The 144,179-nt window shown below is 39.1% G+C and overlaps 1 long non-coding RNA gene across 2 annotated transcripts; it reads right to left on the reverse strand.

Moving 5' to 3' along the window:
• Positions 1–9,701: 9,701 nt before the first annotated feature.
• LOC118007761 lies at positions 9,702–110,775 on the reverse strand. Of its 2 annotated transcripts, XR_004678478.1 has the most exons (7): positions 110,655–110,775; positions 100,250–100,389; positions 98,261–98,306; positions 96,970–97,078; positions 93,486–93,589; positions 11,996–12,135; positions 9,702–10,437 (listed from the first exon to the last, which is right to left on the reverse strand). It is a non-coding gene; the product is annotated as an uncharacterized LOC118007761 (long non-coding RNA). The 2 variants fall into 2 exon arrangements; XR_004678479.1 differs by lacking the exons at positions 9,702–10,437; positions 11,996–12,135 and adding an exon at positions 84,901–93,014.
• Between the last annotated feature and the right edge of the window lie 33,404 nt (positions 110,776–144,179).

Consider the following 144,179-nt stretch of genomic DNA (forward strand, 5'->3'; position numbering starts at 1 on the left):
TTAAAAGAATGTGCCATTTGAGATATTAATGACTTCATTACTGCATGCAAAGGGACAAGTACACATTGGAGGTGAGTTGCCCAGAAAAGTAGAAACATGGCTATTTCTGATTGCACTTACACGCAAGTTCTTGATAAATGACTTGAAAGATTTGAAAATTGCTTGGATGCTATAGATATTGGTCCTGAGAACATAGGGAAAGGTTTATTGCGACACTCTACTGGGCCTAAAATAATGCTAGAAAGAAATACAAGTATGTATGAGATGCTTAAGTGTGCATTAAAAGAACACTTTTATGTAAATCTGAATATCAACCATGAGAAATGTTGAGTCCCAAGTTTGCCAGAAAATAAGTTATTATAGACAGAGGAGAATATACTAGTAGGTTGTACAGCATGGTAGCGATGCACAAATTTTCTACAAATACCTTTAACCATGAAGAATTATTTCTATCTCTGGTACCTCCTCAACCAATGTGATCTGTCCCACTGGAATTGATACAGTGTTCTAAAATTCCTTAAACCTACATCAGCACCCTGGAGGTTGGATGGATTAAGATTCATTTCCTTAAGGTGTATAGAGTGCTTAGGGAAGGTGGAAGAGAGGACATGGCTTGGGATTTGGCCGTATGACATTAAAGGGAAATAATACGGAAAAAAGGAGGAAATTCTGTCAATCATCTATGTATTTGATATAGTCTAGAAACCCTAAAGCTCTAGACATTTAGACATTTTGCAACTTTTTTTTTCATTATGAAGACAAAAGATCCAGTTTTTAGTCTAAATGTTTTCTTCCTCCCCACCTCCCCCTGGCTATTTTGGGGAGGCATAAACCCAGAGTTAAATTAAAGCCTTGAGTTACATTTCAAAAATCATAGACAAAGAATTTGCAATTATTTTTCTCCGCATTAAAAATCATGGCCAGGATCTAAGCTCGCAGAAGTGAGTGACTTTACTTTTAGTATATTCTTCACCTCTGAAGAGAAAAAAACTATTTTCGCATCATCTATAGTTTCATGCTTGAAACAGCACCTAAGGTATATTCATGAACTAGCAAGGCCTTATTACTGTTATACAATTCCATTTTGGCATCTACTGAGCCCTGAAAGCAGTTTCATTTTTATGCGAAATATGCCAGATGGCACTGCATGGTTAAAACAAACACACAGAACTCAATTCTACTGCAAGCACTTTCCTGGAGGGAACATGTGATCATGTGGTTATATTATCTGCACGTGGTACTTTAAGAGTAACCAAAGCCCTATGTTGGAAGATGCTTTTGTTGGTGTTTTGTTTGTTTGTTTGTTTTGGCAGGGGAGGAGTGTAGCTGGGGGAGTTACTGAGAATCACCCTGCTAATAACTGAACTGCCAAGTGGTGGTGATGTGTAGCCCAAGCAGAGCTTCTAAAGAACTCAGATTGCTATTAAAAAAAAAAATTCCTATAGGAGCTAATGAAGGTAGAATGGGCTGGAAAAAAAATACATTGGATTGTCTCTGGATGGAGAATGATGTCTCTTGATAATTCAGTTAAACCACATAAGATTTAAGAGCTGGAAGAGTTATTCTAATACAATTATTGCAAAAACAGGAGAGATTCAAAAGTTATTTCCTTCAAAGAAACTAAGTGTTAAATATTATCTTTATAAGCAGGAACAACATTAATAGTATGAAGGCTACATAAGTGTGTGAGAAAAATACACCCTGTATGTAATAAAATCAATTAAAGTGAACAAACATTGACCACCTGCTACCTTCCTAGCATTGTACCAGGTGAAATGGGAGATACATGACCTCAATTCATTTATAATCTTAGAGGAAACAAGTTTCAAATGCATAAAGCAGAACTAAAATTGAACACTATATTGCCTAATATGCAATAATGAGGGGTAATCTTAGTGGCTCTAACCCAGTAAGTTGCTACAAGTTCTTATGGGGATTTGAGGTAAGCCTTACCACTCTGAGTATTGGCCCCTTTTGCCAAACCTTGAATAAGGTCAGAGGAGATCTAGTCTTTGTCCTTAGATCAAACATTGTCACCCTCATTTAGAGCTGAACTTGGAGCTTACCTGTTCTAAATCCATGTCCAATCTGCCCACCTCTCCGCCCATTTACTAACAACCCAAGTCTTACTTGTGCATTCCCAAATGCACATTCCCTGTAGAGGAATACTATTTCAAATTGCCAAGAGTCATTTCCACGCTGGCAACAAAAGGATTCAGATCCACCCTATGAGTAAGGGAATGAGCCCCATGAGGGCAACTGGAGCTTGAAAGAACTGGAAAAAGGAACCATCAATATGAAAAGTGGGAACAAAATTAAGAGGATAGGATGGCTGAAAACAAACCTCACTCATGTCATAGTTGCCCAGGCAGGCCTTCTGCTCCGCCCTACTGAGCAGAACCTACTGAGTAATCACGAGTGAGGAAATGTCTTAGACACAGAACCACCTGGCAGAAAAGGACCTTGGAGATGATGATATTTTGATTTTCAACAGTCAAGAGTAACTCACTCAAGGACATGACCGTGAGTCCCAGGTGCTCTCCCCAATGTCCTAGAAGGCTTCCTGGGACAAACCAGTGCTGCATGCTGTGGGTGATACCTTTCCTGAGGGAGTAAAGAAAGGAGGCGAATCTGGCAGCCCTGCTAAAGAGTCAGTTCTTATTTTTCCTTTTCTTTCTAGCTTTTTCTCAATCCCACAGTTGGTACATATACTATTAATTTTGGTACATATTCTCAGTCACATAGTTGGTACATATACTGTCTCATTTTCTAACCTGATACATGTGAACATCTCCCAGTCTAGCTTATAACATTTCAACAGAGCCAGGATGAGGATGAGGTGAAAGAGGCAACTTGCACAATCCTGAGACTGTGTTTCCTTACGTTTTTCACACTGCTCTCCTGCCTCACTTACCTCACGTTAGACCCAGCCCTCCATTTTAACAAATCTAACCATTTTGACTGTGTGGCTGATTTATTTACAATACAGGTCAAGATAGAGAATTGGGAAGCCTATTATTCAGATAATTAGCCAAAAAGATGACACATATAAAATGAATCTCTAACAGCATCCCTGACCCTTTCCTGCATAACAATTATATTAGCAAAACAGAGATGGAACACCAATGCCTTGGAACTGACTATGAAAAATATATAATTAACATTAGTATGTTAAAGGATTCCAAACCCAAAATAATCACAGCATCGCAGGCAGACTTATTTTAGATATATTTCAAACATCAATCTCTTGCCCATGGGTTTTAAATTTAATTTGAAACACATTTTGCTGTCTAAATTATACGAGTAATAATTGCCTTGAAAAGAGAAAAACTGCTCCATACTATTGCCACATGACAAATGAAAGAGAGAATAAGTAAGCGGGACAACTGGCAAAAAATGAGAAGGGCACATCTCACGTGTGATCCTTTGCTAGAACGTGAGGCTTTTGAGCTTTTGAAATGTAGACGAGATTAGAATGTGGCTTCTCTTTTGCATAAGTACTGCTATTTGAATTAGGGCACTTAACTCTATCAGCACCAAGGGCTGAACTGATCAGTAAGATCCCTCTCATGTTGTTATGAAATGATGCTCAGGCTGAGACAACTGGGGCTAATTCTTTGCAACGTAGAGTGAGCACAAACCATCCAATGGACAATTGTGAGTCTCAAGAGCCTGAATACGGATAACAAATCAGAGAAGACAGTGACAGTACTGAAACCCTAAGGCAAACCCAAACCAGCTTAAACACCAAAGGGAAGTTGGTTGGTGCAGGGACTCCCAATTTACAGTTGAGTCATCGAAAAGCAGGAAGGTTAGGGATGGATTTGGGCCTCCGGAACAGCTAAGGCTATGACCAGAGTGATGACTGCCTCTCTCTCAATCCCCTTCTCCCTCTCTGTCTCTCTCTCTCTCCCCGCCTCCCCTTCCTCTCTTTCTCTTTCTCTTTTCTATTTGTGTCTTTCTCATATTGGATTCCTTCTCTCCCACTGCAGCCCCCTTCTTTTTCCAAATATCAAGAAATTTGACCTGGAGAAAAGGGTCATGTGAGAAAAGGGCAGCCCTGACATAGCCACATAGTAACCTCCCTGAGAAGAGAGGGGGTAAGGAAGGATGTTGCTGGAGAGACAATTCCATAGATGTCTTTTTAGCATTCATTCTAAATGTCACCTTGTGCCAAAGACCACTTTACAACCTTTAAAGAAGAAGAACCCCAACAGATGTGTGCTAAAGACTAAGCATTTCCTTATTTTATGTAACTTAAAAGATGGGAAAGAAGGAGGGCATGGGAACTGCTTTTAGAGACAACACAATACACATATTTATATGGCCTATCTTTCCTGTGTTGGGGACACTGACTTTATCTTGTCAAGAGGGAAAAATAGGGACAGGGAAAGTTGGGTCACTGATCTCTTCTTGGTCACACCATTCAGAGAATCACCATCCATGTCTCCAATAGCCAGTACATGAATCAGCATTTGAGGCAGTCTTGTGTTGTGGTGGTTGTGTTGTTTCATTCTGAGGAGTGAGGGAGCAGAAGAGGCCTGCTGCTGTGAATCTCAACATAAGGAAATTTTCTAGACCAATGCTCGGCAGATACTTCTCCTTACTCTCATGGGAAGAAATTTCCTGCCCTACAGGAGTATCAGTCAGCAGTTCTCTGAAAAGATGAAAGAGAAAAGTTGACCCTGCTTTCCTGATTGTAATAATAGTAGCAATAATGATAAAATAGCCATAACAACATCAACAACTAGTATTACAACTTTTAAATAAAAACAGCTAACATTTATTTATAGTTTGCAGTACATAGGTATAGCCCTGGAAGTTGTTTGTGCATATAACCACTCCACTTTTATTACAAACTAATGATGAGAATCCGGTTGCCAAATGAGGTATATATTCTTAAGGCCCTTAAAACCTAGCAAGCACAATTACTAAAATTGAATCTACCAATCAACACAATGGTTAGGCATGTGATTGTTGTTTAAAATCCAGTAATTAGCCAAATGAGACTCCCTACATTAAACCACCCCCCCCAGAAACTCTGTTGCCAAATGTTGTCAAGGAAAAGAAGGAAAATTATTTCTTTGCTTTCTCAGATACTGTAGGGATTTCCTGTGTGGTCACGATATTTGAGTGGTACAACCTGTTGTCTGAACAAATTCATCAGTTTGGTCATGAGGTATTCTTAACAAATGGACCAGTCTGTAGCTAAGAACACATAAAAAGAAAAGAAAAGAAAAGAAAAAAAAAACTTCTAAGAGTTAATCACATCTCTACAGAATCTATTGTTTTGTAAAGAGAGTGAGCTCTGCTTGTATTCCTTTTCCAGTTTTGAAAATGGGTCTTGCCCTTTTGGCTCCTTTATGGATTGAAAATGTTAATTCAATAATATTTATTTTGCACCCAGAAGGACCTATCCCTTGAATGTCTCGACAAAATAAATGCTTCAGTTAAATTTGACTATGCTTTGCCGGTAGCTCTTAAGATATTTCCCCCCTGAATTAATGAAACATACAAAATTCAGATGGTAGCATATGGTGTCTTCCATGGGAACATTTCATTTAAATTACTGAGAATTCTGCAATCTGATTCCACTTTAATAAACACACAAAAAGTACTTCTTATATTATAAATGTCTAACTAGCCAGATTAAGTATTTTCGTATGCTTTGCTGATTTTTCCAGTACCTTCAGGAGTTATAATAAATGTTTTATGTATAATCAAAGGATATGTGCAAGCTATTTATCAACTATTAAGCACCTGCTTAAATATTTCTAAAATATCAAGGGGAGTGGCAATCTACATGAAACTGTAGCAAACAGCCCAACCTGACACTTTATACATACCAGTGCCCCGCACATCCACAGAATTTATTAATCAAACAATCCATTAAATCATTATCCCCTAAATTTCAAAATTGACCTGCACATGGGAAACAGGGGAATATAAATTATTAAAAAAAAAAACAACTCCCGGGGGACAATTTGAAAATATTTATTAACATCCTTAAAATTATTCACAACTTTTTTGACCTAGAAATTCTGCTTCTGTGAAGTCATCCTAAGGAAGCAAATAAATATACTAAAGAATTTATATTTATCACAGCATGACTTATATCAGTGCAGTTGGCATGCCCCAGCCTGTGGTTTTATAATAAGGTAAAATTTTCACTAAATACTCAAAATGGCAATCATATGCCATTTTACCCTTAGTTGCCTATGCTGAATGTAAGCTGACCTCAGATTGTCTTTCACTTATTCCTGAGAGGAAAAAAAAAGATGTTCTGATCTGCAAAGAGTACTCTTGTACATTTTTAAGAAGAAGGCAGTTTACATGTATGTACAGGAGTAGAACATGCAGTGCCTAGGGGAAAAAAGCCTGTCTGTATATACACCAAAATGCTAATAATGATTATCACTGGATAGTTGGGTTGCAAATGATTTTTTTAATACTTATTCTGCAATTTCCAAATTTTCAACACAGTGGTTATTGTTCTCATTGTTATAGCCAAGTAATATAGTACATATTGTAAAAGCTGTCAAGGTACTAAATATGGGTGCTGCCCAGCCTTTCACTGATGACCTCCTCTTCTAGAATATTCCTGCCTCTAAGAGCTCTGATTTCTGCTTACCTACGAAAGCTCTTGGGAAGCCTCTGACACTGCTTCTCAGACTGCAAAGCCCCTCATTGTAATATTGTGATCTGTTCACACATCCCATGCACATCACTCCTACTCATTAATTTTATGAGTGGAAACATAGATGAGATCACTGGCAAAGTCACAAAGGTGCGTCCTCGTAGGTGGGATTTGAACTTGTATCATTTCGTTATCGAGCGTGTTTATTCTGGAGTCTAAACTTGCAGATTCCATTTCTCTCCAAAGTGGAGGGCCCCACAAGTGAAAAATGGAAAGTTTGTAAATTTTCAATTTAACCTGGAAAGGACTGGGTTCAGAACAAACCCAGATACCTAGAATTCTACCCAACATCTCCACTTGTATCTACAGGGAGCAGCTCAAACTCAATTTGTAGAAACACTTCCAGAAGCTCCTTATTGCTCACTGAGTCACATTCAGATCCCTTAGTCCAGCATTTCAGATTTTCTATGCCCTGTTCTTAAGACCATTTCTGCCCATATTGCTTTCTGTTTCTGGACATAATTCCTTTTTACCCAAACATTTTTATTCACCATAATTTAAACATATAATGTGTCTGTCAGTTTTCATGCAATTACTTATGCTGCTCCCACTTCTTAAAATTTTCTGCTCTGTATGGATTATGCCATCCATTAAATGCTGTGTCTTACTTTTCCCTACTTCTATATCAGACCCAACTAGTCTAATTTAATTTCTGGTTCTGCCTTAACCCAGACTGGGGAGAGAATAGACAGGCTAAATTGTTTTTAAACTTCTCAAGTTTTAAAATATCTTTCCTCATTTGCTAGAGAAGCAATGCCTGCACAATAATGCTTACATTATCCTAATAAAAATGTAAACATTTGCATGTAAACTATGCTTTACCATCAACAGATTCCAAGACAGAAAACAGAATTTGAGAAGGGAAAATGGACAAGTAAATCCTCATATCTATTTAATTATAAGGCACTCATGTAGAATTTCCTTTGGCTGCCTCCATCAATACAGCAATGATGTTCATAACCACTTTGACAGGACAATATCATCAATTTGGCAAAACAAAAAGGAAAATAAGATATCATCAATCCCTTTGATTTGATTCCTTTCTTCTTTCATTTTTAGCTTATTAGATTGCATGCATTTCTAAGAGCCACCAAAATAGAATGGCATTAAAAAATACGAATAAAATAATCAGAGAAAGACCAGTTGTGGTCAGAAGATGAGTGTCAGGCTATGAAGTTCACAATATATCTTATAGGCAAAGGGGATCCTAGTTGAGTATTTCAGGCAGGGGACTAATGTAATTAGATTTGTTTCTCAGAAAGTAACCTGGTCAAAAAGAGAAGATGGACTAGGATTGATGAGGGGTGAGGTATAGGGAGCTATGGCCATGATCAAGCAAATATTGAACTTGGGTATTGGGGTTTGGGAAAGAAGCGCTAAGGATGGGGACTAGAGGTCAGATTGTAAAGTGTTTTTGAAAAGCAGCATGTTGATTGTTGGAAGCTAGGGAGTGATGTCCTGTGGATATTGTAAGAAACTGACTTTTAAGGTATCTTTCTGCAAACAAACGTTTATTAGCATTTTTCATGTTCTATGTCTATTACCACCTGTAGAAAAGCAGTAGCTACAAACCACAGCCATCTTACTTCTAAAGCCAAGAGAGAAAGTAGGCACTGCCCATTGTTCCCTTGACTCTGAATCTGCCCATTTGTGAGTTTGAAATGACGAAGAAGCAAAAAGAACGTCTCTTCTAGACAGAAAAATTTGATGACGATGATTTCCTAATAGAAACAACATCAATACACACAAACGGGAAAATACAAAGAGCAGAGGGTTAAGTGTGCAGTTAAGTCCAAATGCCGAATGTTGAGTTGCTAAAATAGAGAAGCGTCACTGGAATTTATTCTGAAATGAAGCTTTCACAGTGCTTGTCAGTTCCTCCAATAGCAGTTTACCACAACATAGGCTGACAGATCACACCATATTTTTAATATTAACTCATCCACAGCTCTAGACGCAGGTGCTGCAAAGAGTCCAAAGTCCATGGATGTTGTAAACAGGGTTTGCCGCCCCGGTTTTCTCAGCCTTGAAGATTAACTCCCAGGCCCTAGATTCATTCTCCTAACATGGAGAGGAGAGGAGAAGGAATTGCCAGAACTGGTTTCTTGGTAAACCCCTTTCTGCACAAGTAAGATGGTAATCGTCAAAAAATTGAAGGCTGGGCACTTTAATTTTCTACCATCTGTAATCATATGCAAACTGTGGTGAAGCCAAAAATGAAGTCAAAGTACAAAGGCATCTAATATGTCATTTCTTGTGTCATTTTTCTGGACTATGGATCTGGAGAAAATAAGCTGTTTGCAACAGGGTAATTCAGTTATATGATGCACTCATGCAAAATCCCATTTTAAGTGACAGGGCATCATTACAGAGTAACCACATGATATGGATAGGGGCAGACTCCAGCAGATGGCCACGCTTCTTTATTTGAGCTGTCACATCATGAATCAGAGGGGACCAAAATGAATAAGAGCCCTGTTTTAAGAGTAGAAACTCCATGCTGACATGAAAACGGAGGGCTGCTTAGGCACACTGGCAGTTTCTTCAGGACTCGGTAGGGCAGTCGAGTTTCCCATAGATGGAATTTTTTTTAATTTTATAGTTTGCATATAGTTGACACGCAGTGTTACATTAGTTTCAAGTGTACAGCATAGCAATTCAGCTTCTTTATAGGTTATGCTGGGCTCACCACAAGTGTAGCTACCATCTGTCACCATGCAACCCTATTAAAATATCATTGGATATATTCCCTACACTTTGCCTTTTATTCCCACAACTCATTCATTCCATAGATGGAAGCATGCATCTCCCACCCTCCTTCACCCATTTTGTCCATCCTCCCAGCCCCCTTCCTCTGGCAACCATCAGTTTGTTCTCTGTATTTATAGGTTTGATTCTGTTTTTTATTTGTCTGTTTCTTTAGATTCCACATATGAGTGAAATCCTATGGTATTTCCTTTCCCAGTCCGATGTATTTCACTTAGCATAATACCCTCTAGGTCTAGATGGAGATTTCTGGTGAAACAAATAAAATACCTAAAACAATAACTAAATTTAAACTACTCCCTCCAGTAATGACTTTAAAACATGTGAAAGTTGTGTAGGGGAATAATCTTTAGGTCTAGAAATACAAGAAAAAAGTTAGAAAGTTCATGTTTATATGGGTTAGCAAAATTAGACAAGATATAGCACAGTTTAAATGTTTATCTAATAATGTGTAAGCTTGGTACATTGGGTCACACACATACATAAAAAGATAGGTGAGAATTTCTCTGGGCTTGAATTGGAGCTAGAAAAAAGTTGTCTGTCTCAATATTGTTAGTAATCCCAATTATTTAGGAAGAAATTCTAAGCATGTAGCTTCTCAGTGAAGCAGCAAGAGGCAGAATAAACACAAGCTTAAGAGACAGACGCAGGTTCAAATCCTGTTTCCTCCCACTTAGTAGCAATGTGACTTCACCAAGTATAAATTTTGGATGAGACTATTGGCCCCATTAGCTAGAGGGAAGGTAACAGGTGGAAAACACCTGACATAAGTCATGTTAATGTGCATCTCCCTTCTTTTCCCTCTGAGGCCGAGGTTCTTTCAGCCTCCCAAGGGATCAATTACGGTAGCGGTTGGTCCAGAGCAAGGCTGTGTTATGAGGCATCCCACAGTTTCTTCTTCATTTCATTCAAGCCACCTTCATTGCAGCTTCCTTCCATTTTCTGACTCCTTAGAGATGAATTGATGTGTCTGCCTGGAATACAAATTGCTAAAGTCGTGCTTATGTCTTCGTCCTGACAGCTAAGATAAAAGTTTCATGGAGAAGTGGGTTGTGCTCAGGCAATAGCACAGAAAATACAACTCTTTAAATCGGCTTAATTTTACCATTCTCAAAAACTTGCTGAAAATATTTCCTCCTCTGTATCAGTTTTTAGAGACTTGATAAAACAAAAACCTCTTGTTAGTCCCATAATTCTTCCTTGCACAGAAGAGATCTAATATATTTCCTGAGGATATACTTTGACGGTTGAGCTCTACAATGATTTCATAAAAATATCAGACATAAAAGAAATATCAAGGATGGACTCTCTCAGAGAGAAACAAAGTTCCTCTCGCTTCAGCAGTTTGCACGCCAATATGATACTAAGTTGTTATGGCTGAATTTAGTAGTGGAAACAACCACACTAGTGCACATGGCACAGAGGAAGGGTGTCTCTCTGCCCAGCTGCTGCTCCACAAATTCCCAATGCCTGGGGGGCCCAGGAGATGGCAGACCGACAGTCAGGGAGCTCTTCACTCAAGTGTTCACTGAGGCCACTTCACCCTGAAACTGCTTGGACCTCCACGTTTACTGGCATGAAGTGAGCTTATCTCTGCCTCAAGTGAGTCTGGAAAAGGTGCTTTGTGTTATCTACGTAATTATTCCGGTCCCCTGATTATGTAGGATGGAAGACAAAGAAAAGAATTTTGTCTCTCTCTTGGTCGTGAGATATTAACAATGAAACAAAAGAATGAATTAGTAGATTCTGTTAGATTATGAGACCTAAGATTAAGTGTATACACAGTGAGTGTACTTGTTCTTTGCTCCAAGATGTCTTCCTCTTCCCACATTCTGAGTACTGGAACAGAATGAGAGAGTATGCCCATGATTTGTGTTCATGGCTCTGATGAGGTTATGATACATCACAAAAACAAATTTATATCCACTATTCAAAATATAAGACCGAAGTATCCATACTTGGGGAGAAGCACAGGTGAGAGAAGAGGAAGGAAGGAAGTAGGAGCATCTAATCTTTAGGTCTAGAACCAGCTCACCAGAGATTAGGTCACCAGAGATTAGGTCACCAGAGATAATGTGTCATTATTGCTGTATTGTTGGATTGTCATCATTACCAAGGGTCAATATTGGATCAGTGCGGTGGGTAGACATCTCAACAGAATGAATAGAGAAACAAATAAACAAATGTAATGAGAGATTTTAGAAAGAAAAGAAGAGAAGGAGAAAACAAGGGGATATAAAGAAATAGAAATTAGATAATTAGGAATGCTTTGGGACTTGATTCGATAAGTAAATATAGATCAGTGTCAGCCATAAAGCCCTGAGTGCTTTAGAAGAACATGTTTTGCATAAATAAGAGGGGTTTTTCCCTAAAGGGACAGACAACATAGAAAATTCACAGGGTGTGTAAAAATTCAGTCTATCATTCTCAGTGGACCTCTCCCAGGACCTGTTTCTCATTTCATTCTAAGCTATATAAAACACATTTAAGTACGGGATTTCAAGTATGTTGACTTTTAAAAAAGAACCTCACTTTGAGAGCTCTTCAGGGACAAGAAACAGAACCTGGGTGCTTTTCATCTTCTTCTGAACACTCTTGTCTTCTTTCACTGTCACAAACATACAGTGCCCATTTTTCAGATGCTATAGTCTCTTATCGATTGCAGCTGACATCTAGAACAGAATCAAATACGTTAAGTCTTTTCTGCAGGTTTTGTTGACATTCTAAGCCTGAAACTTTTCAGGAAAAACTTAGCCTTCTCACACTTTATTCATAATTGTTCATGTTTAGTGTTTTTAATTCTAATTCTAGTATAACACAATTGTTAATAAATGTATGATATCGAGCCTTTAGTTTCTTTGTTCAACCAGTTGCCAGATCAGCCCTCCATTTTCTCCTACCAAAGTCCTCCTTCCCACTACCACGTAATAGCAGGCCCTGAGTTCACTGGGGCCATTGGAACACATATTTGAAATCCACCCAGTCACAGAATGTCAAGAGCGTCTTACTGCCCAAACTGTCGCCACCATTTCACTGAACAGTTTTTAAACAATTTTAGGGTCGTTGTCAGCTAGTATGCTGCTGTCTGTTTAATCAGTTCCTTATCATACATGAATCCATTCAACTCCCGAGAAATACAGGAAGGTCCACACTTGTTCATCTGATGGCTTCTAATGAGAGAATGTACATGTATCGTTGGCATATTGGTACACCGTGAGTTTCGTTGTGCCCACAGTTCAGGTCCAGGCCATTCTGTGGGTAAAGCCTCACTACACACTCAAAAGTCATCATCTGTTTGGGGGATGAAAGTCACTAACTCACTAAACCTTTATTATTAAGGTACTGACAATGTCCCAGACACTATGCTATAGAGTTCATAGGTGGTGTGTATTTATCTCAGAAACAACACAATGAAGCAGATACTATCTTTGGGTACAATTTACAGATTGAGGAAAACATTGCTGAGAGAATGAAGTCACTCCCAAGGCCATGCAGCTAGTTGGTGGCAGTCAAATTTGAATCCAGGTCTTTATGTCTCCCGAGCCATGCTCAGAAAGAGCACTAGTTTTAGCGCACTTAACAGTCACATGGAGGTCTTATTTAAAGCTACAGAGTCCCACAGAGATTCTGATTCTCATCCAGAAAATCAAGAATGAGGTTCAGCATTCTTGCCATATCAGCATCAAGAGGTAGAATTTAGGGATGCCTGGGTGGCTCAGTCGGTTAAGTATCTGTCTCCGGCTCAGGTCATGATCCCAGGGTCCTGGGATCAAGTCTCACATTGGGCTCCTTCCTCAGCGGGGAGCCTGCTTCTCCCTCTGCTCATGCACTTGCTCTCTCTCTCTCTGACAAATACATAAAATCTTTTTTAAAAAAGAGGTAGAATTTATTTCTCTACCCTCTTGAATCTAGTAGGCTTTGTGTCTGCTTTGACCAATAAAATACAGAAGAACTGATGATGTTAAAGGCATAACCTTTAACTACCCTGGAATCATTTGCTTCCTGTCTCTTTAAACCATGAGACTACCCTGTAACCACCATGCTGTGAAAAGCCCAAGCCTTATAGAAAGGCCCTGAAAGATGAGGCCACATGTGATGCAAGAGAGAGCAAGAAAGAGAAAGTGAGAGACAGAAAGAAAAGTGCTAAGGAGCACTAAAGCACCGCACATGAGTAAAGATGGCACCTTGGAAGTGGATCTTCCAGCTCCAGCCACCCCAGTGGACACCATATGCGGCAGATATAAGCCATCCAGCTGGGTCCTTCTTCAATTCCTGATCCCAAAATCATGAGCAAAATAAATGATGTTGTCAAGCCGTAAATTTTGGAGTAGTTTGTTACAGAATAATAGAAATCTGCAGTATACTCCCACACATAATTATAATTATATACATATATTATATATACTGGATATATATATATATAGAAAGCAAAATAAAAAAAATGAAACCCTTATGCAAAAAAGAGTTTTAACCAAATTTAATGTAATAGAGTAAAACATTTTTTCCTATAATTTTCTTGAATTCTCATTTTCTATTTTGCATGTATAAACATGGCCATAAAATTCTGCCTCTGGGGTCAAATTTTTATTATTTATGTATTTTAGCTTTAAAATATTTTCTATACTGAAGTTGTTGATACATTGCCTTTAATTTTGCATTTCCTCTTACCTTTATTTCATTTTTCCAAATATACTGAGGTGTACTTGACAAATAAAAATTATATATACTTAAGGGATACAGTGTCATGTTTTGATATATGCATACATTGTGAAATGATTATCACAGTCAAGTTAGTTAACACACCCATCATCTCACATAGTTCCATTTGTGTGTGTGTCTAGTAAGAATACTTAAGATCTACTCTCTTAGCAAATTTCAAGTATACAAGACCGTATTACTAATTATAGTCACCATGCTATATGTTAGATTGCCAGAATTATAGAGATACATTTATGACTCCAAAATTGTGCTGTCTTCTGCAGAAGCAATGTGATATGAGGCACACACAAAGATCTACATTCCACTTTTTTTGCACCTGATTCATCTGTTCAGAGATCAAAGTCAGTCTGAGTTATTAAATGAATTTTTATGTATTCTTCTCTAGAGACACGAATTGAGACTGAAAGGCTTCATTATCATAAGTTCCCAGATGAACACAAGTCCAGTGAAATTTAACAAACTTTTAACTTGCATAAGCAATTGTTAACTTTTCAGAACTAATCTGTTTCCGCACTGGAGATATAATGGCATTTTATCCTTTTAACCTCATGCCTAGACACTCTGCACAGAAAATCCTATTTTGATCATTAAAATTGATGCACATACCAAATCATTGAATAACTACACTCATTCCCATCTGCTAGGGAGGCACAGTGCCACATAGAGGTGGCTCGCCAAGACTTTTGAGGCATAACAACCAACCTAAGATAGGATCAGACGTAAAACATGCTGCTTGCAATAACAGTTCTGCCCAGTCTGACTTTCTGTTTAACTCTGGGCAAAATGTTTCAATAGAAAACATTATGACCATCATGTGTGGACATAATCAATTATAAAGGTTAGTATTTGGGACAGCCTGATGGAAGTTATATCTGACTTTCCTAAAATGCTCACGATGTCATGAAGAACGTCCTCATCACTGTCAGGGCCACCTTACCATCTGAATTGGAACACCATGACTTTACCTGGACCTGCATTGGAGGTCTACCTCAACCTAACCCACAACTGGCCCCTACTTGGCTCTCTTTAGTTTATTGCTGAGTTTTTGACAGGATCTGTACCAAACCTGTCACAAATCCCTCCTCAACTCTTCAACACTGCTTTCGACCCAAATTTCTTGTCTAGTCTCATGGTTTAGGTATAGGTTATATCTGATCACTTCTCTCCAGCAATTCAGGCTCATATACCCAACTGTTTGTGGGGCATCTCTACCTAGATGTACATAGCACTTCAATCTTAATGCATCCCAAACTGAATTTGCTATCTTCAGTTCATCATTTGCCATGTTGCCATGGCAACATCACCACCCAGTTCTGCAAATCTTCTCCCTTACTCCAGGCCTTCAATCAGGTACCACGTCTTGCCATGTTTAGCTACTCATACGTTTCAAATTTAGCCCCTTCATGGAAGCCTTCTACCACAACCCTGGTTCAAGTGCTCATTATCTCTCACATCAACTGTTGAAAAAGATTTTCAGACCTCTACACATTAGCCCACCAAAAATAGTAATAGTTAACATTTATTGAGTGTTCCCATGTATCAAGCACTTTTCAGGGTTGTTGCATGTATTAATTCATGTAATCCTTCATAGGTGTTTTTATGATCCTCCATGTTAAAGATAAGAAGTCAAGGCAGAGAAATTAAGGTGCTTGCCCAATACCATGTCTAAGCATGTCAGAACCAGAGTACGGATCCAGAAGTCTGACTTCATAGCCCAGGCTCTTAACCACTCCACTCCACGACCTAATTATGGCCTCCATTCATTTAGAATGGCTGCCAGTCACTCACAGGCTTAAAACCGGCCTTCCTAGGAAAGCATTCAGAGCCCTTTGTGATGTAACCCCCACCTACTGCTCTCTTGTATCTCCAGGCTTTTCTTTTCACTGGTCTTTTCTTCCTGTGTGCAGATCTACTCAGGATTCTACCATTTTAAGAAAAAGATCTTCCATTAACCCTGTCACCCTTCCAGGTTCCTGCCTCACCTCTCCCCTTCACACTCTTCAACCAAAGAGAAAACAACACTCCAATTCTCCATTCTCCCACACATCACTCTCCCATTAACCCTCTCTTCAGGCTCCCATCCTCTTTTACTAAACCTGCTTTTGCAGATCATCATTGATGATCTCTAATTGACAAACTGAAGGTTGTGAAATGTGAAGTTAAAGAAAACCCCTTGAGCCCAGCTCACTCTTTCTAGCTAGGTGATCTTCAGCAAATTATTTAACTTCTCTGAGCTGGTGATTATTCCCCTTTCCATCTCTTCCTGTCTGAAGTGTATCTACCTTCCTTCTATCCTGATACTGTCAAGCCATCCCCATCCCACCCTAACCATAATACCCTCATCTGTACCTGTTTTCCCTAAAAATCACCCCGCACCCAGGACTTTGTCTCTCCTCTCTTTCCACCCAGTCCATGCTTGGCTACTTACTACCTGTATGATCTCTGGCATTTAACTTCTCCTCCCATGGTTCCTCATTTAAAATATAAAATTAATAATACCCATATTCATACTTAACTTTTTTATAAGGATTAGTTAATATAGAGAGAGTTACAATGAAAACTCTGAAGAGTCATTCACATGTTGGTGTGGTTGTTGTATTAGTGTGTATGTTGGGGGGTGCTTTTGAAACAATCTCAAACTTAGAGAAAAGCTACAAGGACAGTACAAAGAATAACTTTTTCCTTCAACTATTTAGTTCAGATTTATGCCCGATCTCCCCCTAATACTTTAGTGTCTATTTCCTGTCAACAAAGACATTATGCAACATAACAACAAAATCAGGAAATTGACATTGATGCATTACTACCACCTACTCCTCAACCTTTCAAGGATTTCCAGATAGCAAAATGATCCAGTTCGGAATCACACGTTACATTTAGTCGTTATGTGTCTTTAATCTCCTTTGCTCTGGAAGAGTTCCTCAGCTTTTTTTCAACTTATATGACATTGACACATTTGAAGATTAAAGGACAGTTATTTTGTGACATGTCCATCAGTTTCACTTTGTCTGTTGTTTCTCATGATTAGATTCTGGTTAGGAGTCTTTGGCAAGAATATCACAAAAGTGATGGTGCATTCTTTCTAGCAACCTCTTAGGTGGTGTATGATTTTTGTTTGTCCCACTGATGATGCTAACTTTGATCACTTGCTAGGGATGGTATCTGCCAGGCTTTTCCACTGTGAACTTACTTTTTTCCCTTATTCATACATATTTTGTGAGCAAAGGACTATGTGGAAGAGGTATTTTGAAGTTATGTAAACATCCTTTTTTCTCATCAAATTTTCAACTTATTCATTTGTTTATTATATCAGTATGAACTTATGATTTCTTATTATTCTCAGTGATTAATTGTTTATTTTGAGGCTCAAATAGTTCAAGATTTGCCTGGGAAGAGCCAAAATATGTCATTTTGATGTGCCCTATCATCTTTTTAGCACCTCCTTACTTTCTAGTACAAAAAGCTATTCCAGGCTCTTGTATTTTCCTTGTCCCAGCTCTGGAATCAGCCATTTCTTCATGGAGACCTGGTTCCTTTTAGAGCTTTCAGTGGATAATGGTATTTGGAGTCCAGGATGTGAGCTCTGGGTATACTCCTTGCTATAGTAGAGAAAGCTATTCCAAGACCTTTTCACTGGAGAGAAGAGTGAGGGTATGTATCTGTATGCATATACACATGCATACACACACACATTTACATCAAATATGAACAGCTTGTGAGAGAAGATTGGCTGTGAAAGGAAGAAGAGATAACAAAAAATAAGATCAATAAAAGTAATACAAGTTTTTCCTTCCTTTTTCCCCCTTTTCTCTTCCTGAATAAGTCAGTCCTAAAGCTATTGGAGAGAGCTATCTACAGGGAAGCTTGGCTGGTGTGGGATGGAGGAGCCCAAGCAGGGTGAGGAGTATGTCTACGCAGAGGAAAGGCCCAGGTTGAGATTTCCTAAGCCCAAGGCAGAAGCGGGGTAGAGGGTGAACTGTGAAGAGGAGAGGAGTACGATGGTATGGGCTATTGGAGCTTAAGCAGGGTGAAGGGGGGGCCAGATTAATCTGAATTTTCCAGGGAAACAGAAGCAATAGGGGAGAGAAGGAAAGAGAGAGACAGAGAGATTTACTATATGATTATTGAGGCTGAGAAATCTAGGATCTATAGTCAGCAAGCTGGAGACTTAGGAGAGCTGATGGTATAAATTCTAATCTGACTCTGAGACTATGTCTTGACCAGTCTTGGCTAAGACAAGACCAGTGTCCCAGCTCAAAGATAGTTAGGCAGAGAGCAGGAATTCTTTCTTACTCTTACTCTGTTCAGGTTGGATGAGGCCTACCCACAATGGGGAAGGCAATCTGCTTTATTCAGTCTGTAAATTCAAATGTTAATCTCATCTAGAACCATCCTCACAGGTACATCCAAAAATAATGTTTAACCAAATATCTGGGTACCCCATGACCAAATCAAGGTGATACATAAACTTAACCATCACAGTATCCATATGTGAGGATATTCTGGCTGCAATTTCAGAGCCTAAGGGGGGTGATGAATGTGTCCGTACAGGGGAAGGCCCAGTGGGAGTTACTAGAACCCAAATGAGGTGGGAAGGGCATCCATGAATGGGGACAACCTGACATAGGTGTCACAGCATGGCAAGGTGAGCATGCTGTCCATGCAGAGATGTTGCTTGGTGAGGGACATCAGAGCCCAAGCAGGATAAGCTGAGTGTACACACTGGGGAAGGTGTATATACCTTCCTGGGGTATAGGAACACAGAGCTGTATGGGATGTAAGGACAGCATTAAGAGAGAGGAGAGGGTGGCCATGGTGATGGGTGATTTGGTTGCACACAGGAAGGTTGATCAAATGTGTAACACCTCACAGTGGCCTTTCCCCCATGTGGACACACTCCTCATCCTGCTTAGCCTCCAGTGTCCCACACCAGCCAGCCATCTATGTGCCCAGCTCTCTTGCTTTGCCCCACCTAATGGTTTTAGGACTGAATTATTCAGGAAGGGAGAAGGAAAAGGAAAAGAGGCATAGTGTTCTTTTTATTGGCCTTTTTTTGTTTGTTATCTGTTCTTCCAGCACTGCCAGTATTCTCTGACAAGTTGTTTGTATTTGCTATCCTCATTTTCTACTCTTTAGTCATTCCTCAACCCACTCCCATCTGGCTTCAGCCCTCAGCACTTTCAGATGTCACTAGGTCACCAATGTCTTCTTTATTTTTAAACCCAAGAGATCTTTTTTAGTCCTTGTGCCACCTAATCTGTTTGAGGTATTTGGTCATTTGACCTCTGAACATAGCCCATTCCTTTTGCTTCCATGACATAACACTCCTGTGATCTTCCTCCTGCTTCACTGGCTAGTTCTCCTTTATATCCTCCTCTTCCTCCACCTACTGCTTGAATGCTGGCACTGTCCAAGACTCAGTCCCAGGCCTTCTGCTCTTCTCACTCTTCATGCTCCCACGTTGCAGACCTGCTTTTGCTCTCGTTGTCATCTATATGCTAATATTTTATTTATTTTTTTAAAGATTTTATTTATTTGAGAGAAAGAGGGAGAACAAGCCAGGGGAGCATCAGGGAGAGGGAGAGGGAGAAACAGGCTCCCCCCCGAGCAGGGAGCCCAACGTGGGGCTCAATCCCAGGACCCCGGGATCATGTCCTGAGCTGAAGGCTTAACCGACTGAGCCACCCAGGTGCCCCTATATGCTAATATTTTAGAAATCTTTGTCTCTATCTCTGTAAGCCTGACTTTGAGCTCAAAACACATACACCCCACTGTCTGCCATGCATTCATTCATGCATGTATTTATTGAGTATTTATTGAGCAGTATTTATTGAGCACCTGCTATATACTAGGTGCACTGTTGTAGAATCTTAACATCTTCATTTAAATGTCTCAGAGTCACCTAAAACTCAACATACTCAGATAATGCCATTATCATCATCTTTCATTTGTGGTCTATGCGTATATCCAAGGTTCTCCAACTCAATACAGGGCATAATCATCTTATCCTCTGTCAGAGCCAGAAACATCTGACCCTCAACTCCTCATCCTCACATCTAGTCTATTACTAAGTCCTACTGATTTTACCTTTTACTTATCTCTTAAATCTCTCCAATTCTTTCCATTTCCGTGAACACTTAGACCTGGCCACCATTGTTCCTGGACTACAGCCTCCTAACTGGCCTCCCTGTCTCTAGTCTTGACCCTCCGCATACACATACTTTCAAACTACTGTCCATATGGTAGTCAGAATGTTCTTTCTACAATATAGATATATTCATATATCTATGATATATATATAGATATAATCATATCATTTCCCAGCTTTTAAATCTTTCATTTTGGGCTCCCTTTGCTCTTGAGTTAGAGGGGAAACTCGAACATAGCTTCAAAGCTGCCCATGATCTATCCTGCTTAGCTCTTCAGCCTCACTTCTGCTCTTTCTGCACATTGAACCTTCTCTACAGGCTCCAGATGGTTCTTTTGGCTGATAACATCCCTCATTTCTGCTACCTCCACTTAGGAACACCCTTCCTCTTGCCCTTTTCCTGAAGAACTTCTACTCATCCTTCAGGTCATGGGAATGTTGCTTCCTCAAAGAAGCCATCCCTGATACATAGACATGGTTAGGTCCTCTGTACCCTGAAACCCCCTGTCCTTTCACATATCATGCTTGCTTTCTTATAATCACTTGTTTAAAATTCTGTGTTCCTAGACAGGCTCATGTTCCATGAAATCAGGAATCCTTTCTATCTTACACCATCTATGTTTCACACGGTGACAAGCACACAGCAGAAGTTCAATAAATATTTGCTAAATGGATGAGTGAATTATTGGTGCTATAATAATAAACTAGACCCTATTAGGTTTATCCTTTTACAGTCTGGAAACATCATGAACTGATTTTAATGCATTCAATTAGTGTTAATAGATAAATATGTGATGCTATGTGGTATAATCATTGAGAACAGCCTGCTTGTTTCAAATCCCAGCATCTTCCCTTATTCACTCTGTGCCTTGGGCAGTCGCTACTATTCCTGTACCTATATTTGCCCATCTGTCATATGTTGTACTGAAGATTAAATGAGTCAATGTGCGTAAGTTACTTAGAACAGTGCCTGCAGCAATACTATATAAATAAGAGTTATTATTATTTTTGTGATATTTTCATCTAGACAAGCACCTTGCCTTTACAAACTTCCTTGATCATGGGAATAGATTCAAAAGATAAGGAATTTCAGGAAAGGGGACAGAATAGTGAACAAGACCATTTTGGGGGAAGATTCCAAGATAGTCCAGTCTAAACCTGCTGTATGGGCATGATTATGAGTAGCAACTCTCTTGATCTCAATAGTGTTTATCTCAAAGTTACCCCAATAGAAGATAAACTGTAATGGCCAACCTGAGAGTTGGCCTCCAGAGCCTCCAGAGCCTCTCCATGTTTTATGGATATGATCTCCACCCTGGCCCTGAAGCCAGGAACCCTCATCCCTTCTTTGCAGGGACTTCCCAAGACTCATCATAGCAACACAGAAACACTTAGACCTCCCGCTAGTATATGGACATGATGCATTGCTTCAGGCTATACATGACTCCTCTCAGTGCCACATTTGTTCTTAAATGGAACTTAAGTCACAGGAGGAGGGATAATGGAGAGAGTGGCAGCTTAGCAACAGAGGTGACTTTATGGGCTGGTTGTTCTCTAACCTGTTCTCTTTTGATGTTGTATCGATCCCCAGGTGAGGACAGGCACAAGTACAGAGGAAATGTCAGGTGTGGATCATGTTGTTTAAAGCTCATTTAAAAATACCTGGCACAGTATTTAATGCATAAATAAATAAAGATATTTAAATTTTTTAAATGGCCATAACAAAAGAGAAGTTTTAAAGTAATTAAAAATGGGCGCCTGGGTGGCTCAGTTGGTTAAGCGACTGCCTTCGGCTCAGGTCATGATCCTGGAGTCCCGGGATCGAGTCCCGCATCGGGCTCCCTGCTCGGCGGGGAGTCTGCTTCTCCCTCTGGCCCTCCCCCATCTCATGCTCTCTCTATCTCATTCTCTCTCTCAAATAAATAAATAAAATATTTTTAAAAAGTAATTAAAAATAAGTTTGTAAGAGGATAGGGATCTAATGATTTGTGTTTTTTTTTAATTATGATGAAAACCTAGTTTTAAAATATAAATAAGTGATGGGGATGTAATGCACAGCATTGTGACTATATGTTGCATAGTCGAAAGTTGCTAAGAGAATAGATCTTAAAAGTTCTCATCATAAGAAAAAAATTTTTGTGACTATGTATAGTGACAATGTTAACTAGACTTGTAATATATACAATACTGAACCATCATGTTGTACATCTGAAACTAATATAATGCTCTATGTCAATTATAACTTGATTTAAAATCAAAGACTAATATCAAATTTAATAAATGTTAGTGTTTTGAAAAAGTAAGTAATGTGCAAAATGTAAAAGCAGCTTTCCCACAGAGAGGGTTTTTGTTTTGTTTTGTTTTTCGGTTTTTGGTTTTGTTTTTTTTTTTAGAGAAGGGGAGAGAGAGAGAGAGCAAGCATGAGTGGAGGGACGGAGGGAGAGGGAGAGAGAATTCCAAGCAGGCTCCACACCTAGCACAGAGGCTGACGCAGAGCTCGATCTCACGACCTGGAGATCATGACCTGAGCCGAAATCAAGATCCAGACTCTTAACTGACTGAGCCCCCCAGGCACCCTGCCCACAGAGAGGTTTAACAAATATGTGAATAATATATATAAATAAAATGAAAAGCACTTGGTTAATAACATATATTTCTAAAAAGTGAATCAAGGGTATTTGTTTTAAATGATAGAAAAATGCATTTTTCAAACTACAACTAAGCATTATTTACAGACCCATGCAGCGAATCGACTAGATTAACAGAGAATTAGTGTGGAAGATGTTCTCCCTCACTTCCAAAAGATACAAGGAAAGTCTGAATAAGAAATCAGATACCAATCCCCCAGGATTAAGTCAACACACAATTTCTGCCAGCATCCGAAATATGGCACAGATTCAGAACCTGGCAAGTAAGAAAGGGAGTGACTAGAACCCAAATCACTGCATCATCTTGGGATAAAGAGGAGGCCTTTACTCACACTTGCTAGATGTGGAAGTTTGTGAGAGTGACAATTACCTACACCTCAGTTCCCTTGTCTGTAATTTGGATAAAAACATACTTACCTAAAGGGTTTGGGGGAGTATTACGTTAGTTAATACCTGCAAAGTGCAACACAATGCCTAGCACATAATAAACTCCCAGTAAATGTTAGCTATAACCATGTTTATTACATCGATTTCCACTGAACCCTAAGTGATGCCTTCCTATATGCCTATAATCATGTACATCTTTTGTGGAGAATGGTATTTGGAAGCCAGGATGTTTGAGATTTGCACTTATTTGCATTTATATCCAGAAGGACTTTCACCTCCAGAGTTAACAAAACCTGGCAATCAATTCTAGCTTCTTCATTTGCAGATAGTGAAACTTGAGGTGAGCAGTTTTAACTCCCTTGTCTTCAGTGTCCTTATCTTTAAGATGGAATAAGACCTACCTTGCTGGGTTGTAATAAAGATTAAGTGAGATAATATATGTAAAGTGCCAGACACAAAATGATGTTTCACAAAGAGCAACAATATAATAGGTACTAAAAAGAGATGTTTTATCAATGTTCCATTAATATTTTATTGGGAAATATAAAAATGGAGATTCAGGCAAAGAAAAAATATTTCAAATTGATGCCAGTTCAACAAGCAGACGAAAAATCTCTAGTGAAATAATTCTATGTCACCATTCCCAATGACTGGGATGAGCTGGTATGCTAATTACAAAATTTTTTGGAACATTTGAAAAAAATAAGGCATTTGTGTATTTTGGAAGCAGAGAAAAGAAGCTCTACTTGGTATGATTTGCTGTAATGATATATTTATCAGAAGCAGTTTACTTTATCTGCTGCAGAATGCTCTTTGATGTCATTAACCTACAGAAATAATTATAGGAAAGTAATGCAAGATGCTTCAAAGGGTGAGGTGACAGGGGCTTTCCTCCACTCCTGAAGGCTACATCAATTAATGCAGCAAACCACAGTCCTCTGGAGTCCAGGAAGTAAGGAATCAGAAAGCACCTGAATCAAAGGCCCTTAAAAATTCTTCTGATTACTCATATTAATCATATTGACATTGATTCTTGGAAAGAAAATACTGGTAATTATTTAATAATGTAAGTCTTCTGCAAAACTCCAAAATTCACAAATCTAAAATATTTTTTAATTTTTTTAGATTATTTATTTGAGAGAGAGTGAGGAAGAGAGGGGAGGCGCTGAGTGAGAGGGAGAGACAGAATCTCAGACTCCCTGCTGGGTGCAGAGCCCAATGCGGAGCTCAGTTCACGACCCTGAGATCATGACCTGAGCCAAAATCAAGAGTCAGTCACTGAGCCACCCAGGCGCCCCACAAATCTGAAATTTTAAATGATAATATAAATCATGATCAGCATGCTCCTGTTCACTCTGGAGGAGAAAGTTTGGGTTTAATAGAAAGAATATCACACTTGGACTCAGGACACCCAAATTCAAAACTCTAGTTGGCCACTCACAGCTGAATGCACAGTGCTGCTCACTGAGCTGCCCAAGTCTGTTTTCCCCCCTGTGGCATAAGAATGAAATGACCTCCACATGGCGGGGTGGGGGGTGGGGGGGGTGGGAGGGTGGTGAAGATTACACAAACAAAAGTATATTTGTTACTGGCCCAGAGCAGAAGCTATAATTATTAACTGAATCAAAGATTACTTTTAACATAAAATAATAATTATAATAGCTAACATTTATTGTTTATGTACTATGTACCAGCTGCTGTCCTAAACATTTTACATTAATCGTCTCATTTTTTCTTACCATATGATCCAGCAATCCCATTTCTGGGTATATATCTAAAGAAATTGAAAGCAGGATCTCAAAGAGATATCTGCACTCCCATGTTCATTGGAACACTTCACAATAGCCAAAAATATGGAAACAACCTAAATGTCCATCAATGGATGAATGGATAAATAAAATGTTATATATATATATATATATATATATATATACACACACATATGTATATATATATATAACATTATATTATTTCACCTTTAAAAAGAAGGAAATCCTGCCATTTGCAATAACATGGATGAATCTGGACAACACATGTTAAGCGAAATAAACCATAAAAGACAAACACGGCTCTTATATGAGGTTTCTAAAGTAGTCAAACCCATAGAAACAGAGTAGAATAGTGGTTGCTGGAGGTGTGGGGGAAGAGAGAATGAGTTGCTATTCAATGACTATAGCATTTCAGGTATGCAAAATGAGTAAGTTCTAGAGATCTGCTCTATGGCTTGGTGCCTAGAGTTAACAATGCTGGATTGTACACTTAAAAATTTGTTAAGAGGATAGATCTCATGTTAAATGTTCTTATCAAAAGAAAAAGAAAAAGGGAAGAAAAAGAGCTATGAGGAAAGTTCTATCATTATCTCTTTTTTTCATTTGGGGAAAAGGTTTAGAGAAGTTGAGTAAGCAGTCTAAGTTCACATAAAAGATAAGTGCCCAAACCCAGGGTAAGACAACTTTTTCTTATACCCAAAGCCTATATGTTTCCAAATTATTGGTTTTCAAATTATTTCTTAATAGCAGAAGACTTTATTCAAATGAAATGTTTTGTTCTCACCAATTACATGTAACAGATAAAAAATGAGAGACCAGGATTCAATCAGGAACTGAAAACTTTGCCTCTTGGTGGCCTTAGCAATACCTCAGAGGAACCCTAGAACTTAAGGAAACAAGTGTTAAAGTATTACTATGATGATCAAATCCTTTCTACATTTATGATTGTGACAGTTTGCAACCCGCTGGAAAGGTCTATGACAAGTAATAATTTATCATGTTTCTAAAGTATTAATTTGAATCTTGTATTGCAAAACTGTTGGGAGCAAGTAATTTACCTGGTAAGTGAGCTTTTTAGAAGTGTGAGGAATACCTCCAGGTTACACATGATTTGTGGTACATATATGATTTGGGAGAAAGCCAAAGCCTGGGCAAACATTCCCATGCTCATGAATCAGGGGATTCACAAAGAATTTGGACATAACTATTGACAAAATGTCTAGATTCTACCATACATGATTACTGCAAACTGGCAAAGTGTGTCTTTCATTTTATTGTTAATGAGTAAAGAATGTCAAATTACTCAGCACAGTGCCTCAGCGTTTCCTCAGATTGCCGGGTTTAACAAAAATACAAGATACCCAGATTAATTTGAATTTCAGACAGGTAACAAATGCCTTTTTGTATAAGTATATCACAAATATTGCATGGGACAACAAAACAGTTGTCATATCCTTAAAATTTTTTTATTTTATATGCTTACTTAGAAAGCCAGGTTATTAACAGCAGGCAGTGAACTGTAACATATCTTAATCCACACACACAGACATTTTGGATAAATTAGTTTAGGCAAATGACAGGCAAGATGAAACATAAATTATAAATAACATATAAATGAATAAAATATAATAATTAAAATTAAAATGGTATGGACAGATTAGACACAGCTGAGAAAAGAACTGGTTGGATAAAAGATACATATTAAGAAATTATCCACCAAGAGATAGGGATGTGAAAGAGGAGTTAAACACATGAAGAGCAGATGAAACTTTCCTAGATGCGTTTAATCAGGGTTCCAGAAGGAAATAATATAAATAATAATAAAGAAGCAATATTGAAGAAATGTTAGCTGATAATTTTTCAGAGTTGAAGGAAATCATCAATTTAAATAGGACAACTCACATAAAAAAGGGCAAGTGGAAAACTTCCAGTTTTATACCAGACATATATAGTGTTGAAACTACAGAATACCCAAGACGTTATGATAGAATCTTGAAATTTATCATAGTAAAGAAATGTAAATTTTGAGTTGAGTCACAAGTGAATTCTAGGACTTAGAAAAACAAAACTTTCAAAGAAGGAAAATATATTTTCATGGCTAGAAAATCTAAAACTGAAAATATTTACAAAAAATTTTCTGTTAAAAATTTTTTTAATCATCTCTAATCATGAAGAACCTAATTTAAAAGAAAAGACTAAGATATTTACAAGGAAGACATATCAGGGAAGATTAAGAACTCCTTGATGAACTCAGAGATTAAAATAGTATATTCAAAAATGTAGTTTTATGTAAGTGTGTAGACATCTGGCCCTTTAGAAAGCTTGATTTCTTTACAAAGATTTTGTTGTTGTTAGACCTGAGTGAGTTTCTCATAGCCCAACAGTAAAATAATTTCTAATTATCTACATAATCAACTTGAAAACATTGAAAGCTTGTGAAGTTTTCATTTAGTTTGGAGGTGAGGAATAGGAAAGCATGAGTCCTTGAAGAATATTACTTGCTCTGCTACTAAATGTATTTGTATTCTTTGTGGTTTGTAGCTTCGAGAGTTGCTTTTGTTTTCCTTTATTTTTCCTAACACAAGGGCATTTCTGTATTTCCTCTGTTACGTGTAAGTGCAACTGACCCTTCAACAACATGGGTTTGACCTGCACAGGACCACTTATATGTGGATTGTTTTTTAATAAATACAGTACTGTAACTGTGTTTTCTCTTCCTTGTGATTTTCTTAATAACATTTTCTTCTCTCTACCTTACTTTATTGTAAGAATACAATATATAATACATAAAACATACAAAATATAAGATAACCAACTGTTTATGTTATTGGAAAGGATTCCAGCCAACAGTAGGCTATTAACAGTTAAGGTTTGGGGGAGTCAAAAGTTACATGTGGATTTTCAACTGCACAGGACTGGGGCAGGGAGCCTGGCATCCTTAACCCCTGAGTTGTTTAAGAGTCAACTGTACTTTGTTTCTTATCCACATGACTCTGACATTAAAGATTAGAAATAATATGGTTTTGAGGTGGATTTTCCTCCAAAGTGAAGGCAGGTACAGAGATGGAATAATGAGGGAGATGGACATATTTATATTGACATGCATTTACTGAGCTTCAGTTATATGAAAGGTTCAATATTAAACACAAAAGACATACAAAGATGTATGATACCAACAAATCAATGCTGCAATAGTTGAGCTGAGCTGAGACTGGTAAATCTACTTCACTGGTTTACATTTTTGGACCATACCCTCACCTTTTATGGAGAGCGATCATCAGAGTCACATGAAATCCTTTTCTGCATTCTATGTAAGTGCTGTCAATGACACCGTCTGTTTTGCTGCTCCCTGTCCCCTTTTGGGGATCCCACATAAAAAACCTCTTCCAAAACTTAATGCCAAGAAACATTTGGTGCCTAAATGTCCAACAATAGGGAAATGCATAGGTAAGTTACAGCATTTTCACATAACAGCATATTATATAAACATGAAAGTGATAATTTTGAATCCTGTGTAGAAAGATGGAAAATAAGTGACATAAGTGAATAAAACAATACAAAATGACATCTACACTGTGATTACAAATATACAAAACATATCTTCACACAAGCGTGAACGTTCAAAGGTAAACTACACATTAGGAGTAAAATTACAGGTGCCTTCTCCCTCTTTCAAAGCACACATTCAGAATGGCACAAAAATACATGTTGGTATGGAAAACTTTGTCTCTCACCAAATTTGGTGTTTCTTCTTTGTAATTCTCTTTTTACCTTGGGAGGAAGGAAGCTCAGAGCCACATACATTATTCAGTAATTGCATTACATTAACACTTATGGATGGCATTTTATTCTCTCTTTTCAAGGCTTTGATTGTATTCCACTGTATCTCCTTTTTTGACGGACTAAAAATGAAGAAAAGAAACACACTTGACACCCTTATCTTCAAATAGCTTGTAATATGTTTTTATTTATTTATCTAACTACATTTTATGTAGTTAGAAATGTTAAGAAATGCATTATGCTTAGATTGAGGTTATGCTCCATTTGAAAGGATACCACAGAGGAGGTGTGCTCTCTGCAGTGAATCATATCAGGGATTACATGATATTGATATGCATTTCAGGAAATCACTTGGTTAAGGTGGCTTTTTCAGATTTCTCCACTGCAAAGTTACTGTTTTTCCCTTTGTAAGTAATAAATATTAGGAGAAAGACACTTTGAGACAAACATTCTTACTCTTCTCAAACTTTCATCTGAAGATTTTGAAGACTCATCAGTGGATCTTGATTGTAGCAATTTTTTCTATTTTCTAATTGTAATTTTTCTACTTCCCTCATTCCTTCAACATTTATTATTTGGAGCTGTTCTATAAGGAGAATTTACCTCTTCTCCATTTATATATTTATTCACTTATTTATTTACATCAGTATAGACTCATGGATATTTACTTTATTCTTTGGGTTATAATCCAATACTACCATTTAGTTTGTTGCTCAAATTATAACATGAAACTAACCTTTTTTTTTTTTTTCACTACTGTGCTTTCTGGTACCTCCAAATGCTCCAGGCTCATCCTGTATTTTTCCTGCCTCAGCTGTGGAATGGACCACTTCTCTGAGGAACCCTGATTTCTTTTCTCGAAGAATGGTATTTAGAAACCAATATCTGAGCATTAGCATTAGGTGTGCTCCTTGCTACTGGAGTATCATTGCTTCCAGGCACCCTCAGCAGACTAAGCCTGCCAGGGATATGGCCATCTCCGTGCTTCTGCTCCTCGCTTGGCTGCAGTTATGGGCCCAACCTTTCCTTACTCCTGCCTCTCCCCCAGTGGTATAGCATGTTCCCTTGTTCTCTTTCTGCAGGTACGATGGGTTTTCACTAGTACCGTAAACAACTACATTGCTGCCCTTCATTTGATGGGGAACATCAGTGGGAGAGGTCCAGGTAGAATTCTGTGACCAGCCTTCAGCAGCTGCTCTTTCCCTCCCCAAATTAGGACACTTTCTTAGGACTCTCTCCAAACTTTTCTGCAAGTTCTCGGTAGGGTTTGTGGAGAAAAGGCCTGAAGAGGTTGCAGATTCACCAATTTCTGTGGCCCCTAGGTGCTTCAACTCTCTCATCTGTGTACACTTGGCCTCCTCCATCAACCCTCTAATCTCCCAGGGGGATTCTTCTTACCAGTATCTACATGTGTCTGCACCAGGTACATCTGTGCTCATGCCTACTCTTTCCCTGCAGAGGCCTCTCTCATCTTAGATTTTGAGCCACGTGGTTACCCTGTGACAAGTTCTCTGACAGGTTCAAAAAAGTCATGAACTTGCAATTTGTTGGCTTGTTTGTTTCTTTTATTGTAAGAGCGTGAAAGATGCTCTTTCTAGCTCTGCATCTCTGAGTGGGAATTTAGAAGAGTTTTATTTGTGAAATCAGCCCTGGCTTACTTATCCAGTCTTATCTTAACACAATTGACCACTTATTTTTTTGGACTTCATAATGTATATTATCTTCTTTTTATGTCTGAAATAGCCCCCATCTGAATTGTAAGCTTTGCGAAAGTTAGAAATTTTGATGGACTAGTGGAAAGAGTATGAACTTTAGAAACAAAAAGAAACTAAGCTCAAATCCTGCCTCTGTGATCTTTGTGGCCATGAACAAAATAGTACATGTGCCTCAGTTTCCTCCTCTGTAGAACGTAGATAAGAATACTCAACTGAGGAGTGCCCAGGTGGCTCAGTCGGTTAGGTGTATGACTCTTGGTTTTGGCTCAGGTCATGATCTCAGGGTCATGAGATCCATCTGCATGTCGGGCTCTGCGCTGGGAGAGGAGCCTGCTTGGGATTCTGTCTCTCCCTCTACCTCTCCCCCCACCTTCCTTGTTAAAGAAAATACTCAACTGAAATGTGTGCTGTGAGAATTAAGGAGGTGGTGTTCATAAACCCTTGACATGGGTAAGCTTTCAGAAGATGTAAGTGCATTTCTCTTACTGTTTTCTCCTTGTATTTTTTTTTTAAAGATTTTGTTTATTTATTTGACAGAGAGAGAGAGACAGAGAGAGAGGGAACACAAGCAGGGGGAGTGGGAGAGGGAGAAGCAGGCTTCCCACGGAGCAGGGAGCCCGATGCGGGGCTCGATCCCAGGACCCTGGGATCATGACCCGAGCCAAAGGTAGACACTTAACTACTGAGCCACCCAGGAGCCACCCATTTTCTCCTTGTGTTTAATCTGAGTTTCTCACAGAATCTCAGAAGAGCAATGGACGTGGAGCAGCAGCAAAATTTAATATATTCAACTGAAGTTCCAGTCTTGTTTCCTTTTTATTCTCATAATATGTTACAACCCAACTTTTGGTGCTCTAATACACACCAAGAAAAATTCACCAACAATCTCTATGAAAAACCATAAAGTTCAGAAAAGAAACTTGCCACCTTTCCTCCTACAAAAACATAATATCTCAATAATGGACCAAGAAGCTTAAAAATCTGGCTGATAGAATATTCCTCTTGAGGAGGGACTAGGATAAGTTAACAACTTCTTTGAGCCTTACATCCTTCATCTAGATTAAGGATTCAGAGTATTGGTCTAATTATGTCTAACCCCTGGGTCAAGGCATAGAAGGGCTCAGTTAAAGTGAAAATGTTCTCCAAAAATCATATCCTCCTTAATTCATTAACATTTTCACAAAAATCCTTCAGAGAGTCACTCTAGTTCTGAGACACATACAGATACTATTGGAGGAAAAGAGAAGCCAAAACCAGCAAAGAGGGAAAGTACACGTCCTCCAGAACTGGGTTCCCGAGGAAGGCAAGATTGAAAGGGGAGGGATCCCTGTAGAAAGAGAGCAAGGGGACTTGGCAAGCAAGCACGTCCACTCCACAGTGTTGCAGAGAACAAGCATGGAGAACAGGAATTTGTGTGTTCTCCTCCTGAGAATTGTTGCTGACAATCTCCAAAAACTCAAATTCTAAGGAAAGTATGTTAGTATGTTTGGGCTGCTACAACAAAATACTATAGACTGGGTAGCTTATAAACAACAGAAATTTATTGCTTACAGTTCTAGAGGCTGGGAGTCTAAGATCAGGGTGCCAGCATGGTCAGGTGAGGGCCCTCCTCCAGGTCACACACTTTCTCACTGTGTCCTCACCTGGCAGAGAGGGCTAGGGATCTGTCTCCCTAGGGTCTCTCAAATAAGGTACCAGTCCCTCATGAAGGTTCCACCCTCATGATTGAAGCACCTCCTAAGGGCCCAACCTACTAATACCATCTCCTGTGGGAGTTAGGATTTCAACATATGAATTTAGGGGAGGACCCAACATTCAGACCATAGCAGGAAGCAAAACATTATTTTAAAGTTATATTTGCTAAAGGCAAAGCCAAAACTACGCTCATTGGTGACATGTAGAACAGGATAGTACAGGTTGAGGTTAGGTTTATCAGTTTTTATTTGAGTCGTAGACTTACAACTTCTAAGGGCCACACAAATGGTTTATGAGAATGACTGAGTCCACAGTGCAGAAGGAGAGCCACGTAATGCTGACTGTTCATTTATTTAAGTATATTTACAAATAACACCCACATTGAGTTTCTGATATTAATATCTAATTCTTCTAATTCTCACTAAGGAATTGGGGGAAATCTTTTAACCTGGAAGGCTAAGAGAAGATGTCTTTGTTCTGTCAGTTCCATCGGGTTTATCTTCTTACCTTTACTGTTCTGATCCTCTTCCCAGGGGCTCGTCATACCCATGGTTTTATTCCACACCAGCTGGGACTGAAAAGGTTTTCATACTTCCATCGTGGCACATGAAAAATTCTCAAGTCTCTACTCATCCCTTTATTTTCAGGACTAAGAATTAACATGAATGCTACTCCCTTCAATAGGATCTGAAAAATGCAGACTTCCAGTTCCTTTAGAACATAGGAAAGGCACCTCTTCTGTACTTTTCTCTCTCTGATCTCAGCATTCTGAATTCTGATCAGCTTTTTCTGAGTTACTGATCAGCAGTATATACACCATATCGTTTGTTTCAATCAGAGGAATACTTCTCTGATTAGAGTTTGAACTGAAAACAGATTTCTCGTGGGAAGGAACCATTACACAATATCAAACACTACTAACCATCCTCCCAAATAGAGTGGGATTCAAGAGTTTACCATCCCATGCCACATAACAGTATGCCTTCCTTTAAGAAATGGTATTGCTACCCTTCCAATGAGGCAAGAGTCTCTGTGGAAATCTTCACCAATCCTCAGATACCCAAGCAATTAGGTAGGACATATTAACTCCATAGTTCAAGCAGCATCAGTTTCTTTGCCATAATGGAATGCTAGGAAAAATACGTTTTGGTTAAATCCTCTAACAGTGTTTCTCAAACTGCAGGTTATAATCCAATCATTAGTGAGTTCTGAAATCAATTTAGTGGCTTGTAACTAGCATTTTCCTTTTAAATAGAATGGAATAGGGGAAAAAAAGAGAAGAGAGGAATGGGGGAAATGCACATGTAAGGGTAGATATTAACTTAGTAATATTTTGCTTTGGTTATAAAGAATAGCCAAGCACTTCTCTCTTAAGCATCTTTCAAGTAACTTCTCTGGACAGCTTAATGCACATACGAATACAGCCAAGGTTTCAGTCTTGTATCCATTCACATTTTACAAAGGGATATCCTTTCTGCCTTTTTCCTACCTGGCAATACTTTTCCTATCCTTGCTGTGGCTCCCAAAGTTTAGCAAGTTCTGATTGTATCACATGACCAGATCCAAATTCAAGGTCAAGTTTTCCAAGTCGATCCAAGGCAGATAAATATCCTGAGCCATTGTTCCAGCTCAGTGCTAGACTACTGAATGAAAAAGGAAAAGCAAACAAGACACAAAGGTTAATTAAAAAGAGATAGCAACTGCAGGTGGTCCCCGACTTTTGATGGTTCGACTTAACGATTTTTCAGCTCTACCATGGTACAAAAGGGATACACGCTTCAGTAGAAACCATAATTCAAATTTTGAATCTCGATCTTTTCCTAGACGGGTAATAGGCAGTATGATACCCTCTTGTGTTGCTGGGCAGTAGCCACAGGCCACAGCTCCCAGTCAGCCCCATGGTCATGAGGGTGAACAACCAATACACCGACAAACATTCTGTACCCATACAGCCATTCTGTTTTTCACTTTCAGTACAGCATTCAATACATTATGTGAAATAATCAACACTTTATTATAAAATAGGCTTTGTGTTAGATGACTTTGCCCAACTGTAAGCTAATATAAGTGTTCTGAGCACATGTAAGGTAGGCTAGGCTAAGCTACGATGTTCAGTAGGCTGGGTGTATTAAATGCATATTCAAACCTATGGTATTTTCAGTTTACAATGGGCTTATGGGATGTAACCCCATCGTAAGTCAAGGAAGATCTGCACTTACAATATCACACTATGAAAATAATTCACCACCTCTGTTGAACAATATCGTGGGTTCTCCTTTAAAACAGGACAAAACACTAAAGGAAGCAAGATGGAAAAGTAAATTCAGATTTCTTGGAGCTAGACAGAGAGTGTCAAGTGGACTGGCACACACAGCAAAGCACTGGCCGTAACTAGAACTGCTGGGACCCCTGGAGGGGCCTGGCTCTCAGTCAAGGATGATGAACAACCATGGGCCCCCGTGAGCTCAGCCACATGCTGGCTGCCTCATAGCCCTACCCTAAACACAGTGCGGTCTTGTCATTCACCCAACAAAACCAGAGCAGAGAGCAATCTCTGTCCAAGGATCAGTGACCCCAGGAAATCTGGTCATGTCATCTCCATATAATAGAACTCTCAGTGTCTTTCTAATGCTCTGAGGGGGAAAAGGATCCAAATTCCTTAAAATGACCTACAGGCTCAGCCTATACTATCTTTGACTTAGCTTGGCAGCCTTGCCCCTTTCACTTCCCACTATCCCTATCTCTCTCTCTTTAAGAATTTATCCATTTATTTGAAAGAGAGAGAAAGAGCAGGAGTAGTGGGGAGGGAGAAGCAGACTCCCCACTGAGCAGGGAGCCCAATGCAGAGCCTGATCCAGGACCCTGGGATCATGACCTGAGCCAAAGGCAGATGCTTAACCAACTGAGCCACCCAGGCACTGCTTGCCAGGAGTTCTCTTATCAGCAGGCCTTTGCACATGCTGTTCCCTCTACCTGAAACACATTTCCCTTGCACTTCATCTGCCAACTCATCTTCATCCTTCAGTTGTTAACTCAGGTGTCACTTCCTCTGTGCCTTCATTGCCTCATGCCTTCCCCTGCCTGTGTTGCTTGCTCCTCCTCTGTAGCCCCATGGTACCTGTCTTTCCAAATCATAACACTTTCAAACTATGTTCTAGTCATTTTTGTACTGTCCCATGTCCATAGCCCCACATCTGCTAGGACACTATGGCAGCAGCTAGATCTTTCTAGTTCATGGTGCTTCTTTGCTGATCTCCTCCATCCCCAGCATCCTAGTCAGTGACAGGCAATAACAAACATTTTATCATCTTTATTGCTACTGTCACTGTTCTCAGTGCATATTGAATTCCAGGTCTCCTCTGGGGCTTGCCTCCCACTCCCTACAGGTATAATTTCTTTTTGCTTGAATCTTTTTGTTCTCATCTGTGAAATGAAGGTTATGGTTAGGATTATATAAAATAATGAACGTAAAGCAGTGCAGTTCCTGGCACATAGATATTCAATTTGTGGTAATTATCTTACCCCATCTCTCTTCTCTCATGCCTGTTTAGTGACACCTGTCTTGCCTAATTGCAACCATCCCCCTGCCCAGCCCCTCCACCTGTCCATGGACAACACCTGAGTCCTGAGAAATAAAGGTCCCATTTCATGCATTTCCCCCTTTATCCTCTCCCTCCCGACTGGGGTAACATTCTGGGATCCGAGTTTAGCTAGGATATTTGGAAACTACTCTCCAAGTTACCATATGGATCTCCGGATTTTCACTACACCAGTCTTCTTACTGAGTGTCTTCCTGGAACTGCTGATAACCTCCTGACCATAAGCTGCTGTGTGTAGGAAATCTCTCTACTGACCAACCCCTTGGGACTAACTTTCCTTGACAGACACCTTCAGTGAATACCTGTGGTGCCCATGACCTTCACAGGGGAGTCTGCTGTAGAAAATGCACTGAAGAGGTTCAGAGTATTTGGGTTCTAGTCCCTAGTCTGTCACATAGTAGCTGGTGACTTTGGTCAAATCCCTTGACATCTCTCTACCTCAATGTCCTCATTATTAAAGTGGGAAGGATTGACTAGATCATGTCTACATTCCATCGTAGCCAAGCTATTCTTTGATATTATGGTTCTGTGCTTAAGGTATAGTTCATTCTGGATCCTTACAGAAACTAGATGGCACCCTCAAAGCAGGTGTTTAAGCAGAATTTAATAAGACGACTATTTACAAAGTATGGGCAGGTTGTAGGGAAACCACAAAAGGTAACAACCCCAGGGCTAGTAATAGCAGAAAACCACAATCACCAATGAAGTTTTCAGAAAGAAAACCCTTCAGATAGAAAAGGTATGTTGGAGAGGACCACCTAACAGGAGCTGTGGCGTTTGTACTGGAGGCAGCCAGCCTGAAGAGATTCGACAGGGAGGGACCCAAGCAAATATTTGCTCTTTCCAAGCCCCATCTCCCACTGATGCTCTTCAAGGGTGAAGCAGCTGGAATCCAGAAGACCAAAGAGCTCGCTGATATGACCCATACAAAGTATCCTCATTGAGCACAATGCAGGGTGGGGAACAATAGAGAAAGGATTTGGGGGAGCAATCAGAAGATGTCCAGCCCACAGGGATACTAATGACATTTAGGTAGAACCTTTTTGTACACGATGAGTTGTAGCTATGCAGATGAAAACACTGTTACTGTCTAACAGAGTTCCACCGTCCCTTAACATTCCATTTAGTGTAAATCATCTAAACTCCTTTAAAGAAATGGCATTGTTACCACCAGCTCTATCAAACATTAAGACCAAAGCCACAGGTTAGTGAAATCTGAAATTTTCCTATGTTGTAGAAAGTCTTTTTGGAAAGTAACTTATGGCAACATGAAATGTTTAATGTCACCTAATAACCTATGCACCTTATTTTAAAAATACTTTTGATTAGACGATCTACAGAGTATCCTTTTGAGAGCAGTCTAAATGATTATTATCCAATTCTTATGTAGATGTATAATTAATCTAACAACTATGATCTGACCATGAATATGCCTTTGCCATCTGGTAACTTTACCCTGAATTTGATCATGAATAATACATAACCATCTGACAGTTGAATCCAATCCATAATGTGGCCATACATGATAAAGATCCATCTATAGTGTGCTAATTTGTATTCTCCATCATTTTCATCTAATTCCTACCCAGAGCTTTTTCACTGAGTTTCAAGCACCCGGGAACCATCTACCTACACAGTAGGCCATATGGGATGCAGTGCATATTCTCCAGTGTCCTGGGTCTGATTCTAATTGTCACCAGTCAAGCCAAAATGTGTCACTCCAAACATGGGCAGGGGCACTCTTGGGCATTCATAAGATGCTTAATGGGGCTTTCAGTATAGTGTTGCTGACAGTGTGTGTTTTAATTAGACTTGTAAATGCACATTTATTTTTCCCCCTAGACCAGTCCCACATTCAGGTGAAAGAGACAGCCATGTGACTGTAGGTGTCATAGAGTGGCTGGAGAGCGTGACCACCTTATAAGAAGTGCACTGTGAGCATTTGAAAGTATGAGCCAAACAAAATGTTTCCCACCTGACCTCATCACCCTGTCCTACTTTGGTGTTACACTTGCACTTCATCTCCTGTGAGCTGGTACTCATCTATGGCTCCTTCTTTAGCAAGCCCCTTCTGGATTGTAGAGGCTGTTAAAATCTCTACTTCACCTGCCTTTATCTGTATTCATATTCTAATTCAAATGCTTACAATATACAGTACTCATCAAAATGAAAAACATTTCCTGGCCCAATTTGGCTAGCAGTCCATCAGGTTATAAATTTTGTTTTATATGGTTTATATGGTTATTTCTCTCCATCAATCTTGACCCTGGGGCATTCTAACAAGTGGAGCCTAGGATATTTGCAATTCACAGCCATGATTTATTCCCCTTAACAATTTGTTCTCTACTCCCTATAAAATCTCTAATACTGTGGTAGAAATAGAGAAGCTTGGAGGGTGATTTAGTGCTGATAGAAATCTATGAGTTAAATTTTTTAGTTGGTGACTTTGAAGTGACAGTAAGCCCATGACCTTGATATCTGAAAATAATGCCACCTGAATTTGAAAGTGACCACAGTCTATATGCATAAATGTGACAGAAGAGTTTTAAATTGTGAGTAGTCTGTTCCACACTTTGTGCTCATCAAAGTTGGCTTTGATTTTTTTTCCTTTTTACTGCGCTGTGAGTAGCAGATCCTGCAGCTCCACTTCAATTAAACCTCCTTAGTTTCATATAGCCAGAGTCATTGTTGAAAAGCCACCCCATTTGTTGTTGAGGGTGTGGCCCACTTCCTTTGGCATGGGTCCCCCTGAGCCATGTGTATGACCACACCATTGTGTCTACAGCTAACTGATGGGGGGAGGACCTAACTCGAGGCTAGAAAGAAAGTAACGTACAAGTCAGCCAATGACCCACAAGGTGGACTCAGGCTTTGTCCATCAGGGAAGGAGCCTCAGGCAAACTGATCAGGTACCCACTTTGAGGGGGGGTTGAAAGTGACATGTAAACATTTGATAGTTAGTTATGGGGGAAGAATCTGAAAGAGAATAGTAAGCAAAAGCTAAGAGCAGACAGAAACCATAATGTAAGAAGAAGTGACATCAGCAGTTGAAACTGAGACAGCTGGATTCATCCCATGGTAGATGCAGGAGAAAGCACGTACTGCTTGGTTAGGGGTAAGACAGCCATAGTGCTGAGCTGCCATACATCTCAAATAGCCTTGCAGCATTGGGGGAGGGGTCGTCCTAGTTAAATCACCAATTCACCTATTGATGTGTTTTGTCTAACCCCTAATAGCATTTGAGTTTGCAATCCTGATAAAAGGCCTAGGTAATCGGGGGAAATCGGAGGGGTAGACGAACCATGAGAGACGATGGACTCTGAAAAACAAACAGGGTTCTAGAGGGGAGGGGAGGATGGGTTAGCCTGGTGGTGGGTATTGAGGAGGGCACATTCTGCATGGAACACTGGGTGTTATGCACAAACAATGAATCATGGAACACTTCATCTAAAACTAACGATGTAATGTATGGGGATTAACATAAGAATAAAAAAAAGGCCTAGGTAATCATGAATTTTCTGAAATAAACTGAGAAAGTGAGAAATTTTAAAAATAGATTCTTTTTCTGAATTATCCAATTGAATCTTGTTAATGACCAACAGTGATGTACCTGTAATTCTTATATTTGTTTTATTCTCAACATCTGGAATCGACTCTTTCTGCCCTCTATTTATCTAATTAGTGCTTCTGAATGGGGGCACCAGTAGTTTTGAGAGGGACAATTCTTGATTGAGTAATTCTTTTCCATGGATTGCAAGGCATTTAGCCTCTCTGGCCCAATGAATGACCTAAGTGAGCCTCCGTTTAAAAATAAACCTATACATCTCCAAATGTCCGCTAGGGGGTAGTACTGGTCGGTTAAGAGCTCCTGAACTAAGCCTTCCCATTTGTCAAGGGGCAGTACAAATCCAACCTTCTTTTTAATTCTTTGATTATCAGAGACTGTAATGATTTCTGTATCTTCTTTGAATTCCAACTGCACTTAGAATCAATAAAGCATCATTGACTTCTTAATTGTGTTTTAATTGCCTCATGTATGTTGGCTTCTCTTCCCAATTTGATCATAAATTCTTCAAGAGCAGCAAAGGATCTAAGTAGTTTTTGGTATCCCACATAGTGCCTTCTATATAAATGCTGAGTATTTAATGAATTCTGACTGGCCTCAACGATCTAGTCTCTGCTTACCTCTTTGGCAATGTTTCCTACCACATCCCCACCCTCACACCTGGCCCTTGTCCCCCTAACATTTAGGAAAAGCTCTTTAGAGTTCCCTGAACATACCTTGTTAGTCCACCATCATGCCCCACAAATGCTGTACTTTTAGCATATCTGACATTCTGCAGTTGCTCTTCTTCTAGGTGAAATCCTACCCAGTCTTCAAATTCCAGTCTTTCTGGCTAATTACTCCCTTCTCTCTACTTTGTATGAACTTCTATGGATGTATAACTTGTCTGTTTACCTTTATCTTTCTTCTAAAGAGGACAGGAACTATGATGGTTGGTACTTAGTAAGTGCTGAATAAGTGTTGGTTGATTATAATTGATTATACCATATTTTTAATATTTATGAGCATGAGACACACAGCAGAGAATGGTGAAGAATGTTGGTCACCAAATGGGGGCAGCCATAACCTTTCCTTTCACCATAGCTTATCTTTTGATAAATAACGCTAAATAAATAGAAAGTATGTGTCTCCCTACTTTTCAGAGCTTGATTCCAACTTACGTAAATTACACACTTTCATTAAAGCACCTGAAGCTCTGTTTAATTTCTCTCATTTGGCTTTCTCCCTTTTACAATGGTGACAGGGAGATACTCAAGACAGGACATGAGCTGATCAGTGAGAAATTAACTCAAGCTGAACAGTCAGTGGGGAGGCAAAAGAAAGTAACAGTCTGCATTTTATTGGAATAGATTATTTCCTTTCTCTTTAGCACTTGACTGCAAGAGGTTTCCCCTATTACTCCCCTATGGTAGAGAACAGTGTTGTCCATGTAAGTATAAAAAGTATCATATAAAATAGTAATAAAAGTAGTAACAGAAAACCTGTCAACTAATACACTATCTAGGAGAGAAGCATTTGCAGATATGCATGAATTGACAGGAGTTCTGGGCCCAGAGCTCCTAACAACGTAGGCCTGGTAAGGAGAGTTTGGAGATCAGCTATGGTCTTTATTCAGCTCCAATGATAAATGAGGGAGTTCTGGTTGGTGATGAAAGGCAAAGATAATGTCTCAGCACTGTATTCATCACTGATGGGCCAAAGACCTGAGCCCACCAATTGCTGCTAGGGCCTTCACCAGGAAGTGAAAAAGGTGTTATGTCAGTGTCATTCTATGAGGCCTCTTCATATCCCCAGGAGTCTTCCAGGTGGTTCGGGGTGGTCTCCCAGAGACACTAGGAGATTCAAGAAGCCACAGTCTCAACCTCAAGGAGACAGGGATGAATGGAAAGGTGAAGAATCCCACAAGCTGAATTGCAGTCCATTTCCTTCCTTATATTTCTTCTAAATTTCCAGCAATTAAATAGGTTGTCGAAAAGGTCTCTAACTTAATAGATGTTTTGTTATACAATACCTGGAAATGGCTGCACACATGTATGAAATGGATTGGTGACAGGAATCTATTAGAAGAGTCATGTCTGCCTTTGGCAACACTGTTACAGATAACCTGTTTTTATACCAACTGCCTCACATAAATGCTATTAGTTTTGTATTTGGCATAGGGGTGAGAGGCGCCACTGGTAAAAGGTCCTCAGTCTCCTCTTTCATAAAATGGAGATATCATTTCCCTTCCTAATTCGTGGTGTGAAATAAAAATAATAAATGTAATACATTACAGTGCTAGGCACAGAAGAAAGATACAGTCAGTGTTCAGTGTTACTATTATATACTTTCAGGGTTGAAGCAAGACCCAATACTATTGTCTCACCAGATTAATATACCACTTACCTAAATATTTTGATCATACAGAAAGTTACTCAAAGGAATAAAATAAGCTATTTGAATCCTTTTTCTGAAGGAAAGCTCCTAAAACTACAGAAAACTGGCCCATTTTGCCTCCGTCTCACTTACTCACTTAAGACCTTTTCAGAAATTTAGGGGCATAAATTACAGTTCTGATACCCTGAGAAATATTTTACAATAAACCCTTGCCACTCACCCAGCTGACTCTTCTAGATATTCCTCTCTCATCTTTACCAGGGGCTTCTCCACTCCTCTTTTCAGGAAAGGAAGCACTAGAGTATAATAGAAAGAGCTTGAGCATAGGTTCAAGACAGAGGCTTCAATCCAGAGTTTGGTAATTATTTGGCCATGAAACCTTGGCAGGTCACTGAATTTATTCAAGTCTCATTCTACTCTTCTACAAACCAGGAATAATAAAACTTATCCGGTAGGACTGCAGGTAACATGCTGTGGGGAAAGGGATATGTGTGTGTGCACATGTGTATGTCTGTGAAGGGGGAGATTGAACCATAGTTCCTATGGATTAGGAATTAACCAGAAAAATTAAAATTAATAGTCCATAAATGTATTATTGTGTGATTGTCCCATCGATGCTGTGATTCTCCCTTCTCCCCACAAACAAGCACCCAGGAATAATCTGGGACAAGAGCATTGGGTTAAGAGTAATAAACCCTTCATGTTGAGGCAGATACTATCTATTTCCTCTGAAATATTTGGCAATTCGATTTGCATCTGTTAGCCTTATTTTCCTCTTCCAAATAAATTGATACATTGGGATGATCTAAAATGTATTTTCTAGAGCACCTGGGTGGTACAGTCACTTAAGTGTCCAACTCTTGGTTTTTGCTCAGGTCATGATCTCAGGGTCCTGGGATGGAACCCCACATCGGGTTCCGCACTCAGTGTGGAGTCTGCCTGAGATTCTATCTCCCTTTCCCTCTGCCCCTCCCACTCATGCTGTCTTTCTCTGAATCAATCAATCTTTAAAAAATAAAAAATAAAATAAAATGTCTCTTCTATCCTTGAAATTTTGTCTCTGTTGTTAACTGTGTTTCTGTCCTCAGGCTAATCATCTAATTTTTTAATTTCATTCTTAGTTTTGTTTTTAGCTGTTAATATTGAAATAATCTTAGATTTACAGAATAAATGCAAAAATAATACAGAGTTTTCCATATGCTGATGTTAACATTTTGTATATCCATGGCACATTTATCAAAATAGAAATTAACATCGGCACAATAGTATTAACTAAACAATGGGTTTTATCCAGATTTCTCCAGTTTATTTGCTAATGTCATTTTTCTATTCTAGGATCCAATCCAGGATCCCACATTACATTTAGTTGCCATTTCTCTTTGATCTCCTCCAATCTGTGACAGTTTCTCAGGCCTTTGAGTAACAGTCTTTCCTCATCTTTGACAGCTTGGACACTTTTGAACAACAGTGGTCAGATATTTTGTAGAATGTCCCTTAGTTGGTGTTTGTATGATGTTTTCTCATGATTAGACTGGAGTAATGGGTTTGGGGAAAGAATACTACAGAGATGAAGTGGACTTTCATCACATCATATCAGGGGTATATGCTACCAACATGACACTAGTAATAATGTTAACACTCTGATCACTTGGTTAAAGTGGTATCTGCCAGATTTCTCCACTAAAAAGTTATTATTTTTTCCTTTAAATATTCTGTTCCTTAGAAACAATTCACTAAGCCCAGCTTACAGTCAGGACGAGAGGAATAAAGTTCCACTTCCTAGACAAAGTTGTATCAAAGAATTTGTAATCACCTAATTTTAAGCCATTTGGATGGACCTTTCAGACAGGAAGAAGAAATCCTCCAAATGCCTAGAGGCAGTATGCAAATACATTACCCTTAGGTTTCTTAACCATCTTCTGTAACAGAATAAATGTTTGACTTCTATCACCCAACCTGCAAAAATAATCTTGTTACTTCACAAAATCCCAGATACACCATATGCCTACCAGTAACGATATAGGAACAACTATGCTGACTAGCCTTGAAAGTGGACCATGGCATATATTAAGGCATGAATATCCTTTTATCTCAGCATCAACATTACAAATGGGATAATCTCCATTCAAAAAAAGCAATGCTATACAGTAACCATGTTGTTTGAGGTAAGGATATGTCTCTGATGGTATGGAGTATGTGGGGGACGGCTATGTGAACACAAAACCCTGTTTAATTTTTGGTTTTTCCTCCCTGATCTACAGGGAGATCAGTTTCCAGCCCATTGTAGTTATATGAGACCATAAATTTCAGACCTGGCCTCTAAAAAACTTCTGTGTTGCCCTGAATGCTGCCTTTCCTCTTTTCTGCTGGCTGGGGCTAGGGGTTGCAGTGGAGGCCTCTGAGGTCTTCTGGGTTAGGGGAGATACACTTAGATAGATGGAGCCTGGATCCCTAAATAGTTGCATGGACCACAACCTTTGCCAGGCCTTGCTAGACTCTGAAGTAAATGACAAATGAACTTCTATTGTGTTAACCCCACTGAGATTTGAGGGTTATTTGTTAAAACCATCAGATCCTCCTGATCAAAGTAGAAGTCCCCAGAGGGCAAGATTTTTTTCCATTAAATTGTTTGTCTGGGCCCTTGCACAGTCCCATGTGCAGATGGGGACCTAAATGCCTTTGAAGATGGAGAAGAAGAAAATGATAAATGGCATGGCACTACAGGGAGGTATTTGGTTTTCAAGAATAGTACAGCTCAACACTACTGTACTGCACCTGGTTTCCTATAAAAATCTTTGTCACAAAGATTACCTGCAAAAAAAAAGCAGGGGGGATGATAAAATTCTCCTGGAAATGGTAGCAGAAGCAATAGGCTTGAAAACAGCCTAGATCAAGTAAAAGTTCCCCCAGAGATTTCTGGTTCACAATTTTGAGCCCATCTAGGAGCAGTTATTCCAAGTATTCTTGAAACTAGACCACAGTGTACATTAACAGCACAAAAATCCTTTTATCTCAGCACCAAATTACCAATAGAAAGTTAGATGGGAAATAAAGCATAATCAAGCTTAGTGAAAAATAAATAGAGGTACTTGACCAGGTTTCTATAGTTTTCTAAGAAGTTGCCTACCTGGTAATCATAAAGGAATGAATTCTGGCATGTCTATCACTTATCAAGAATCAGTGCTTTTCCATTGCAATATATCCCATAAAAAGCCCCATTCTGCTATATTAACAATAGGAACTCAATTTTTATGATCAAACCTCACATTTTGTATCTCATTGAGTATACTCTTTTCCATACTTTCGGTGTATACTGAGACTTATTTATGGAAAATCTATTTCTGTGAAGTTTTATGTGTAGACAACACAAAGGTTCATTTCAGCTTCCCTCTCCCTGTGTCTTCTTCAATATCCCTCTCCCTGTGTCTTCTTCAATATCCCAGAGACACAGGCTTCTTGCGCTGACCTTAAGAACTTATCATCGATTTACTTGGAAAAAGAATGGATTTGGCGGAAACTTCTGGACTTTCTGAATGGAGTTCTCACATTTAGTAAGCTCCACATCTTGCAAACACAGAATAAGCAGTTTTTAGTGGACTTGCAGGGAAACATTACCATAATCACTGCTGCGAGTTATATAAGGAAGTTGGTTGCTTCCTGCCTTCTCTGATTTGGCACCCAGAGGACTGGCTAAGAAAGGCTGAGCATTGCCCATTGTAACACTTCACTGATACTGAAGAGGACTCAATATCTTCATACATGTATTTGTAGTTGTCCAAGTATGAAAGGGCAAGGCCCAACACTTATTTCAGGAAAGACACAGAGGATAGACATAAATAAGGAAAGACTAACTCCCCCACAAAAGGTAATTTAATAATCAGTTCATTAATTTAATAGCTGCTATACACTAATTTATTGATGACCAACACCACATGTGAACTCCCTCTGAGAGTCAACATACTGACGTTGGCAAAATGGATTCAGGCTCACTATAGCAAGCTATGAACCAACTTCAATAAATTAACTCCACCTCATGTCCCCTAATTCCTGATACTTAAGGGTAGGTTCTAACACCTAGATAGATATTAAAACAACCCAGGTATGATTGAAATTCACGTCAACTTTTCTCTGAGGAAATCAGCCTTTTATCTTAGCTAAGCCTTTGGCAGAGTAAGCTCAATAAAATGCCCTCTTTGGAGTAGTTTTTACTAAATCTAATTATGCTGCCTTATTTGAGTCTCCTGCTATTTTCTATTTGTTTTTTTTTCTGGTGTTTCCCCCCACCCCCCGGGTGTGAGAGGAGTTACTTCCTTAGTATTCCCATTATAGAACAAATTCTCCTCAACCTCATCCACCTCTTGTATATACAAGAAATCATCAGCACAGCACCTCAGCTTTCAAGTGGATTTAGTCTTGACCAGGGATTAACCATTTGACTGTCTACATAGGATGACTATATACTTTATCTTCCAAATTGGGACACTTTTTAGAGTACTATTATTGATTACACCTTGACAGCAGGCATAAACCAGGCCTGTCCTGAACAAACAGGGACATATGATAACATTATTGGGAATTCAAACAGAGCTGTGAGCTCCTGGGTCTCAGATATTATAAAATCTTCCCCAGGACATTCATTTCTCGGAGGGACTGACACAATAGGCCTGTTTACATGGTATCAGCCAGAGACAGTATACATAGTGGGGACTCTGGTTCCCCCATTCCACCGACGCCCTGCTCCTTGCCTTTGAATGACAACTTACCGTATCCCAGCTATATAACCAGACCTCCCAGACTCAAATTCCTTTCTGAAAGATGTAGCTTTGGAAAATCCCTTAAACTTCTGTGTCTTAGTTTCCCCATCTATAAAAAATGATGATAATATTTGAACGTGACTCATAAAGGTGTGTAAAATAACATGAGTTAGTAGTTATAAAATGACTATTAGAGGGTCTGATACATCATAGGCACCCAATCATCCATTGGCGGTTTTAGTGATAACCCTCTTCCTTCATGAGAACATACCACCATGAGCTCCACCTTCCAGTCCTGCCTACTTGTTATGTAGCACATCTTTCTGTCTCAACATTCTGTGCTGAGGTGACTGGTTATTTTACACCCTGGTGATTGCCTAGGCATTTTTTTCCCCACATTATTCTTCATAGGCTGGTTCCTTTTTATTTTCAGTATTGTCATAAGAGTGCCTCCAGCCAAATGCATTGAGTACCCTTTCACCATCAAGAGCCACTTCCATACAATCAAGTGTTAAAGAGCACGACAAAATGAATCTGCAACTTCACTTTTAGTGACACATTACTCCATCTCCATATCTTCTTGGGAGTTTCACGTCAGGCATTGGTTTTAGTCTATTACCGCCTGAAGGTTACAAAAGAATGCGTCTTTAGAATTATCATTAGTATCTTCTACTAGAATATGCATGACTCTCTGAGACAATTTAATAAATCTTGCATGGAAACTGGCATGGAGACACCTTTTGTCAAAGAAATCAAGGGGAAAAAGGTGTTTTCCAGGTCTCATAAGGAACATGACCTTCATTCTTAACTGTGTATTGTGTCCTTGGATAAGGCATCTCACCCCATCTGAGATCAGAAAAACAAACAAACAACTGCCCTAATCTCTCAGCAGGTATTAGCAATTGTGAATTAAAACTATTTATGTGATGGGGTGCCTGGGTGGCTCAGTCGGTTAAGCGTCTGCCTTCGGCTCAGGTCATGATGCCAGCGTCCTGGAATCAAGCCCCGCATTGCATCAGGCTCCCTGTTCAGCAGGGTGTCTGCTTCTCCCTCTCCCTCTGCCTCTCTGCTTCCCCCTGCTTGTGCATGCTCTCTCTCTCTTTCTCTCTCTCTCTCTCTTGTGATCCTGCCATCTCACTCTCTCTCTCTCCTGCTCTTTCTCTGTCTCTCAAATAACAAAATCTAAAAAAAAAAAAAGAAATTATTTATGTGAACCATCACTACTAGAGGAAGGAAAGAAACATTATATCGTGCTCATAAGCACTTGGTTTATTTAACTGATAGTTAGGCTTAATTTCAATATTTTATTATTAACTTTGCAGGAATGGAAGAGAGGATAGAGGGACAATGTCCCCACAGCATTAGACCACATCCTGCCCCTGTAACCATGATTATCACCATCCTAATTGTCATCAACACTAACAATCACTGAACATTTATTCAGCTGCTGGCATTCTGCATGCCTAGTCTCATTTAATACTCAAAATAATACTATGTGATAGGTTCTGTCAGTGTCATAGCCCAGGTCACAGAATGAAGAAACAGAGGTGTATTAAAGTTAAATGACTTTGTCAATGTCAGTGAACTGGAACATAAAACCAGGTCAGGCTGGATCCAACACCCATATTAACTACTAGGTTATACTTTATGTCTTGTTGAGGTGAAGTGTGGATTAACTTTGCCTGTGAAAAGTCCACAAAGCACATGTTTACTGATGGTGAGTCAACAGGAAGATTTTTAATTCATGGAGCACAGCATGTAAATACAGTCGTCCCCCCTTACACAGGGGATATGTTGCAAGACCCACAGTGGGTGCCTAAAACCATAGATAGTACCAAACCCTATATATACTCTGTTTTTTCCTCTACATACATACCTGTGATAAAGTTTAGTTTAAAAATTTGGCACAATAAGAGATTAGTAACAATAACTAATAATAAAATAGAATAATTATAACAATACTCCATAATAAAAGTTTTGTGAATGTGATCTCCTTCTCTCTCCAAAAATCTTACTGTACTGTACTCACCCTTTGTCTTGTGATGATGGGAGATGATAAAATGCCCACGTGATGAGATTGAGGTGAATGACATAGGGACTGTGACATAGCATTAGGCTAGTATGGACCTTCTGATGGTAAGTCAGGAGGATCATCTGCTTCTGGACCACAGTTGGCCACAGGTAAGTGAAACTTCTGGAAGTGAGACAGCAGGTAAGGAGGACTACTGTACACACAAGACTTTGACAAAAGTAAGCAATCGATGAGAATCCTAGCATGCTAGTGTGTGCTATGCAGTAATCTCAGTAGCCTTGGTCCCCAAAACAAGAACGGGCTAAGTCGGCACTGAAACTATGAACCTACGTTGCACTCGCTGCTATTTAGCGAGCATTTATTATTCCCTGGCTTTGCACCAAGTCCAATACTGATGGTATCTTATTTCAGCGCCACTTAAGTCCTTCCTGATAGGCTTGTTATTCCAGTTTTACAGAAGACACAAAACCAAGATTTAGAGAGGTTATTTGCCTGTCATCACACATCAATGAGTGGCACAATCAGTGTTGGAACCTAAGTATTTTTATCTTTAAGTCTGTGTTTTAACCTTCATGACATTGAGCAAATCCTTGCTTAGATAAAATTTTTTCTCCCATTTGAGCTTTGCGCATTTTGCTTTTTTATTCTTGCTTTTTATCCTAATTTATTAAAACCCATTCTTATGCTTAGTTTTCCCTCTCGATGTTTAAATTTATCAATCTCCATGCCTCCCAAACAAATCAAAATCTGTAACATGCTTTTCCTTAAATCCTCTTTGCTCTTGCCTGGGTGGTATCATCTAGAGTGTTCATTCTTCACTGTTAAAATTATAAAGCTTTTTATAAAGTCTTTGCTCCTTTAGACATTAATAAACTTGATCAACTTCTTTAAATGCTTTATTTTCCATACTCATTCTCATACTTGATATTGATCAGACATTTTGGTGGAACACTTCTCACAGAAGCACTTCAGAAGAGGATCTTTAAGGAGCAAATATTTTTAAACTTTGTAATCCTGAGAATTTCTTTACTAAAATGGTAGTTTATCTGGATATAAAATTCTAAGTTCAAAGTTCTTTTTCTTCTAAACTTTGAAGACACAAACTAGTATTGCTTTTGAGAAGCCCAAAATAAATCTGGCACTTGTTTAGGTCTTTTCTTTCTCTCTGCAAGCTTTTAAATTTTCTCTTTGTCTTTATGCTCTTCAGTTTAACTATAATCTGCCTGGATATTGATTGTAGTTTTCTTATCTGTCCTGTTCAGCACTCCATTAGCCTTTTTATCCTGAGCTTTTGTATCTTTCTTTAATCCTGGGAGATTCTTGTTCATATTTTCTCCTCTGTTTTGCTCCTTTCTCGCTATCTGGGAATTTTATTCTATAGATTTATTTCTCTGTTTCATGACTCAACATTTTTCATGGGTTCTGTCTCTTCCTGACATTTTTCCTCCCTGATATCTTCCAGGAAAGTTTTGTGACACAACATTTTGGCTCACTAGACTGTACTTAATTGTACCCATTCTGTGATTCCACTGGCTCTCTAGTTGTTTCCTTTCCTTTTTTTGTTTTAATCACAATAGTTATGTTTTCATATCCCAAATTTTAAATTAGTACCTTTTCCTGCTCTGTAATTTTGAAAGCCTCCCATATCTCTCTGAGGATATTTATTAAGACCATTTTAAATTCATATTCTATTTCATTAGCTCTGCTTCCTCCAGAAAGGTTTTTAATTTCAGTTCTCTTTGGAGCTTATGTTCCTCAAATAGTGAATCTTTTTAGGGGGAGGGGAGCACATGTTTTATTTCTTTGGGGCAGTGGCTTTGGCCCTAGCTAGGGGTCTTAAAGGAGTGGGGATGATAGGGAGTGCCTAGGGGCAGAAGACTTACAGTGCTACTGTCTAGACTTACCCATTCCATTCCCCCACGAAGTTCCCTGCCTGCTCTTAAATCTATGGAACCTCCACCCTGGACACTGCTCTCAGCAGCAGTGGGACAACCACCCCTCATTATAATTGCCTAGTGCAGGAGGAGGGGGAAGGAATGGAGGGCATATATAGAGTCTAACTTGTCCACTGTGCGCATTGCAATTGGCTCTTCCCTAGAAAATCACTGCTTACCCCACCTGATAAGTTCCTATTCACCTGGGCCATGTGAGAAGGCATGGTAAACTTCTGTGACCACCCCTCTCCCACACTGAACTTCCAGTTTCAGGCCCACTCAGAAAAAATGTGGGGGAAAGAAAAGAGACAATATTATAAAGTTCTCTCCCATCCATCCCTCTTTGTTTCCTGACTCTAATTTCCCACCAAAACCAAGATCAGACCTCTCTCTCTTTAAACAAATTTCAATTTTATATTAGTTACTGTGACCCATCAATGTCTCTGTGTCTCTTGTTGTCAGGGCCAGCTTCAGGGGTGACCATCCAGTGAAGTTGCACAGACCCCAAGCTTAAAAAGGTCCCCACATGATTTAATGCTCTGCTGTCACCATCTTGAAATTCTGATGCCTTCTGAACAAGAGGCCCGGCATTTTCATTTCGCACCAATCCCCACAAATTATGTAGCCAGTGCTGCCTATGGCATCTCCAAATTTGGCTGCAGTAGTTTGCGTCAGATCGCAAGTTACCCAAAACTAAAAGAAGTTAGATTTCTAGGGACTTCATCCCCACAGTTCGCTGCACATGATCAAGTACTGACTGTATCTTCGGATTTAACAAAATTTCAATAAATTATTGGGGGAGGGAGGAGAGGGATGCTTCAAACCAGCATCTAGTGGCTGCTGTGGTAACCGAAAGAAGCAGTGCCTACATATCACCTGCCTCGAAACTTCAGGAAAGCTGGAGGATCCTGATGTTATGTATGTAGGTTCCCATCTAGTAAATAACCACCCCTCCCCTTTTTTTGTAGATCCAATTTTGGGAACCATAAACTTTGGTAGGTAAAACCTCAGAGTTTGTTTTAACCTGAAAGAATGTATTATTGCATGCAAAATCATGCATATACACCTAGGAACAGTCTCCTGAGAATAAGGGCTAGAGCTTCATAATTACCAAAGACATCCAAGCAAAGAAAAGATTCTGTGAAAAGGTTCTCCATGGGTTCTGTGAGAGAGAGAGAATTCAGTTTCTCCTAAACACACACACACAGGTCACATAAAAGATTTTCTCACCAGAGACTATATTTTCTTATTCTGAAGGTATGAATTATGACTAATCACTAATTGCTGATGAGGAATATTTGACATTAGAATATACTGCGTATTATGTGTTTTTAATGTCAGTTTGAAAGAGGATCAGTAAGCAAATTCTGCCCCAAGTGGCCCAATTCATATTAGCCTTTTTTACCAGGTTTCCCTTCTTGTTGCAAAATCTAAATAATAAAATATTTTTTAAAAATTCACCCAGTAGTGTGGGGACAACAATAAAAGTAACAATTTATTGTGCCAATTTTCATTTATGCTAATTGAATGCTGTCAGAGTTGCCTATTACCAAAGATTTCTTGGAAGAAAGGAAAGGCCATTTACTCTCAGTGTTGCCGAATCCACTGCTTTTGCCCCTGCTTCTCCCTCCACGTCACCCCTCCCCACCCACACGGCCACCGCACAGTTCCACCATGGCCTGGCGAAAGTCCCTGCTGCTCCAGTTAATCGACTGCTTTCAACAAAGAAAAAATGCAGCTCATGGCTCATATTTTTCTAGTTCACCTTGATAATGATCAGAGTTGAAGGTTAGAGATGCATAGTGGTTGGCAGTCTGATGCATTCCCTTGCATTAGAGCAGCACAGGGCTTAGTAAAATCTCACAGAAGAAAGAAGGAAAAATACACATTAGTAGCAACAGCTGACATTTATAGGGTGTTATTTTCCTGACAATGTAAGCACTTTACAGATATTTTCAAAACAACCCTATCATCACTCCTTTGAAGAAACTGAGGCACAGAGTAATAAAATTATTTGGCCATAGTCAAATCACTAGTCAGTAGAGGACCCGGGACTTGACCCGACTATTTGATTCTAGAAGTCAGTGTTTATAACTGCTAACTATCTGCTCCCGGAGTCAGAGCTCCTGGTTGGCACAAGAACATCAGAGTTACCATGCATCTAGTTAATAAAACTCTAATAGAAAGCACATTAGACCATGTGGTTTGTCTGTGCAGATTTACCACCGGTGAACAGGGAGTCTCCTATAGGATTTTTGAAATAATGAAAATATTCCCCAGAGTCCTGTGAGGCCTGCAAGCAGTTCAGGAAATGCCACATTGGGGAAGCACAGACTGACTCCTTTCCACATAAGCAATGCCCTCATCTCTACCCCTGAGTTCATAGCCAGAGTCCAACTCATAGCTGGGGTTGGATAAACATTTGCTGAAATGAACTAAATTAAGTGTAACCTTGAGAACTGAATTTCTTCACCTGTAAGATGAAGAGGTAAAGCTGGATCCATGGTTTTCAATCCTGGCTGTAGGAGAATCACCTGGGAGGGCATGTAAAAACACTGGTGTTCGAGCTCCACAGTAGAGATTTTGGTCTGAGGCAGGTTCCAGGCTTTGCTACTCTTTTCTTTTTAACCCTCAGTGATTCCAAACTGAAGCTAGAGTTGAAAACCATTGACCCATGTTTCTCGGAAGTGTGTTCTCTGAACCAGCAGCATCAGTCTATAAACAACTCAAGGTCATTCTGAAAAGATGCTTCCATTTTACATAGAGATACAGACAGATGAGGAGTATTTCCCACAGAACGATAACCCGATTCATTAGCATATTTAATTTCTTACAAACCCTTAGACACATATGTTACAGTTGGTTCAAGTGTGATTGCCTAGTGGAAACCCTCACCTAATTTCCCAAATCCCTTGCCACCCACTTCAACCAAATCTCCCGGGAGAGGAAGGTGATCAGTATGCTGAAACTGACAAGTCATAGGCAGCGATTCTCTGTTCCCCTTCTTTACCTCCTGGAGGCATTTCTAGGGGCATTGCAACTGTCATCTATAAAGATTCGTATGCTAGGAAAAATTAGAAAAAGGAGCTTCTAGTTGAAGTAAATGGAGAAAAGCTCAATTTTCCTTCTCATCTGATTAGGTACCTAGATTTGTAAATCTATAAATGTTTCCAGGTCTGCATGCTCCAAAATACTTTTTAAAGGTCATTTACATAATTCTGTCAAGAATGCTCTATGGGTAGTGGATCAAAGGCATTGCCCTTACTCCCACACCCGTCTTCCTGTCCCGAGATTAGCTTCCTTCTCCTGTTCTGTGAGCTAATGGATACTTTGCTTTAAAGCTAACACGGTGCTGGTAACGTTTTTCTCTGTGGATTTGGAATTTTAATTCAAAGATTATGCAACCACTTTTTTTTAAGAAGTAATTTATTTTGAAGGCAAAGTGCCCTGTCTTAGGCTAAGCAGTTTTCTTTTCAGCTATTTTGCTAGCAAGAAGAGAGAAAGCTTTCTAAGAACAAAAGTGTGTGCATCTTCCATATCACTGTGCCTTTCTGATGATTTTTACTCAGATGAGATACTCAGTCTCATTTCTGAAATAGTCCCTAGGGAATGTTTTAAATGTTTCAGAGAACAAACAAGTCTCTGGTGTGATATTTGTGTTCATGACATTTTTGCACTTGTGAAGAAAGAGATAAACAATTACCACAGTGGAAAGAAAAGAAGTATTTTTAAGCCCATAAATGTATGTATGGAGAGGAATGTCTCTGTGTGTCTATTATGTGTCAGGGAGGCAGTGTAGCCTCACTGTTGGAATCAGAGGAACATGGGCACAACTTCAGGATCTGTCACTTACCAGTTGTCTGATCTTGGGTAGATTATTTATCCTTTCTCCGTTTTTGCTTCCTTGTCTATAAAAAGGATACTAATAATAAGCATTTCATGAGCTCTTGTCAGTATTAAATAAATCGTATAAAGTTCTTAATTTTGTGACTCAATAAGTAACCTCTCCTTCAAGGTTGTGAAAAGGATGATGGTGGTGGCTATGCATGTGGGTTTTCCATGTAGCCCGTGTACCACTGTGAATCAAAGACATCCTTTGATTTATCTATCTAATGATGGTGACACCTATTCACATGTATCTGGTAGTGTGTTGATAAATATTTAACAAGTGCCTCTTAGGCAAAGAGTGGGGTTGGGAGAGGAAAGCCCTGATGTATCGTATTTCCTTGGTGTAAATACTCCCTCCATAGCCAATTTCAGTCTACCAACACAGCATGACATGACTGAACAATAAGTTGGAAAGAGATACACACTATGGCCCTTGGGTACTGGCTCCAACTCACCCCTGCATTTTTTTTTTAAGATTTTATTTATTTATTTATTTGAGAGAGAGAATGAGAGAGAGAGCACATGAGAGGGGGGAGGGTCAGAGGGAGAAGCAGACCCCCTGCTGAGCAAGGAGCCTAATATGGGACTCGATCCCAGGACTCGAGGATCACGACCTGAGCCGAAGGCAGTCCCTTAACCAACTGAGCCACCCAGGCGCCCCCACCCCTGCATTTATTCAACAGCTCATGGTACCGGCAGCATGGGATTGCTCAGTGTGACACAGATCACTCTCCCTTAGAAGAAGCTAAATGGTTCACAAGGATTAAATTTGTCCATATTTGCATTATACATGAAATAGCTGAAAAAAACCTGACGACTGTGGCTGAGGCTCGTCTTGGAAGGTCTTCCTCGACAGAAGAACCGTATGATATTGGAGCAGAGAGGCCAGAGATACCATCCAGCCTCTGGTGCCATCCCTAATTCAAAAAGAAAATTGAGCACCAAGGATTATGACATTAGGTGATCCCCCCCACAACCCTACTGCCAGTTTCTAATAGTGCTGCAGTTAGAAACTACATCTCCTTGACTCCTGTCTTCTTTTTGCCAGCAGAACATAAGCAGTCTCAGGCTACTTGGGGGCAGAACTCAATAACAAAGGAGGAATCTGTACTTATTTGCTGTGATGTATCTTTCTATTCACTTGAACACAGTGCAAAAGATTGTTTTAATCAGTCAAGACTTTTCCCAAATGCCCACATTTGGACTTGGCTCTAAGACTGCCCTGTTATCGAGACAGATGTAATGAGATGCTCTGGGTATAAACAGAAAGGAACTGACCAATGGACTTTAATAGATGGAGTTCACCGGTAATACAGTTGACCCTTGAACAATGTGGAGGTTGGGGCACCAACCCTCTGCACAGTCAAAAATCCACATATAACTTTTGACTCCCCCCAAATTTAACTATTTATAATCTACTGTTGACTGGAAGCTTTACCGATAATATAAATAGTTGATTACCACATATTTTGTATGTTATAGGTATTACATACTACACTCAGAATAAAGTAAGCTACAGAAAAGAAAAGGTTATTAAGATAATCATAAGGAGGAGAAAATACATTTGCAGTACTGTATTTATCCAAAACAATCTGCATATAAGTGGCCCTGCACAATTCAAACCCATGTTGTTCAAGGGTCAGCTGTATTTCCAACAACAGTTTCAGTGCAGGAGTAGGGAAGAAAACCTGACCGAAATGAATTAAATAGAGGATACAAGATTAAGAAGTGAAGATAGCAAGTATTGAGCACTCTTTTAAGGAAGGGGACCTTTTTTTAAGGATGGGAGGTACTTCAACATGTTTGTCTGCTGAAGTAAATAATCTAGCAGAGGGAAACTTTTATGTTGAGAAAAGGTATAACCACAGGAGCAATATTCTTGAGTAGGTAAGAGAATGCGAATCCAGTGTACCAGGTGGAGTGATAATGGCAGCTCACTGTCCCTCCACTGTGGCAGGAAGAAGACAGCACACAGAAGCAAAAATGGGAATGGGTTGGAAAATGAAGTGAGGAAATATGTCGAAGCTCTCTGCTTCTATTTCTGTTTCTCTCTAGCTTCTATTTCTACAACTGAAATAAGATGCAAGGTCATCTAAGAATGATGATCTGTGATTATGCTAAGGCTGAGAATGAGTCAAGGAATATGGAGATTTGGTAAGAGAGAATAAGTATGGCTATGGTATTAACTGACCCACCTAGAGGGAAGTGAGATTCTTGAAGGAAGATCTCGAGGAGAGCGCAGGGTATGGGACTGCATTGTCTACGTGAATATCGTGCCATGTTACCAAACATGATGACAGAATTAGTGAGAGAAAGACAGAAGATACACCAAGTACTTAGATCTTTAATGAATTAGGGAGAGTGTCTGGAAGGGGCAGAGTTGATTTCCACATGGAGGAATAGTAGCAAATGGTGTAGGCTGAGGCAGGCATGTCAGAGAGCCTGTGTATACTGAGTGGTGAAATTGAATAAAATAAAGGGATAAAATGGCACATAGTATGGCACACGCATATACATAAACACATAAGTGCACACACACCAAAAACAGAAATGCACACACACACACACGTATACACAACCGTAAATGCACGCACTACCCTCCAACCTTCCTCCTCTCAGTGTAAAAACAGATTTAAGGGGCACCTGGGTGGCTCAGTGGGTTAAGCATCTGCCCTCAGCTCAGGTCATGATCTGAGTCTGGCTCTCTGCTCAGTGGGGAGTCTGCTTCTCCCTCTCCCTCTGTCCCTCCCCTCCTTGTGCTTGCTCTCAAATAAATAAGAAAAAAATCTTTAAACAAGCAAACAAACAAACAAAAACCAGATTTAAGAGCTCTGGGTCCTCTGACGACCTTGTAAGTATTTGGTTGCCCTTGATCCGACCTCATACATACATGAAGAAAGTTGGAGATGTAACATCAAATTACATTTTCCTTCCTCTCTTTCTTATCCATTTATCTTGTACCTTTTCTCTTTTCTCCTCACCTTTCTTTTTATCATGTACAAAATAGAACCACACTCTACACATCCCACATGCCTATGAATCAGAAGACTTATCCCTAATTGAGTGCTCTTGCTTCTTCTCAGTTTGGTTTTAGGTGGGTGGGGAATTCAGGGGCAGCGGTAGCAGGGCTCCCAATGCCAACCTGTAGGCACATAATAAATGTTTGAAGAATGAATAATGTACTTAAAATCTTCACTGAGCCTCCCTGCAGAGTGTAGGGGCATGATGATAAGGAAAAACACACAGGAGCTGGATCCACAGCAGGGATATTGTTAACCGCACATTGTGACTGATTCATAGATTGTGAAATCTATTAAATGGGTCTTAGCCACCACTTTTTAAAAATATGATTTTAAAAATAAAATGGAAAATTATCAGAGTGCATTAAATGTAATAAGGGCAAAATTGGGGGGACATAAGTTTATATGAAGATTACATATAAATGTAAGTGGGTATGTATCATATATAAATATTCATATTCATACACCTACGTGTAATGAGTCATGATGTAAAATATATTATGGGTCACACAGTCAACAGTTTGAAAGCAACTGCCCTCATGAATCCTAACCACTCTGACAGCTGCCAAATTCCAAATTCTTTTTATAAGAAATGGATTCCAGAAACTGTATCTCCCTATCCTCTCTCCACGTCTCAGCCTGTGTGCTCACCTGCCTACCGAGAATCTCACCAACTCCTACATTCTAGTTGATCAAAGCAACTACCATCTCCACTCTGACCCAGAGCCTCCTCCAGACCTGACTATGTGTCTAAAATAATTCATCCATTTGGTCAAATGCAAACCTCCAGTTAGCCAGTCAGCTGTAAGGATGTTTAGACTGTCCTCCTCTGCACCTGTTCCTCTTTTGTCCATCCATCTAAACACCACCACCCTCATTTGCCTGCTGTACTGCCGTAATATCCTCATACCAAGTGTCCCAGTCTATGGTCTCCTAAGGTATATAGCCCACATACCATGGCCACTTACATTCTCTAAAGCACCATGTTTATGCCATTGGTCAAAAACATTCATTAGTTCCCCAAAATTTATCAAATAAAACGCAAACATTCCTTTACAGGCTGTTGAATTGTTGGTACCTGGAGCTCAGAGACCTTGCCATATATATTTTAGGACCCCTCTTTCCACCTAAAAGGATGATTATGTATAGTAGGCACATAATAAATGTTTGAAGAATGAATAATGTACTTAAAATTGTTATTAAACCATCAGTGTATAAAATGAAAATAAAGTTCTCCTTATGAATTAATAATTATATTAATCAGAAATTCTTCATGTGATCCAACACCTCAAATTCTTAAGAAGGTTGAGAAAAGATGAGATCAGCTGATATTATATTCTGAGCTACCTAGGTAAATACCATCCCCTCAATGCAGTATACATAGGAGCATGGCATTAAAAATGAATGGATGGATTCGTTTGTATAAACAAATAAAATGACTTTTGTCCATGACATCAGCACTATATAGATTTTCATTAAATTATTTAACTTTAAACCATTGTCAGTTCTAATAAAGGGTACAAAATCAGGGTTTTTAATATATGTAAATAAGTTAGACTGTCTGAAACAGGGGGCTCAACACTTTCCTTCTATATTTCACATATATGTGTCCAAACTATGAGGAGATGATTGAAAGGATGGCCCAAAATTACTTCCACTTCCATGAAAAAGTACATATTAAACAATAACGGGAAAATAATCTCAATGCACCAACTTTACGTGAAAACTAAGCTGAAATCAAAACTGACAGCTCAGTTCCAAAATGCACATTCAGTCTAATGGGAGAGAATGTCTGCTGAAAATAATTACCCATTATTCTCACCCTGTTTTCAGTGAAATTAACATGAAAATCTTTCAAGTTGTTGGAGGAAACTTCAACACACAGGTTAATCTTATCTTTAATTATAAAAAAGCAGGGCACACATTTTTTAACATGCAAATTCAGTTGTATATTACTCAGTGTGAGGAAGGTTTGCCATCATGGAGAAAATATCTTTCTTTCAGAACAATGGTACCAGGTGCTAACAAATGCATTTCTATTTTTGGTTGCAATTTAATTCTACTCGCAAAGAAATGTACAAGACAGCAACAAAGTTAAGAGAAAATTACATCTAAGTTTTGTTTCATTTTAGCATTAACTAACCAGATGGATACCTAGGATCTTTGTAGGAAAAGAATCCTAATTTTTAAAATGTTTTATAATAGGATGATTAAGAGTCAGATAGCATTTTACAGTTTATAAAGCTTTTCAGAGAAATTGCCACACCCTCTTTTCTGAACTTGCAAGTTTTAGGTCCGTTACACTGATGTGATGCATTGTGATGTCATCAAAAATGATGTTGCAGAAAAATATTTATGACAGATACTGAAAATAATGTCAATCTTACAGAAGTTTAGTATTAACTAGATAGAGTAGGAGTGGCAGAGAACTCTCTCGATTACTCTTTTGTGAGTTTTCCTGCTGGCTGTTCTGATATTATCTCCTCCAAGCAGAATGGCTCAGTAACACCAGACAATTGCAGGAGGGTTTTGCTGTTGCTGTTGCTGTCGCTGTTCTTGTTTCTGATCTATAGTAATCTCCATAGAATAAGCTCTGTGATTTCTCTGCTAACTCCCAATTTAGGTAACTGTTCCTTGAGGAGACTCATAGTACAATGATAATATTCTGGTTAGAGCCGGGCTGCCTGCGTTGAAACTTAGCTCTGCCACTCAACTGTGTATCCTTGGGCAAGTTACTTAACCTCTCTCTATAAATGTATGAAATGGGGATGAGAATATTTCCTACCTCAGAGGATCTCTTTGAGGATTAAATGATGTGCATAAAACATTTAGTGACTGGTAAGTAGTAAATAGTCATCTGAGGTGTGTTTTTTTTGTCCAAAGGACAAGGTCAAATCTCTTGGTGGCATCATAAATTATGGATTATAAAGGAAGACAATGCTCTTGTGTTAAAGCAACAGGAAGCTCTCCTCATGCTTTTCTTGTTCTGTAAGTGTTAGGAGGGGCACAACTGTGCAGAGTTGACAATACATTAAGGTGGAATGAGCATTAAAGCTTGTGAACGCTTTTCCCTTTTACAAGTGGAGTGAGGTTTGGACCAAACCAATGCCAGGCAGAGCCTGCTCTCACCATATAGTAGATGTCATATGACCATACAATCTATGACTCTTCTGGGCAGTCACTATCTCCCTTTAAGTAGCCAAAGGACCTCAAAGAACCACAATGACTAGAAAGAGAGAGATGTCTCTCCTGGCTCTACCAATGGGATAATGTCCTAATATGCTGACAAGTAAAAAAGAAGGTTGCCAAAAATTACAGTTTAACCTCAATTTTATAAAATATTAATAGCAATTTTTGAGTGATTAGACTAGGTGAAATGTATTTTTTTATTTGGGGATAATTTTAGATTTACAGAAAAATTGGAAAGACCGTAGGGAGAGTTCCCATTTCCCCCCAATGTCAACATCTTCCATAACTATGGTACATTTGTTAAAACTGATATATTGATATTACTTTCCCTTTACCCATCATGTCTCCTTAATTTTGCTGGCCTATGACAGTTTTTAGCCTTTCTTTATCATTACCTTGGCAGTTTTGAGGAGTACTGGCCAGGTGTTTTGTAAACGGTGCTTCAGTCTGGATTTTTTCCTCTTCTTTTCTCATGTTTAGACTGAGGTTATAGGTTTTTGAGAAGAACACCACAAAGATAAAGTGGCTTTCTCATTACATCAAATTGGGGGTATATGACAACATGACATCACATCACAGGTGATGTTAGTCTTGACCACTGGGCTAAAGTGGGGTCTACCGGGTATCTCCACTGCAAAGCTACTATTGTTTCCTTTCCATAGCAAAATGTGGGGACGGGGGTGCTTGCTGCTATTGGGATGCCGTGCCTCTAGGCCCTATCAGATCCTATCAGAAGACAGAGCTAGGAAATAGTATGAGTGACGTCTATTTTCTTCTTTTTTTCTTGTCTGTAGTTTCTAAATTTCCTGCTAATAATGTTGTATTCATTTCCTATTGCTGCTGTAACAAAATACCACAACTGAGTGCCTTAAAGCAACACAAATTTATTATCTTACATCTTACAGTTCTATAGTTTACAGGTACAATATGGGTCTTACTGGCCAAAATCAAGGGTTTAGAAGGGTTGTGTTCCTTTCTGGAGACTCGGGGGCAAAGAGAGAATCCACTTTCTTACCTCTTCCAGCTTCTAAACATGCCCGTATTCCTTGGCTCCTACCAGATTCCTTCATCTTCAAAGCCAACAACAATTGGTCAGGTTCTTCTCACATGGCATCCCATCTGACCTTTTGTTCTGCTTCCCTCTTCTACTTTTAAGGACTCTGTGATTACATTGGGCCCAGTGAGATAATCCAAGATAATCTCCCTTTTCAAAGGGAAGTTAATTAGCAACCTTAATTCTTTTTTACCATGTAAGGTAACACATTCCCAAGTTCTGGGGATGTGGACATCTTTGAGGGGTTGAGGAAGCATTATTCTGCCTATTACAAATGTGAATTATTTTGTAACAAGAAAAGCACATAGGTAATCATAAACTAGTCATTCATAAAACTTTCCTCTAATGAGTGACATTGCTTTGCTCTGTAAATTAGAAAAAGTACACTTTTCTCAAGAAAATTTATTTGCATCTGATGAAATGTTGTCAAAATATATTGATTTGGTTAAAACAAGACAGTAGTACATTAAAAACTTACAATGTCTATTATATTGCAATAAATATATATAAATCCACAATGACCATTATACAAATGGTATCCCCCTTAAAAATGGTACCCTCATGGTGTAGATGGCCTGCTGTAGCATCCACAGTAGCCACAAGAGAGTTAAGTGGACTGTTGTAAACCAGGCCCCACATTAGGTGCTTTTCATATATACATTAACTTATTCAATGTTCTTCATACTCTGCTAGCCCACTTTAGCATCTAAATGCTAATTTAGATGAGACTTGGGGCGCCTGGGTGACTCAGTCAGTTAAGCTTCTGCCTTCAACTCAGGTCATTATCTCAGAGTCCCGGGGTCAAGCCTGGTGTCGGGCTCCCTGTTTGTTCCTCTCCCTCTCTTTCTGCCCCTCCCCCCTCATTCTCTCTCAAATAAATAAATAAAATTTAAAAAAAAAATTTAGATGAGACTACGTAATTTGCCCAATGCCATATAGCTACTAAGTGTCAAGATTAGAATTAAAACTCAGTAAGCCTAATACCAAAGTCTTTCAAAGACAAAAAAAGAAGTAACGCTGGGCTCCTAGAGATGGTGGAAATGCAGGTTCAGGAGATTCCCAGTCTTTCTGCTAAACCAGGGTCACCACATCTCTTTTTCCACGTCACCCCATTCTGCCACCGCAATTTTGATTTTATTTAAAATAAAGACTAGATTTTTTTTCTATCACACCAATAGCACAACTATTTGCAAAACTGTCCCAGTGCCAAATGAAAGTAAGGAATAGAAACCAAAACTACACATGGTTAGTAAACAAGCGTCAATAAGAAAAAAATAAGCATGAGGAAAAATGTTTACCCTCACTAGTTCAAATAAATATAAATTAAAGCAACATTTATGAAGCATTTAGACTGAGAAAAAAAGCTGGGATTTTTAAATAGCTCTCCACATTTGGAGTGGTTTCTGTGGGACTGGGATACTCATTTACTCTTGGTGGCAATGGAAATTGGTACATTTTTGGAAAGCAAATGGAAAAATAGCAAGAACTATACAAATTTTCATGAATCTTTTGATCCAGACAATCCAGGAAGTGAAATAAGTAAATTACTCAACAGTATAAAAATATCTACATGCATAGTATATTTATTGTCAAAAACCTAGAAACACCCTAAAGGCACAACAGCAAAATCGTTTAGTAAATTATAGTGCATCAACTTGATGGAAAATTATGTAGTAATTAAAATTGTAATTGCAAAGTAAATGTAGAAATATAGAAAATGTTCGTGGTTTATAGTTTAAGTGGGAAAAAAAGAATAAAGAGAGGCCTGTATTCCGTGACTGTAACTGTACAAGTATGTATGTATTTAGACAAATACTGAATTTTCTCAGTTCTAAAAGGCATATCTTTAGCATGTCAACAGTGTGAAATCAGGATGCACCTTAACAATCAATACTGTCTTATGTTTAACTGCGAGCACTTTTTCTTTTTTAGAGGTACATAAGATAATAATACGTTTTAAATTAAGTGAAATGTGGTACTATTAGAAAATAGGGCAAATATGAAGCTGTTGCATTGAGAGATTCTAGGTGTTTCATTTTGTCTATGTTCAAAAATAAACTTTTTTACATAACAACTTTAAAAGAATAACAAATGGATGGAGTTAAATGAGTCTGATGCGTAGTGGAAAATTCTAGAAGCAGATGCATTCATAAGGACTTTTCATAGGCGATGAATAAGCCATCTTTTAAGCGGAGAAAAAGTATGGAAGGAATTCTGAAGGCAGGAACCTATTTTTAGCAAGAAAGAATGAAGAGGAAAGGGGTTTCAAATGTTTTCTAATCTACTGAGTGATTTGTAGGACGCAGTTTTCTTTTATGTCCAACTTAAAGAGGATGGGGAATCCTGTGCCAGGGAGTAAAATTTAGAAATGGAAAATGACAGTATCTATCTTTCTTATCATCTTTTATTAAAAGTGGTTCTGAATTTAGACATAATTAAATTTGGCATGAAGGATTTGAAGGTAAGTAATTTTAATCTCACACAGAACTTCTTGTCCAAAACAAGAAAACAATGATATAAATTCATGTGGGGTCAGAAAGAGTCCTCAGTTTTCTTTTTTTTTTTTTTTTAAGATTTTACTTATTTATTTGAGACAGAGAGAATGAGAGAGAGAGAGCACATGAGAGGAGGGAGGGTCAGAGGGAGAAGCAGGCTCCCTGCCGAGCAGGGAGCCCGATGCGGGACTCGATCCCAGGACTCCAGGACCATGACCCGAGCCGAAGGCAGTCGCTTAACCAACTGAGCCACCCAGGCGCCCCGCTCAGTTTTCAAAATACAAGTAAATGGTGAATGCAAAAAATGGGAGCAATATTAGGAAAGAAATAAATATCAGGATATTTAAAAGTAAAATTTATCACAAACATTTTAAGAGTTTTTAATCAACTATAGTTACAGCAAACAAAGAAAGGAGATGTCAATCCATTCTTTTTCTTTTTTTTTGGTGAGAACATACAATTTAGAGATTTGTTTAGTGAGATTTATTTAGATCTAAGTGAAGTCAAGAGTTAATGCAACTCAGAAATACTAACCTAAATAAGAAAACGATTTAAGTTGGAAAAAAAAATGTCTGAAATCTATAATCATCAGAAACTAAAAATCCTAATTACAGTAGCTTAGTCTAAATCATCTGTGGCTTCCTCCCTTCCTTAGTAGTGGAGTCCCATTTTTAGTGGGGCACATTGCCTCCAAGACCAGTTTTCATTTCCCAGGTCTTCTGCAGCCTGTAGCCAAGCTCTGAGCAATGTGATATAAATCAAAGCCTTATATGACCCAACTGGACCTCTTTAAGACCACCTTTTATTTGTTTATTTTTATTGAAGTATAGTGGACACACAATGTTTCATTAGTTTCAGGTGTACAACATAGTGATTCCACAAGTCTATACATTAGGCTGTGCTCATCACAAGTGTAGCTACCATCTGTCACCATACAACACTGTGGCAGTACCAGATTATATTCCCTGTGCTGTATCTCCATGACTTATTCATTCCGTAACTGGAAGCCTATATCTCCCACTCCCCATCACCCATTTTGCTCCTTCCCTCACCTCCTTCCACTCTGGTGATCATCAGTTTTTTCCCGGTATTTATGGGTAAGACTACTCTTTTAAAAAGGAGATGAAGCCTTCTGTCTTCCTCCAGTTTCCTCTGCTGCCAACCTTCAGTGGATATAATGCCTAGAGCTCTATGAAGCAACTCAGTTCATGGGTTGACATAGTGACTAGGAGCCGGTGTTAGGACGGGCAAAGCAGGATGAATCCTAGGACATGATGACACCACAAGTCTGCTCTCCCAGCTTTGGTGGCCACCCCTAGATGGCCACATCTTTTGTCTTGATTAAGCTATGATCATTCCTGGTATTTGATACAGTTGAATTCAAATCATAAATGATAGGTCAAGTGTATGTTATGTGGCTCCTGCTTTGTCAGGAACTGTTGTAACATTCTTCAGAAAACAGGTTTTTTTACCTCATTCTCCAAATTAAAGAATCAATCCGTAAGTACCAACATCCATTAAATGTGCTCTACCTTTATGGATTGGCATGAAGGGAAAACAAGATGAGAAGGAACTGCAAAATAAAAGGGGCATAGTTGGATAAGATGGTAAGGAGGAAAAGAGTCAGCAAGTGGAATGTCTGCTCTTCCCCGTATAATATTTATTAAATACGTCTTTAGCAACTTGAGAGGCAGAACACCAACTTTTAAAGCTTTGGATTTGAAGTCAGAAAACATTCTTAGGGGCGCCTGGGTGGCTCAGTTCGTTAAGCGACTGCCTTCAGCTCAGGTCATGATCCTGGAGTCCCTGGATCGAGTCCCACATCGGGCTCCCTGCTCGGCAGGGAGTCTGCTTCTCCCTCTGACCCTAACCCCTCTCATGTTCTCTCTCTCATTCTCTCTCTCTCAAATAAGTAAATAAAATCTTTAAAAAAAAAAAAAAAGAAAAGAAAAAACATTCTTAGTCCTGGCGCTGTGACCTTGAGGTCTTTCTGTAGCCTCTCTGGGTCCCTTTCAATAGTTGACTAGATACTAATCTCTACTAAGTGGGGCAGCTTTAGGGTAAAAGAAGTAATCTTTGTAGAAATGTCCATTTTAATAATTTTAATAATTTTTATGGGCTTGGACTTCTTGAAATAAAATTAGAAGTGCTCTCCCTACTGAATCTTCTCTCAAACACTATTTGTCTAGAATACATTTTCTGGTCATCCCTTCATTGTCATTTTAAAACATTCTGAAGTCCCACTTCATGGATATAATTCTTAGAACCATTTTCCCCTTGGCTTGCAAACTAAGTATTTCATGAAGATGCATTTGATTATGGAAAATTCTGGTTAGCCTTGATACAACTCTAGTGCTTACTTAATGGTCAATTTCTAAAGAGAAATAAACTTGGGATTTACTTTCAACTGGCTCCTAGCATGGTTAATTCAACTCATGTTCATTAATCACCAACTATGTGCATATCACTGTGGGAGTGAAATAGATACTTTCTGAGGATGAGGGTGAGGTTGGTAGAGGTGGTGGTAATGAGGATAATTCGGCATACGATGTGACTAAGGGCCAATTAATAATTAATAATGCACCCTCAATTAATAATGAAGAATCCCTCATGAGCTCATAAAAAATGCAATCATGAACTCTATGCCTTTCACCTCACATCCAAAGTGTGCCTGAAGAAGGAGATATTTATGAAGAACTTTTTGATAGTCTTCCCATTCTTCCTAGCATTTCAGGTTTTGCCCTCAAATCAAGCTAATCCCTCAGGAAGGGGCACACTTGTCCTGAGACATAATGGCCCTTGAAATGGGTCTTGTACAGAATTGTGTCTCTGTAATTTACTGAGAAATGATACTAACGTCACACCGCTTTGTGCAGTCCTGTTGAGAATATCATCCACTGTCCTTTGGAGAAGTTCCATGAGCAATTTAGTTTAGATTTTAATCTAGTGAAGTATTTGTTTCTCACCAATGTTGATACTATTCTCTTAGAAATTAAAACTATGTCCCAGGTGAACTTTTGTTTTCATCTAGGTTGCCAACATGAGCCCGATTTCTTGTTCATCTCTCTCAAATATGAAGATCCATACAGTGTGAACACTGGGATTTCTTCTTATTCCTCTCATCTTCCTGCCCATCTGAACTTTTCTCTGATGCAAACTTACATTTGCCCTAGTCTTAACATTTTTCTCTCCTATTTATATTTCACTGTTTTGATATATGTGTTGGCCATAAACAACTTAAAATTAGTTACAGAAGAAGACAAAGAATAGATAAGTAAATTAAATTAATAAATAAAATAAGGATCTACATTATATATAATTCAGGCTAAGAATGGGCATCCTGAAGTCTTCTGAGGACCTGAGTCCTAAGGTCATTTCACCTTACACCATACCTGCCTATCCAAATGCCATGGAGTCTTCCCAAATGACAACAAATCAGATCCTATACACTAAATACTCTGAAAAAAATCCCTGATGCCACTGAGTTGGAAACATTGACCCAAAAGAAAATCTTTTGCCTCCCAAGAAAATTGGCAGAATCCCACATGCTGAGAACTTCTGGAGGTCCTTGAACTCTGGCTTCACCATACCACAGAAGCAATCTCCACATATGGCAGCAAGAAAGCAAGTACGCTTTGGTGTCTGGCCTGTTCTAGGAAAGTTGCCACATAAAACAGAGGTCCCAGACGAAGTCACTTACTTTGTCTTCAGTTTGGTAAGACAATTAGAAAGTTGACATTTGAAGTCAGGTCAGTTAATAGCTGACTAGGGCCAACTTTTCCATACAACTGCATTCTCAATCAGGTAATCATTAATTAAACATTAACTAAGCACTCACTATTTGTAGGGCACAGCACTAGCTGCTGTGAGGGACATAAATATAAATAAGTCATAAGTCCAGTACTGGAGAAGCCTGCAATGGACTGAGAAAGACTGAATTAATACTCAAAAACCCAGGAATATACAGATAACCCATTCTTCAAATGTTATGCAAAAATTATAGTGTTTCCATGGGGTGGAATTAAGAAAGATTTCATGGAGGTTATGAGTTTTAAGATACTTCTTGTAGTGTCTGGAACAGATAAAATGACCAAGAGAAGTATGACAGGTAAGGGGAAAGAATGAGCAAAAGGTGAGAATTACCCAGAAAAGATCCCAAAGCTAACCCACTTAGACTGCCTCAATAAAGGTGGAAAAAAACAAACCACTTGGCATGGCATGCTGTAGAACAGTGGGGAATAATACTAGGGAAGAACATTAGCAGAGGCTCCTAAGTTTGTTCTTAATTCAGTTGAAAGTGAAGTATCCTTGGGGCGCCTGGGTGGCTCAGTTGGTTAAGCAACTGCCTTCGGCTCAGGTCATGATCCTGGAGTCCCGGGATCGAGTCCTGCATCGGGCTCCCTGCTCGGCGGGGAGTCTGCTTCTCCCTCTGACCCTCCTCCCTCTCATGCTCTCTGTCTCTCATTCTCTCTCTCTCAAATAAATAAATAAAATCTTAAAGAAAAAAAAAAGAAAGTGAAGTATCCTTGAATATTTCCAAGAAAGGGACTGATGGCATCAGAGATTCCTTGAGAGGTTTAATCTGGAACCAAAATGAAGGATGAGCTGGGGAGAAAGAGGTAGTGGCAAAACAAGAAAAAAATCCAGTCTTCTATTTGCGTAACTCACTGAACAGCAAGTGTTGGTTCTACACCAGTGGTGTACCCTGCATATAGAATCACACCCAGAATCACCACTAATAATCCTTGGAATAATTACATACTGAAACAGAGCTTTAATGATATGCAGCAAAAACAGGTTTCTGAGATACAGAAATCTAGGATTGCATCATCATTAAACTATTTCAGTCATTTCGTTTTAAAAGAAATCAGAGGATCTCCAGCAGTGTCTTTGGATTTTTTTGCTCTAGCAAATCAAAGCAGCAAGGGGTCTGGTTTCCTGAACATTATCGAGTAGAAATGTTTACTTCGGCAAATCCCTGCCTTTGCCTTCAAAATTATAAGTATATTGGTTCCTCTCTAATTCACTAAGTGCTTATGCTCCATGGCCACCCATCTGAACAGCAGAAAAACCTTCAACAAAGCAATTTCTGTCACAATCGGAACCAGTCCGAAATTTAGACCTAATGTAAAAAATAATTTATTTCCTGCTTTTCAACTTCCTTTTCCTAGACACCAAAGAATAATTCTATTAAAAATACAATTAGCTGAGATCATCATGCATATCCAATTTAGCAAATGTTTACTTAAAGCCTTCTTTGAGCACATTGTTTTTTAAAAGTTTTGTGGTTCCAAGTGTACTTGAATGTGTCAGCCGAGGGGTCATTTCTGAACGTAGTTACCCATTTGTAGTTTCATGTTGTACACTGTGCATGCCGTTATCCCAAATTCTGCTGAAGCTAATCCTTTGAAACGCTTTTCAACTCAGGGTAGCCCTTTCACTCTAGTGAAAAGGAGTAGATTTGCAAAGTTCCACAACCCTCCCCTTGGTAAGAAATGGTAATCTTCTTCATTAATAATATTTTTGAAAACTTTTTAAAAACCTCAAAGGATAAAATTAAAAATCTGTTCCTGCATCTCACGCACATGCATGTGCAATCATATATTGACATTTTTTAAATTTTTAAGGAAATAATACCTTACAAATCAAAGTGCCCTTATTCTCCTCCTACCCTCTGACTCAGTTTCCTCCCTCCTTCTCAGAAGCGACTCCTACCAACACTTTGCTATTCAACCTTCCAATCCATTTTGATACTTGGATATGTACATATGTATGTATATATATTATTTTTATATAAATGTGTAATACATTTTATATTGCTATATATTTTATATTCATATATAATGTTTTATATATAATATATTTTATATATTCAATATTTATATTTTTTATGTATTTATAATATTGGATATACATTTATGTATTCATAGATAATGCATAGTTTTATTTTTGTGCTGCTCTCCACATTTAAATAAGTTGTGTCATAAAATCATATTGTTCTGCAGTATTTTCACTTAATATTATGCTTGTGAGATCTATCCATGTTTACGTAGAGAGGTTGTATTCATTTATTTTTTTACCTCTGGATTATGTTCCATTGTATGAACAAACCCCATTATATTTATTCTGTTAGGTTATTTCATTATATTTTTTTCATTTAGGTTGTTTCAAATGTTTTACTCTCACAAACAGTGCTGAATGAGAAGCAGCTTTGTGCAGGTCTGCTTATGCAGTTAGATGAGTTTGCTCTTTGGGGTATAGATTTGGAAATGAAATGAATATGCACTTTTAGTTTTTTTGGAAACTGCCAAATTGTTCTCCAAAGTGAAGATATCACTGATATCCTAGTGGCTATTTAATCTTTCTCATTTTTGCTAATCTGATGGGTGAAAATTGCTCCTAACTGTTGTTTTCACTTGCATCCCCAAGATTATGAGCAAGGAAAGCTTAGTGAAATTCTCCCTTGTGTGACACACTGGGGAGCTGACCTTGGCTACAGAGGTGACTGAACTGTCAGCAGCCCATCTTGGCAGGGACTTGTGTTATCGTCGGGTTGCATACTACCACTCGCAAGGTTCAAAAATGTGCCCTGGACGGGCGCCTGGGTGGCTCAGTTGGTTAAGCGACTGCCTTCGGCTCAGGTCATGATCCTGGAGTCCCGGGATCGAGTCCCGCATTGGGCTCCCTGCTCGGCGGGGAGTCTGCTTCTCCCTCTGACCCTCCTCCCTCTCATGCTCTCTGTCTCTCATTCTCTCTCTCGCAAATAAATAAATAAAATCTTAAAAAAAAAAAAAAATGTGCCCTGGTAACATCATCAGCCCCAAAAGGCCTGCACAATATACCATGCCTAGCAAGCCTTCCAGTGTTGCATAATAATAAGAAGCAAAAAAACTCCCTGCCTCCTATGTCCAGTGGTAGAGTGAAGAGACTAAGAATGTCTATCTAAGGGTGATATTTAAAAAAAAAAAAAAAGAAAGAAATTTTTTGTTCAAAGCAGTAAAGCTCCATCATACCCCACTGAAGTATAAGTTTGAAATTGGCCTAGTTGTAATTAGGGGTCTTGTCATTTTCCTTTGAGCGGTCTCCCCTTTCCCTTTGTTTCTACCCTCCTGAAAGCACCTGAAACCTCCCTCCTTAGCCTAGCGATTCATGGGGAAGCAATAAAGTACAAAGTGGAAATCAGACCTCGACCCTGGGCCCAATGTTGCTGATAAACTAATGCAACACCTTGGGCAAATCAGTTTCCTGCCGAGTCTTATCTTTCTTACAGGATGGTAAATTAACACCAAAGGCCATAATCTAGGATTGGCCGCCTCTCAAGTCCTACCTTTTCCTTCCTCACCATCTAGCTAAGCTTAGGATTTGGCCCCATCTGTCCCTCCATCCCATCTCTCTCTGTCTCTGTGTTTCTCTGTCACTCTGTCACACACACACACACGTGCACACACAGACACAAAGAGAGAGAGACTACCATTCTAGAGACTGAGAGATCACCTATTCCAAGTTGCTTGTTTATTAGTACATCCCATGGAGGAGGATGACCCACCAGAGACAGCAGAACCAGAACTCCATCCAAAGCAGCCAGTTTCTGTCCTGCCCCAAACCTGCCTGCTCCCACCTTTACAGCCAAGCTCCCTATTCCTTCCTTGCTGATTGCCTTCTAAGGGAAGCAGTGTGAACTAGAGAAAATCCCCAGAGACCCTCCCATTTCCCTCATCACCCATAGCAGTTGATGCACCACTTGTCATTCATTCAATAAAGAACTAGGCTGGAGGATTCCCTTCCGACCAAGGGATTTTGACTTGCTATTGGGCTTTATAGTCCTCTTAGGTGGCAACCATACCATGTCCAGGGGTCTCTCTGACTCACCCAGGCTTTCTGCAGACAATCCCTGTGTATGAGTCAGTGACGTTAGGGCATGGATAGGGTGGAAGACAGACTGGCTCCATGCTCTGTTTCTTGGTGTTCATGCCCTTCTATAATCTACTTCCTCTGTGTGGAGGCAGTATCTGTGACTTTATTCTAACCAACAGAATTGATTGGTGATGGGATGTCACTCTGTACTTTGGTTCCTATGCATAGAAAGAGAAAGGTCTATGCTAAGCCTCTTCTTTCAGCCCTGTGACCACAGTTCACTGCGTGGTCTCCCTCCTCTGCTGAGAGGAGACCAGGGCCCTGGACACCTGCAGCATATAAAACCAGGCTATCCAATCACAGCCAAAACCTTGGGGCTTTCTTGCCATTCTCAGTATCTGGACTGCCCAGAAGAAATGTAGAAAAAGTCACAGTAGGGTGTTTAAGGGGCAAAGGAGCAAAGCATGGCTCTAACCTCCCAGCTGGAGAGATTCCAACCACGAGTCCCCAGCTACTCCTACTGACTCTGATACAACCCAATCAGCCTAGGCTACTGCAGGGGAGTCCTTTCTGTAACTAGAATAGGGACAGACTATTTCATTATGGGCTACACAAGTCCTGTATAATCAGGCCCCTGATCATTTGTCCCATATTTCTACACTCCTGTCACACCTTCTGTTACTGCTGGTACTCACCTTGCTTCCTCTTGCCATGGGCATTTGCACATGCTGGCCCCTGACATGCTATTTCCTTCGTTTTCACAAAGTTAATTCCTTCCTCAGATCTCAGCTCAGGTGACATCGCCTCCAGAGAAACCTGTCCTTACCTCTGTAACTAGACCTAATGCCCAGTGACAGGCCCTGAGGATACGATAGCTCTCACCTACTCAGTACTTGTCACAGCCTAACTGTCCTTTCTCCTGTGTCACTATTTGCTTAATGCCAGTTTTCCCCGATTAGACTCTTTCCGGGCCACCCAGGCAAAAACCAAGACAGGTTTTAACTTCTCTCATTGACTTGACATTAACTTGCCAACACTAAGCCTAGAGCTTGGCACATAGTATGGTTCAATAAACATTCATTCAATAAAGAACTGAGTAAAACCTATTTGTCTAAAATAATTGAGGAAAAGATGAGCCCTGGCCTGAGAGTCAGGGGATCTGGCTAGGACCCAGCTTTCCACTCAATTTCAGTGTGACATGGAACAAGACATTCCAACCTCCCACTTCTCAGTTTCCCCAATACGTTGTGGGTCTTTAGATCTCTGATCCACTGACAAATGTCGCCCAGTTAGTTAGTTGCCTGTTACTGACATTGTTACCACTGTGCTTTTCTTCACTTTGCCTCTTCGAGGAAGCATTGATGGGAAGACCTCTGAAATCCCACTTCATTTCCTCAGAGCCCTACAAATTCTCAATAAAAACTTCTCAGAAGAACTACAGGCTGCATGTAAACCACAGAGTCCATTGGGACCTAAAGTTAAAAGGTCATATTGTGTAGAATGGTCCTCATAGTCATCTGGGAACAATAACTAAAACATATAAATTACAAAACCTGGATGGCCGGCAGCTGTATCCATGGAAACAGATGTTGGCTTGGCCAAAGTGCTTTATAATGATTATGATTAATCATCCTTGAAATCACCATTATTTATTGGTGTATAACTGATGGAACCATGTTAGAAGGGCTGTATTGTACAATTTTACAAATTTCCAGTTGCTAGAGCTAGCACCCTGGCCATAAAATAGCAAAAATGTTCTTTAAAATATACTCATTAAATATCAGTCAAAGAGAACAGGAAAATATAAAAGCCACAGCTTGGAATAATAGTCAATAAAAACGTTGTGCCAACACAAGTCACTGATGTTCAAAATAAATATTCTTCCATGCTTCATATAAACTTAGTGCTAAAAAAAATACTTAAATAAGTAGGGATCCTCTGTGAGTTCTTTCTAAATCTTGTTCACAATTCTGCTTTATCTGTGTTTAAGTCAGAGCCTATACATATGGAAAAAGGTTATGGGTTCATTTGTTGTTGCCTCTTCCTTTAGCTAATCTTCCTTGTCACTAGTATTTTTCTACCTTTATTGTGTTGTGGATATTCTGAAGTTGGATTCTCTTGTACCCCATCAATGAAGTGTGATTTATTTTAACTTGATCATGTGTATAATTGAAGGATGACTAGAGTTTGGGAAAAGCCTTCATTCAAACAAGTTTTGGACAGAGCTGGGGGACCCTTTATGGAGACAGGAAGCATCTGGTTCTTTTAGAGCCATCTTAGCTTCCTCATAGCCTCCTATGACTCCGTGTCCCAGCCCTGACCATGAAGGCCAACAGACATCTAACAAAGCATGCACAATCTTACTTTCCTTCACCGGTGTAATGACGTATATCTGAGACAGAGGAATACCGAGGGATGTGCCAACAGACTCAGAGGCCACTGTGGGCTTGGGTGCATTCCTAATACATGTTCTCCTAGAACAGGTCCAACTCCTCAAATACGTACAGCATTGTTTTCAGGGACGGTAGAAGGCTAAGAGAAAGGGCCAGAGCCTCAGGTGCTGTTGATACAAGTCCTTCCTAAGCACATTCATAAAGCTACTGCCATATCATTCTTGATCTAGAGCCACAAATTAACAGCCACCCCCTCAGCCCTGGGAAATGCTCTTTGAACAGCTCTGGGATTGTTCTGCACAATGCTCTGATTGTCTGTGGGGTGGGGCAGCTAGAGAGCATTAGAGTGGGTGCTAGGAGTTGTTGTAGCAGCCATGCTAGGGTATATTCTAAGCACCAGGTGTGTTAGCCACTTGATGTGCAGAGAGGCTGTGAGATGTGTGTACAGCACGGTCGCTGCCGCCTGTCCTGCTATATTCAGTAGACCTAGCGAATGACTCGGGATGCTCTGTGCAGTGGGAAAGGACAAAGCAAATATGGAAATTGGAAACTAATAAACAAAGCAATAATGTTTTAAAGGAGGCAAGATTTGTAATTATTCTCCAGTAATTTTGGCTAGAGTCCTTATATAACACATCCTGGAAGGGCAAACATAAAGCTTGTATGCTAAATATTTAAATACGCAGACAAGCCGGGGGCTCCACCAAGGAGCCTTGTGGGACTTCTGATCATCAATCCAGAGAATCGAGAGCTACCTAAAAAGGTCATTGATCCAACTCTCTGTACCTTCCAGAACTGAGAACTATCATTCTCTGTTTCTGGATAGCCTTCGAAAGAAGACTCCCTGATCTTATTTCAAAGCATATTCCAGAGATTCATTATAAAATGCAATAAAAAGAAGCAACTATATAATGTAATCTATTTTAGTGGTCCTCAACTGGGGAGGATATTGCTCTCTGGGATACCTGTAGCAATGTCTGGAGACATGTTTTATTGTCACAACTGGTGGGGAAGGTGGGTGCTATTGACGTCTAGTGGGTAGAGGCCAGGGAGATTGCTAGCCCTCCTACATTGCACAGGACAGCCCCACAGAACAAAAAATTATCCAGACTAAAACATCAATAGTGCCAAGTTTGAAAAACCCTTATCTAAACAAATAACCAGTGTGACTAAATTATTCCTCTCTGAAACAGTTTAGTAAGGGCAAAAGATTCATAGTTTGAATAATTGAGCTAATCATTAAAGTCATCTGTGTGTACAATGCCTTGGTCTCAGACCACTGCATTAATTTCATTGAGGGATAATATTGATAATTATTCAAGTAAAATTAACAGACAATTTTAAATTGCCTACCAGGTAGGCAGACCCTACCTTTACAGGGTCACTATTTGAGAGGTGGGGGGTGACATGCATGTAAGGTACTTTAGAAAAGGAAGCAATCCATTCTACTTGGGCATCAGGGAAAATTTCATATGGAAAACTGACTTTGAACTCTTAAGCTAATTACACTCTGCTTTCTAATAATACAACTTGGCCATACTTTGGAAGCCTTGATTTCAGTAATACCAAGCACTCTTCCAAATATTTCACATTCATCATTTCATCATATTTTCCAAACAATCCTATGAGGTAGGAACTCTTATTCTCATCTTACAGATGAAACAGACCCTAGCGACCACTAGCCTGTCTCCAGAGTGAGTGTGTGTAACTGCTGTGCATGCAGCCCCCATGAAAATGGAGCCAAGTAATTTGGGCCACAAGCATCACCTCCCAGTCATTAGCCTCTCCCCTCCATGGGGCGGAGCTAACAGTCTTCAAGTTCCTTACATCATTAGCATTCATGATTCTAACAGCAACAGGATACTTATTGCACAAAATGATCATCTTAGGTTAGGCTCCACACTGTGGAAGGAAAGAAGTCTTCAAATCATCATAGAAATGGTAACATTAAATAGCTATCAAACTGAGGGTTCTAGAGGGGAAGGGTGTGGGGGGATGGGTTAGCCTGGTGATGGGTATTAAAGAGGGCACGTACTGCATGGAGCACTGGGTGTTATACGCAAACAATGAATCATGGAACACTACATCAAAACTAATGATGTAATGTATGGGGATTAACATAACATAATAATTAAAAAATTGATAGCTTTTTAAGAAAGAAGCTATTAGAAAAAAAAATAGCTATCTGGGATATTAGCTCTAAAAGGAATTTTACCTTAGCCTGGATTCTCCAAATGGGGCAAAAATTAAAGTCGCTGTCATTGCATCTCCAAGGTTGAATCCATTTCATCCTGATTCTACAAATATAGTCTAAATTTAGCTTTCATTTCATTCATTCATTCACTCATTCACTTATTCAACAAATGCATACTGATTATCCACTATATTCTGGGCAATGGGCTGTATACTCGGGATATAACAATAATAAACTAGATAAGCCCTTAATGTCATGGAACTAATCAATGAAAATGGAGCTTTGAGATTAAAAGATCCCCAGGTAAATAAAGTAGACATAATGTTTCTTTTCTTTGAATTATTGCCATAATTATTTATCTGAATTTCTAATTTAGATCTAATCTCACTATAAAATGTTCAGTGTTTTCCCATGTTTGCTTTTTCACATAGATGTAGGCATGACCTTTGGAAGGCATGAATAAAATTGAAAGAATGTCTTCACTTAACTCTTTCTGAAGTATTTAAATAACACACGAAGATGTATTAATCTAAAGATACTAATATGATTTTCTTATCTTGATTCCCTTTATTTTTTCAGAGAACTTCTAAGTTTCATTCCAATGTAGAGTAACTAAAATATTTTCACAAATTTATTCTTGAAATAAAATATTTCAGGCTGAGAGATTTTAAAAGCAATTTCATTTTATATCATGCATCTTTTTCCACGTTCTATTTTAGAGATCTCAGTTGAACAGCTTTGCTATATCACTTTAACTGTAATAAGGAAGATTTTATGTTTGTTCATGTTGCTCCCTGCATCTGGAAACCCCCATTTTCTCTTCACCAACCAGGCTGCAATCCTTCCTTCAAAACTCTATCTGAGATTATTTCATTTATGTATATGTGTTTATTTTTGTATTTTGCTCTATTCCTGAAAAGATTTGAAAGAGCCTATAACAAGACACATCGAAGATGACCCAATGGCATCTGTTAAAAGTGGGGCAAGAGGGCGCCTGGGTGGCTCAGTTGGTTAAGCGACTGCCTTCGGCTCAGGTCATGATCCTGGAGTCCCGGGATCGAGTCCCGCATCGGGCTCCCTGCTCGGCGGGGAGTCTGCTTCTCCCTCTGACCCTCCCCCCTCTCATGTGCTCTCTCTCTCTCATTCTCTCTGTCTCAAATAAATAAATTAATTAATTAAAAAAAAAGTGGGGCAAGAGAAGAAAGTAAAACAGGAGTAGAGATGAAGCAGAGCCAGGAATGAGTCTAAAAATGCATATTGTAGGGGCGCCTGGGTGGCTCAGTCGTTAAGCGTCTGCCTTCGGCTCAGGTCATGATCCCAGGGTCCTGGGACTGAGCCCCACATCAGGCTCCCTGTTTAGCAGGAAGCCTGCTTCTCCCTCTCCCACTCCCCCTGCTTGTGTTCCCTCTCTCACTGTGTCTCTCTCTGTCAAATAAATAAAATCTTTTAAAAAAATTAAAGGGGCACCTGGGTGGCTCAGATGGTTAAGTGTCTGCCTTCGGCTCAGGTCATGATCCCAGTGTCCTGGGATCGAGCCCCGCGTCGGGCTCCCTGCTTTGCGGGGAGCCTGCTTCTCCCTCTGACCCTCTCCCCTCTCATGCTGTTTCTCTCTCGCTCGCTCTCTAAAAAATAAATAAAAATCTTTAAAAAAAATTTTAACTTCATCAGAATTTAAAAAAAAAATTTAAAAATTTTAAAAATAAAAATGCATATTGTAATAACCCACACGTGTGCAATAGGTGGGCCATAAATCTGGTCCTAAATTTTCTGGCAGCCACCATGAAAAGAGAAACCTTATCAGTTATACAATTCATAGTGTCCATAAGATACTAACAATCCAAATTTCCTGGGGAAGTCTAGTTGTTCTTGGTACTCAGACCAGACAGGAACTTTGCCTGGGATCCTCATAAGTAGGTGATATAATGAACAATCATCACAGCTTCTTTACAATTCATACAACAAGATCCATGGGGCTGCTCATTAAAATAACTCGGTATAGGCTAATGGCACATACACAGACATGATACAGAGAAAAGGTGTTCTTCTGGAAAGGGGGAAAGAGAAGACAGGGATGATTGGCACAACAAAAACAATGTTCCAGCCTCTGCTGATCAGCTTGGATCCAGGGATTTAATTCAGATTATCTGGCATTGGAAGAATTTTAGCAATCTTCTCTAAATATTGTTCCACCTAGCTTTTGATTGATATTGCATGGTGATGGCAAATGTATTGAGAGTGGCTATTCCCTGGATCATTGAATTCATCTTCCAGTGCCCAAGCAGACCCCAAAGCTGGAGCTAGGGTCCATATCCTTTTGCAGAAGCTGGGAATCCCATGCAGGCACATGTCCCATGGACATCCAGGCCTTCCTTCTATAAGGTGAGCATAGGGAGTTCTGTCAAGAAAGTCCAGGATGACTTTGAGAAAATTATTTTGAACTACAAACCCAGATAAAAACCATACGGCCTCAAAATTCTACTCCATTTAGAATTAGCCTGAATTAGCCAAAGATAACCAGACACCCACCTTCAGCAAAGTAAAATATCAATATAGTCCTGAAAACATCTTTAGCTTTGAGAAGAATACTTTCTGTTGTGTGTTCCAAGAGAAACCATTATGAAATACGCATTGAGGAAATAGCAACAAGTTGTGTGGGATTGTTTTATAAACTAGCTAAAAGATGAGAATATCTAGCAAAGACATAACTTGTTTGGAAAAAGAAAAATAAATAAGAAAAAGGCTAAAAGCCTTATCAGTGGCCTTTCTTTTGGGCAGTAATTGGCCAGTGGGGTCAAAGGCCTATTCAGGCCACTCCTTGCTTGAAATAATAGAGTCTTAACACTCATATAAGAAAGAATGTTTGTGCTACTTTTCTCTATAGCCAGGAGTGGGAGGGGTTGAAGTGAGCTCAACCAGATCATTAAGAGCCAAGTTTCAAAGAAAGGAAACCTAAACACAATCCAAAGGCTATGGTCTTCTGTGTTGAAAGACTGTTCCTATTGGCTCTGATCCAAGCAGAACCATAATAGGGCCAGGTTTGCAAAAGTATCTGTACCTGGGTCTCTGTCTAGATTGAGCTCATGCTCTTTAACCAGCCAAATCTTGTACATAAGAATAAAGATCAATAAATAAATGCAGCAATAATTTGATATCTCTAATGTATTTCTCTAGGAGAGAAGAAAGAAGATGGCAGTGTTCTATAAAGAAATGAGCTGTTCTTGGTGCTTTATGTTACTCATATAAAACATTGACCTATGAAAACTAAGCTTGTAATTTGACAATCAAATACCTGGCATATAGTTGAGGGCTATTGTCCAATAAAAGAAGGCTACCATTTTGGATAGGGAGTAATGTCTTTTTAGAATATGGAATAAATTATACTATTTATCCAATCAAGTGGGATTGTCCCTGTACCATAAATAGTGGTAGGAAAGTTGGTGAGAGGGGGTCCTTCAAAAGCTTTGGAAGGAAAAAAAAAAAAAAAACTTCCCTAGAATCTAACTACAATAACAGTAGCCTAACTCAGATTCTGACACAAATTGTGGTTTTAGATGAGTGTTTTTGAGGTACTGATAAACATGAAATAAGCTTTAATTGAGGTTTGTTTCCTGTGATACCTCATTACCTCTCTGTGGAGGTTTTAAGTTGTTCCATTCTCTGATATGTGGAAATTAGATCCCCTCTTGAGAGTTTAAATAGTCTTCAACTAATGGGAGGCCACCTTACACGCTTGAAAACCACTTTCAACCTGTATTAGTTTCCTAGGGCTGCCATAACAAAATAACTTCATTACTCTGTAAAGACCCTATTTACAAATAAGGTCATATTCTGAGGTACTAAAGGTTATGACTTCAAAATATCTTTCTGGGGGGATACAGTTCAACCCATAACACCACACTAACTGAACTTATTCTGCAGAATTGAGAAAGACTCTTCAGACCTGGCTGTTTTAAGCAGTGGGAGGGCAGCTTGCCCATCCAACCCTGGGTCATCCTGAAATTAAGGAACAGTGACCTTTTTGTACCCAACATGAGAAAGGGACAACTCTGTTCCTCCTTGAGGAGCCAAGACATAAACCATAGCATATGCCCCTCTGTAATTCTCCTCAGATGAGAGGCCATATGAGGTGGTGATTGATTGCTCAGAATATGGAGCCACACTACCTGCGTTCAAATTCCAGCACCACCACCCATTAGCTATGGGACCTTAAACAAGTCTCTTATTGTTTCTGATCTGCAGTTAACTGCTCTGTAAAATGGAGATAATAATAGAACTTCCTCACAGGGATGTTTTGAGATTTAAATGAGTTAATATGTGTAAAGCACTTAGATCAGGGCCCAACCCACTATGTTAATATTGGATATTTTAAACTATTTTAAAGTTAGATATTTCAAATAAAGATATTATTTGTAAGCATGAGGAGTAAAATGCTCACCATCTCAGCAGGACACTGATTATCAAGGAAGCTAGATTTTCTACAAGAACCCTCTTAATGACCCTCATCCCATATCCCTTCTACCTACTTGTGATTCCTTTTACTTTTTAATGCCCCTCCTTTATGGTCATAACCAAGAAACCTCACAGTCTAGCTTTGGCTCACTCTAGTCATTGTCTCAAGTTGCTTAATTTCACCAACATCAATATTAGAAAGCAATTGCTTCTTGGACTCGTGTCTTCATCTCTAGACAACTTACCTCTTCCAGATTACTATAGGCAAGTTTTGAGGAAAACAGGAGCCAAGTTATACATTTCTTCTACGTCCTATAAAACTTAGAACAATATAATGCACATAAGCAGGTGCTGGATAAATACCAAATCGTTAGAAGGTAAATACAAAGTAAACCTATGTGCTAAGAAGAGGATCCTTTATTGCAGACAAATTTGCATATCCAAGGATCATTTTTGTGAACGATTATTGCTCACAAATGTTCAGAAAACTGCAGCAAGGACATAGAATACAAAACCTAAGGAAAGATTATGGTTGGGAAGAATTGGCTTCAGGCCTAAAATTGCTTTATCGTGGTTCTGGCAGGTAATCAATAGGAAACTCTCTTGCATAGACATAAATCATAATTGAGTTTTCATCAATCCTGTGCCAAATCTGTGACTGTATGAAATCCAAGATCCCAGTGCCAAGGTGCCTTATCAATCCATATGCAAATATGCCTTTTGATGAAATCAAAGAACAAAAGAATTCAGGCAAGACTGCAACCTTGTGCTGCCAAAGCCAGGTAGACATTTAACTCTTCACATTGGCCAATGACTAAAGAATGTCTGCAGAGGGAGGCATTTCTCACAGAGTGCTTCTCCTTAAATGCTCATGGGGATTTATAAATTGGAAAAAATCAATTCACAGTGGTCATTCTCCCTAAAAGCCTATTCAAAAGGATCTTTTTCCAAAATCCCTGAAAACTTTATCTGAAATGTATTGAAAGATTACTGATTTTTAAAATAAGCTTTGTATACATAGTTTCCTTAAGGCAAAAGGAGGAAAATGGTATTAAAGACTCTTTCTTCTATTAAAAAAGATGACAAAATATCCACACTTTTCTCAGATGTAGCACACCTGATAAGATGATTTAAATTGAATAAATTTAATTCTATCCTCACTCATTTTGAGGATTTATGATTAAATTAAGATGCATAAATTAGATTACAGAGTTATAAGGATCTGTACTTTTGAAATTCTTTTGAATATTTCTCAAAACACTCTTCTTTTTTTTAGATCAACCACCAGAACTTTTTATAATCCACTGGGGCTAAGTTGCCTAAGAGAAAATTTTATCTAGATTTACTCAATTCAACTGCTCCCACCCACCTTACAACATACACACAAAGAAAAAGATTCTCTAGATCAGCACTGTCCAAAACAGTAGCCACTGCCCACATGTAGCTATTTAATTTTAAGTCAAACATAATTCAAGTGGAAAATTCAGTTCCACACTCATTTTAGCTATATTTCAAGAGCTCAATACCACATGTGGCTAGTGGCTCACAGTACCAAATCTGCATGTAAAGACAATTGCTGTCATCATAGAAAGTTCTCCTGGACATCTCTGCAAGTTTACACCATTCCTTTCAAGTCCAGAAAAATCTAAGCTTTGTATCATCACAAAAGGAGGCACCCCTTTACTCTCTAGATTCCCCTGAGAATCCTGATCTCACTACCGCCACATTTCTCACAAAAAGTGTTCAAAGAAAAGGCCGCACATTTCCCACCCTGAGCCCAGATGAATACGGAAAGAATTAATCATCTTTTAATTAGGCCAACAATTCTCAGCCAGGTTGGAGGGGAGAGGCACATCAAATTTGCTGCGGGGAAATACAGATGCAGATGTCAGCAAGATGGCAGAAAAGACATTCCAGCCCTCATACCTCCATAGACATGTCAATCCTGATAACCATCCATGGACAGGAATACCCCTGTGGAAGCCCGGGAGTCCAATGGAGAGATGCTCTTTTGAGCAAAAGAGCAAAAATAGAAACATTGAAGAGTATAAAATAAAAGTTTCACTTTGCCTGGGTCAGCCCTCCCCAAGGCAACACAGTTCAGTGCCAAGAAAGACTCCTCCGCCCATGATTTCCCCCACCAGGAAAATTGTACACTTTGTGGAATTGTATGGTATGGGAATTATATCACAATAAAGCTATTTTTTAAAACCCCGGGGTTCTAAAATAAAATTATTAAAAATTTTTAAACAACCTAAGCATATTTTTCATAAAACTTAAAAATACTTGCTCACAGAAATAAACAAAATTTGCAGTAATTTTGCAGAAGACCAGAGAAAGGCATGTGTGTTTGCCTCAATCTTTCGCAAGTGGACTACAAAAATAGGCTTTAGTTTTTATTTCTTACATATTTAGCCATGCTTGATGCAGTGCATGAAAGGAGTTAAACAATTCAAAGAAAATTGATTCCACAGTGACATCAGCAAATATAAGTTACCAATAATGCTTGGTTTCTTTCAGCCTTCTGGTAGCTTCCTTACATCTCTATCTTGAGAAATGAATCAGTTGGCACCAGAGAGTATAGTGAAAAGCAGGTCCTCTCAGAATGCAAGATCAGAAAGGACATTGGCCCATGATTAATGTGCTTATAGAGCCTCAAAATTCGAATTTTGACAAGACTTCTAAGTGAGTTTATAACACAGTCACAGAGGTACACAGGTATACTGTTAAGATTTTAAAAGGTTCAGGGGCGCCGGGTGGCTCAGTCGTTAAGCGTCTGCCTTCGGCTCAGGTCATGTTCCCAGGGTCCTGGGATCAAGCCCCGCATCAGGCTCCCTGCTGGGCGGGAGGCCTGCTTCTCCCTCTCCCACTCCCCCTGCTTGTGTTCCCTCTCTCTTTGTGTCTCTCTCTGTCAAATAAATGAATAAAATCTTTAAAAAAAAAAAAAGATTTTAAAAGGTTCATCATGTATCCTATGATGGTTAATTTTATATGTCAACTTCACCGGACCATGAGGTTCCCAGACATTTGGCCAAACATTATTGTGGGTATGTCTGTGAAGGTGTTTCTGGGTGAGATGAATGTTTAAATGGGTAGACTGAGTAAAACAGATTGTTCTCCCTAATGTGAGTGAGCCTCATCCAACCAACTGAAGATCTGAATAGAACAAAAAAAGGCTGAATTAGAGGGAAGTCCTCCTGCCTGACCCCTTGAGCTGGGATGTTGGTCTTTTCTAGCCTTTGGACTCTGACTGAAACACTGGCTCTTCTTAGGTCTCGAGTCTGCTGGCTTTTGGACCATCATCAGCTCTCCAGATTCTGAGGCCTTGGACTTGGACTGGAATTATACCATTGGCTCTCCTGGGTCTCCATCTTGCCAACTGCAGGTCTTGGGATTTCTCAGCCTCCATAATCACATGAACCAATTTCTTATCATAAATCATAGATGATAGTTTGATTAGTAGATATTCCTGACTAATACCAACATTAAATAATCTTTAATTTTGTGCTGTTTACCAGACCACAATCCTTACAATAGTCTATGACTAAATATTGCTGTTAACACGTTAATTATATTGTTGATAGGGTAATTATATCACATGACATAGTGTTATATATACATTACAAATATTTTTCATTAAAATAGCATTTGTTACATACTACTTTTTTTTTAAGATTTTATTTATTTATTTGAGAGAGAGAGAGCACATGAGAGGGGGGAGGGTCAGAGGGAGAAGCAGACCCCCTGCTGAGCAAGGAGCCCGACATGGGACTCGATCCCGGGACTCCAGGATCATGACCTGAGCCGAAGGCAGTTGCTTAACCAACTGAGCCACCCAGGCGCCCCACATACTACAACTTTTATAACTTTATCTTGGCTTTCCTAGAAGATTTTTTCTATAGGGATCTTATGTAATAGTAATGGTCCAATTTTTTATCAAGCTTTGAGAAACTCTGATGGAAACCCTATGTAAATCAGAACACTTACCTCTCCATTAATTTGTATGATCTTGGCTGAACCTTGACTCTGATGTGCCTCAGAGTAACCAAATGGACAATGATGGTGATAGTTTCTACCTTTATTAATAAGGTTTGTATTAGGATCAAATAAGAACCATGAAAAATGCCTTCAAATATAAAGCAGTATACAGTAGTGATATAATATTACTGTGTTTAAGTAGCTGAATGTTTAATATTTTAGTATTAACTGAGATCTCTCTAATCACAGTAGAGAGAAAACCTTAATGGTCAGCTAAACTAGAATAAAATCTACAAGTTAGAATAAAATTTGAACATATTAAAAATATATAATGCAAAAAAATCATTAGATCATTTTCTCCTTCTTTAATTTATAGTGTAATGTGGGATGAGAAGTGAACTTGTTATATTCATGGAGCAGATAAGCTATTAAATTAATTTCAGGTAAACAAACCAGATAAGAGAGAGCATGTTTATTGACATGGAAAGCCACTTCACTTTTCTATAAATTACTACCATACAGATGCTTATTAATGTAATGTTTTTCATGTAGTACCACCAAGGAAAGCCTGTCTCACAGAAAGGAATCACATTGTTTGAAATTGCCAAAAACTTTGAAGCATAGTGCCAGGTATAACATAAGTGCCTAGTTAATATTAGTAGACTGATTAGAGAAAAAAAATTATGTATAAACAAGAATATTAAATATAGGAGCACACAGATAATTCTTTTACTCAGTATCTTAATACTATGTCCAGTTTGGAGCCTGAAACATGAGTGTTTGGAGAACTTGGAGTAGTTCCAGAGAAAAGCAATGAAAATGATTAAAGAGTTGGAAAATGGGGCCTATAAATCATGACTACAGGAATTGGGGCTTATTTAACCTGAAAGAAAAAGCTACATGACTGTACCAGATTCTTATATCTGAAACTTGGAGATGATGAGATTTGTCATGAGCCATCCATACAGCTGTGCAAGCAGAAAGAAATCCAGAAGCAACAAAGATATTTTCAAAGCATCACTATTATTTCTGTAAATATCTAACTCTCTCTCTCTTCTTGTGATTTTCAAAACAACCAACAGCAGCCCTAGGACAGGCAGGGTGTGCAGACAAGTGCAACCCACATACATTTATCAAGTGCACCTTACCTTGCTGAGCATTGCGGAGAGAAAGGAGTAGGCACACAACCCCCAGAGCATGAGAGTTAGTCAAGGAGACTCCCATACAAAGAGAGTCCCAGGATGTCTGGAAACCTCCCATGTCAGAGACGATGCAAAGTCCCTTAGTGTCTCTAAGGAAGGCACACTCAAGTTTACTTAGGAGGCTGGAGAGGAGAAGAAGCTGCTTCGCTAGGGTCTTGATGCTGCAAGTGAGTTTGCTGGGCAGAAGTAGGCGGGAGGGCAGTAAGGCTATTCTGTGTAAATGGAAGAGCAAGCCCAGAAAAATCAGGCAGGACAGAGTAGATTTGAGAAATATTATCACATCCACTTCCCAGATAAGAAACTAAGGCTCTAAGGTCTCAATGACTTGTAAAAGGTTAGCAGCAGTTAATGTCAGAGCTGGGACTTGAACCCACAATTCCTGATTTCGAGTCTGTTAGGGCTCTTTATGAATTCTTGTTATTCATTTAGCAGTTCTAACGTGCTGTAGTTTGTCCAATAAATAATTTCTTTGCATTACAACTGAAGCTGTTATCTATAGGAAATCCATCTTGTTGAGTAATTTGGGGGTGGGGAGAGGGAGATATGATGTCATCATGGTCACACAGTACCCAACTCACTGAATTCTGTAAACACACACACACACACACACACACAAATGCATTACTTACAAATAGAGTTTAATTTAGCCAGTCATTTAATAAAGAATAAAGTATCTCATCTTTATTTGTTCTGTTACACACCACATGATAAAGACAAGACATATAAACTGGAATTAAATCATTTTCAATTTTTTATTTTAAATTAAAACAAAATACACCACCATACTTGTGCTGTCAGGAAGAGGGTTTTCTGTTATCAATCCTGCTGCAGCTTCACGTCTTTTTTTTCTCTCATGTTTTAAATGGAAATGTTTCATATGCCTTCAATCTAACAATAGTCAAAAAATTATTCTGGATCAACACATACAAAATTCAGGGAGAGAAGCAGCTTATTGGAGTCCACACAAATTGCAAGATAAAATATGAGTCAATGTATTTGGGGGGGTGGCAATTTATTAAATCTGAATATTTTATGTCACAGTCATTGACTGAAAATGAAGAAAAAATATATTTCCCGTTCTTTTTATTTCTGTTTGGAAGGTTCAGCAGAATAAATTTCACAGAAGACAAATATTGGGGAAAATGAAACAATTCTTCAAGACACCCTGGTATTTCTTAAAAGGTTCTCAGGCAATCTCCCAGTTAAATAAGTTGCTCTAGAAAACCTCACACCAACATTTTCAAATTGACCTCCTTTTACCCTGTTACATGACTGGAAATCACCTTAAAATTCAATATCAGAGGATGAACTTTTCTTGTTCAGTTTCTCAAGTGTTCTAATTGTAATTATATCCAATTTGTTGGTAGCGGCTCAAGGACATGAGAGCTGCCCTTTCTGTCCCTACTTGCTTGTCCTCCTCTCCTTGCATGAAAGCCCTACAATAAACGAGGAACACACAATTGTGCTCCGTGATTCACACCTGCTTATGATTGTCCCTGGGTGCTTGCCTGTAGGAAGACACTGGAAAGTCACTGAAAAGGAGGGCAATTTCTTAGCCATTAGTTTGTAAGAATCGTGGCCGCCCCGTATGATTTATAACATGAACATCATGACCTAGATGTTCTCAGAAGGTATTGGTCTCCCCAATCCCCTTTCACGGGCCTCCTGAGTTATTTTCCTTAGAAAGAGTGCATCTAAAAGCTAATAGTTTTGAGTATAAGCTTTAGTACATGTTTGAACTTTTGACTTCATGTCAGGCTAACCTAAAAAATTGGGAAATTCAATCTCATCCTGCTGTGAGAACTAATCAACTCTGACACCACTGAAGAGAGTGTTCGAGCTCAGAGATCGGCACTAGCTGGTGCCCATACACTGGCAGGGAGATCATGCAAACTAGTCTCTGCAGGGATGGTTCTCCAGGGTGAGGGTTGGAGGCAAAGTCCCCCTCACCTAAAGCTCAGGTGCACAAGGCAGAAGAGTAGTATATGCTCTATCCTAAAGAAAATGGCCCGGGTTAAAATGGGAGAGTTTGGAAAGGTGAATGGAACCACAGATAAACCATATTCTCCAAACTGGGATTTAAGTGGCCAGACTCTCTGTCTTAGGATCCAGCAGATTTCCTTGATGAATGGGGGGGTCCTCAGGGAATGGTGCCCTGGGTAGAAGAATCAGGACAGGGAGTAAACCCTAACTTGGTTTGTTATGAAGGATGCCTGTATCAGGTCAGCCTAGGGTATGCTACAGTAAAAATTATCCCAAAATCTGAGTTGTTCAAAAGTTCATTTCTCACTCAGGCTGTGTGTCCATTAGGGGTCGGCTGGGGAGCTCTACTCTGTTAATTCTCTGTCAGGAACCCAGATGAAGGGAGAGTTCATCTGTGTGCAGTCATGTTTACTCTGGCAGAAAAATGAGGATGTGGTCAATCATATACCAGCCTTTAAAATTCATCCTGCAAGTGACACTTGTCACTTCTGTTATTATTTCATTGGTCATCGCAAATCATGTGGTCACATCTAACTCTAAGGGGGCAGGGAGAAATAACCCTCCCATGTGCCCAATAGGAGGACTAAAAATATTTCATGAGCAGCATTCATGACTACCAAAATGTCCACTTCACTAGGATGTGTCATGACTGTGGGTAGGGGGTCGTCTGAAATGAAAGTGTGTCTGAACAGTTTGCTGTTTGGTGGACATGTGACAATATTTCAACATTCACAAGTCCAGCCCCCACTCAGTCCTCTCCTTGACCTGGGTATAAATTTTAGGTGTCAATTTCTGTGGTAGGCAGATTAATGGTCTCTGTCCCCCAAAGATGTCCATGTCTTACTGGCCAAACACTTCTGGTGAAGGGGGACCTCACTGTCTCTCAAGATTATACTCTATGAATATGTTACCTTATGTGGCAAAATGAACTTTGCAGAGATGATTAAGGTAAGGATCTTGGGATGGGGAAACTATCATGGTTTTTCCAGATAGGCCCAATGTTTTATCACAAGGACCCTTATAAGAGGGAGACAGGAGTGTGAGTCAGAGAAAGAGAGCTTTGGCTTTGAAGATGGAGGAAGGGGCTACCAGCCAAGGAATGCAGGCGGCCTCTAGGAGCTGGAAAAAGTAAGAAAATAGTCTCTACCAGAGCATCCAGGAAGAACACAGCCTTGCCTACACCTTGATTTTAGTACAGTTATTTCAGACTTCTGAACTCCAGAAGGGTAAGAGAATAAAATTGTTTGTTTCAAGCCACTAAGGTTGTGGTGACTTGTTCTAGTAGCAATAGGAAACTAATACCATGTCCCACAAAATATGATGGAAGATGACCATGTTTGGAATGGGCAGGGGGGATGACAAGAGGCACTGCTGCAAAGCTGCCTTGTTGGTACATGATGAGTAGGAATTCCACTGCCAGCACTCAATCCCATTGACCCAGGAGGGCAGGCGGCCCCAGCTCCAAGGGGATCTCTAGCAAAAGGACCTGGTCCTAGCCCCTCGATGATGTTTGCAATAAGTAAACACCACCCCACATGCACAATAAAACATGAATTCCATCTTGCTTTTCTTTCTCCATCTAACTTTTCCCTCTCCACATCCCAACTTCTCTCTCTGAGCTGCAACTTCAGTTTTCATTTCATTTGAACCCAGGGGCAGAAACCACAGCTGGGCAAGGTGCTGTCATGATTGTGAGGACCTTAACCTGCAGAGCATTACACAGTTTCAGTGTTGGCAGGCATCTGAAAAAGATATAGGGTCAACCACACACCCAAAACTTAAATCTGCTCTACAACTTCCCTCCAACGTTAATAGCCAAACACTTCTGATGAGGGGGACCTCACTGTCTCTCAAGATAGCCTTTTCTATCTTTGCACAACTGGAAAGCTTTAGATCAGTATAAGCACATGGTTACTACTCATTGGTCCTTTTCCATCCCTGGAGATGGCTAAGAATATAGAATAGTTCTAATCCCACTTTTAAATGATGAACCTTGAAACACTTAAAGATGTTTGTGGGATTTAAGAAAGAAAAATTGTTTCCCTTAGAAACAATGGCTAAAACACACGAGTGGCTTGGCAGGAATTTCTTCTTCAAATGAGTTTATCTCCATGTGAGAATAATATAATATTTTGATGACATAGATGGAAGATGATTAAAACCTGGATAGACCCTGATATTAAAGGTCCCAATTAAAATTATCACAGTGCAAGTTCTAAGGTAATGAGGGGAGAGGAGGAGAGCACAGCCCCTGGGAGCCAGAAAGTGTGAGAAAGCTCAGGAAAGAAGCATAGCAGAATTTCTCTTGACCTGTCAGCGCATTGTATCCTCTTTATGACTTCGTGGAGTCAGAGAGACTACCTTTCAAAAATGTCTTCTAGAATAAGTCAGCTTCATTGTTGAGTTATCTCATATACAATAACGAATCAAACAGAGGACTTTGAGGCAATTGTCATTTTTTTTTTTTTTTTTTTAGAATTAATTGACCCAATTCTATATTGTCCATTTGCTTCCCATTCAAATCCATTACAGGTCTTTTTCTGCTCTGGTCTTTGTCTCAGCCAGCTGACCCCTAGGGTCAGAATGACCCAAACTTACTAGCCTGCTGGCTTCCAGTTGGGTTTGGTCAACAGAAGACAGTTGCAGAAGATAAGAGGGTGGGAGGAGAAAAGATTGGGTTATTTATTCTCCCTTCTTAGACAAAAGGATTCTGGCAGCTGCTATGATAGATCCTATAAGCCATTTCCTCCCACAGGGCTTCACCTAGCTCCTGCAATGGACAGCAATCAGCAGCATCCAGCAGACAACAGTTCCTCAGACATACTTATTCGGTTTCATAGCAGAATGCCTCAGAGAGACATTTACATTGAAAGGCTTTCCCCAGCACCTGATTTTCTGGCAAGTTCCAAAGTGAGGATTTCCAGCAAGTTCTGCCAGTGCAAAACCACAGCAACTTCTTTACCACCCAATGAGCCATGATTGTGTTGTTCAACAAATACTGACTCTTAGCATCCCCCCTCCCCCCAGAATGGGTGGTTCTTCCTTGTATGTTCTCTCTTAACCAAAGATAGTGCTTATCATTATATCCACCATTCATACATTTCTTAGAATTCTGTTCTTACCAACAAATCCCTCATTCTAATTCCATGTTATAGTTAATAATACTTCATATTAAATTTGGTCTGTTTGAATTACCATATGATTTCACTCTCCTTACTGAAACCTGACTGATACAATAGTGAACAACTCTTGGTAAAGTTTCATGTACTTACATAGTAGTTGCATTCCTAAGATATTCAGGAATTATATAATGCTCCAAAATATAAGCTTTTTGTATATGTGTAAAATGGAGTTAGGGTGCAGACTCAGGAAATTACAAACAGTTTTTTACCTGGGTGTAAGCAGGCCCCTTACAGCTGTACATATTGTGCACAACATTGTCCTATGGGGCCACCGTGCCCAGCAGATCTATGTCAGTGGTGCTTCCAAAAATCCCACAGTCCACAATCTGCATAACTGTATGTGGCAGCCCTATAATGTAGATATACCCATTCAGATATTTGAAAGTTGGGCAAGATGTAGGACAATTCTTCCATATGTAGGACCATCCCACCTATTTCAGTACACCCAACATCTCCGAACTCCATCCATTCTATAACAGTACTACATCCCAGTCATTCCGACAACTGAAAATATCCCACACATTTACAAACTGCTCTGCTGGGAACAACAACCCACTCATGCCGCATTTCCCTGATCTCCCCTGTAAGGGCTCATTCTTGCTCCAGTCACACCAATCTTCTTGATATTCTCTAACAAGTCCATATTCCCCCCTTCGAGAGACTTTGCAACTTATTTCTCTGCATGGAATGCTCTTAGGCTTAATATCTCCAAACTCACTTTCACTCCCTTCAGACTCCTGCCCAAATGTCATCTTATCAGAGTCCTTCTCTGGCCCACCCTATATAAGATAGAAATCCCGCACCCACCCAGCATTCCTCATCGCTCTTATCTCGCTTTATTTTTCTTAACATCATGAACACTGTCAGCAGCACTGTACATTTTACTGAGTTACCTATTTTCTGTATCCCTCACTAGCACTTAAGCAACTTGAGACCAGGGACTCGACCTGTTGTGTTTACTGCTGTATCCTCAACACTGAGAACAGTGCGTTACTTATACTAGGCACCCAATGATTATTTGTGGAATGGATAGTCTGTGGTAACAACGTCACTCATAGTAGCACGTGCTCAGTAACCCTCCTTTCCCTGTTCCTCCAAGTCAATGAGTTCAATCACTTTACTTCCTTTATCCTCCTCCCCACCCCAAACTTGAATTGCACTGCCCCAAAGTAGAATGGATCAGAATGTCAGCAAGCCCTATGTTAGAATATTAGAATATTCGAGCACATTGATTTTTCTTGTGGGGATAAATGCAGAATAGCTTTCAGATGAGGAGATGTGTGATTTCCCTAAATTTATTTAATGTAAGTGTGCCTTCCATATAAGTTTGGAAGGCAAAGATAAGAGTAGAAACTGGACCTGCCATGACACAAATCACTTAGAACACATTGTCATATTTAATCTGTACAGCCATCTTGAAAAAATAGATCAAACTAAAGCTATTTCACTGAGGAGAAAACTAAGGTTCAGTGATATTAAGTTTCTATCAGAGTGCAATTCAAAACCATGTCTTTCTGACTCCGGAATTTATGGTTGTTTTACCACATCACTGAAACGAGACAATGAAATACGTTGAGCACAAGTGCAATTTCCTCACAATTCAAGTACCATTTTAAGGGTAAATGCTTCTAGAGAAATATCCTGATTCATTTCTAAGAGTATTTATTCCATGCTCATTTATGAGTAGTATCTAGAAACACATAAAGTCAACTCTCCCTCATCTTTAGATGAATTATGCAAAATTTTGGCTTGCCCATGGCAAACTTTTGTTTAAAGCCGGTTTATTAACCAAGGGCACCAACTCTGCTTAATGAATTGCTTTGTTGATATTATTGGCAGTTTGTATTCTGCCTACTTAATTACTGTGTTCTAAAATAATCAATCTTTTTTGTCTCAGCAAGGCCAAGGCAAATTATGAGATGGAGAGATGCTTCTGTGCTCCTCCCATCCCTTCCTTGTTAGGATCTGGCTAGGAAACAGAGAAACAAAAAGAAGAGAGACTACAAGGAGAATTGCTTACTTCACAGTAGGTCTGACCTCTACAGGTCAATAACCAGAATCCAGGTAGGCCAGTATCCATCCCAGTAGCCAGTGTTCAGCTGGTATTGGACCAGTGGTCTTAACCTTAGAAGTCAAAGAGATATTAATCATTTCTATGTGCACACTATTGAGTGTTTTCTATATTATTATTTAATTCTCACAATATGAAGATTTACTCTTAGCTCCAATTTACACATGAGATATTGAAAACCTTGACTAAATTTAAATATAAAGGAGCTAGAATCTCACCCAGGTCCATCTGATTCCAGGGCCTGTGCCCTTGACTACTGAACTATGGTGGAGGACAGGAATGTTCCATGTCAGAGAGGGCTGGAGCATCTCAATTCCCAGTGCTAGTCTGTGGAAGCAGAAACTTATATAGAAGAGGACATGATCCGTACCCCTGGCCATGAGCAAGACACAACCAAGTCGGCCCAGGCTCTAACTAAGTGTACCAGGGCTCAGGGCAGGCTCCAAATTCCAGCCAGGAGCTAGAATGCCAGAGCAAGAGAGAAGACTGAGGACAAGACCCTCAAGTAAATGAGTACAACAGGAGGAAAGAAATACATGTCAGGTATATGAGTGCCTGGGGCTCATCCCAGGCACACCAGTCCCCTGGTGACATATATAATCTGTGATTCCACAGATCACTGTGTCTCACTTAGGTAAGGCACTGCACACAGCATCTCAAAAGCTTCTGGATGGAGCTATATAAAAGGACCTAACTGCAGTAAAAAGATTGCAGAAGAAGACCTTAAAATCCAACAAAAAAATTATCAAAACTCTTACACATACACAGCATTATCTGCTTCATTCATTCCACTAATATTTCCTGAGAACACACTATATACCAGACACTTTTTTTGAGTTTAGACTTTTGAGATCCTATCCAAATTTGAATAGTCTAAATATGTAGTTTTGTTTGTCTCTCCAGATTTGCACTTATTTTTAACCACCTTATTCTTGACTTGTGTTTCCTGAAACTTGACTATAGTAGAAGTTTTCCAGGTAGAGGAAGGGAAGGGAATTCCAGGCCAGGAAGTGAGTGGCATGAACAGACAACCTGAAATGTGAAAGATCTCTATGTGCTTTGGGGAAAGGTGAGGAGTACACGTGGGTGAAACATAAAATCAGGGACATGGTAAGTGGGGATGACAGAGTCACCATCTTTATTTTGCTCTGTGGGGGAAATTTCAGATCACGGAGGTAGATGATGTAGAAATAGTTGGAGGCAGGTAAGGCTTTCATGTGGTACTTCATATCACACTCCTCCCACCTGATTGTTTTAGCTTTCAGTCCATCTCATTTTCAGGAGGAATGTGCTTTGAAATCCAATCATTTCAATTTAGGATCTGTTCCAAGGAAGGTTGATTTCTGGAAGAAAAACTTGGATAGGTTCCCAGCCTCTCCTCAGCTCAGTCTTCATTCACAGCATGGTTTCCTCATTCTCTTTGATGTCAAATTTCAGAACATCATTGGGTGTAACCCATATTCAAACATAAGTTCAATAAACCCATCCAAAACCAAATTCAAATGTTCTCACAATATTCCTCATTTTAGATTGGCCATGTGTTGATCTGATTTACTCCCCAGATTTGAGAGTCTTCTCTTTCTGGCCACAGTAAATCAATGGTTGCCCCTAAACAAGAGTGCCCCCCCTAAGGGGACAATTAGGGCTGAAATCCAGCACCAGTTCTGCTCGTTGTGGAACTGACAGGAGGCCATGTCCACTCCCAAAATAAAGTGTCTGGCTCTTTCCATACCAAGAAACTGTTTAGGCTATCAGAGGCCATTTGGCCCAACAGGAAAAAAATAAGCCTAAATGATATAGTCCTATTTCTATTGAAAAGAATAATGACAAAAGAGAAATAATTTTGTCTAGAAGAAAAGGAGTTGAACTCTAGGACAATAACAAAATGTGATTTTATATAAAATAATACAATTCATGGGGCGCCTGGGTGGCTCAGTCAGTTAAGCATCTGATTTTTTTTTTTTAAGATTTTATTTATCTATTTAGTGAGAGAGCACGAGTGGGCAAGCAGGGTGTGGAACCTGCTTTGGATTCTTTCCCTCCCTCTCCCTCTATCCCTCCCCCCTCCCTCTCCCTCTCTAAATAAATAAATAAACAAATAAATAAATAAACAAAGATAATAATACAATGCATGCAAATAAGTGCTTGTCATACAGTAAGCAGAACAATGATGGCTACTTGTTACTGTTATCAGTAATAATAATAATATTATTATTGTTATTATTGTTGTTATTATTTTCAGGATATTGAGAGTATTTATGTAATTGACTTAGAGTTACAAATGAATCCACAGCTAATATGCTATCATTTCAGTGTAAATTGAATATAGCAATTCTGATCTATAAAAGAAGACTTAAACTCTGTCATGATGTTTTTGTTTTTTTTAAAGGTGATGCCAATATGGCAATTTTTTAACTATTAACAGAACTGGGTGGGAAGGTATTCCAGAGTTATATTATTCTTGTTTATTTTCAGGATGCTTAAAATTTTTCCTAATTTTATGTAATATATAAACATTCCCAGCTCCCCACATGGAAAGCTTAGCCTTGCTACTGGGAGTGGGAGCAAGGAATCTCTGACACTAAGTCAAGTGGCTGAGATCTGGTTGCCTTTACTTCTTCTGTGACCTTGAGCTGGTCATTTCACCTCAAGGATTTTCTCACCTATAAAATCTGAGAATCAGACTAGATGATTGAGGTTCTTCACTCTCAAATTTTACGACCAAGTCTACTCTTTGGCAGCTAAAAAAGATGGGGCTAATTTTAATGCATATTGTCTGCCCCGTATCTTGCATATATAACTGATTGCAAATGCCTAGAAGCTAAAATAAAGGGTCAAAAAAGTGCCATCTGTTTCTATTACCAATTACTTTATGAAGCTGCCTCAAGTTTTAAAAAAAATTTAGTGAAAAACAGAAGTTGGCAGAAAATGTGCTGTAAACAATATCACCCCCACACATTTATTGAATAATTCATAACCAATATGTGGTAGAAGCATAATTTTTAAATGACATTTCCCCCAAATACCTGAGTTTTCTGACATCAGTAGCAAATGATTTAGTTGGCATTATTTTGAAAGTCACAGTGTTTAAAGATTAACATCTCAAATTTAAATTTATTTTATTCTTATCAATTTCCTTTGAATCAATTTTACTGTTTTATATTGGAATGAAATATTTGCCACAGTTGACTATCCCCCCTTATTGCTTTTCACGTATCCATTTTATATATTCTTTATCCAGTGTTTTTCCCATTGAAACATTCCATTTTTCCTCACCAATGAGACCCTTCACTTTTATTCAAACTGCATAAAATAATCTTGTAATTTGATAATATAAGAATATTCTATTTAATTATAGAAGGAGAAATATTACTTCCATGATTTTCAATCTGACACAATGAAAAGCATAATTGTTTCATTTTATTTTACTCACCTGGTCAGTACTAGCTCCATCACTGAAGAGCCTGGTGATATTGGTCATTACTCAATCTCTGCATATTGCGGCCTCCTTATCTGTACCATGTATCAACAGAGCAAGAGTTCTGAAAATTAGAGATAAAAATAAAATCAATATATTAAGTCCTCACTATTTATTAGTCATTACTATTATTGCTATTACTGTCGCCAGTGTTGTTTTATTGAAGACTGTTGACCTACTTTGGATTTGCTGCAGATCCCCAGAGTAGGGATATTACAACAGAGAGAGCCTGGCTGAGGGAATAAGACAGGTGGCAGGTTCTAGAGATGAACTGCCTGACCTCAAACCCAACTCTGCCACTTATGGATGGGGAAGTCTTGAGTCAATTATAGAACTTCTCGAAGCCTCAGTGTTCTAGGCTTCAAAAGAAGGCTAGTAACAGTACCTACTTTACTGGGTTTAGTATAGAAATTTCTTTAGTGCCAACCACTTAGTAAGTGCTCAATAAATAGTAGCTATTAGCACTTAAAATTTATTCTTCTTTACTATAAAAGCAACACAAGTTTATTCTAAAACTCAAAGAAGAGCTTTTTTAACTATAATAATACAAAAAATTCAATTTGTTTTACACAAAACGACTAAGTGTTTCTCAGTTTGCACAATCCCAGATAAGTAGTCTACACCGCAGAGTTAGCCAAAATCTTATGTAGCTTTCTCCTAGCACCTAGTGTGTTCCCAACTATCTAAATATTCCTTTCTCATTCTGAAATGATTATCTTACAGGAGAAAACCTCCATCATCTCCACAAAATCTGAACATCCTTTCTTCTTGTCCCAACTAAAAAAGCAAAATGCATGCAGACTCAAATGCAAAACTGTTGGTGCATTTTATTCTGTGGTCTGTGTTTGTAGTCCCAATTCTAGATACATCCACAGACTGTATAACATCTGGTGGGAAACCTTTCCAATAATCTAGGTCTTTGGCATCATGTTGAAAAATTGGATGATTGATTGTTCCTGCCATTTTTATAAATCCAGATGTTTAGATTTCCTGAAGGCCTGGCCCAAGTGTTGGTTTGTTCTTGGAAAGAGATTGCAGCCTGAGCATCATGAAATTCAGAGATTTATTTGATAAACCTACTCAGCAAAGTGCCCTGTATACTTAATCTCATAAATGCTACTTGATTTGTTATTCAACCAAACTGTTCATTGAAAAGGCATTGAAAGGATTCTAAAGATGCTATACTCAGGAAGTGTATTAGCAACAGGGTACAAAAATGAATAAACAATCATTAAATGGCACTTACGCATTTTAGGTACAGACTCCAGACTTCCGTAGATTCACTTCATGGCCTGAAAAAGACGTAGTTAAGTTTATCTTATGGTTGAGTTGTGTTCTCAATGCCCTGTTGGTAGTTCAAATAAATTTACCCACTAGCAAAAGTTATAAAGGATGGTAAAGCTCCAAGGCCAGTCCACAAAAATCTACTTAACTGGCAGCAAAGCTGCATGTTATTAACCAATTCCCAGAGCTCTGCCTTCAGTCTCCTTGGTCCTGCTGTCCCAGGACTTTAAGAGACAGCATCCTGACCCCTAAACTACTCTAAGCTGAGGCTTTCCTAAGCTATAACCCCTGATCTCAGCAACTTCAGACCCTGAAGGGCTGACCAGCTGTGGAGAACAGGGCCTCAGGGAGGTTCTGTTGCTAGGCAGCCTCCACCTCAGGAAAGCAAGATTTAAAACATGTGGACACACCAGTAATATTTACTGCCTTAATTTTCCCTCCAGTTTATACTTCTCAGTATCTAATTTTATAACACCCAGTATTTCCCACTTTTAATGTCTTTCTAGTCTTATTTTTTTATTCTTAGTCTTTTAGTGGTCAATCTTTTAAAGACGAACCTGAGGAATTTTAATTTGCAATAATAAACCCACAGTGGTTCATAAATTTGGTTCCTCCTTCCCTAACACCAACAAATTGAGTCCTGGAATTACCAATAAATGACCAAAAATATGAAAAATGTTGGCAATTCAATGTGAATTAAAGAAAAGAAAAATTAAGGAAACCTCACATATATTGAATGTCACATTATCTTGAAAATGTATGCATTGCATATCTTTATTTATTATTTTCTGGTTCATTCTCAGCTCAGGCATCTATTCCCAGAGCCTTCCCTTATCCCACCTCCATCTCCGGGTTTATTATGTGTCTCCTCTGTTTCTATACTTTTTTATGCCTCTCCGTGTAATTGCCTTTACCACATTGCATTCAAATGTCTATGTATAGACCTGTCTCTTCAATTAGACCACAACCTTCTTGAAGGCAAGAATTTTTACTTCTCTCTCCTCTTATCCCCAGCACTTAACACCTGTATATAGAAAGTGCTCAAAAAGCTTTTATGAATAAATTAGCCTCTATGAGGTACCAAACATTATGATACATACTTTATAAATAACATAATCTATAAATATGTTAAAATTATAAGTATTATCACATTTAATTCCAGCAAAAACATTGTGAAATAGGTATGACAATTGCCAGTGTAATGGAGCAATAATCAAGCAATCAGAAAGGGTCAGAACTGGAACTGAAAGCCAGGGGAAAGATCTCCAAAGCCCAGTGTCCACCACTGTTTCCCATTGCTTGTGAGCTATTGGCACTGCAGGATGATGCATTATTCAATTTTTTCCAAAATAAGCCCATCTACTTGTTCTCTTCCATTAATAGGTAACCAAGAATCAGTAAGGTTTGCTTGTAATTATCTTATCTTAGACATTACACTTAAGAGGCTAGTCAAGTGCACATTTTTCTATTGATGTCCAAGTGACAGGATTCACCATGCACCTTCAATATAATAGCTGAGAGATAACACCACCAGAAATCTCATGGGGCCCTTGAGTATGAGCTGCATAGGCTATACATGAAAAACCCTGCCTTCTAAAATCTGGGTTTTATCAGCTGTTAAAAGGGTTTGGAGATAATGAAGATCCTTCTGGCCCTTGTGGGCACCATCATCATGAATTCATAGATGAAACAGAGTCTGCACACACATTTGGAAAACACCACTGGCTTGTATTCTCTGTAGTCTTACATTTTCCAGTCACAGATTCCAGGATCAAAGAAGAAGTCTGGAATAATCAATAACAACAGCTGGATAAGACAGAAAAGCAGAACTCACTCATTTCCAAATGGCAACAAAATGATAAGGAGAACAAGTTTCAGGACCCCAGTGCCCTGTTCCAGACAGTGACAAGATTAAAAAAGATAAGACATGGCTGCCAAGGAGAGGAATTACCTCAGAGAACTTGGAAGGTGACTCCAAGACACATGGTCAGAGCATGGGTTTCCAGTCAATTCTTTAGTCCAGATGCAAGATGAGGCCTGCCCTTGGGGAACATTGTGAAGGCTCTAGATTAGCATAGGAGTTTGAGACATCTGGAAAAAGTAGGGCAAAAATAAAGGCCGTTTCTTGGTGAAAAGAAAACCCAGCGTGATATGGGCTAAGGAAGGAGGGATTATTCAGTATATTTGAATCATGAGATCATTTTTAAGAAGGGATTCATCCATGTCTACCAATTTTAATTGAATTTTTACCTCCAGTACTCTTTGTGGAATATTACAGCCCATTTTGGGATACATACGGAGGAAATCCATGTTCCCAGGTGATCTAGGGAATCTCATCCAAATAAAGATCCCCACCCTTTTACTCGGGTAATTCAAACTGGTGACAACTTCTCTGCTGGTGTATGTCCAGATTCAGCTTTCAGTCAAGGGAGCTGTTTCTGTCTAGTTCCCTTGCCCACAGTAAGCCTAAAACCTTGGCCCAACAAAGGAACTGGGAATTGGACTCCTCATGTAAACAAAAATCCTTTATCTAAAATCTGATTCTTTAGTGAAGAGGAAAATCTTTCCTTTAGTCCAATAGTAAAGTCACCCACTCCCTCTCTGTCCCTCCTTCCTTCTGTCTCTCCCTGCTTTGTTTTTTCTAAGTAATATTTTATAAGTGACAACAGGTTGCAGAAGACTGTGCTTAGCATTACCATATATCTACAGCTCAAGACAATAAATTCAAACAATAAAGGAGGATTTGTGACCACTGAGAAGAAACAGCAAAAAAAAAAAAAAATCACCTAAAAAAATGTAACAAGATGCAGATTTTGCTAAACTTTTTTGAAAGCCTTCTATGCTATACAGAGTGCTTATGTGGTGTGATAGTGATAACATCCTGAGTTGCAAATCATGGCAACCCAATCTAAACTAATACATGAAAGTCAAGGGAATTCATTAGAAAGCCTCTAAAGAGTGGCACCACACCTAGAGGGAAGACTCAGGAATGGAGCTGGGAACAGGGTGTCCTTCTGACCCAGACGATTTTGTAGGGAACCAGAACAGGTCCTCTCTCTTCCAATCTGTTTTCCTGTTTATCTGCTTGATTCTTCTTTCTAACTGCAGACCTTCCTCTGCCCATAAGTTCACAGGACAGGCCATGGTCACCACTAGCCACTCAGTTTTATGCTCTGCTGTACAAGTACTCAGAGGGAGACATCTCTCTGGTCTCCCAGTCTGTCTGTGTCCGTCTCTCTCCCATAGTTTCTATCTAGGCCTTAAATGAGTCACTGGATTAAGTAGTCCCAAATTAAGCTTGAAGATAGTGAATGGCCAATAATACAGCTTAGCTGATTTCAGAAAAACATACGACAAAATTTTCATGCTGTCATTAAAGATAAGATGGTAAAAGAGGAAACAAATGATAATACATTAAAACCACAGAGTTTTCAGCACCGAAAAGTACACTGGTTTGCAAATCCATGACTGGAATAACAAAGACCTACAAAGAAATATGAGAACAGCAAGAAAACAAAAATATGACTAAATATATGTGCTGTGTGTGTGTGGCTGTTATGTGTGTGAGTTGGACCCTCTGGGATGCAGACAGAGATGAAATTAGGAGCACAGAAAGCCTGGGGCAGGATAAGGCTATGACAGATGAAAGGAGGATGCAGGACCGGGCAGGTGGGCAAAGCTCAGATCACCATGTGGATCTGACCAAGTTTCACACAAACTAAAACGGCTGCTCCAGAGCAAAGATTGCCTGTTCGAGGAGGCCAGTGTTGGACAGGAATGGCCAGGCCCTAGTACACCTGTTGTGCTCAGTTATCAGGGGGTTTCCAAAAAGTGCACAGCCCTGGCTGAAAAGCGGAGCTGGATCCTGAAGGCGTAACGGCAGGAAATGGTCTAACTGCACTCCCCTTGCAGCTGAATAGCAAATTCCTTCTTGAAGAGAGATTTAAGTGGCACAACTCTACTTTAGCAGTACATAAAAGTAGAATGATAAGAAGGTGGATACAAGCCTGTATTCCCACCGGCAGAGAGAGCATGTTCATTTTTTTTCTTTTTTTGCACCTTTACCAACTCTGAATATTATGATATGTGGTTGGTTTTTTTTTAGATTTTCAAGTTTTCTGTACATATCATTAAAAAGATTGTTTTTAACTTCATAGTTATGGGGACACAAAAATGTAGAATGAGATTTATCGTTTTTACTTGCCCAGAATCTATCCCTCTTTGTAGGAGCACCCCAATCTCTATTCTGGGAGAGTCACCTCTCCTGTACATTGTACTGTGTTAATGTCAATGGAAGAGAAACACCAGTATTATGGCCTAAACTGTGTCCCCCCTCCACCAAAATTCATATGTTGAAGTCTTAATCCCTAGTTCTTCAGAACATAACCATCTTTGGAGATAGAGTCTTTAAAGGTGTACATTAAAATGAGGTCACGAGGGTGGGCCCTAATCCTGTGACTGGTGTCTTTGTAAGGAGAGAACATTTAGACCCTGACAGGTACAGCAGAAAGACGTTGTGAAGACATCAGGAAAGTATGACCAGCTACATGCCAGAGATCCCTCCCTCACAGCCCTCAGAAGGAACCAACCCAACTGACACATGGATGGACTTCTAGCCTCTACAGCTGCGAGGAAATACATTTGTGTTGTTTAGGCCACCTAGTCTGTGGTACTTTGTTACCGTCACGCTAGAAAATTAATATAGCCAACTTTCTGCTTCCCACTGTGAAGGAAGAGAGGAACACTTCCTCTACCAGCTATAGCTGAGACAAAGCTTGTGATTTGAGCTCAGCCAATCAGAAGCCAACTCCACACACTGACTCCCATCCTTTTTTTTTTCCTTTTTTTTTTTTTTATTATGTTATGTTAGGCACGTATTGCATGGAGCACTGGGTGTTATATGCAAACAGTGAATCATGGAACACTGCATCAAAAACTAATGATGTACTGTATGATGGTGACTGACTGACTCCCATCCTGATGGGGATCAAAAGATAGAGCACACTTGCAGGTCATACCTGGCTGCTAAAGTGTGAGTAGCAGTGGCTCTCTGCCCAGGTCGTTCTGGCTGGGGACAGCTTTCTATGCCCCCTGACTCTTTAAACAGCACCCCTACCTACAGCCTGCCCCCTTCTCATGAGCATTCTCCTCCCCACTAATATCCTTCCAGCAAATTCCCCTGTCAGGATCACTTCTGCAGCTTCCAAATAGGAACCCCAACTGATACAAAAAGCTTACCCATCATTAAATAAATCACTTTGGCAGCAAAACTTAGGGTGGAGAAACTGTTCATTGGTCAGGTAACAAACATAAACATATCATTTACCTCCCTTCAAAAAAAAAACTCCAAAAGGTAAATATAAATATAAAATCGCCTTCTCCAATGACTCAAGATGCAAATTTTGAGACTACTAAGAAAGATTTTCCCCCAACTGTATAGAGACATGCATGTTTTTTCACATTTTTAACCACTTCCTATAAACCAAAATTTTAATACATTTGCCCTTGCCTTCTTCCTAATTTAACTTCAGCAAATTACGGGTAAAGATTTGTGAAATTGACTACATGTTTCACAATTTGTTGTGGTATTTAAGCGATTGGGTTTTTTTGGTCCAAATTTTCCATTCCTGTTTTGAGAAAGAATGACATAACCCCATTTCTTCCTGCACCACCCCACAGACCAGAGCCCAGAAACAAAAAAAATCACATTATCTCAAAAATCTCAATTAATACAACTAACTGAACAATACCTGGATTTGCTGGGGCGCCTGCGTGGCTCAGTTGGTTAAGCGACTGCCTTCGGCTCAGGTCATGATCCTGGAGCCCCAGGATTGAGTCCCACGTCGGGCTCCCTGCTCAGCAGGGAGTCTGCTTCTCTCTCTGACCCTCCCCCCTCTCATGCTCTCTATCTCATTCTCTCTCTCAAATAAATAAATAAAATCTTAAAAAAAAAAATACCTGGATTTGCTTCTAGTTAAAAAACTTTATTATTTAACTAGAAGCAAATGGGCGGGGGGGGGAATGGCAGAGAGAGCATCTTAAGCTGGCTTCCACGCCCAGTGCGAAGCTCTACGCGGGGCTCGATCTCACAACCCTGAGATAATGACATGAGCCAAAATGAAGAGTCGGGTGCTTAACCAATGAAGCCACCCAGGTGCCCCTACTTTGGTGTAATTTTAACCATATGATGTCTAGGCTCATTTCTCAAATTTCACCTGGAGTAAACTCCCATCATAGATTCAAATTGTCATTCTCAAGTTCTGTATCTGTGTTCTAGGGCTGCCATAAGAAACTACCACAGACTGAGTGAGTGGCTTAAAACAAAAATGTATTGTCTCACGGTTCTAGAGGCTAGAAATATGACATCAAGGCATCAGCAAGGCCATGCTCTCTCCAAAGGCTCTCGGGAAGAATGCTTCCTTGAATCTGCTGACTACTGGTGGTTGCCAGCAACACGTGGCATTCGTGGGCTTATGGCTACATCGCTGCAGCCTTTGCCCCCAGTCTTCACGTGGCTTCTGCTGTGCATGTGCCTGTCTGTCTGCTCTTCTTATAAAGACACAGCAGTGGGTTGTAACTCACCCTAATCCAGCATGACTGCATCTTAATTTAACTAATTACACCTGCAAAGACTTTATTTCCAAATAAGGTTACCTACTGAAGTTCCAGGTAGACATTTTTTGAAGGGGGGAGAGGAGAATTCCATGCAACCCAATACGTGTTCAAACTGTCATGAATTCTGAAACACTTCATGCTGAATGAGCTTGTGCTATTCTTGAATCCTAAGCCTATGCCCATAATTCTGAGAGCAAATGGAAGAACCATGCAGATGAGAAATGGGAAGGGAAGTGGAAGTGTTGTATTTGGGCAATGCAGAAAACCTCGAGGTCTGGAGCAGGAATAAAGAATAAGGGAGTTTAGATTTTTCTGAAGCAAAATACAAGACAAGGGACCTTCTGTAAAATTGGTGTGATTTTTTATATCTGTAACTTTTACATTCTTAGATGTCCTGGTCCCAGGTACCAATATGTGCATGATATATCTCTGAAAACATATATATTAACATTAGTTCACTTTCCTTGTAATCAAAGATAACGTTACCAAGAAAGCAACCTATTTGTGTTTATAGATGTGGACTTTGGGTCATCTCCCTATGAACAGCCACTTCCTGGCATCCCACTGCAGCTGATTATTGAAAGCTGGAATGATTCCCAGGAAAGTGTATTGGAATTTACTTTATTTTCTCATTAAAGTCAGGCAATTGCAGTATATAGTATAAATTATGCCACCACTTAAATTATATGTTTTCCTTTAACCAAGGGAGAATTCTTTTCTATTGTAATCTTCACAAGTTGTCTATAAATCCATAAATGAAAGGGAGAGCTTTAAAAAATATTCCCAAATAAATATCAGTGTGAGATTTTTGCAATATGCTAGCATTACATTTAATCTTGCCTCATTGAGAAATGACTATTCCACATAAGTGATTTTTCTAGTTAATTGTCAGCAACTGCTGATAGAGTTCTTTTTCTCTGAAATTTTAACTGTTTTGATGAGACTACTCCTTAAATGTATTACACTTGCCTGCATTGGTGAATAGAGCATGGTAGATTATATTTAACTTTTTTCTCATTTCAATGAAAGTTACACATTTGTAGTGGGTTAAATGGTGCCCCCCCACAAAAGATATGTTCATATCTGGTATGGACTGAATTGTGTCCCCTGCCAAAATTCACATGTTGAAGCCCTAATCCCCAGTACATCAGAATATGACTATATTTGGAGATGAGGTCTTTAAGGAGGAAATTAAATTAAAAGGTGGCCTGTACAGTGGGCCAATCTGAGTAGTGTCCTTATAAGAAGAGGAAATGTGAACACACAAAGAGACACCAAGGGCAGGTGTGTGCAGTGGAAAGAACTTGTAAGAGATGCAGCAAGAAGGCAGCTGTCTACAAGCCAAGGGGAGGGGCCTTAGGAGAAACCAAACCTGCCAACACCTTGATCTTAAGCTTCCAGCCTCCAGGACTGTGATATAATCAATTTCTATTGTTTAAGCTGCCCAGCTTGCAGTATTTGTTTTGGCAGCCCTAGCAAACGAAGATAATGTCTTAATGAATAGGACCTTATGTGGGCAGAAGAATGGATAGTACTTTATACCACGAGAAATATGATGAAGGATCTTGAAGACAAAGAGCTTATCCTAGATCATCTGTGTGGGACCTAAATGCCATCACAAGTATCATCATGAGAGAGGCAGATGGAATTTAGAGACAGACACAGAGCGGAAGATGTTGCCACCACAAGCCAAGGAATGCCGACGGCCACTGGAAGGTGGGAGAGGCAGGGAACAAAATCTCTCCTAGAGGCTTAGGAACAAGTGTGGCCCTTGCCAACTTCCAGTCCTCAGAACTGAGAGAAAAAAACTTTCTTTGAAGTCACCAAAATTGTGTTAATTTGTTATGGCAGTCAAAAGAAACTGATACAATGGTATACTTGGTTTTAATACCATGATATCCTCATGACTTGTAACACATGGAGTTTCTGTTTGACTCCAGACTACACTGTGTTTGTGATAGTACTGGGAGGACAGTTCACCCTTGAACTACACAGGTTTGAGTTATGTAGGTCCACTTATATGTGGATTGTACTGTAAATGTATTTTCTCTTGCCTGTGGGGTTTTTTTTTTAAGACTATTTATTTATTTGACAGAGAGAGACACAGTGAGAGAGGGAACACAAGCAGGGGGAGTGGGAGAGGGAGAAGCAGGCTTCCCGCCGAGCAGGGAGCCCGATGCGGGACTCGATCCCAGGACCCTGGGATCATGACCTGAGGCTGAAGGCAGAAGCTTAACGACTGAGCCACCCAGGCGCCCCTCCTGTGGTTTTCTTGATAACATTTTCTTTTCTCTAGCTTACTGTATCTTAAGAATACAGTATGTAATACATATAACATAAAAAATATGTGTTAATCCACTGTTTATGTTATCAGTAAGGCTTCTGATCCACAGTGGGCTCTTTGTAATTAGGTTTGGGGGGAATCAAAAGTTATACGCAGATTTTTGACTGTGCAGAGGGTGGGAGCCTCTAACCCCCATGTTTTTCAAGGATCAACTGTACTTGTTCTTTTTCTGATAGGATCACTAGTAAATATTGTTTTCAGGGATTCATCCATTTAACATAACTCATTCATCCATTTAACATAAACACACCACAAATTATTTTTGAGAGTCAAGTTTCTTCTGAGCTTCCCTATTACCCCACCATCTTCCCTTCCTCAATTTTTCTGATCTATTTTTTTCTGAAATTTAATAAATAAAGGTCTGTATACTTTTAAATTAAATTGGCTTTAAATCAATATTAGACCATTAAGGGCAACTCCATCTGCAAAGTTCATGGCTTTGTAAGCATCATTTCCCTTTCCTGACATCATCTCCTTTAACTTTTAGTTAGCTTTTATATTGCTTACCACATTTTTGAGGATGCCAGGAGTTTTCTGGAAGTCTGATCACCAGCTTTGAACACACTAACACATTAGTGTAAATTTATCAAAGTAACTTCCTAAAAAAAATTATTTTATTTTTCCCCAAAAGGAAATTTTATCTTCTAAGTGTGCTATTTAGTCTCTTTGTTGATTTTTTCCCCCTGTTTAAAATCTTTACAATCTAGCACAATCATGTTAATTCATTTGAAGCCAAAGGATAGAGTCTGGCTTACCAACATAAAGTTATTTTCAAAAAATTAAATTTGCTTCAGTATAATTTTATCTGAACACAGAATTGCAGTGCTTAACAAAGAAAAAACTCTTTGGAAAAATATTGTAATAGTATAAAAATTTCACTATGTTAATTAGTAACCAAGGTCATAACATAGTCAACCAACCTCAGTCTTATAAATATTTAATATGTAGCTACTTGATGTCATGCACTCTACTAAGAGCTAAGTGCTAGGGATTCATATATAGTATGAATATATATGAATATAACATGATTTCATTTAATATATAGTATTTATGAATATTCTATGCATATTAATATACATAATATATGAAAGAATCTCTGGTTCTACAGAGTTTGGGGAGTAAAAGTTAGCCAGTTGTCTTAGATTATAAATGAAAGGAATAAAAGGACAAGTGCCTCATGAGTAGTAGACCAAAGTCTCACTGCATGAGGTTGAGATTAGAATGAGGCTCCAACACCTGGGAAGGGAGCCTAGAAAAACCTGTGGAAGAAAACTACCTGGGGTTTCCACTTAAGTAAACTTGTGGTCCAGAGGAGACAGACTTGACCTCAAGGTCAAGAACAGGAGCAAACTATACTCTGATTGTTTTAAGTTTTTATTTAAATTCCAGTTAGTTAACACAGTGTAATATTAGTTTCAGGTGCACAACATAGCGATTCAACACTTCCATACATCACCTGGGGCTCATAACAGCAAGTGCACTCCTTCATCCCCATCACCTATTTCACCCATCCCCCCACCCATCTCCCCTCTGGTGACCATCAGTTTGTTCTCTATAGTAAGAGTCTGTTTCTTGGTATGCCTCTCTCTCTCTCTCTTTTCACTTTGCTCATTTCTTTAGTTTCTTAAATTCTACATATGAGTGAAATCATTTGTGTATTTGTCATTCCCTGACTGACTTATTTTGCTTAGCATAATACTCTCTAGCTCCATCTACATTGTTGCAAATGGCAAGATGTCATTCTTTTTATGGCTGAGTAATATTCCATTGTGTGGATATATAGATATAGATATAGTACATCTTCTTTATCCATTCATTAGTCGATGGGCACTTGGGCTGTTTCCATAACTGGCTATTGTAGATAATACTGCTATAAACATCAGGGTGCATATCCCTTTGAATTAGTGTTCTTGTATTCTTTAGGTAAATACCTAATAGTGCAATTGCTGGATCATAGGGTGGTTCTATTTTTTATTTTTTGAGGAACCTCCATACTGTTTTCCAGAGTGGCTGCACCAGTTTGCATTCCCACCAACAATGCAAGAGAGTTCCCCTTTCTCCACATTCTTACCAACACCTGTTGTTTCTTGCATTACTGATTTTATACTCTGATTTGCTGACTGGATCTGCAATATTGCCATTATCAGAGCAGGACATAAACCCCAAAGTCCCAACATAGGATCTTGGGAGCAAAGAGAAAGTAACCACTAGATAGGAGAGAATGAGAAGAGGAAGAGAAAGCAAAGAAATTCACAATCAAGATGAACCCACAAACCACAATTTAAAATGACATGAGGAACACTGAGGCTAAGAAAAATAGACAACAAAATCAACAACTGGAAGAAGGATTAATTCTAGACCAGACAGAAATAAGATTGCTATCTAAAAATCACTTTAAAATAAGTATGTTTTAGGGTCCTCAAGATATGAAGCTTTCTTCTAAAAAAATAAGAAATTACAAAATAAAAAAGTTGAAATAAAACAAGATCAGATGGCAAGAAAAAAGAACTCATTAGAAACATGGAAATAAAAATAGTCACTGAAATTAAAAAAAAAAAAATTCATCACTTGGCATATACTCTAGACCAGACAAGAGAATTGGTGAATTAGAAGAGCACACTGAAGAGGTCAAAAAGAATGCAACACAGAGAAATGATGAAATAAAACTATGAAAGACAAGTACAAAATTTCCTAAAAAAGCAAACTTAGGGAATGCATGTGGAGAGAAAGTATGAGAAGAGAAAGGTTGAGAAATTTTCCAAATTGAGGACTGAAAGTTCACTAACTGCCTAGCCAGAATACTGCAAATAAATGAAACATCACTGAGAAACAGTGTAACAAGAGGAAACATCTTAACTATAGCCAAAGTTAAGAGACATTCCTGCAGAGGAACTCAGATGGGACTGATAGCAGAATTCTCAGCAGCAACAGATCACAGAGGAGAATCTCCAAAGCACTAAACAAAAATGACTGGATCAAAAATTCTGCATAGAGCAAAACTACCAATCAAGAGTGAGGGCAAACTGGGTGGCTGGGTGGCTCAGTCAGTTAAAGCACCTGACTCTTGGTCTCAGCTCAGGTCTTGATCCTGGGCTCATGAGTTCCTGCACTGGGGTGGAGCCTACTTAAAAAAAAAAAAAAATGAAAATAACAAAAAAAAGAATGAGGACAAAGTAAGTGCATTTTTAGCCCAAAAAAATTTTAAAGGAAGAGAGAGAAGGAAAGCCCTTTCTTCCTCTTCCTGGCATTCCCTGCACCCTTTCAGCGAGCTCAGGGTGGAAGTGAGCCTCCACTCCCCAGGTCATCAAAAAGGCATCACAAAACTGTGCAGCGTAGTGCCAGTCAGTCCTCCACTTCCTCCTACCTGGGAGTCAATGAGGATCACTAAGGTACTTACCTTACCCCCGGTGCAAGAGCAGCACCCAGATGGTGCAAGGCAGCTGTCCGCTTTCACCGGGAAAGTGTGGGCGGGGCCGCCACGGAGCCGAACTTGTCCCCACCCATCCCAGTGAGGCAATTCCACTTGGCCAGGCAGTAGCAGCAGGGCCCGAGGGCTGTGAGACAACCACAGAAGGCATTAACATGCACGTGGGGATACCAGAAGGAAAAGAAAGATTTTCAACATTGTTGGCCATCAGGGAAATGCAAACTAAAACCACAAGGTGTTATCACTCTACACCTATCAGAACGACCAAAATAAAAAATAGTGATAATAACAAATGATGGTGCAGATACAGAGAAACTGGGTCACTCAGACTCATGGTAGGAATATGAGATGGTAGAGTAGCATCAGATGGATGATGTAGTCTCAAATCAGGTTCTTAGAGTTCTGGTTTTCAGAGTTCCCATTTGTTTCTGGTGAACAAAGATTCCATTTTTTTTTCCTGTAAGTTCAGGTCAGCATTTAATTTTGCATTATTTGAGTCCTCAATCTTAGAGAAACCAGAAAAACCTTTTGAATTTTCTGACAAATAAGATAGATAGAATGATAGATAGATAGATAGATCGATAGATAACAATGATAAATGCATTCAGAGATACATACATATGTGTCTATATAGATACATATGTGTGTTTAGAGACATGTATATACACACATGTGCATATAGATGTGCATATGTGTACCCATTGATAAATACACAAATATATAACTATTTTTAATATAACTATTTTTAATAGAATTTTTCTGAGAATAAAAATTTTGTCCATTTTTTGTTTTTTTCTTTTACCTTTCTAAATTAAAAAGAAGAATACAATTTTTTAAATGAATAAATAAATGCACTTTATATCATTATAACCTTCTAGGAATACAAATATTTCCTACATTTTAGCATCTATGAGCTAGCTTAAACAAACAGCAACTCAAAGATGCTTTTCCTAATTTTTTATTTCATTCCTCAGCATTATCCATATGTTGATTTTTCATTAGTTAAAATAAAACCTGGCTCTTTAAAGCTCACTACCATGTCTGATATTAGTTCTATTTGGCCAATCATTTTCTAATCTCTAAAATCTTTTCCAAAGTTATGTTTTACAAGGAGGTAATTATCCAAATTCTGGGTACTACCTGAAGACAATAGCATTGGGCAAAAGGAAATGAACCCACCACAAAAAAAATAGTTTGCTCCCTTATGAAAATTTTGAGTTATATATAACACTATTTGAAAAGCATAAATCAAATGTTAAAATTAGATTAAGGAGGTAACATCATAGAAACTTTAATGCCATACTTAGTTCTACTATTTTTACTTCGACCCTCTCATTAGTAGGCTTTATGACTTAAAAGTTATCATAAAAGACTTCAATCCCAATTTTCCTGACTTTAACATGGCCCAGAAGTGTAAAGTTCTTTCTATTTTATTCCCACTGGGGAAGTATAACAGTTATATTATTCCTGGTGAGTTTTCCCAATATTAGCATTCAATCTGAGTTAATTCAGATAACAAATCTTTGTGCTACATCTACACTCAAACTAGACAATTTTCAGGATACCATATTTTAATCAGTCATCAGGGACTCTTATCTGTCTCTAGTCTGACTGTTGCGGAGGTAATTGGCATTAACAGAGCACTGTTAATGATTCCCACTCTAATCTCAATGTCACTGAATTAGTGTATCTGAAATTGCAAATATAAAGTGACCCTGAATGTCTAACCTAAGAGGTAGTAGGGCCAGGACCCAGTTTGTATACACTTATGAAGGGAATCTTTTATAGGGATAGAAAGAAACATAATGCTTCTACTTTTCACAGGAACAAATAACAAAAGAACCATCCATGATCCCCTGGATAATCACTGATCCCAAATTTCTACCATGAACCATTGTCAGAAGAGCCAATCAAAGAACAGCTTTTTAAAGGTAAGTATATATCTATTAGGAGCTGAATTTCTAGTAGGAAGTAGAAAGGTCTTCCCTTGCACATCCATGGGACATATTGCCAATACTCCAAATCCAAGGAGAAAACTCAAACTTGTGTTGGCTTTGCATTCCCATTTCACAAGAGAGTGGAGGCAAACCATCACTCTAAAATATGGTACTGGTTAAATAAGGAAAGCTTCCAAACCACCTAAGTAATCAAGTTATTGGGAAATGACAAATACCTGTTGAAAGCAGGATGACAAATATCCAGCACAGGGATGTACTTTTATGAAGTACTCAATATTTGTTAAATTAAACTGATTAAGTTGATCTAGTACCAGTGTGCTGGTAAAAGTTTAATGACTGGGTTGGAGGCAGGGGGAGGAGAAGGAGCCCTGATTTGGAGTGTTTGCCAATTCTTATGCTGCAAATACTTCCACCATGGCCAATTTCAAGCTTCCAACATGATATCACTGAACATGGATTTGGGGAGAGATACTAACAAACAGTTCATATGAGCTGGTTCTATCACTCCACTGTGACCAAAGCACAAAAGAAGACAGTCAAAAAATATGTCTTGGGTGTCTGTTCAGTGCCAGGCTATACCTTGACGGTACTGAGCAATTTAGGCACAAGAGGTGCATTTCATTTACCTCTGTATTCATCCAGAATATTAATTATAGTGTGAATTGCATGGTAGATGCTCAAAACAGATCTGTGCACAGACTAGTAAATTCACTCTTCACTCGCAGTGTTTGTGCTTGGAATCTATTCTCCATTATTCCTTCAAGATTCACCCCAGAGTTCACCCAAACCTAAAAGCCTACATTTTTCAACTCTTTTAACAACTAGCATTGATATCCAACCAATGTTTCTATCTTTCCCTGGTGCTTCCAGCTTGCTGTTTAATCCAGTTGCTCTCAGCTTTCAATCTAGACTCCTCTCCTGGCTACATTTTTATCTCTCTCACTATTTCCTGGCCTCTGTGGCTTCCAGATTCTTCTTTTCCACATGCCATCCTAAGTAGCTCCCACCAGGTCATCAATGCAAACAGGACCCAGATCCTTAGCACACTCAAATACACCTTTTATGACTCTTTTTTTATTTTTGACTCTGAGCACTTCCTTTTGGGACTAGTAAAATTCATCCAACTTTTCTTGATTCTAGTCCCTGACCTTGAGTCTCATTCCCCAAGGCTCTTGCGGATGCTAACCGCAGCTTCTTCCCGAGAAACCTCTCAGCTTCCCTTATTGCTTCCAGCTCCTCAGGTGCATTTGCTCTTTAATTTGGCATTATGCTGAGTTACTCTTGGAAATTCCTTTTAATTAGTCATATTTTAATCTGATTTTATGTGAATATTCCCCAAGGTGTGATGCTGATTGACTCTCTTTTTTATGAGCCAAATTAATAAAATGCCCACTCAACTGATTTGCCTGTAGTACTTAATCAGTCATCCTCTTTCAAACCAAGCTCCAATCAAAGCCACATAACTTCAGATCACTGGGCTACTTCACATTGATTCTTCTTCTATTTCTTAATTCAACCACTTTATTCCATTCCTTCCCCAAAAGGTAAAGAGCAAGAATGTCATTCTGGTCTGTAAATTAAAGCCTAGAAAAAAATTAGGAAGGAAGCTGCAACTCACTTAAGTAAGCTCTGTAGGAAATATTTAAACTAAAGACCAAGAATAGGTGTAGGTGTCATCAGCTCTACTAAAATTTTCACTCTAGGATTCCTTTGGAACCTCCCTCTTCTGCCTTCTATAGCTCTTTTATAATAGCTTCTAAAGGGGTCAGGCCCTGCTCTCGTGGAGCTTGATGAAATTAGGACACAGCCAAACTCCAAGCTTAGTCAAGTCAGGCAGTGGCAAAAAAGAATTCAGATCCAGTCACCTGCTGACTTGGGAAATCTGGCCTTTGGGATCTGAAAGAGAATCAGAGGCAGCAGCTCAGAGCAGTATAGGAACTTGGAAGTTGGAGTCAGGTCACCAAGCCTAAGTCAAAAGTTCAGGAGTAAAGTCAAGGAGAGAAGGCAGAACCCTAGGTGCAGTCTCAGAAAGTAGAAGATACAATTAGATAATCAAATCAACCAAAAGAGGGGTGCCTCAGGGTCTCGAAGACCTACTGCACTCATGTCTGGTGGGGGTCTCTTCCAGCCAAATAGTTTTGATTGGGTTAACCCCTATTACCCACAGAGTCCTTGCAGAAACATGAAATTCTTTTTTTTTTAAAGATTTTATTTATTTATTTTTTAGAGAGCGAGCGAGAGAGAAACAGCATGAGAGGGGAGAGGGTCAGAGGGAGAAGTAGGCTCCCCGCTGAGCCGGGAGCCCGATGTGGGACTCGATCCCAGGACCCTGGGATCATGACCTGAGCCGAAGGCAGACGCTTAACCATCTGAGCCACCCAGGCGCCCGAAACATGAAATTCTTGAGGCCAAATGTATTATTAATTTTAGAAATAAGGGCTTATTTTTATATTTTCACATATGAATTTACTGTTTTACATTTATGAATCAGCTCATCATTTCTGTGTGAGGGTACATGAAATGTTGAAGATCTGATGAAATCTGGCACTCAAAATAAATTTCAACAAGAATAGTAGAAAGTAATCTCAGTAAAATAAATAGTATGATAAGAGATCTGGGATCTTCTAAACAGGATTTTCAGGTTCGCTTTTTTTGTTGAACAGTTTACTTTTTAGAAAAATCCAAAAATTTAAGGAAAAATATTTTAAATTGAATCTTTTTTTAGAGAGGGGGGAGGGGCAGAAGACAAAGAAGAGAGAGAATCTTAAGCAGGCTCCATGCCAAATGTGGAGCCCAATGCTGAGCTAGATCTCATGACCCTGAGATCATGACCTGAGCTGAAATCAAGAGTCAGACACTTAACCAACTGAGCCACCCAGGCACCCTTAAATTGAATCATTTTTAAAACTATTTTTTTTCAATTATTTCCCAAAATTTGGAACTTATAATCAGGTTCCAATGTCAGGAGTACACAATTTTTAAATATATATATATATTGAGCCAAATTTTGCCAAATGCTTAAAATGTACTAAAGATGTACCAGTAATCTAAAGGGCCCCAAAAAAAGGGCCTGATTTTATAGAGTTCCTGAACTGTCATTTATGTTCCCCTTCCATGAAGTCACAAAGTTCCTGGTTACCTCAATACATTGTTCCTTCTTAGGTTGCTATAAATAGAGGATTTTTAAGATTTTAGTTAGAAAATTATGAATTCTGGTTTTTAGGTGTCTGTAGGCATCAAAGTACACTTCCCAGAGGGTCAGCATTTTACAAGCAGGTGTAGAACATCAATAAATTAAAACTTAAAGTAAAAACCACCAAGTCCTTTGAGTTATGGAAATTACAAAATAAAACTTTCCCACTCTGGAGATGATATTGCTAGCATGTATTTTTAGTCATAAACATGTCACATTTCAGCATTTCACACAAATCTCCATAACCACCCTCTTTTTTCATAGAAGGGTAGAATTTGTATGCCTGGCCTTTCATGGTAATGTCTCTTAGAGGTCTCCTGGAATTAGGTGCTGGTAAACAGTATCAGGAAGATGACTATATCAAGCACTAGTCATGAACAAAGCATCAGGAGAGGTGAAACCAAGGATCACATGTCAACGATATTGTCATCTTCCACGAAGCTCACCAGAAGAGGCAAAAAATCAGCACATCCCTCATTCACTCCATTACGAAGACAACAGCTGCTTCAGGCAAATTCTACTGGGTGATCAGGCTTATGCCAGACCACCCTAGAGAAACTAAAGAAACACAAAATGAATAAATCACCTAGACAAGAGAAATTGCAATTCCCATGGCCATCTCTGGCTCAACAAGGATAATCTGATCCAATAAGTGGGGACATAATATATTTAGTGATGGAATATTGTGCTCGTTTTAAAATACTCGGACTACCTCTTTTCCCACAGTCCCTTCCTTATCAGCACCCTTTAGCTCTACGTGATAACACTAACATAACAATAGTAGGGTGCAGCAAATATTCGCAAACCTCAGCATCATAGCATGTTTCTTGGGCATGTACATGGTTGACTGCCAGTTCTACTTATCTCTGACCCTCGCTCTGGTTAGGAAAGTCTCCATTCTTGAAATAGCTCCCAACTGGTAGCATGCTACCATGCAACAGACATCAGCTGTCTCAGGAATTTTTCTTGTTTTCAGCTTAATTTCTAGGAGACTTATTTTTAGGCAACTCCCGTATTTCGGAGCAGGTTTCACATTACCACTTTGTGAAAAAGTCAATGGGCATCTATCACTAAAAGTAATTTGGAGTCATTAGGGATCAAAAAAGGGCACGGACCATTTATCACAACCTGAATTTGTTTGTATCTCACTGACCCTCCTTCCAGTAAGCATTTGCCTTACTATCCATGGAGCAGACATAATGAACAAGTTCCCATGAGCCGATTTTATGCAACCCAGTGTTAGGTAGGCAGTAAGAAGCAAAAAGTATCTTTCAATTTCACTTAGCAAGAACCCACTGTGTGCTTAAAATTTCCCTACACTATGCTAAGCATTTTGAGGCAAATACATTTCTAAAAAAGATTCTCTGACTTCAACTTCCTCACAATTTTGTTTCAGTAACTCATACTTCAATCAGCGAACAACAAAGGAGGTTTATGATTGATATAAGCAAGAAGTCCCCCTACACACACGTGCATGCCACTCGAGTGTGCTCACGCACGCACACACACACACACACAGAGGCTCCAGCCTTTGGAATGTGAGAGAATGCCAAAACTGTGAATTCCATCTTCCCTCTCTTCTTCCAAAAATGGCCCTATGCCTTCACAGTACACTGGACCTTCAAACTCTCAAGGAAAAATGCTTAACATTCCAAAGAATTATTCCCACATTTCCCTCACATCATTGGGTAGTTGGCATTTTTCTTCATATATGGAGGCAAGGAGATGGAAACTAGAAATGGGGTCAGTATCATGGAGTTCAAGTGAAAGGACTCTGAAGAGTACATGTTGCTACAAGTATAAGAAACTGTTAGATATCTAGCTAAGGACAGAACCATGAGGACATCAGAAAGCTCATTTTCCTGCTCAGGAAAAAAAAAAAATCATAGGAGCACCTTCCTGAGACTATACTGGAAAATTGGCCCATGGACTTATGAGATTAGTGAAATACTGATATAAAAAAAACTCATCTTACCTATCAATCATTCCACTTAAGCTTTATCCAGTATAAGCATAGCCAGTACTAACTAGTTAAGCAAAAGAATCAAATGTAATTATCATTTAATCTGTAACAGTGTTCCTCAATTTCATTATAATGGATGATCTTCATTATACATGAACAAATTACAAACTTAAATTATTACATACATAAATACACCAAAGAACATATATTTAAAAGCACAATATTTGTTAATAGAAAAAGATATCCAAATGGAACTTTCTCCATTAGCTACACCAATGCAATAAGTTCAATCATTACTCACCCTAGTTGAAGATAATCAGTGAAAAGACCAATATCTTTTAAATAGCCCAGAAGCAAAATTGATTAACTGACATGTTATACTCAAGCTAACCTATCCAGATAATGTGTGTTATGAATCTATCATATAGATGGATATGTATGTGTGTATATATGTATCCAGATACCTTCATATCTATGTGGGTAAATTAATAAGCATTCCATGCTAGCTCCATAACTTGATCAATGGCAGAAGGAATAGAAATGATACATAGAAGAGAGGATGGTTAATATGAAGTAAAAGATTTTGATAGCTTAAGTCCTTTGTATTCAACCAGGACCCATCCATACACATCACAAGAAATGGGAATTCCATTCACATAAGATACATTTTCCAAAATGTCAAAACCAGGCATTGAAGACTCACTGTAGGCCAGCTTAGTTTATAAACACGAAGTTTAATTTTGTGACAACCCTGAAACATAGGCTTCATTGTTGTGCCCACTTTACAGATGAGGAAATTGAGACTCAGGAGTTAAATGTATTGCCTAAGGTCACACAGCTAGTAAATGACCAAGACATGACTGGGATGTAGGTCTGACTATAAAGTCTGTGTACCCCATGCACTATGACAAACTGTATACTAGGTAACAGAGAAGGGGATGCAGAAATCATGTTTGTCTCTATGTAGGCATGTCTTGGATGGCCCTGGAGGGCAGGGCAGCATCTGTCCCTACTTTGTACAGCACTGTAAGCAGATGCTACAGGATATCATTTTGGCAAGGAGAACAATGAAGAAGCAAGAACGCAAGAGATAGTAGGAGACTAACTCCCTGTTTTGCCGCTGAATTTATAAAAGGTCTCAGAAATCTTATACAGGAAACAGAAATATATAGTCCTTGAGCCTTGGTGACAGTATACAATCCTGGATGCATCCGGTCAAGGCTGCCATCTTAGTGGACAAACGTCCAAACAAGGGAGGCATTAAATCCTTGCTGGAGACCACTCAGCCCAAATGTCATGTTATTATAGGAGAATGGGCAGATTTCTGAGAGTGTCACCTTCCTCAAACCCAGTGCACGCTTCTTCGTGTCTCCCCCGCAGCTCAGACCTCATCAGTGCTGGAATTTTCTGTGCAGCAAAAACCAAAGGTAAAATAAATGCCGACAGCTACCGCTGTCACTGCCTTCCTCGCCATCATTCTGCTATTAGCTGTTGACGGAGCAGACCGTGTAGGTTGATGAGATCTGAGGAAGGATGAGAGATGAGCTGTCAAGTCAGGAAGCACTGCTGCCTTGCCAGGCGGCTCTGACACGTGCTGCAGACAGCCCGATCGGCTTGGCGGGTCGGAGACAGGAGCAAACCCAGCCCAGCCGCAGGCCCGAGGAAAGAGGAGCCCGGGAAAAGATCAGCATGTGCAGCCTGCCAATTATCTTCCTCCCCCTCCACCGCCGGCCCCAAACACAAATTCCTTGGTATTAACACTGCCAGAAATTGCTGCAGTGAGCATGCTATCAGGTAGAACATCACTTTCTAGATGTGAGCCTGGATGTGAAAGCGGACCCCTAGGCACTGCCTTGCTGTCTCCCAGACCAGGCAGCCCTGCAGCAGGGTCTTATTCTCAAGAAGTAGGATTGGCATTTCTGGTCTCCCAATAAAGCAAAAGCACACCCTGGGACTTTTCAGAGTATGACTATGTGCATGTGCCTGCGTGCACGCACACACGCACACACGCACACACACGCACGCACACACGCATGCACGCACTCTCAAATGTGGTCGGTAGGCCTTGTTTATGGCTCAAGTGGCGATCTCTTATTCCTCTTGCTTGAATCCCTATATCTGTTACCTAAACCTCATTCCCCATTCCCCTTCACACAAATATACTTAATCTCAGCATCATATCCTTGAGGTGGTTAATATCAGCTCTGATATCAGAGAAATATGTGTCTGGGCTTAGTGTGACATATATTGAAAGAGCTTGAACTCTGGTTTTTGGTGAGTTGTTTGTTTGCTTTGCTATATAATAAGAAATTCCTTAGCCCATCCTAGAAGGAATAGGACCAGCACTCACTCCCACATTCCACTCTCTGGATTAGAATGGAATCATCTCTCCTACTGCTCTGCAGAAGGTAGAGACTAGGAGTTCTTTCTAAAGATTGATCCATCTTAACATTAAGTTGGAGAAAACTAAATATGCAACTCCCAGTCTACTGTCTATAAACTCTTCCTCATGAGTCTTCCAGAGCTACAAGGGGCAAAGGGAAAGAAAGCTGTTTTCAAGGTGGTAGATAAGTGTAGACAGCCTTGGAAGTCAATAAATGAAGAATGCTTGCTTAGACTCTGAGATCTGTAATATCCCTGGACCATGATCAGAAGGGCTCTTTAACCTCAGAAATTTGCAGTGCCAGCTCCAGGGGTGCCTGTGGCAGTAAAGGGGGATGCAGGGTGGTTCCTCGAGTGACCTCCCAGGAACAGCCCCGAGATCTGGCTAGCCATTCAGAGTTGTAAGGTCTTACTGTGATTGAGCTCTTGGTATATCTGTGCCGAGAGCTCTGGGGCACTGGAACTCTCCTCCAAGACTACACATGGGAGCAAGTCACTGATGGCAGGGAGTTTTGACAGAGAAGGGCTTAAAGCATTTGTAGCAATGTACTGCATGGGAAGAAAAGATTTGTTGGGTATTCTAGAGAAAGCTTCCTAAGAAATGAGGTCATCCAAGGCAAGCAGAAGTACCGTGTGGGCAAAGAGAGTGGAGGCTGAGAAGCCCAGGGACTATGACCCTCGTTGCAATCATGGCTTTGTCCCACAAGGACTAGCATTGAACATATTCTTCTTTATTTCCTACTCTGCTAATAATGAGAGAATCATGTTTCCACTGCAGTAGGTTTTGATAACATAAAAAAAAAACTTATTTCTCAGATAAATTTGGCTAGAAATATGGCCTGTATGTTCTATTCGAGGGGCTGTCAACTTTAACCTGCGTGAGAATCACATGGACAGCATGTTAAAACACAGATTGCTAGGCCCTGCAATAGGTCTGGGGTGGAACTCAAGAGTTTGCATTTCTGGGGCTCCTGGGCTGCCTTCAGCTCAGATCATGATCCCAGGATCCTGGGATGGAGTCCTGTGTAGTTGTAGTCAAGCTCCCTGCTCAGTGGAGAGTCTGCTTCTCCCTCTGCCCACCCCCTCCCCCCGGCTTGTGTTCTCTCTTTTTCTCTCTCAAATAAATAAACAAAATCTTTTTTTAAAAATGTTTGCATTTCTAACAAGTTCCCAGGTACTGTTGATGATGATCTGAGGATTACAGTATAAGAACAACAGATCTAATCCAACCCTAAATTTTTAAAAGGAGACAATAAAATTTAACAAATATTCATTAAGTACCTACTATGAGTAAGATCTTGGACCAAATACTAAAGACAAAAAGCATTTTATACTATATTAAACTCCAGATTGATTAAAGATTTAGATGTTTTAAAAATTTTATGAAACTTCTAGAATATAATTTCAGAATGGTAAAGGACTTTTTGGAAATGACACTAAAGGTAGAAACAACAAAGGAAAACCATAAACAAAAACCATAAAGGAATTTCCTATATAAAATTATTAATGTCTAAGTAGCAAAAAATTTAAAAAATTATGACAAAGCACAAAGTTGTGAAAAAGTATTAGCAGTCTTTCTAACAGATAAAATATTATGTTCTTAAAATACAAGGAAATCCGGGGCGCCTGGGTGGCTCAGTCGGTTAAGCGACTGCCTTCGGCTCAGGTCATGATCCTGGAGTCCCAGGATCGAGTCCCGCATCGGGCTCCCTGCTCGGCAGGGAGTCTGCTTCTCCCTCTGACCCTCCTCCCTCTCATGCTCTATTTCATTCTCTCTGTCTCAAATAAATAAATAAAATAAAATCTTAAAAAAAAACAAAAACAAAAAAAAAAATACAAGGAAATCCATAAGGAAAAAAACAACTTCACAGAAACAGTAACAAAGAAATAATTGGGCAATTTGCAAAAAATAAATACAAATGGTAAATTAATATAAAAAGATATTTACTTATGGTAATAAGAAAAAATAAACAAAGATTATATTTCAGTAATAAAGTTGGCAAATAAAAATACAGAATGTTGGCACAGCTGACTTTCATATGCTGATGTAACATTTATTACAACAAACCTGAAAGTGGAAAGGGGACAATGGCTTAAACATAAATGCATGTAGTTTTTGCCTTCCTTCCATCCACAGAAGTGCTCCAGAGGGGCAGAAGGCTCCTCTCCAGGCAGTGATTCAGAGACTCAGTCTCCTTCCTTTTTCCCTTTCGTGAACAATCTTCAACATGGTGGCTTGCAGGTTCAAAAATCGAGCCAAAGATGGAAATAACATGAAAAATAGCATCGCAAGTGTCTATGGAGGAGTCTTGGAATGGCATGTATAACTTCTGCTCACATTCCATTGGCTAAAAATCATTTATGTGAATTATATCTCAATAAAGCTGATATTTTCTTAAATGTAGAAAGAGAATTTGGAGAATGTAATGTTATGAAAGCAAAGAGAGCTATTCAAGAAGAGAGAAGGGATTAACTATCCCATATATTGCAGGGAGGTTGAGGAAGATGAAGCCTAAGAATAATGTACAGGGATAATTAATAGATTATTGTTAATCCTGAAAAAAAGGTTGGAGTAGAATGATGACTATCCAAGGCTAATGGAAATTCATTAAGAAAGGACTAGGTTAAAGTTGTAAAAAATAGCAAGCAGTGCTCAGAAGCTATTCTATTGAGTTTTACAATGAAAGGGAGGAGACGTAAGACTAAAATATTAAGTGATAGAGAGGGAGAATAGATTCTTTTTATAAAAGACCTGATGATGCATGCAATGACATAGCACCTGACTCTTGCAGTGTCTTATTAGAAGCTGAGGGATGAGATTCTGTGCAAGAGTGGAGGATTCGTCTTCTCAAGAAATTTCTTCCTCCGAAATCTTAAGGAAATAGAAGACTTTAGTAAGAATGTGAAAAATATTGAATAGAGATAGTTTACCAGGTGGTTGTAATAGTTTCAGTAATATAACACTTAATGATATCTTCTAAGAGAAAGAGAAATGAACTGTGTTTGAGAAAGGAAGAGAGAAATAGGGCAAGTTTGGGGTAACTGGCATTGGAAACACAATCAGAAAAGAAAATAAATTATCAGGGATTGGGTTTTTTATAGACACCAGATCCCTGAGGTGGATACCACATAGATGAATGGACAGGATGTAATAAATGTCAATTTCATCAAATTCAAATTGTCTTTCTTAACTTTGAAGAGCTCAGATTATTAAGAGGTGACCAGAGTCCTCAGTGGGGACTGAATACATCTTTTTTTTTAAAGGTACCTAAATCCCTCAAATATTATCTTCTTCTCAAATAAAAAAGCTAGCTTTCATTCCTTGAAATATTTCCCACAATAAATGTTTGTGTCTCATTGTAAGTTATCACCCATGTTACTTAGATGAGTCAATAGATATGACAGCTTTTATAAAGCCCAATTTTTTTTCATTTGTTCTTGTTCCTGTGTAATTTATTCAGAAGAATCCCCACATATTTCAGTCATTTGTGGGAATGCATTTATTGATTCTGGGGATGTTTCTATATAATACATGAGACCTATAAAATTTGCAGAATGTGTTAAACATTTGCTGTCCAATTTCTCTAATCAATCCAAGTAGTAGAGATCATGATCCTGAAGGGATGTAATAAGGGAGGTGACCAGTCCAAGGGGAAAACTCTAGCCAATAAGGCAATAACATTAATGTACATTGGAAGCCTCTCAGCTTCCTGAAGCAGAGTGGATGGCAAGTTCTTAGTGGACAGAAGAGATGGCTGAAAGGAGAGCAGAGGGGTGCAAAAGGCTACTCTATCCAGGATGACCTTAGCTTGGAGCAGCTTGAACGTTATCTCATCTGCCTGTCTGCTTATGGGCCAAGGGAGGAACCCAGGGACAAATTGTTCTGGAGCTACAGGACTAACTCAAACTAAAGACTAGCCTCCTATGAGCTGAAATTGGTCCCAGCAGTAAAAATTCCATTATCCAAAGCAGCAGGAAAGATGGAACTAATTTTTGACTGATATCAGTATTCAAAGATTCTGAGCTGGTTGAGACTTGTCACAAATATGGAAGCAGGAGCCTCCCTCAGACAATGGTCATGGTCGTGCAGAAGGTTTTGCAATGGTTCCCCAGAGATATGCTTGGTTTGAAATCGTTCTGTGGAGGGGGTCTATGCTGACTAGTGAGCTGGCAAGGCCTAGGAAGTTAGTAGTGCCCTAGTAACCAAGATGCATTTCAGCTGAAAATCCTAATCTGTATTATGAATTTGTCCATCAATAAGGAACTGAGTAATCGCATCAGAGGTTAGGGAGAAGCCAGCAATTTCAGGAGCCCTTGGGTAACCAGGATCTCACTCCAAGCATATGAAATACCAGAGTTAGGTTGTAAGACTGGTATTGGGGCTCCTAATAATTATTCATTTGTGCCTTAAGCCATTATTGTGTGACTACTATGTACTAGCCTCTGTGATAGTTGCTGGTAATGCAAAGATTAAAAGGGGTACTTTTCAAATAGCTTACCACGGTGCAGTGGGAGAGATGGTGAAGAGCCAAGGAACTACAATTTCAATAGGGAATGCTTCTGAAATGGAGGGTCTTTCTGAATTTGGAGGCCCTGAGTATCTATAGTAAGCAGAAACTGATAACTCTTTCTTTCCAAATTTTCCTAAAATCTACCCTACTTCAAATATAATTATCCATTTGAAAAAAAAGGTGGGGAAACTTTAAAGGAAATGTGAACTAGTAATTGTGTTACACAAGTCAATCCCACAAATAGCCCATATGAAACATAAAAAATTTCATGAACACCCAAGCCCATCTGTATTTATTTTGTCTCTTTCAATAGCACATCACAACTCTGTTTCCATGGCTTCAAAACAGCAAGTCAATTTGGTCAAGTCAGTCAAATAAAAGTCAAATCAGTTAAAACACACAAACACACACACACACACACTTAAACTGAAATGGATGATATCTTCATCCTAAATAGGCACAGCCTAAAACTCGGTATTTATTTCTATTTGCTGGCTATTTGGTTTAATACTGATTCCCAAGTCCCTTTTCTCTACTATTTTATAAAATGCACAACTTCGCTCTAGTTAAATTGCATACAATATCTTAATACATCATCTTCCAATCATTAATTTTCATCAGAGAATGTCAGCAGGGAATTATGTCAGATTACTTGGACCTGATTTCTTCTCATAAATCCCTTCTAACCTCTATATAGCCTTTCATTCTATCAGCCATTTTCCATCTCTCTTGGAAGCTTCTTAAATTTTTTTCTTGAAATTAAAGTTGAACTTATCCAAACTGTTCCTGTCTTTATTTTTTAACAAATGTTTATTGAGTTCCAATTATTTGAAAAGCACTGAATAAAATGTTGAGAGTTGAGGACAAATAGAGTCTCTGATTTATAGGTAAAGTGGGATTTTCTCTGTTGTTCTGGACAAAAGGCGAAAGTTATCTTCTATTGACAAGGAGCTGTCCTCAGTTGGAGCAGGAGCCAACACCTCCCTGCAGGACTAGTTGAGAGGCACGGTGCAGACTTTCCCCAAGTGGTTGACCCCCAACTAATCCCCACATCCAAAAGGAAGACCATAAGAGATGGGTACTGCAGTGTTTAGGACCCCCAACTAATCCCCACATCCAAAAGGAAGACCATAAGAGATGGGTACTGCAGTGTTTAGGAAGAAAAGATAGTGGAATCAGAAATGTTTCCCCTCCAAAAAGCCAAGATAATCATTTGTGAAGACTGGAGATTTCAGAAAGAAAAAGTTAATGACATCAAGTTTTCTGGTTGGAGACTTGCTCAACCACAGAACTCTCGGGCCCTTGCTGGCAATGCCCTGGAGAGAAGCATGCTAAGGGATTCTGGAACTGCAAAGGTATATCATATTACCATTTTGAGGTCCGTTTCTCCCACCATGGAGAGGAGGAAGAGGGTGCTTCCCAGGTTTCCTTTAAAGTGTAGAGGTCATTCTTGAACATAAAAAATGACGCCTCTTTCTGACTTAGAGATTCATGAAGGATGGAAATCATTGGAGCAGTGCCAAGGCAGTTTAAAGGCTTTGGGTGTTCCTAGGTGCCTGTCCCAGGTCTCCACAGCCCTCAGAGCATGAAGGAAAACATCCCAGCTCCACAGAAAGGTGTACATAGATGGGCTGAGAATGCCCAGGCGGTTGCTGGACCAATTTATGGGCTGTCCAATCCAAGAAAGAAGTTGAAGTAGGTACTTCTAGGAAAATAAAGGGAGACATGTCTGTTCCTCCTGGGGGATGCCTCTGTGACAGTGAGAGCTGGCGTAAAGGTAAATGCCCCCGAAGAAAACCAAGCACACCGTTATCAGTGGAAACTCTCATGCCAATAGATATCACAAGCATCAACTAGAACCAGACTGAGTCTAAGACACAGATCCACCACTGACACATAAAAAGATGTCTGCTTCCCCGTATGTTTCCATCTTGTTCACAACACCAGAGAAATCAATGCTCAGGAAAGAATTGTGTAGAGGGAGGACTGAGCTGGGCATCAGCCAGCACCTTCTCCACATCCAGCTGCCATGGCCCCAGCTAGGGAGAAGATGAGGTTTGATCAAGAGTAAGAGTAAAGTTTTAAAGTAAATACATTTAAGTCTTCACTTGGACACCATTATTCAATAAAATAAAACAATTTCTTTTATAGGTCAATGAGGTGATATCTATACACATAGAAACTCAAAAGTTTCATTCATCAAATGCTGTTACTTCTACATATTTAGATAATTGTCATTTTCCCTTTCCATTGAATTATCATCATCCCTCTGTTAACCACTGAATACAACTTATTATAACTCAGAATACAGCACATAGAGGGGAGCCTAGGTGGCACAGTCGGTTAAGCTCTTGGTTTTGGCTCATGGTCGTAATCCCAGGGTCGTGATCTCAGGGTTGTGAGATCCAGCCCCGAGTGAGGCTCTGGACCTACCACGGAGTCTGCTTGAGACTCTCTCCCCGCCATGCCCTCCCCTCTGTGCTCACTCAATCTCTCTATCTGTCTCTACAATAAATAAACAAATCTTAAAAAAAAAAGAGCACATAGAATGTATTGGATTTACTAAAAATAAAAATTGATTTAAGTGAGTAGATTTGAATGAACATACTCAAATGTATTTTATTTTCAGTTTCCTAGACTGAATTGATGTCACTAACATACTATTTAAAATCATTCACATTAGCGGGGCCCGGGTGGCTCAGCTGGTTAAGCATCTTCCTTCAGCTCAGGCCATGATCCCAGGATCTTGGGATAAAGCCCCATGGGACACATAGGTCCCTGCTCAGCAGGAGGTCTGATTCTCTCTCTCCCTCTGCCCCTCCCCCTGCTCAAGCTCTCTCTGTCTCCTTCTCTCTCTCAAAGAAATAAATAAAATTTTTAAAAATTAAAAATAAAAATAACTCATATAATAATATGAGTTTATCTTTATCTCAAAAAAATGTATTTGCTGTAGAAGTAAAATGAAACAATGGAATAAAGAATGTGAAAAATATTGCTGCTTGAACACATCCAGGCAATAATTATTTGAGTTTAGGTAAAACTAATTATTCTTGTATGGCTAGTTTGGCTGCAAAGGAAACAGATAAAATTGCAAGTAAAATGAAATGTATTTTAAGAATATAATAAGTATCTGAAATCTCAGGACTGGTGGTATATTTCCAAGAGGTTTCAAGAAACTAGAAGCACAGAAGGCCTGTAATCTCCCCTGGGGGCGTCTCAATTCCTCTCTGATGCTTGTTCCATTCTTAGCTATTCACTGAAGAGAATCTTAAGCCTCCGTGGTTTATACGAGTTCATAAGTTTGCTATAATTCTCAGGATGCTGACTCTTTGACCTCAGATTCCACCACTAACTAGCAACTTCCCTTCATGCTTCTTAGTCAAATAAACAAGTGAGAAAATTGTATTGGCTCATGTTTTTGTTCCAAACCATGTGATAATAACCAGAGCAGAGATGGACTACTCTTGGGTCTTCATCTACTCAGTCTTTTCCAGCAAGGGGGACACATAGTCATGGAAGAAACTTGAGTTCCCAGTGAACTACCATCCTGGGTCCCACCATGGAGAATCATGTGATATCTAAGATAAAGGAATTTGACTAACCCTTACGTATATTATGCATAGTTTCATTGTTTACTGAATTTTCTTGCAAGTGAATTAGCCCTTTTAAAATCCATCTTATAACTTCACTTAGAGGCAGAAATTGAAGTCTTTGAAGGAAAGATTTTTCATGGACTTTTGGACCATGACATCATTCTCATCAAAGATCTCAAAGACCCTACAGTTTTCAAAGACCCTAACCCATCTGTTCTCATTTGCTAGTCCCCGAAACTTTCCTAGGGCTTTAAAATTTAAAAATTACAAATAAATTATTTACACGTAAGAGAAACCAAAATACAGACAGTTTTATATTATAGGTAAAACAGCATTCAGGTCACCCAAAGAAACAGTGCAGATGTCTCTACACTTTGAAAACCACTTCCCTCTTGGAAAAGAGAGCTCATAACCACAAAAGAAATCCTAACCAGAAGGAAACTCTTTCTGTCATCTAACCTAACCACATACCCTCATTCTTTACTCAGTGGAGATGAAAAATAATCTTTCTTAAATGAGGGGGGGGAAGCAACATCCCCTTTCTTACACAAACTATCACTTATTGAGTACATACTGAGTTAAACCTTTTCTTAAACATTGCTGAATGGACTCAAAATTTGGAGGTCCTCCTGGAGCTCAATTCTTCTTTTTCTTAAAGGTGCCCAAAAACAATTACTAGACTCCTAGGAGGCAAATCCAAATGGTACCCAAATGGCTTTGGGTACAACACCTGTTTCCCATAGCACCATTGACTTTACCTCATGAAATAACTGAACAATGAGAAGGCAAGAATTAGTGGCTTCTACAAATTAAATGTATTTTATTTCCTTGTGATAAGCCTAATTATAACATACCAACCAAAATAATAAAAATGTATTTTTATTCCTTCCAACTTTTGAGGAGAAAACGACCAACTACCAATTATACTTAATTAACAATGCCATGTTTATTCCATAATGGTATTTACCAACTGACACACAAAGTGAATATGTTTCAGGAGAATATTAAAAGACAATCTATTTGCAGTCTGTTCACAATAATGAGACTCCATAACAAGAGACTGTGAGAATGACCAATAACACATATTCTAGAACCTCTCTAGAGAAACTAATGATCTTCAAGACAAAAGAAGATAGACCAGGGACAGGGAGGATTGGGGGGGTGGGGATGACAACATCAGAGAGCTAAAAGTTAAGTTCTAGAGAAGGACCAGAAACCAAGAACCTCAGTGCAGACCCCTAACCCAATTTTGATCAATAGGTAAATGAAATACCCCTATATAGGGCAGACCACCCCAAGAAGTTGATAAAAAAATAATAAAGAAGAAAAATCCTGTATTCTTTACACTTATAAGAAAGAGAAATACGTTCCTTTTAATGTCTAAAATAAATCTTTTTAAAGAAAAGTATCTAAGATCCTTGTTTTCCCTGGGGATATTGTAGAATTCCAAAAGAATATTCAGGCCATATACCCTTCTAAGGTATTTCCTTCCAAGTTTAAACATCTGTGATGTTTGTGGCCTTTCCACCTGCAGAAATAGTGCAGTTGATTCAGTCTTTCCACTTTCTGTGATACCTGGCTATGTTTCAGACTTCAGTCACACTTGGGCTTTCACTCTTCTTTTTGAGTGATTTCTGGTCTTATATTAATGTCACCCCTTATGCAATGATTCTGAACTTTAAGGTAAAGTTCTATAAATATGAGAATTAGACTAGAGTTTCAGAAAGTCAAAGACAAGAAAATCCAGGTGGGCACAATATGAAGAAATTCTTTCCCTGAGTCAACGAACTTGGCTCTCTTGCTAATTCCCTACTATCACCTCTAACTATTCTCACATCTCCTCTTTTGACCAGTATACCATACCCTCTCAATCTTGTTTGGATTAAATAGTCAATTATAAAAATAAGAATATGATCTCTTCTTCTGAATAAAAAGAAAGATATCATTATATATAGTTTTCCTCATTTCAAAAAAATTTATTGCTCTTTGATTTTTAGATCTGCCTATTTTTTTATTCAGAAACAATTGTAGATTGGGGTGCCTGGGTGGCTCAGTTGGTTAAGTGGCTGCCTTCCACTCAAGTCATGATCCTGGGGTCCTGGGATAGAGTCTCACATCGGGCTCCCTGCTTGGCGGGGAGTCTGCTTCTCCCTCTCTCTCTGCCCCTACCCCCACTCATGCTCTCACTCTCTCAAAATAAATAAATAAATAAAATCTTGAAAGAAAGAAAGAGAAGGAAGGACGGAAGAAAAGAAGAAAGAAAAAGAAAGAAAGTAAAAAGAGAAAGAAAGAAAAAAAAGAAGAAAGAGAGAGAAAGAAAGAAAGAAAGAAAGAAAGAATTAAAGAAAGAAAGAAAGAAAGAAAGAAAGAAAGAAAGAAAGAAAGAAAGAAAGAAAGAGAGGAATTGTAGCTAGAAAAATGAGGATCAGGATCTTAGATTGTTACCAGGTTGTCATATATTGTATTGTAACCTAGGTATAAAATGTATTCATGCACAGAGGCCCGGCCCAACATATATATGTTAGTGGCTACTCCAAGCAAAATGAGGACACTTTACTTATTAATCCCCATGACCTCCATGTGAATAAACAGAAAATCTAAGCAAAATCTAGACTCTTACTATGCAAACACATCTTCCAGAGGGGTATCCCAGGCCCACATTCAAACCAGATTGCTGCTACCCCTAAGCTCTACCTACTTAGAAATCATGGACTACTTGGGCTCTGGGTTCCAAGGGCTGAGAATTTCTTTTCCCAGAGCCAAAGGAGCAGTCAAAACCAAGAGACCATAATAAGATAAAAGGAATGGAGTGAATTAAAGTCAGTAGTGTAGAAAATCAAGTCACCCCCAAAAAGCAGAGTATAAGGTAGTCATGAGAAATGAGAGTGTAAATCTGATAACACAAAAGCCAGCAAAATGAAAACAGCAAGTCAGCTGGTAAATCTAGATAAGTAAAAACACTGAGGAGCTTATGCAATACTGAGTTTTGATTTGCTCTCAGAGGCAAGAGGCCCAGGTGATCCAGTTGCTTTTGGAGGACCAGAAAAGGCTTAACCAGCACCTCCCTTCTCCCCAGGGAGGTCATAGCTGACCCGGTAAAATGTGTAGGTAAGCTAAAATGTTCTGGTGTATTCCTGAGGTCTGAAGCAGCCTTCACGTGCCACCCATCCAGCCCATTCTCTTCCCAGCGAAGGGTCCTGAAGCTGGTCTCGTTGTTCTAGGAAGAGTCTTATCAATAGTTCCCACACATGGCTAGGCAGCAAAACCACCAGGGAGCAGTTGTTTAAAATATAGAATTCTGGGACCCATGCCAGTCCTTTTGAATCAGAAACTTGAAGATAATAGAGTTAATCTGTATTACCTAGCTCATTATTAAGCAACTAGCCTGGTACCAAACCCACGACAAGCATTTGGAAGCTTCTGTTTGCACATGGACTTAAGTTCTCTTTCTCAGGTCATTGGGCTCTTTGCAGGAAGAGTAAGGAACACAGCAAGGTTTCAGTAAGACAACAGAAAAGTTGGCAAATGACACGAACAGACAATTCACAAGAAGATGTACAAATGGCTGTTTAACATGTGAAAAGATGTTCCTCGACACGACAAGAGAAACACCTATGAAAACCACACTGAGATACCATTTCTTCCCTTATCAGATTGGAGAAAATTACGAAGTGTAACAACACACTCTGTTGGTAGGCAGTGGGGAGACAGAGACACTCTCCCACATTGCTAACTGGGATGCAGACAGCAACAGGCTGCGTATAGGTGTCCCCCAAATTCATACGATGAAATCCTACCCCTCAGTGTGATAGTATATGGAAGATGATTAGGTCATGAGGGTGGAGGATTTCTGTATTTCATTTTTGAAATATGACATTAGTGCCCTCCAAATGACATTAGTGTCCTCATGAAGAGGGACCCCAGAATGCTCTCACTCTCTTCACCTATGTTGTCAGTCTGCAACCCAGAAGGGGGCCCTCACTAGACACCAAATCTGCTGGTACCTCAGTCGTGGAGTTTCCAGCCTCCGGAACTGTGAGAAATAAATGTTTGTTGTTTAAGCCACCCAGTCTATGCTAATCGGTTATAGTAGCCCAAACTGACTGACATGAACTGTTGCCAGTCTTAATGCAGGGAGGGGCAGGACTTGGCAATGTCTACCAAAACTACGAATGTTTACATTTTGATACAGCAGTCCCTCTTCTAGAAATTGACCCTGAAGAAACATTTCCAATGGTATCAAAATACCTATGTACAGTGTATTTCAAAAAAAAATTTAAATATTGGAAATTACCTAAATGCCCATGTGTATTGTTTGAACACGCTCTGATACATTGACACAAGGAAGTACTAGGCAACCATGAAAAAAGATGAGGAAGATCTCTATAAATTGAGCACTTTTTCCCAAGAAATAGTAAATAAAAAAATTAAAAATAAAATTTGAAGAGCACATAGAGTATGCTACCTATTGTGTAAGAAAGAAGAGGAAATAATAAAATAAGCAGGTACCCTATTATTGCAAAATAAAAATGAAATACAGAAATCCAGTTGTGCACTTTTAGATTTATTCTACATAAGTGTGAGTTTTAGTTCTATTTATGAAATAAACACAATGTTTTTGAAAGTAAATGCATGGAACTACTGGTCAAAATTCCATATTACTGAAGAAACCGTTCTGGTTCTGGCGTAAAATGAGTAGATTATAAGTAGACAAAAAGAAGAGACATATTTTACTCCTATTCATAAATCTAACACAAACACGAACAAAACTCTCCTTATTTTAAGGTATTTATTTTTGAACTCACAGAAACATTGATACCCTTATGAAAAAAACTGCCTCAGACCTTATCCACTGACTATACTGAGGGTTATCTAACTAATCTCACTATTAATTTAGACATTGCCCCTCTAACTGGTCTAATTTTCAGGTGTTAAAATGCATCTATTCCTGCACTTATCCATGAGCTTTTATGTGACACGGATAGCTGTCCACCCAATATACTCTCCATCATTTAAGAAAACTATTTTGGGGCCCCCAGGTGGCTCAGTTGGTTAAGCGACCGACTCTTGATTTTTGGCTCAGGTCATGATCTCAGGGTCCTGGGATGAGCCCTGCATCTGCTCCACGCTCAACAGGAAGTCTGCTTCCTCTTTCTCCCTTCCCCTCTCTCTCCGTCCCTCCCCTCTCCCGCTGATGCATGCTCTCTCTCTCTGAAATAAATACATCTATACATATATCCATCAATACTTCCATTTTGTTTAAGGGTGAAAATATGCCAAGGTAAAAATACTCACTTCTTTATACACCCCTGCAGCTCTAGTGGCCACATGACATAGTTAGGGTGATTGACATTCAAACAGAGGATTTCTGTTACAGGAAGGAAAAGACCCTAACTCCATTCTTGCCACACGACAGTTTCCCCTTCTTACACCTGGAACACTGAAGCGAGAGCCACTTAGAGACCATATGTCCTGTCCATAAGCATGATAATAAAGCCTACACACTGAACAGGTGTAAGAGAAGAGAAAGAACCAGCACCTCAACCGTATCACTGGGGACCATCTCTACTGTCCACTTCTGGACTTCCTGGAATCAGAGACAAGTGAGTCTCTGTGTGTCTAAACCAGCATTTAGAGGATCTCTGTTGCTTAGAATGGAACACATTCCTAACTGATTACAGTATCACGAGGTTTCAGTATTGGCTAAGAATTCTGAAGTTCCACAAAGTTCCACGCCCATCTTCTACCATTCTACCTGTCCCCTGTTCATGGAGAAGAAAACACATTGCACTCAATGAGGGCATATGAGTGCAGATATGATCCCAGCAATATCTAGATTCTTCGTATGAGGAAAAAAAGCTAGAAGTTATGCTCAAGAAAAAAAAATGGCCCCCAAACTCCTCATCTGACAGAGGCTGTGCCATTGCTTTCAAAAAAGTGATTTTCCAGTTGTAGAATTTTCTTCTCCAATGTCAATTGTCATAAGGTCCTGCAAGAATAAAATACATTTCCTAACCATAAATCCAAATAATACCAAAGAAAAAAGAGAAAATGTACTTTTAAAAAATCATGTAAAATCAAAAGTGGAATTGAGGGGCACCTGGGTGGCTCAGTCGTTACGCGTCTGCCTTCGGCTCAGGTCATGATCCCAGGGTCCTGGGATCGAGCCCCGCATCGGGCTCCCTGCTCAGCGGGAAGTCTGCTTCTCCCTCTCCTGCTCCCCCTGCTTGTGTTCCCTCTCTCGCTGTGTCTCTGTCAAATAAATAAATAAAATCTTAAAAAAAAAAAAAAAAGTAGAATTGAGACAACTAAAGCAACCTGTTGTTGCCTGGCTGCTCTGGCCCATGTCTCCTCATCTCATTTCACTTCTGATGCCTCTGCAAACACTCAGCCCTATTCTAGCTCCCTTTGCTCCTGGAATTCCTTTCTGCATCTATATTTCTATCTCCTGCTCTTGACCCGCTCTTTGCTCCTAAGGCCTCAATTGTGGAATCTCCCTTCTCTTCGTACTCATGTTGTTAGCTCATGTTGTTGCCCTCACTCTCAGAGGTCCCTTCAGATTCTGCATTGATTTCTTGAGCTTCTGGATTTTCAGGTTTCACTTCAGGTGCTGTCTCTCCACAGTGCCCTTCAGCCTCTGAGTCTCCCAGCTGGATTTGCACATATCCCTATCAAGGAAATTAAAATCCCACCTTCTCTTCACATACCTACCCACTGGTCAAGCGGGAGGCTTTGAATTTACTTTTTTCTAATTAAGAAACAAATGCATTACAAAATTAAGGCAAATGTTACCATGTAATGACAACTATGGGCAGTAGAAAATGGGGACAGCCTGTATCCCTACTGCTCAGAATTAAGCTTTTATTTTTTATTGCAATTTTAAAGGCAGATTTAGAGTCCCACAGAAGCTCTCACATAGCTGGGTAATATATCTTCAAGTAATTTCTTGGAAAAATATATAGAATTTTATGGCAACTTAGAGGCCTCCTTCTATACATTCACCTGCTAAATTAATCAAAAGGGCAAGTGGTCAAAAATTTGGTGCCTCCCAACTAGTTTCTTGCATCCCTCCCAAAGTGAGGACCAAAAACAGTACAGTAACTTCTGGAGTGGTGACGATATTTATACTGGATTTTGTTTTCTTACAAGAGTGATTTTTCAAAAAGGCACCAAGTAGAAAGAATCTGTACCATTTAAGAGTCCCCTGTGTGGAAGAATCTGTCCTAGTTTATGTTTGTTGATTTGAAAGGGTATTTGAGAAAGAATGGGAAAATGAGCCCAGGAGATCAATATTCTGAACAATTAACCTATAAGCAAATAAATAACACAGTATATGGGCTACTTAATGTCACATCTCTGGAGACAGACAATAGTAAGTTTGTAGGCAAGGTTGACAAGATGGATATAACTAGATTAGTGGCACACTTTGCCAGATTCAGAAACAAAAGCACATGCTTTCTCTTTCATTGCTCCACCTTGGAATGGATGCTCCTCAGTTCCTCACCCTGATTTTCATCAATAATTTGGACATTTACATTTCTTCTTAAAGGAATGGTATATGGTAGCCATGCAAAAGAAAAGGCAGAGGCAAACTTAACCATTGTGGAGCCAGAGTTCAAGTTATCTTTTAGAACTCTGAAGGATATACCAGAAAAAGGACACATGTTGAGAGGCCATGGTTTGCCTAGTGCCGTAAAGAAGCTCTTGTACCTGTATGCACATCCACAGTTTATCAATGTGCCAACTGCACATTAGAATCAAATCAAAAGTTCTTAACAATACTCACTTCTTGACTACCTCCCCCCCCTTCCCCAACAAGCTTATTGAAATCAAATCTCTGGGAGTTAATCTCTGGCATCTATAGTTTTCAAAAAACTCTCCAGATGGTTCTGAAGTACACGGATAGTTGACACCAACTACGCTAAATAAAGAAATGTCCTTTTTGTTCTAGTCCGCAAACTGTATCAACAAGGCCAAAATCTTACAAGCCAGTAATAGTACCCTTTCCTGCCTGTTAGAAAAGTCTCAACAAAATTAATGTAAAGATCCTTTGATTGGATCCCAGGAAGGCAAAATCAACAAGATAATCCATTCATGCCAGAAACAAAAGCTAAGTAGTTAGAACTAGAATAGAAAATTTTACAGACCAAAATTTGCAGATAACACACTGAGAACACATTTCCTAGACATAATCAATCCCATTTTGGTAAATTTTAAAATATATATTTTGAAATTTTAGGAGATACAGTCTAATATTACTACCTATTGTTTTAAGTTTCATGGAGGCTAGAAGTCATATCAGTATAGAATTAAGGCATTTACATAAAATTTGAAATCAGATACGATTGTCCTAAAGGGAAGAGAAGAAATTTAATAGGTAAAATAGAGCTCTCTTCCTCACTTTTAATCTTTCTTCACTCCTTATAATATTTTCCTTTTCTGTGGGTGATAAGAACTCACGAGATTCCAACATAGAACAAATCTGTAGAAGAGGATTATATCGCTTTTTAAATAACAAAGACTAGATTAATTATTGCAGAGAAATATAGAGAAATTTACAAGGGAGACATTTCACGCTAAAGAGCTATCTTCTCTTCGAAAGAAAGAAAAGGTGTAGCATGTTCTTTTTCCCTAGTTTCTCTTTTGGGGTAAAACAGAGGTGAGTGCTTTGACAATATTTATGTGATCGGGATGAAATAATGGAGACAATGCCAGCTGCCAAAGAGATCAAATCCATGGAAAAGAAAAATACAAGTAGTAGGTGTGGGGGGAAAAAGAGACATTAAAAATTAAATGCCAGACAATGAATGCAGGAGAATTTTACATCTGAAAAGACTTTTGAACTCTGGGTAGCACAAACAATGGAAGATGCATTTAGGGAAAGTAAGATAAAAAAAAAAAGAGCAATCTAAAAGTGGGATAAAGAGTGAAAATTAAAGAAGAGAAAATAGCAGAATGAAAATTACCTCATTCACTTTTATCATTTCAATGAGCATAAGCCAAAGAGTAAGGTCACAGACTAAAGTTTTGGGGTTTTTTTTTTTTTTCCATCTCTGTCCTTTCATCAGTTCCCAAGTCAATAAATATTTGGGCAGAGAGTAAGAAAATCTTTAAAGCAAGAACTAGAAATGGGAAGAAAGCTAAATGCACTTGTTGTTGTCAGCATGTTTAACCTTTGCTTTAAGATTTATTTCAAGCATTTGCTCTCTGTTTTTCAAAAATAGTTCAAAATGGTTTGTTTCAAAATATACATTGTGTGTCTCAAGCTGTATTCTGACTTACTGGTCGATGGACCAAATGTTTGCCCAGACTGATCTGCAGCTTCTTCACCTGCACGTGGCCAGGGGGTACATTTGGAGTACCCTGCCTGGCGAAGGAAGGCAAAGCTTATGGTCCCTTTGCAGGTTGCCTTGGGGGAGGGGTAGGTGTTGATGGAAAGAGAGAAGACACTTCAGGGGAGACCTGATTATTCCACAAGCCAACACCAGAGTAGAGTGCTGCTTTGAGAGGAAATAAGGGTGTGTGCTGTGGCTTGTTCTCATTTCACCATTCCGTTGGATAGTCCTCTCCTTCTTCATCCCTCTCCATCTTCAATTTTGTAGAAAATATCCTAGGGTTTTTTTGTTTTGATTCATTTGATTTTTCTTTTGGAGGGTGTGGTTGTTGGTGGCTATTTGGAAAACTGGTACTGTTTATCTACTCAAATTATCTACATGTTTGCCAATTATTCTTTCTACTTGGGGAATCCCTAGATCACTGTCCCATAGAGCTAATGCAATAGGTCATAACGGTTGACATCAAGGAGTATTATTACATATATATTCTACACAACTTCAATTTAAGGCAATGGTAAAATTCATTATTATAATCTGAAATCTCTGCTGAGGTGGGTTTTTTTTTTCAGAGTACATATAAGCTCAATATGCTAATGAGAACCTATTTCTATTTTTTATAAATAAAACATTAGTTTAAAAGTATCTTTGAGGAGCCCCTGGGTGGCTCGGTTGGTTAAGCATCTGACTCTTGATCTAGCTCAGGTCTTGATCTCAGGGTCATGAGTTCAAGCACCATGTTGGGCTCCACGTTGGTGTGGATCCTACTTAAAAAAAATTATCTTTGATATTAGCTAGTGATTAATAAAATAAATAATCCAAACTTTCCTGGATAAACTACTTCCTATTTTATATTAAAGCTATCAGTTACCTTTGAAATTGAGTTCCCCAGAAAATAGCTAGTAGCTATTAAGAAAAGAAAAGCTCACAAGTACAAAAATTGTGAAATTTTATACATCCAAAATAGTACTATTCAACAAAGCTCTCCATGCATTTAATCAACAGCTGTTTATAAGAATCTATTATGTGACAGATACTTTCCTAGGTTCCAGAAATTGACATGAAACTAAATTTGATCTCCTTTCAATAAACTCATAGACAAGTGGAAAAACAGAGTTAAACCATTATTATAATAATGTATCAGTGGTCCTCAAAATGTTGTCCCAGATCAGCAGCATTACCATTATAGAGGAACTTGTCAGAAATGTAAATTCTTGGACCCCATCCCAGACCTACTCCCAGACCTACTCCATCAGCAATCTGATGGTAGAACCCACCAACCTGTGGTTTAACAATCCCGCCAGGTGATTCTAATGGATGCCAAATCCGAGAACCACAGTATTAATCCTATTGCTATGAGGCAATCACTATACCTATGTCTAAGTAATGATGTGTTGTACTTAAGTCCCTGGGAGCTAGTTCAGAAAGAAGGCACTTGTGGAGGCAATGGTTGAAATTTGAAAAGTAAGGCCAGTGAGATGGGGAAGGAGGTTCTAAGGCATAAGCAGTGACCTACATAAAGACTTATAGAAAATTATTTGGCAAATCAGTTGTATATGTTTGTTGTATACTGTTTACATGAGGTGGGTTTTTTTTATTATGTCCTTGAATAAGTTGGTTTTGTAATGACAAGGCCTGAAATGATTTCTCTCAGGTGTGTGGCAGTTACTAAAGGACTAAGGGGAGATCCTATTTGGCAAAAGACCAAAGTCCAGGTAAGTTGCCTCCATGTAACTTTTGCTCACTGGACAGTTATATGGGGGCTAAGAACACTTCTAACTGTGGAAAAGAATGTCATGAGTCTGACATGCCGCTCACATGGCAGGCGTATACCTGTAATTCCCATCTTTTGCCTTCTATCTTTGGAAAACATAATTGATAGTAAAGAATCTTAGAATATATATTTTTACATCATAAAAACTGGTCAAGTGCTAAAAGCAATAGTTAGCCAAAGCCAAAGCTGATGTCAAATATCCTGTCATAGCTCTTGAGATTTGAGAATAAATCTTGAATTTAACAGAAAAACATTATTATAACAATCTTACTATTAAGAGTTTAGGAGTCAAATTTTAAAACTTGATCTAGTGTATAAATGATCATTTCTTAGCCTTGTCAGGGGCTGAAATGTTCGTATGGTCACTGTACTGCAAATTTATGACACTAAATAGACAATTTCAATGGAGGTAAGTTGAAGAACAAGCTATCTCTTGGGTATCTCATATTTCTCTAGCACTTTCTTCTCGATACTGTTTATATTCTTTATTATTCTGAATCAAAGATGACTTATTATAGATGTTCCGTGAGATTTTGAATATTTTTCCTTCATAAAATATTAAGATGGCAGAGCTGACATTCTGCTTTAATTCAATTCAGATGATGTGAAGAATAATCAAATAGAATTTTTTCTTGAAAGACCCAAAACTATTGTAGGTGGCTACAAAGCAATAAGAGAGCAGCAGTTTGTTTTGTTCACTGATGTTCTGAAGTATGTAGTAAGAGTTAAGCACATAATAGGTTTTCAAGTAATATTGATAGAATAAATGGATGATCAAAAGGATTTAAGTGACTATCAACTAAAAACAATTCTTAAAGCTTTTTTTGTTTAATTTCATAAATACAAGTAATCCAAATGATTCCACAACTATCTAAATTATGGTAGATAGCTATGAAAACTGTGGGAGAGAAAAGAATGAGGATGGACCTTATTATATTAAAACATACTGTAAAGCCACAATAGGGACAGCCCAATAGAAGAGAATAGAAAATCTAAGTATAGACCCAAACACATGTGAGAATTTGATGTATGACAAAGGCAGAATCTCAAATCAATGGAAGTAAGATGGACTTCTTATTGGGGGGCACCTGGGTGGCTCAGTCAGTTCAGCATCCAACTCTTGATTTCTGCTTAGGTCATGATCTCAAGGTCATGAGATGGAGCCCTGCATTGAGAGGGCCTTAAGATTCTCTCCCTCTCTCTCTCTCCCTCTCCCTCTGTCCCTCCCCTCCAACATCCCCATTCATGCACACACATGCATGCTCTCTCTCATAAAATATATACATATATATATATATATATATTTTTTTTTTTTTAATGGAGTTGCAGCCTCTGGGTAGCCATCTGGAAAAAGAGTGAATTGTGTTCATACCACATACCAGACCAAACTTGGTATGGATCAAAAATGTACTAGAAGAACACATATCAAATTCTTTTATGATCTTGGCATTGGGGAGACATTTAACTGACTTAAAATTTACAGGCTATAAAATAAATTATAAATTCAAATTCATGGTTGCATTAAAAAAAATCCAAGCTAGAAGACAAATAACAGAAAATATATATTTACAACTCAAACCACAAGCAAGAATTCATCTCCCTAATATATTAAAAGCTCCTAAATATCTAGAAGAAAGGCATCAAAAACCCAATAGAAAAATGGGTGAAGGATATGATCATAAAGCTCACAGGGGAAAAAATTACGAATGGTCCTTAAACATACACAAATGTGCTCAGCCTCAACCTTAAGAGATACAGTTTTTCATCTACCATATTGGCAAAAATCCAAAAATTTGACAACACATTGTGCTGATAAGGCTTTAGAGTAGCAAGCACTCACATACCCTGGCCAGTGGGAGTGCAAAATAGTACAATCCCTAGGGACGGTAATTTGACAGTGCATATAAAATTTACAAAAAATTCAATCAGGCAATCTCACTTCTGGGACTTTATCCTATGCACATACTTGAACACATGTGAAATGTAAAAAGTCAGAGGATTATCTAATTTTGAAAGTTAGGAAAAAATCCAAGTGTCCATCAAAAGAAAATTCTTTAAATAAACTAGGATGAAACACTATCTGACCATAAATAAAGAATGAGGAAGCTTTCTGTATACTAATGCAGAAATACCTCTGAGTTATATTGTTTAGTGAAGAAAAAATGAAAAAGTGTTTACACTATGCTGCCCTTTGAGTAAGGAATTAGGGAAGATAAGAATTTGCTGATAGGTGCAATGAGAAATACTGAACACATATGCAGATAGGATCTAGGAGTCTGGCAATGGGCTAACAGAGATGGACTACAGTGACATGACAAAGTATACTGTAAGGACAGTTTCTTAATATGAATCATGGAATGGTTCTTTTTATGTAAAAATTGGAAACAATAAAAAGGAATTTTTACATAATACAATGTATTTCATTCTGCTTTGTATTATTATTTAAATATTTTAAACTTTAGTTGGCTCAAAATGACTCTAATGTCTTTTCCTAAAGTTAACCTGCTAATACACTCTCTAATATTTGCCTTAATCAAGATTCTCTATTTTGATTTTAAAACAAAAATACTTTCATAATCATTATTAAGATTGTAGCATTTACTCTTTTAAAGGTTATCAATTCCCAATGACCTGCTTCTCAGTCTTTAGCTATTTGATTTATCACCAGCATTTGGCAGAGTCGTTCTCTCCCTAAAAACACTCTCTTCACTAGGGCTTCCAGGATGCACTCCCTTTGTTTTCTTCCTACTTCACTAGTCATTCCTCGTGTTCTTTGCTGGCTCCACTCACCTACGCATCCTCACAACGTTGGGACACCTGTATACACTCCTTTCATGACCTCATCTGGTTTCATGGCTTTAAATATCCACCACATGCCAATGACTCCCAGATTTTTTTTTAAAGATTTTATTTATTTATTTGACAGAGAGAGACACAGTGAGAGAGGGAACACAAGCAGAGGGAGTGGGAGAGGGAGAAGCAGGCTTCCCGTCGAGCAGGGAGCCCAATGCGGGCTCGATCCCAGGACCCTGGGATCATGACCTGAGCCGAAGGCAGACGCTTAACGACTGAGTCACCCAGGTGCCCCTGACTTCCAGATTTAAATCTGTAGCCCAGACCTCTCTTCTGAACTGCAGATTTATGTTCTTAGAGAGGATGGATAGGATGGATGCTTACTGAGTAGATAGCTGGCGAGAGATGTTAAATATATGAGAGGAGCAAATGGGAAAACAAGATTACCTGATTCTATGGAATGATCAAGGCCACAACAGAAAAGTAATTCATCTTTGATAGTAAAACAAAACAAAACAAAACAAAAACCTCAAGGAAAACAATGTTGGAAGTCATGTTTTGTTTCTCTTCTAATTAATTTCAAGAGAATAAAATGAATTAGAAGGTAGGAAGTATCAACAAAAGCTTCACTTCCCACAAAACAAAACACTCATGACTACTAGAATGAAACAAGTTTCTGTGTGAAGCTGACTGGGAATAAAATGGTGAAGTTTTTTAACTAAATTATAGACAATGTTCTCACCTCCCACCTTGGGACATTGCTTCAGAGATGCAGAGTAACTAGGAAGATTTTCAATGTCTAAACCTTCAGCATAGTGAACTTTGGGAGGGGAATGTTTCCATAGACATCAGGACAGCGTTCCAAGTCCATGAGCCTCTCTCGAAAACAGCACAACCCGCTCACACTCCTCACCAGGCACATCTCAGTTTCCTTCTCCTTCACAGATAATTGGACGCACGGCCTAGTGTGTTCTGACTGTGTACTACCTCCCTAAGGTTACACGACAATATAAAATCCTCTTCATTTCCATTGTCTCTGGAAGAGCCCTGACTCTCTATTTTTCTAATCAATGCCAATATTCTGAGATCGTTAAGAAGGACTTTCTTGAGTTTCTTGAACAATGTATCTCTTCCAAGAATGATGAAAGAATATTTTTTATGCACTCACTAGAAAAATTGTATGGAACTATACCTGGCTGGTAAGACAGGTTTAAGAGTGAAAAGAAAAAGTATTTTGAAGTCAGAGAGACCTGAGTTTGAATATAGACTCTGCTATTTCTAGCTGAATGATCTTAGCATCTCTGTGTCTCTGGTTCTTTATCTTTAAAGATAATAATACTTCCATTGCTGGATTGTAGATTAAGCCAGGCTATAGAAGCACCAACTACCACACATTATAATCATCCCTTTTTGAATAATAGTCTTCAAGATAAAACACAAAGGGAAAGATAGATAGGCCTGTGTAATCTACCATTATGTATCCATTATTGATGTGGGGAGTTGAATAATTTGTGATTTATTTATTCTAAGAAATTTGATGGTCAAGAAAGCAAAGTTCTTATATCCGTTGTTGCATATGTAGAGAGCATTTAGGTGTTCTGTCCCTGATGAAGTACAGGGCATCTTCTAAATTTATGAAACATCTGTTAAAGCAGCTGGTTCTTCATTAAATAAAAATAAAAATGAACCACTTTTCCTTGCCAATGCTGATAAATGGGAACAGGTGATGATCCCAGATGAGATTATGATTATAAATGAACCTATTGAAATTCTTTGATATTTTTATCAAGGGATCAAAATAAAAATATATGAGAAGTGAAAATAGAGGTCATGGAGTCCCTGAAATACACCGGGACCACTGATGAATGGCTCACTCTCACACCCCACTCACCTTAGATCCCAAATTCTAAATGGGATTTCACCTAAATCAAAACTGATACTCTTTCTGCAGGATTCCCTAAATCTACGACCTGGTTTCCCACTTAGTAGCAATAGT

Source organism: Mirounga leonina, unplaced genomic scaffold (assembly GCF_011800145.1).
Source record: "Mirounga leonina isolate KUSES-001 unplaced genomic scaffold, KU_Mleo_1.0 Mir_125, whole genome shotgun sequence".
NCBI classification, from domain to species: Eukaryota; Metazoa; Chordata; class Mammalia; order Carnivora; family Phocidae; genus Mirounga; species Mirounga leonina.